Here is a 122,920-nt window from a genome sequence, read left to right as displayed (position 1 = left end):
GTGCATTTGTGGGCATAATACATGTTCATCAATGTGGCATCTGTCACACGCTAAATAGAAGTTTTGGAAAATCCTAATCTACCTCCTCATAGAGTGCTTCTCACACCAACCTCATAGCATGTGAGCATGTCCCAATTTAACATTGGAAACATCTCTTGTGCTTATATGTTATTATTCATGAAGAGATATTCTCAATACATGGTGGGATGTGGGTGTGACGATCAAATCCTAAATCAGTTTTTTGATAAGTGGACTAAATACTGATCTGGCTCCGACTGGATGGGAATTGTTTTTTAGTTAGAAATCCAAAGACATAATTAAAGGAAATTTTGAACCTAGATTTAGTCCTCACAAAATTGTCCTTACAGCCTTTTATTGGTGCACTGGGAATATATCATATGCCTTTATTCATATGAAGATATTCATAATGCACGGTTGCAAGTGAATGAAAAAAATTAAATATACGTTTGGCATCGATGTTGCAGTTGAGAAAACGATGCTTCTGATGTGTGGCTTGGAGCACCGTTTTCTCAGAAAACGATGTCTTTATTTTTGTTTGGAATTGTTGCTGACAGGTAGGACATTTCCTAGAGAAACAACAACTTTTTCTGTTTGGTATAATTGCTCCAGGAAATGTTTTCATCACTAGTACCCATTATCCAATGCCATGTCAGTACTACATCACTGCCCTATTGGTAGTAACGAGTTGCAATTCCAAGAAACGCCAAATTTGGCATTGCTCTAAGCCATGGCTTCCCGATTTTCGAGGTGTGACTTGGAGCACCGTTTTTTATGAAAAAACGATTCCAAACAAATGCCTGTTTTTTGGAATACTGTTTTTTTCGATGTGGTGCTGATGTGACACTGTTACTCTAAAAAATGGCAGCGATGCCAAACAGCCCCTAAGATGGTGTGAAGATGATTTTGTGAGGATTGAATCCTAATTTGGGAAATATAGTATTTGCCTTTTCCCTAATTAAGGACACCATACAAGGGGATGGATTATAACCCGAATAGCAGCCAAAGAAAACCTTTTATGGGTTGAAATCCTTTGCGAATTTTGGATGGTAGATAGAATTAAGAAATCATTTTAGTCTTTAAGAAGGTGATGTATATCATTTCATGATTTCATGGTTCTCATCATTTCTCTTTGTCTTGCGTATCGTGGAGGCTTGCTGCTTACATCATTTGACTGAATTTCGTGTCAGCAATAAAAAAATAATGGGTTATGTCGTAGTCGTCCGGTTACCGTAGACGATTTGGAGTGATGAAAGTAATCATAAACTACTCCCCCTACTGGCACGTTTTCTACACAAGTGTTTTATAGACCAAGATAGTGGACCCCATCGGCCATCCTTGATCGTGAACGTTGATTTATATAATTTGTGGCTTATAATGACGTCCTCTCTGCCAATAATGGGAGGATGACACAGGTTGGTGGTGGACCCCATTCCTCGGATGCATCCTTGCTGATAATTTCTCTTCCGGTTAGGGAAGTTTGATAATCTAAACTGCAACGATACCGTTGGATTGGAATTTTTATCAAAATTTATGTAGCCTATGATACACGCTACCAACGTTCAGCGCCGGAGCTTAAACCCCTTTTATCCCGCCGCCGACGAAGGAATCTTTTATTCCTCACAAGTCACGACCGCTATTCGTATTTCCATGTTCCAATGGTCCATTCATTGTTTCATGAGGACATTTTTGGTACTTTATTGACCATCTTAACCTAAATCCCAGCCGTAAATCTCACACTCTCAAAAAACATGGGCGACGTGGATTTTTCCACCTTCGCGAGGAGCCTTTTCCTTCATCCATGGAGGAGCGAGTGAGCGACGCGAAGTAATTCATTTTGAAATCAAAATTTGAAGAGATTAAATTTCCGTGTTTGGTGATTAGAAATCTGAAATCCCACACTCCGTCTTTGCATTGTCGATTGCTTGAACGGTGCGGGAAAAACTTCGACTCTGCTTTCTCCAAATTTTACAGCCGATACACGCTCTCTAAAACATTTATTATTCTACTATTGTTTTCATTCTTTCAAATTCAAATTAGGGTTTCTTCCACACTGTCGCTAAGTTTAGTGATTCCTCGACCTGTATTCGACTTTAGTTCGATTCGTCTTCGATCTTAGAAGTATCATCCATGGCTGATGAACCAGTTTCAACTCAAAGCTCGTCGGGTTCTGCTTCTCTTGGTCATTCTGTGATTCCTATTGTCAATAAGCTCCAGGATATTTTCTCCCAACTTGGGAGCTCGTCCACGATCGAACTGCCCCAAGTCGCTGTCGTCGGGAGTCAGAGTAGCGGTAAATCGAGTGTTCTTGAATCTCTGGTCGGAAGGGATTTTTTGCCTAGGGGTTCGGATATCTGTACTCGGAGGCCTTTGGTTTTGCAGCTGTTGCAGACGAAACGGAAGCCAGATGGAACAGAGGAGGAGTATGGGGAGTTCTTGCACTTGCCAAGGAAGAAATTTTACGACTTCTCCGAAATCCGCAGGGAAATTCAGGTATGCATATCAGCCGTTGTGCTGTAGCTTTTTTTTTTACTGTTTACTGGAATTCGTGTTGTTTCGTTCTCTATATGTTCTACTTTCGGTTTGGATCTCTGAAGGCCGGAGCTTTGAAGTCTTACGTGTGCATTGGATCCTTGTAATGGGCAGATGGAGTTAACTGTCTTTCTTTTCCCTTTTCTTTTATCCCGGAAATCTATTATTGTCGTATTAGATCTTGATAGTTTTGGTATGATGTCTCTCTATCGCATGAGCCATAGAAATGAGTGCTGTATAAGTGTCACCTATAGTGATGGTGTGATGGTAACGTATATTTCTCCTTTGGCTTTTGCTTGATCCAAAATCTTCCAATTTCGAGATGGTAATTAATGAGGAAAGTAGATGCCATTATCTAATGCGACTTTTTGGAGTCGTTGAGTTTCTCAATTCCTACTGGTTATTCCCTGTAATGCCATTGCTTTTAGATTGCAATCATATGCCCTTCGTTTTCTAAATTGTAGGCAGAGACAGAGAGGGAAGCAGGAGGAAACAAGGGTATTTCAGACAAGCAGATACGCCTAAAGATCCACTCACCAAATGTTCTTGATATCACCTTGGTGGATTTGCCTGGAATAACAAAGGTTCCAGTCGGTGACCAGCCATCTGATATTGAGGCACGGATTAGAACGATGATATTGTCATACATTAAACATCCTAGTTGTTTGATTTTAGCTGTTACTCCAGCAAATGCAGATTTGGCTAATTCAGATGCACTTCAAATAGCAGGAATTGCTGATCCTGATGGTAAACTCTCCCAGATGCTTTGTTAATTGTTCTTCTCTCTCTCTCTCTCTCTCTTAAACAAAGAAATCTGAATCCAATAAACTTGTATTAGAACTTAAAGTACAGAGAAAGCATGTGCTGTATATATTGTATACCAGTCGAGAAACTGTGAATCTAATCCAAGGCTGTAGAAGCATCAATAGGTATACAAGCTTGTGTATGACAGTGAGGACCTATTACACATCCCCTTTAACTGACATTCATTAAGGCCTACATGCAATAGCCCTTGCTCCGTTTGGTTTGTGGGATGGGGATAGAATATTCCCTTTTTCTCTCATTTGTTTCAAGGGAAACGGGGGAATGGGATGAGAAAAAAGTGGGATGCGAGATCCCAAAATTGTGGAAATGGGGTCGCACCAAAACCATGCAACCCCGGTGGAAAAACTCGAGAAAGCTCAAGTTTCTTCAACTTCATCCTCTGCCCTGCCGCTGCTGGTAACCACTGTTGAAGATGTTTCCGCCACGGTAGAACCCAGATCGATGCAAACGCAGATCGGATGTTTTCTGCCATGGTGGAACTTAGATCTGGGTTCGCAGACACAGATCGGAGCTTCAGTCATGGAGTTCTCTGTCTCTCCCTCCATCTTCCTCTTCTCTCTTCTCCCTCATAACAGTGTTTTCCCATATATAAAACCAAACAATGGAAAGGTAATTTTTTACACTTTCCCATCTCATCCCATCTTTTCCCATCCCACCCAAATCTTCCCACAAACCAAACGGAGCCTTAAAGTCTGAAAGAAAGGGCCATCGTCTTTGCAGTTTTGAGGTTGACTTCTCCAACAGGACTTTTATATGTCCAAATTATGCTTATTTCCCTGTCTGAAACAAATTTTGCAATCCCATGAGTCACTGGATTCCCCGAGGGCCTCCCATACTGTGACTCACAGTGGGTCGTGGTTAGACCTGTTCATGGGTCAGGCCTCGGGCATGGCTTTACACTGTTTTGGGATCATGCTTCGAGCGGGTCCTATTCAAATTTTGGCAAAATCTAATCCTGAGCCCAGCTCATGAACATGTCTACTTGTGGTGGGGGATTGTTGAAATGATGTCATAGACAGCTGATGTTGCTGATACAATAGGCAGATCTTGCATCTGGTTCTAATTCTTCTCTGTGATGTTTCATTCGTGCAGGTTATCGAACCATTGGTGTAATTACAAAGGTGCAATATCTATCAAATTGTGATCTTTATTTTTATCACACATTTCAAGTCTTTCTGGAAGCCAATGCTGTTTCCTGATGAGTAACAATATTCTCTTCTCTTTGCATTCAGTTGGATATTATGGACAGAGGTACTGATGCTCGTAATTTTTTGCTCGGAAAAGTGATCCCTCTTCGACTTGGCTATGTAGGTGTTGTGAATCGTAGTCAAGAGGTAATCTTATTGTTGAACAACAAAATTACCTGATATCGTATTGATTTGGTTGCTGTAAGCATGCTGATGTTTAATGTTGATGTTTTTTATTCTTTGTTGGCAATTAATTTTTAGTAAATAGTGTTTATATGCAATAGCTTTCTAGTTTGTTTTAACATGTATTCCATTTGAAATATCCATGTAAGGTAGCTTTCTAGTAAATTTGTTGATTTATTTCTTTTAAATGAAAATCAATTGCTGTTTTTAGTGAATGTTCTAAAATATGAATGAGATATGAGCTATGGTTGGCAGCTGATGATTCAGTTTAATTACTGGACCTGTAAGAATACAGAAAAGAACATTTTCAAGTAGATTTGGAAATGAATATGTTTGAGCAAGTCAATCATTGTCCTGTAATGACTTTTTTTAAAAAAATTCAAAAAACATTAAAATGATATTATTTAAAAATATATATTTTAAACTAAATGTTTTAAAAAGCCTATTAGCTCAAATTTAAAATTAAATATATACACGTAACATATGTCACATATTCAAAGTGAAAGCGTAAAAATAAAATTAAATATAACATATAAAGCATATTCATGCACTTTTGAGTGTTTGTAATGACATCCACCACGGACATGCCTTGTTGACATAAAAACATATTCATGAAGTAGTGTTATCATTTGTACTTGCCAATTTCATACATCTTCCAATAACTCAAGATATTAAACTTTCGCATTTGTTCACTATAGCTCTTGTAGAACCTCTGTAGCTTGTCCATTCTATCCTTGTGTAGGAACTTCCCGTCAATCTTCCATCATCTTGGGAGACTCATCTTTCTCTAAGATGGTTGGAAGCTCCGTGATTTTCACCATTCTTATTTACATCCTCATTTATTTTATCAATTCTTGATTTTCCCACATAATTTCCAATCTGTTTGCATTGCCTTTTTCTGATACTGGTGAATTCTGTACATTGGGTTGCCCAGATTTTCTAAACCATATAGTGCTTTAATCTTTTGGTTGCCACTTTAAAGATTCGGTCTGGGGATGTCTTCGCCCTTTCCAAAACCATTGTTGGACAAAACTTTTGTATCCACCAAAGTTCTTGGCTTCATCATCGGTAATGTGTTTTTTGTGTTTGAATGGTTCCAAACAGAGGAAGGGTTGTTGCTGATCTCAATGGTTTCTTGTCCAAGAGGTTTGTATTTTGCGGATGGGTTGGTTCATTTTGTATTTCTTCCCTTAATTCTGCCTTCTCTCCATAAATTAAAAACATCAACAACTCATTTCCCATGTTTAATGCTCCTCCAAAGTCTCTCTCCAATAAAAATTATCATTATTGGTATCAATTGTACGATTCTTAAGAGGAAATGCATCACTTAAACTAATACATCTTCTGATTTTAAATTAGAAGTCTGGGTATCTTTACTAATGAACTTCATGAGTGACATCATCCTTATAAAGAACTTCATGAGTGACATCATCCTTATAAAGAACTTCATGAGTGACATCATCCTTATTAAGCAAATAAGTTTTTGAACTTCCTCCCTCTTCCTTCTCAATAAGCTAATTGGCAGTTTGTCACTAAATGGACCAGTGATTTAAAAGGCACGCCTCAAGTGCGCCTAGGCATAGGCGAGGCGCATTTTAGGGTATGCGCCTTGCCTAGGTCCTAGGCGCAATCCTTTCAAAAGGTGCATGCCTGGTGCACCTAGGCGTGGCACAAACGTGGCTCGTAGAATCAGGACTAATGTAATATGTTTTACATCACATTAGCTACCTGAAGTAATGCAATTTAGGAAAAAAAAGAGATTGTGGGTTTTACATGCTTAAAAATGTTGTACGTTTGATTTTATTTTTAAATTCTCATTTGAATATGCTTTACATGTAATGTTTATGTATTTTAATTTTAGATAATTGGTTTTTTAAAACATTTATTTTAAAATTTAAGTTTATATTTTTTATTAATATTGTTTTTTTGATTTTTTGGCATTTTTGTTTTAGATAATAGGTTTTTTAAAACATTTATTTTAAAATTTACGTTTATATTTTTTATTAATATTATGTTTAATCTTTTTTTTTTATTTTTTGGCATTTTTGTGAATTATCTGACTTTTTATTTTCATTTTTTTTGTATTTTTGTACCTTGCTTCAAAAAGGCGCTCGCCTTGTGCCTCAGGCGCAAATTGGCCCGTGCCTTTTTTGCGCCTTGCGCTTTTAAAACATTGAAATGAACTGGGTTCTTTTCCTGGTTCTTTCTTTATTGAGATCAATTGCACTGTAGTTCTCTATTGGTGGTTGGAGCTTGGAGTTTGGGTCCTCATCAGAGATGGAATTGGACCCACCAACGACTCTGACACTTACGTTGCCTGGTGTAAGATATTTGTTGCAAAAGAGGCCCATAGAGAGTTTTTCAGCAACATTCTTGGATGAGAAAGACGATCTCCAAGAGATACTCCTTGTGTGGATGAGGTGAAACATTAATTTTTGAAAACAATAAATAATGAAAACTCAAATAAATCACAAAAGTTAGAGGGTTAAAGAGAGTAAAGAGAGGGATTGCTGAGTTGGACAACTGTGTACATATGAATGTGCATTCATGTCTGCTTTTCTGTTTGTACATGTATAGTCTGTGTACATATGCATGCAGTGGAGTTGGTTTGAGCTGGGCTATGGTTGGGTTAGGGTTGTTAGGCTTAGGTCAGGCTCATATTGCCCAAACGCTAGGCCTAGGCCTAGCTCAAGGACCAAAAACCCAGGCCCAAGCCTGTGTAAAATTTCAGGTTGGATTGGTTTGGGCTTTTGGTTGGGCTTGTCTAAGTTGCACCCCTAACATGAGGTCAAGGTCAATCCTAACCCCAATCTGGTTGATATTGAAACCCTGGCCCTAACTTTAACCTTAATCCATTCCAATGATACTTGTTTAGGTTTGGTTTGGCATAATTTCTTCACTTTTTTTTTTTTGTTTTCAAAAAGATTTTTTATTTTTAGTGATTGAAGTTATTAAAGAGATTGTGAGCTCCTCAATGGCTGCAATTTAAGCTGTGGATTAATACATATCTATGTGTTAAAACAAGGTTATCCATGCTGCCTTGTTTTTAGTTAAACCACAACTAATATTTTTCTTTTCAGTGATTAAAGTTATATATTAGTTGTGGTTTAATTTTCTTTTCAGTGATTAAAGTTATATATTCATATTCGATCCCCTTATATATGAATTCATGCCTATCCAATTTGATATAATTGGATTGGGTTCTGTTAAAATATATATGTTCATATATACTAAAAATTTATATTTTATATATATTAGTAAAGTTGATTTGAATGTTCTATTTAAGTTTGATACAAGTAATTTTCAATTCAATTATATTCATTAAATACAATATTAACGTTATTTTTTATTCATTTTATTAATAGTATATAATTTTTTAATCATTTTAAATTTAACTTCTTTATACTATTCAATATCTGATTGCAAACCAAGTTCCAGTCAAATATTATACATATCTGATAGATAAGATCATAGTCAATTTCAAATATCGATGAATCAAATTTAGGTTTTCCTACCATCTGTTGGCATCCCTATCTCAAATAATGGTCTTCTTCATGTTTCATCAGTACCCAATGGACACAACAAGATGCAAAATTTGGTGTGACCATATCAATTTAAATCATCTGTGGTGTGCCTAAATTATTTTTGGGCATGTCAACTGGATGTAGTTTAAGTTGCATGATTTGGGCAACATATTCATAATATTCTGTGCGGCTAGGCACACGCTTTAAATCACTGGGACAATGCAACTGAAATGCATCCTGTTGAATAATTTTGTGGTGGTGAAATTTTATATGTTATTTCGCAGTCACATGCATCAGTAGAACTCCTGATTTGTTTGTCCCATGCTCGTTCTTTTTTCCTTATTGACATGCTTTTCTTTCGTTTCTTTGTTTTTTCTTACTAATTAACCGGGTTCTTTTTTTTTCCTTTTATTAATTGATCAGGATATTATGAACAACCGGAGTATTAAGGATGCACTTGCCTATGAGGAAAACTTTTTCCGTAGTCGCCCTGTATGCCTATGTTTTTAATGCAGCTCTTTATTGGTCTTGTGGAGTATTTTATCAATTTTTATCTAGTTTTAGTTCTGTAACTGCTGTTACAGGTCTACAGTGGCCTTGCTGATCGTTGTGGTGTTCCTCAATTAGCAAAGAAGTTGAACCAGGTAAGGTAGTGTGCCTTATGTTATTTTTATCAAAACAAAATTGTCTTTCTGTGACATTTTTTCCTCCATAACATATATTGGTACCTCCTCCTGCCTCAATGCATTGCAATTACCAATCAGGCAATCCTGCATGGATATATGGACATGAGAGTTGGAATTCAATGAGTGTTACTGTGTTAGGGTGTCTGACTTGGTGGGTTGAATATAGATGATTGGTGATCTGATCTTAGATGGTAGAATGTCAGATGTCGTGCCTGTTATGTTGCCATCGGGGTGCGAAGTGTGTGACCTGACAAGGGATCCATTGTCGACGGAGCCTGCCTTGCAACCCCAGGTCAGGCGGGGTCAACTGCTGAATTTAAGCATATCAATAAGCAGAGGGAAATAAGCTAACAGGGATATCCCTAGTAATGGCAAGTGAACTGGGATCAGCCTATCTTGAGAATTAACCGGTCTCTGCCACCTGAATTTTAGTCTGTAGAAGTGTGCTCAGTGATGGACTAGGTCCAAGTGGGGGCACCAAAGGTCTCTACAGGTTAACAGTTAGATATCTTGTAAAGTTCAAAATTCATATATCAATAGAAGAAAGTTTCTCTTCTTCCTAGGAATGTCTTCCTGGAAAAGGTTGAATTTATACATATGCTAGATGTTCGTTCATGCCAAATTAATAAGCAAGAAAAAGAAAGAGCATGCAAAGTGTCCGCCCAGAATCAACAGTGCCAGAATTTGGCTTGTGTGTGGCAGTCACTTCATCCATTTAGGAGGGTACATGTAGCAATTAATATCTGGGTTCTGCAAAGTAGCATGAATTGTTTTAGCATATATATTCTGTTATGAGCTATGCTTAATGTGTTAACTTTTTTGTGCAGATTCTGGTGCAGCATATAAAGGCAGTCCTCCCAGGGTTGAAATCACGTATAAGTTCTGCATTGGTTTCTGTGGCAAAGGAGCATGCCAGCTATGGAGAAATAACAGAATCAAAGGTGAGTCAACTTCATAAGTTTTACCTGCATATAAGAAGCACTTTGCTCTTTGTTATTATTTCTTAAAAGTTACTATTTGTTTTTTGGTACATGCCTTTCCTTTTACAAAGTTTTTTCCCTAGTTAAGGTGATATTGTTTCGTCATGCTTGTACTCATTCCATTTTTATGTGTTTCCTATACTTCACAGGCTGGTCAGGGAACTCTCCTCTTGAACATTTTGTCCAAATACTCTGAAGGTTACTGTGACTTTTGCAATTGTTTTATCTCTCTAACATCTGGATTATTATGCCTTTTCATTTCATGGTGCTTGCTTGAGATCATCACTGATAGGTGAATTGTTGGTGACAGCTTTTACGTCAATGGTGGAAGGGAAAAATGAAGAAATGGCAACATCCGAACTGTCTGGTGGAGCACGGATTCATTATATCTTCCAATCAATCTTTGTGAAGAGCTTGGAAGTGTGTATATCCTTGCTTTGACATGTGTCTCTCAGTAGTGTTTCATCTTTTAATTGTTCCATTTTGAATACAACATTTTGGGTGTTTTTAATCATAACTTAAAACATATTAAAGGGAAGAAAAAATTATAAAAAAGGTAGACATGCCAGGGATGTGGATGAAATAGTGAAGTCCTGTCTCTTTTTCTTTCTTTTTTTTGGGGGGGGGGTATGCCTGATCACATTTGTTATGGAGATGGTTCATTCTCCTATGTTTTTGTGCACATTATTATATGTACAAAATAAAGTGAGCTCTCTATAATTGGTGTGGATACCTATAGTAAAAAAGCCCCTCAGTTGAAGATGAAAACCACTTTTACCAAAAAAAAATTGAAGATGAAAACCAGTACAGGAACTAGGCAGATTGTTAATAGGGAATAAATGACTGTTTGGAATGGTAATAAAAGGAGAGGTATCAATTGCTCTGGTGAAAGAAAAATTGTTGACAAACAATCCACAAAATGTGATATTACTACTGCTGGATTTATATAGGTGCATAAGAAATTAGTACAAAGAAGAATCAAAAAAGAAAGAAAAGGAAGAAGAGAGCTGAGAAGAAGGAATCATACAAACTAAACTTTCATTGTTTTTGCATTCATCACTACTCACAGATTCAAAGTGATTACAATATGGCAACCTATATTGATATGGGGTCCTTTATGGAGCAACCAACTCCTTGGACACTTGTGACCTATTTAGACATAACTCATTTATTTTATTTTATTTTTGAGAAAATTTAACAATGATTTCATTTTAATAAAAAAGTGCGCATGAGTAGATGTACAAAAGTGAAGAAAAGAAACACAAATATTACAATGGGGGATTTCTGTAACTAAACTAAGTTCATCCCAAGTCTTCCTCCATGTATCAAGAAATCAAATATTAAAAAAATGTTGGTTCTGTTGTTGACCCTCTTCCTTCTATACTGGGTAGCCTAAAACAGGGATTCAAGTTAAGTTGGTGATTAAATGAAGAAATTTCCATTGAAGTAAAAGAAAAAAAGTACATCAACTCCTAAGTCAGAAGATACAATTTCAAGTAAAGGAAGTGGAAACAAAGTGCACAAATGCATTTTACCCCCCCCCCCCCAAAAAAAAAAAAAAAAAAAGAATAATAAATAAATAAATAAAGAAATAAAAAAAACCTGTCCATTAGTTAACCCAAGAGAGTGGGGCCTAATGTAACTCTCCATTCTTAACCCATTTTTCGGGAGTTACTTAATCTTCAAATCCAAATGCCAATTGACCAAGCTGTTTTTATACACTTCATTTTTGACTTACAAGGGTTAACAAAGAATCACGGTATTTAGAAACAATAACTGAAGATTAACATAAATAATCCTTTTGAAGTTTTTTTGTCCTCTTGTTTTATGCACCGATACACATGTAAAATTGACCTTTATGAGATATGGGAATTTTCTACCTTTGATTACCCATCAAGAACTAAGGCTTACACCCCACAAACACTTTTTTCTTCACATCAGTGCCATAGGCATCCTTGTGCTGCCTTGCCATATGGGGATAGGATTACGCCTGAGACACCTTTTAGAACAGTACTTGATAGAGGCTTTTCATTACCTCTGTGCTCTTAGAACTAAAGTTGTGGAGATCAACTGCATAGTTTGATTTTTCTCCCAATCCATGGACATCTGATGCAATCTGTTTCTTATGGCAGGAGGTGGATCCGTGTGATGATTTAACTGATGATGACATTCGTACAGCTATTCAGAATGCAACTGGTCCTAAATCTGCTTTGTTTGTACCAGAGGTGAGTACAACAGTTTTTCTTAATGGTTGAATATGTGTGGTATACGGTGCACCAATATTTTGTTAGCAATTGATTCTTTTTTATATTTTTTGAACATTTAACTCTTTAGGTGCCATTTGAGAATCTTGTCCGGAGACAGATAGCCCGCTTGTTGGATCCAAGCCTCCAATGTGCAAGGTTTATCTATGATGAGTTAATAAAGGTCAGGTGATTTTAAATATCAGCTTTGTGTCTTGGAAGAGTTGTTTTTCTGTTCTTTCATAGACAGCAGTAGTTTTTTCTTTGCATCTGTGGAATACTGAATTAAATGTTAACTTTAGATGAGCCACCGGTGTATGGCTAGTGAACTGCAGCGGTTTCCTATTCTTAGAAAGCGCATGGATGAGGTTATTGGAAATTTTTTGAGGGAAGGCCTTGAACCTTCAGAGACAATGATTGGACATATCATAGAAATGGAGGTATGCTGACAACTTGATTTTTGAAATTCTAATCTCACTTCCCTTTGTTTCAGTGTGATTTCTGAAGATGAGCCAAGTATGAATTGATATTTATGCTAATTTGCATCTTCATTCATACATAGAGTTTTGCGAGTAAACCAGTTAATGCATATTCCTTATAGCTATTAGTTGTTGATGGATGCATGTAATTTGTTTATGCATTAGAGTAGCCTCTTATGTGTATCTACTCCAGTGCCAGGAGTTTTGGTGTATTGGCCATTGCAAAGTTAGAAGGTTGAAATGAACTTGTCCAAAGGTGATGGTTGACTTTATGATTATAATTATACTTGGTGACATTGTGTGGTGGCTACTATCTTTTGATTCGATTTTGATATATGCACACAATGAGGAAAATTTTCCATCCCAGACACAACTAACAACCTACTTGATTTCATTCCCTATGCTGCTGTCATTCTTGAAAAATTGAATGCCACATATTCTCTTGGAATGATAAAATCTAGGGCTGACAATGTGACTGAGTCTTAGAATGACAACTCTGTGCAATAAATGCCAAAGGTTAGGTCCTTATCCAGTCTACCCTTTTCAAGACCCCAAATAACAAGGACCATCATTGGATAATGGCCCTTGTATTCTCTTGGAAGAAATGGGTTATATGGGTTCAAAGCAACTTTATCCAGTCTACCCTTTTCAGTATCCCGGGCAAAGTAAAAAAGTAAGATTGAGAAGCTTCAGCAGGATTTCCTATGGGAAGGAGGTGGCGAAAAGAAGGGTCATCCAGTTTCATGGAATCAGGTGTGTAAGACCAAGAACCTTGGTGGTTAGGGGCTAGGACATATCAAAGAAAGGAACTTAGCTCTTTTTGGAAAGTGGTTGTGGAGGTTCCCCTAGGAGACGGAAGCTTGTGGACAAATATCATCAAGAGCAAGTACGGAAGACATGCCAATGGTTGGGATAGCAAGGTCCACTCAAACTGAGTTAAAGCCTCTAACCCTTGGAAATTTCTTCTGTTTATGACCTCTTTATTGATTTTGTAAGATACCGGGTAGGAAATGGGAATAGAACCAAATTATGGACTGACTTATGGTGGGGAGATGACACCCTTGCAAACTCCTACCATAGAATTTTTAACCTGTCTGCTCCAAAGAAGCCACGGTAGCCTATAGCCTCAGTCACTCTTCCTCAGGAACCAGTTGGAATCTGAACCTTAGAAGGCCTCTAAGAGAGATAGAGCTTGCTGAAATAGCAAACTTGCTTAACTCTCTAAGGGAGGTTTACATCTCCCCGGCCTCCCCTGACCAAAGGATCTGGAAACTTAATCCTGCTGGCAAGTTCTCAAGTAACTCCTTTTTTAAGGCTCTAGTTTCAGAAGATCAGATCACTCCCTTCATGGTTAAGAATATTTGGATACCACATGTTCCCCCTAGAATTTCTTTCTTTGTCTGGGAAGCCTGCTAAAAGAAAATAAATACTTGTAGTTTAATACAGAAAAAGCTTAGAGGAAGGTTATGTATCTCTCCTCATGTCTGTCCTCTCTGCTTTGGTGATGGTGAAACAGCTAACCACATTCTTCTCCACTGCCCTGTCACTAGGAAGGTTTGGTGTTTCTTCCTAAACTTAGGTGGTTACAGCTGAGTTTTCCCTGAGAAGGTAGTGGACCTCCTGTGGCAGTGGAAAGGCAAAGGTCTAGTAAAAAGAGGAAGGGTATATTGGAGTACAGTGACACATGCAGTCCTTTGGGGTATTTGGGAAGAAAGGAACAACAGAACCTTTGAAAACAAATTCAGAAATGTGGAAGACCTAATCTCTTACGTAACTTTCCTCTGTAACCTTTGGATTGTTAATTCTGAAGCTTTCAAAGGTCTTTCTCTAAATGACCTCCAAAGTAACCTTCCATCCATCCTGCAGTCTTCTCCTAGATTTGAATCGACCATGAGAAGCCTTATTAGGGAAGAAGGTGGGATGATCGTGCACTTTGATGGTAGGGCCCAAGGGTCTACCGGCCAAGCAGGAATTGGTGGTGTCTTCTGTGGGGAGAGGGGGATCAGCTGGGCTTATAGTGGTCCGATTGGGAGAGCTGATGCTACGAAAGCAGAGGTCTTGTCAGCACTTACAGGAATTTGGCTTGCTAAACAGCTGGGCTTTTGCTCCTTAACTATAAAAGGGGATTCTGAATATGATAGCCTGGCTAAGGGAGAAGGAAGGAGGGCCTTGGAGACTTGCTCATCTGCTAGCTGAAGCTCAAGATATCTTAGAGTCATTGAATGTAAATCTGGTCTGGATTCCTATGGAGCAAAACAATGTTGCTTACAGCTTTACAAAATCAGGGGTTTCTAAGGAAAGTTTGTATTAGTGACTTCTGCTTACCTCTATAATTCTGCCTCAGCTGCTTTAGCTTGTAGTACATTTTCTTACGTACTTGTTCCTGTTTTAATTTAATAAAAGTTGCCTTTGCTAAAAAAAAATCTTGATCACATGGAACAAAATACCCTTAAATTTTTTGTTAGCCTTCGGTATATTCTCAGGGAAGTATGTTTTTATTGCATTCATGGGTCAAGGAGCATGTCCACAAAATTTTCTTTAAGAAGTTTGTTAAGGTTGAATTTCCAGGACGTGGGATTGTTACTACTGATTTTTTCCATATACAGTAATTGCCACTTTAAAGACCATTCCAGTCAAACTAATTGAATCTGTATCTTTTGTGATATTTTGTCCCAGTGGATTGTATGGCAATTCTATATAATTTCTACTTACTGAAAGGGGTGAAAGCTGTAGCTATCTCTCTTGTTTTCCTTAACAATGCAGTTAGTTAATATTTATGGGCTTTTCACTGCATGTGTACTAATTACTAAATTCTCAGAACCGTATTTATTTTCAAGCTGACATTGGGCCTCTGAAATTTTATTTTTCTGTTTTATAGATGGACTACATAAACACTTCTCACCCAAATTTTGTCGGTGGAAGTAAAGCTGTAGAGATTGCACTGCAGCAGGTCAAATCTGCCAGGATATCTGTAACCATGTCTAGAACAAAGGTGCGCTTGTTGCTTATTTAAACAAACTCTTAAATAGATGCTGTATGCTTAACATTTGTGGTAATTATAGTGAGCTGATGGCATCATTTTGGTATATTTGTTAACCTGCTTGCAAATTTGGATTTAGGATGGGGTAGATCCTGATAAAGTACCCGCATCTGAAAAAAGTTTGAAATCTAGAGCTATTCTTGCTAGGTCATCAGCAAATGGAATTGTTCCTGATCAGGCATGTACATTATGTTAATATTTTTCATTTAGTTATGACCATGTCCTTAACCTTCTAGATAGGAAAGATAGTTTTTGCCATGTTCAAGTGCTGTGAATTTGTTCTGATTTACCCTTATTTTTTTGCTTCAATCTGGATGACAAATAGGGAGCTCGACCCGTTGCAGAAAACGAGAGACCTGGATCTTCTGGTAATGTGTACTTAGAATAAAGGATAGTTTTGTAGATACCATATCCAGTGTTACTACACTGAATTATCAGCTTTCTATTTATTTCAAAATCTACTGTGGTGTCCAAAGTCTGGACTCTGGACTTATGAACGCTATAAGTAATAAGGACCATATTTGTTTTCTTGTTTGTTGATGATTTGATTGATAATCAGGAAATTCCATGGGTTCAAGTTGGGGAATTTCATCAATTTTTGGTGGAAGTGAGAACCGTACATCTGCAAAGGAGATCTCAACAAACAAATCATATAGTGAACCTGTTCAAAGCATGGAACATTCCTTCTCTACGATCCTGTTGAGAGAGGTATTTTCATGGTTTCCATATAAGATAAATTCAGTGTCCAGTGTTGCTTTTTTTTTTTTTTTTTCACTCTAACAAGTTTTGTCGTTGGTCTTTTGTGGTTAGCCCCCAACGGTTTTGAGGCCCTCAGACAGCCATACAGAGCAGGAAGCGATTGAAATTGCAGTGACAAAGCTGCTATTGCGATCATACTATGACATCGTGAGGAAGAATATTGAGGATTCTGTGCCTAAAGCAATTATTCACTTCCTGGTATGTGCTCTTATCGTGTTATGTTTCATTGTTTAATGCATAAATCCATATCGAAGCTCCTGTGGCAATATATCCATATTGCATATGCATTTCTTCTTAGATATGATTATCAGCAACTGGAAGCTGACATTGAAACTCTAGTCTGTCTAGTGATAATAGTCTTGTCCTTATTTTCTTATATTAATAGAGGCCTAAACTCAAGGAGTGCAATATCTCATAATGTCTATTCATACCAGGTCAACCATACCAAACGGGAACTGCGCAATGTCTTTATCAAAAAGCTTTACAGGTACCATATGTTGACTATGCGCCTGCTTTTCACTTAACAATTTAACTTGCTCGATTTGATCTGGACCACTAGAGAAACTACCTTATTTTTGCATTACATTTTGATACCTTGTGCTGGTCTTTTCTTCCAAAACAGAGAAAACCTTTTTGAAGAGATGCTGCAGGAACCTGATGAAGTGGCCATGAAAAGGAAGCGCACTCGTGAGACTTTGAGAGTCCTGCAACAAGCTTTTAGGGTAAGTTCCTCGTTATTCCGTCAAGATTGTCATGCAGAGCATATTTTATTTCTCCACTACCAGTGGTTGCTTGGTATAATGGTAAAATCCTGGGCTGACAAGCATGAGAATGTGGGTTTTAGACTGAGTGCCACTTTGTATAAAAAATTACTGAACTTTAGTTCTGTATCCGGTCCACCCTTGCACTCTTCCCAAGACCCCAGATGGCAGGGACCAGCATTGGATAATGGCTTTTAACTGTTTATTAATTGCATAGCAGCAGATGTGACAAACACGATAATGGATGTTGTTCAACTGAGAGACATCCAAAGAAAGATAATAACCTGATGGCTGTCCATCAGGTCATTTTAATCATCTTTCCCCTTTTGGTTAGAGATAACACAGATGACTATCCAGAATAAAGTAGATTGGTGGATGTAAATCCAGTTTCAGTTCTATCAAAATGGATCTATTTATACAAGGGCCGTTGCTTCTGCTGTCATTTTTCTGTCAGTTTCTTTCAGAAGTTGTAAGGTTTATTCTACCATATTTTCTGCCTTTTTTTGCCATGTCCACTGATTGTTTTTTAATGCCCCTGTAGACCTTGGACGAATTACCACTGGAAGCTGAAACTGTTGAGAAGGGTTATAGTTTGGGTACTGATCCAACTGGATTGCCAAAGATCCATGGGCTGCCTTCATCATCATTATATGGTACAAGCAATGATTACAGTACATCTTACATGGCTTCTCCGAAGAACCCAAAATCCCGAAAATCGTCTCACTCGGGGGAATTACAATCTCCATTGCATGCAAGTGCAGATTCCAATGGAAGTGGACGCCATTTCACACTCGGATCCTATCCAACAGTTGAACTCTGAGGCAATGCAAACAGTCTTCAGTCTTCACGCTGAATTTTGGATAGTCAATATATTCTTTTGGTTACTTTCTCCATGATGGGGAGGTGATTGTAGTCAATATATCCATCAATCAAAGTTGGCTAAATGCGAGTCAGTTTTTTTCTTCTAACAAGCATATACAAAGCCCAAAGTTTTGCCTCTTCTGCTTCGTATGTTACATTTATTTCTTGGTAGACCGTAGATTATAATAGATATAGCTTGATTTGTTAAATGATGCCCGTAAAAGAGTAACAGGAGAGGGTGATTTTCTTTGTTCTACAAGAATGCTCCATTTTCCTCCAGAAGAGGCCCATCCTGGTGGATTTTGTTTGAGCCAGTGTGTGCACCCTGGGGTAAGAGACAATATATCTTGCATCAAATGATTTGGTTATCAACAACTCGGTGTCAATCCTCACTTCCCAGCTGACTCATGGGTGATCATATTTGCATCGACTTTGCTAACTGCCTGGAATCTAGAGACTGCCATGCCTTGAATTTCAGCTCTGGGTTTCATTTTTTCCCTGGCATTCAATTTGGTTTTGGTGATGGTAAAAGGATCATGCAACTTATACAGGAGATGCGTTGTAAGTAGTCGGTGACTCGGTGTTGGATAAGTGTTCTGGTTCTGTATCCAATTCCGCGTGGTTGTCATTTGATGGACTAGTGATCATTATGGCCGAATAGTGTTATCAATTTTTTTTTTTAGAAATTAAATTCCAGTTGCTAACCCTTTTTTCCTTTTGAATTGAATTTGAACTTTTTAAACTGGGGGGCACTTTATCAGGCAGCAAACGATTCCGGAAATCTATTCCCCAAGTTCTCATATGGCTTTGTTAGTTTTAACATGATATAGCAGAGTTTTTTTTTTAGTTGGAATATTTGATCTATTGTTTGGCCCTTGGCCCTTCTGATGTGATGAAAACTTTGTTTTCCTGTCATTTACAAAGTAAAACAGGAAAGGTGGAAAACTTGTAAGAGCAGAACAAATGGCTGAAACATTTCAATCTGAAAATATTTTATTGACATGTAAAAATACATCTGAAAAAAAAAAATCTGGCAGTTGATAACAAAGACACCGCCTATAATAGATGATAAAACCGGACCGGTGTAATTGACATGCAAACGCATTTTAATCCGAAAATACTTTGTTTCCAGAGTAGATACTGGACCAGTGTTCTTTTACACTTTGGTCCGGTTTTGTAACCATTTGGATGAAATGTAAATGACCACAGCAAATCGATGTAAAATCGAATTTTACATCAATTATGGAGAGGATAATTGCCACTTCTTTAAACCAATGAGTGCAGAACTCCCCCGGTCTGGTATTTACACCGCATTCAAACGCAGTCTTAATCACATAGGTTAGATATGTCTCAGATCTCTTTCACAGCTGATATCACTACTCAAAAGTCAAAACTCATGGATGATCTCTGGGCATGTGTCGAAAATGCTCCTTCTAACTTCTCTTAGGCTCGCTGCCTCATAGATGCCGAGCCTTAAACCTCACGGCGTTCTAAAGGGTATATTGTGAGATTAACTTCAGGGCAAATTATTGATTCTCCACTTCCAAAATTTGTCTCTATTAGACAGGTGGGGGAATCTGACACAATTCAAGGGATAGGTGGGTGATAAGTCAGGGTTTTGCAAAATAAAATAAATAAATAAATAAAAATTTGTAAGATGGGATAAAATTTTTACTTAAATTTATTATAATTTTTATGTGGTTTGGAATATAATTTATTTCTTTTTTATCTGATTTATATATTTTATTTTTATTACATTAATGTTTTATGTGAATCTGATTTTTTTTCAAATTTATTTTACTTTTATAACTTTCTAGTTAAATGAAAGAATCTTATTTATTTTATATATACTAACATATTTTTCAATAAAAACTATTTTATAAATATTGTCAATTGAATAATTTTCATCATATAAAACCTTTTTGTAAGTGCTAATGATTAAACAAAATTGCCACCTACTGGGTTGGGTTAAGTGGTAAAACTACATTGACCTTAAACGGGTCACATTGTCTCGGGTATTTAAACCCAACTGTTGACATATCTATCTCCGACCCTATAGGGTCACAAGACTCCCAACCAGTTATCACTCAATCCAATCCATACAACAGTACCCTATTTTTAGTTGGTGCATGCATCTCTTTGAAAGAGAACTTTCATGTTGTTTTCTCGTAGTGTTGCAGTGTCAAAGTTTACCTTGACTTTTAGTTGAAATTTTCTATCCTTTCAAATTTACCAGCTCAAAATTCTAAAATCTGGAAATTTCTGAATTCACAATATATTTCATTATCAATAAACAATTTTAATCAACTGGTGCTTTTTTTTTATATATATATTTTGTTGGGTCTAGGCAAGGTTCAAAGTATCGATACGTATCGGTCGATACATACTATGCTGATGGCTTCCCGATACGCCCCTCCAGGGGTTGTACTGGATCAGACCATGATTCAGAGGGTGGTCGGGCCTTAAACTGATCCCTCTGGATCAGTTTTGATAAATAAATAAAACTTAATAGAAGTACCGATATACAGGATGATACTTCCTACCGGTGTACCAGCCTGTATCAATACTTTGAACCTTGGGTCTAGGCAATCGTATGGCTATGGCCTTTTTTTATTTTAGTGAAGAAAAAGAGCTAAAGGGGCATCTTCATTGCAAGATGCATCTTAGGTGGGCTCGGGTTGGCCTTTTTCCAAAATTTGAATGGGCCCGGCCGAAAAAGCCTAAAGCAGTGTAAAATGCAAACTTTGCATCACTAACCATTGCAGCCTCGCTTTTCCAAAGAAACGGCTATATAGACCATTTTGGATCACCACAAGATCAAATTGAAGAAGTAGGTCTCACTTCAATGCATATTTCTACGACTGTGCCGTCTCTCCTAGAAACTAGAAAGGCCCAAAGAAATGCTTAAGTTCACATCAGTAGAAACAAGGTTTCTCTTCTTCTCTCCTTTAGGGTGACAAGTTTCAAAAAAAAAAAAAAAGTTAGAATCCAAATTTTAAATGCTTGAGGTCCAAACCAATTCACCCCCACATCTTTGTATTCTACTTTTCTATGTAACATCGCCATAAATAAGAAATGAAAATTTACTTGAGAAAACAAGGAAAAAAAAACTCCTTTTCTTTTGGTAATGTTTTCTTCTATCTAATCAAATAAAACTACGGCAGACTGCAGCAAAATTGTATAAAACAATAACCAAACCATGGAAATATTTGCCAACCAATTTGATTACAACTTAGACAATGGTCGATTGGATGTTGGTCAATTTTAGGCACTAAATCATCTAGAGGTTTCGGTCTTGGCCATGACTCGTAAAAGTAGGTTTATCAATCATTAAGGTGCTCCTGAGCAAAGGATTGATGGAGAATTAATTGGTTGAAATGGTCACTGTACAGATCAAGGGCTCAGAAGAGATCTTAAAATGATGGAATCTCTGAAGGTCACCAATAATCTCCACAAGAACAGAAGCCATCCTTGAAATGATGGAATCTCTTTGCATCTCTAGCAATTATCTCTCTTCCAACAATCCTAGAGACAAATTTTATCCAAGTATGACAATCCCCGCAAACCCGAAGGTTCTTGAAAATCCTGATACAAGTTTTCCCATTGCTGCTGCTGAGCAGTGCAAAAGCTATTGCAAGCTTTTCACTGTGATGAGACAGTGACTTCTCCTTCTCATTCTCAGCCAAGTCCTGCAACACAAATCTCGTATCTGGTACATAGCCCATAACCTTTATCTTCACCATCACTTCCTCTATCATTGCATAGATCTCCATAGACCGTGGGTGGGACCAGTCTCCAGCCATGAATGTATGTACCTCCTCATTAGCCACAACCCAACTCATTGCAGGGTTCTTCTTCAATCTCAATTCCCTCATTGTGCTTTTCATCTTCACCACTTCACTCCAATTGCCAGCTGAGGCATAGATATTTGACAACAGGACGTGAGTTCCCTCATCCCCTGGATCAAGCTCAAGCACACAATTTGCAGCTCTTCTTGCCATCTCAACTTCCTCATGAATTCTACAGGCACTAAGCAATGTCCTCCACAGAACCACGTCTGGATTTTTTACTTGCATAATTAATTTTTCGGCCTCTTCAAGTCTTCCAGCACGTCCCAGAAGATCAACCATGGAAGTATAGTGATCTATCGACAGTTCAATTCTAGGGTTGCTATGGATGGAAGAGAAGATCCTATGGCCTTCCTCAAGCAACCCTGAATTGCTGCAGGCAGAGAGAGCATTGACATATGTGACATCATTTGGATGAAGTCCCAAATCAGGCATCCTATCAAATAATTTGAGCGCTTCATGTCCATATCCACCTTGGGCATAACTGTAGATCATGGAGTTTACAACCACCACATCGAGTTCAACCAAACCATCAAAAACCAATCTAGCTGTTTCGACACACCCACATTTCCCATACATATCTACAAGTGCAGCTACTGTAAATCTGTCTGTGTCCAGTCCAGATTTCATGACCAGGGAATGGACTTGCTTCCCTTGTTCAAACATAGCAAGGCTTGAACATGCCCGAAGAGCAGTAGATAAGGTAAAAGCATTTGGGTTTGTTGAGCTACGTAACATCTGGCGTAACATCAACAGAGCTGACTCCTCTCTACCATTTTGAACAAGACCTGCGATCTGAGCTGTCCATGTAACCTGATTTGCATTGATAGACCGATCAAAAACCTTCAAAGAATCATCAATTAAGCCACATTTGGAATACATTGCGACTAACGAAGTTTGCGAAGAAACTTTGTCCTCAAATCCGGATTTAATAACATGACAGTGTATTGACTTCCCCCTCTGCACATCCTCTAAATTTCCGCAAGCAATCAAGATGCTTGCAAAAGTGAATTCGTTAGGCTTGATACCGTCCTTGACCATGCTCGCAAAAACATCTAGAGCTTTAGCGTCTCCACCGTTTTGGGTGTAACCGACAATCAAAGCCGTCAGCAAAACCACGTCTTTCTCCAAAACTCGTTCCGAGACTAAATGGGCATCCCTCAACTTCCCAAACTTAGCATACATATCCACGAGGGCACTACCAACATAGACGTTCGAGGCCTCTAACCCTAAGACCACCAACCGCCCATGAGCTTTACGACCTTCACGCAGAAGACCGAGATCGGAGAACGCCCTGAAAACACTAGAGTACGTAAACTCATCAGCTATAACTCCATCTACGAGCATCCTCTCGTAGAGCATTACAGCTTCTGTGCTTCTTCTCTGGCGAATGTAAGCCGAAATGATAGAATTCCAAGTGACAATGTGCCGTTGGGGCATCTCGTCGAACAGTCTGCGGGCATCATCGAGGCCCCCACATTTGAGGTAAGCATCAACGAGCTTATTGCCTAAACTGAGGAGAGGAAAACCGGATTTGATCATGTGGAGCTGAACATTTCTGATTTGGGCAATACATTTTCCCTCCACACATTGACGAAGAAGAGAAACGTAGGCGTCTCGATCGAAGTAAGGAGTTGTAGCAGCTAGACCATACGGGGAGAGCTGAGATGAAGCTTCAACATTTATATTTACTAAGAAATTCCAAAATCTGGTGAGGCCAAACGCACCCTTGTTGGGACTTCTTTGCATTATCCAATAGGCGTGGCATGTGACAGATGACACCGCCAGGGATTTGAATGTTTGCCAATATATATTCAATAATTCAAAACCGGATAGAAATCTGCCTTTTTCTCGCTTATTTTCTATCAAACCAAACATGGCCTAAAATGGTTCCACATCGGCTGCATATATTCAACAAGGGATAGGAATCTGACACAGAAAAGAACTCCAAACAAAATTCAAGTTTTTTTTTTGTGTTTTTCTTATTAAGATTTTGCCAATTTCTTATTGGGATCCGGAACCACCGGTAAAAGCCGAGCCTGAACCTCATTAAACAGATGCAATTATGCATAGTGGATATATGGACCCAACGCCCAAACCCGACCTATGAAAAGAGAATGGACACAGGTTTGGATGATTTGAATACTCCAAACCTGAATTGTATCCAATTGGGGGGGTTGATGGTCAAAGCTCCTCGGGTATCATGATTTTCCAGCAGCATAGATTTTTAAGATAAGAATCTAAGAAAAGAAAGCGTATGTAATTTAAATTGTAATGAAAAACGAGCAAAGAATGTAATTTTTTCTTCTATTTTTCTCGTCTTTTTCTTTCATGGATTTTTTATTCTGTTTATGAAGTTTGAATACCATAAGGTCCTTAACTTAACAGACGGCTTCAGACATTCACATATTCCGTAGTCTTCACATGCATTTGGGAATTGGGATACCTGTCACTCTTCAACTGGGGATCGAAAGGATATAACCAGATAACCACTTAACCAGCACACTAATCAACATTTTTACTATTTTGAATTGCGGCCGTTTTGGGGTCGTCTCTAGCTTACCAAACATAGTATGCCACGCGGCATTAGATTAAAATGCCCAATAGTTTATTTATGCTTTTTTTTTTTGAAACGGGTTGACCGAATCCGAATCCGAATCCGAAATTGCCACATGGTATTAGTAGAATTTGTTACTACCACGCGCCAGCGTTGTCAATTTTAGGGGATCCTGTTCCTGTTACACACTTGCACCTATTACTCTATTTTTAGGCTTTCCTCCCCTCGAGACCAAATTTCTTGACTGACTATTGGAAAGGAATAAGTGGGACACGAAGGTCCTGCTTAGAGTCAATTGGCTTTAACATGCAAGCCTCCTATGGGCGGGGCTATGTATAACAAAAAAAGAAACCTTCCACCAAGTGCACAAGTACACCACAGAAAAGAAACCACAAAACAAACAGAAGACCAGGGCAAACCACCTACACATTTCGAAAGCGTAGGTAAACCCAAAAGGCATCATATTTAATATTGAATTCAATGGAAGGATGAAAAAAATTAAAAGAAAAAAAAAAAAAAAAAAACTAGGAAGTTGATCACATATCATAGATTTGAACACTGGGGTTGGTTTCCAACACGACTCCCATACACAAATAACATCATCCCCTAGTATTTTATGAACATAAACCTTCTCCAGACGTCTAATGTCAGTAGCAACCAGCAACGTACTTTCTCATCACGGTCAGGTGGCAAACATGCACTTAGGGTTCAATTTCATGGCCATTTGATGTGATGATTCCCTGGCCATCGCTACCCATGTCGGGCTGTAAGAAAGCAGAAAGCTTAGTACTAGCATTTCAAGCCCAACAGCCGAAACTCGTTTTTTTTTTTTTTGTAAAACAGCCGAAACACATTTTTGGTTTATATTCGGATATTTTTCTTCCCCCTCTCTATCTGGAGGAGGGGGGGAGGTTATTACCTGTTCATCCAAGTTGGAAGGAATCTCTATTTCAGAGGCATTTGCAAGATCATCCAAGTTTTCCTGCAGTTCACAAAGAACTAAAATGAAAACTCTTAAAAGCCCCTTAGAAAGTCCTATTTGTGCTAGCAAAGAGCATTCAACAGACTTCCATGAGTGGTATACCATTAACTCAACAACTCTAGAACATCTAGTAAACAAACAATGAATAGACAATTATGACAACGTTATATAAAAGTATATCCTCAAGTGCCAGTTTAATTCTATAGTGCAAGGCTTGTAAGGACTTGCAACGCCCTATTGGACAGAGAGGTTGGAGGTGCCAGTCTTAAAATTGTTTCATAAGAATATCATCCATTGACTAATGGATATATCCATCCATATGCGGTAAGGTGGTCATGGTTCTTAAGTTCTAATTTCCAGGAAACAGTACACCTGCTCAACCTGATCAACAGAAGGACTTCCAATCTCCACAGCTAAAGGCTTTATCTCCTCTGGGCTTCCCTGTTGTTTAACAAATAAATAGAAGGAACTCAATAAATAACACCAATTTGAAACTTCACCTTTCAGTCCATATGAGGAACTTCATATACCATTCATGCAACCCCATACTCGACTTTTTTTTAATCCACCAATAGCATTTACAGAAATCTCAATAACCTAAAGCCAAAACTTAAATGAATTTTTCCATAAAAATGCTACTAAAAGCTATCTATAAAATTGAAGATGTTCTAATGACAGGAACTGAAAAATACCTGGTCATCCTGGTTGACCAAAGGATTCTCACTTCCTGTAGTAATCCTGGGAAGATCCTTCAGAGTTACCTGAAGATCCCCACATTATAGTGTGGATTAAGTTAGAAAAAAAAAAAGGATGATTTTCACTGAACTTTTGATTCGCTGCATAATTCTCATGCCAAGAATTGCCAAATTTATCAGATTACTGGAGATAAGACATCTGTAATTAATTTCAAGATACCTGCTCATCCCGGTTGGTAGAAGGATTTTCAGCTTCAGTGGGCAATACCTTTGTTTCACATGGAGTTCCCTGTAAATCCAAAATATCAGAGGTCAAATTATTTGGACCAGAAAAGTATTTTTCTCATTTGTCCAGGATTATATGATTATTTTCCCATGGAGAGCCTTTTAATGCACATGTATGAAAATCTTCAAGCCCCCTATATCATTATCATATATCGAAGTTGACAATATAGAGCTGTCAGATATTGGCAAATGAGAATCAAGCTACATTATGTGCTGAAAGAAAAACCAAGTTTAAAAATTTATTAGCTATAAAATAAAAACTAATAAGAATATAAGCTGCAAGACAAAGTCCCACATTCTAGCCATCCATGTGAAGCTAGGTAACATTCAAGACTACTTAAACTAAGGAATCAATCATGTTGATTGTTGGCCTACAACTTTGTGGGACATTTAAACAGAATGATCAGTTGTTTCAAAGAATACTCACAGGCTCATTTTGGTCAAAAGAAACATTCCTTCCTCCCTTGGACAGATCTCTCAAAGTTCCCTGCAAATCCAATAAATTGCTGAGCAGGTGTAGAAAGTGACATCATCACTCATCATCTAAGCTTTATACAAACTATATGGGGTCAATTACATGAATCCTGTTTCGCCAAACTGTTCTGTTTAATGTGATATCCATTGTTAAATTATGAGCACTAGAATTGTTTCTTACCATTTCAAACCATGTCCTTTTTGGTCTGTCCCTAGCCCTTCTAGCCCTTTCAACTTATAAATCATTGCCTTTTCTTGTGGGTGCTGTATATGCACATGACTGAACCATCTAAGTCTACTTTCTCTCATTTTATCACCTATTGGACTTACTCCTAGGTTCCTTTGAATGACTTCATTTCTGGTCCTAACCTTTCTAAGTTCTTAGTTTTTTCCACTCATCCATCTCAACATACACATTAGAAAGTTATATCAGAAGCAGTAAGGTGTTAGTGAGAAATTTGGATATCAAAACAAGACATGATTAAAAATGATCACAATCAACTCTGTTTATTGAGTAATGCTAGAAATGATGCTCCATTTATAGCAGAAGGTGCCAAATGGTAAGGTCCATAGAGAAAAAAATCTCCAAATTTCTTTCTTTTTATGATTAAAAAAATCTCCAAATTTCTGTAGTAAAAACAAAGGAAGTTTTTGAAACGATCACAAACATCCAATTCCCTGCCTCCAATTCCAACCTTCATTGGAGCTTCACCAAATTGAAGGACCTTCAGCACCATGAAAACAGAAGTTTCATTTCTAATTATACTTTTCAAGGCACCAAGGCTAGGCAATGGGTTTACTTTAAATACAAACCTTGAATCCTAGGTAATTCCCTAGGTTACATAACAGCCAGCAACCATCTTTTTTTATCAATAAACCAGCAACCATCTTTCACTAGTAATTATCTTCATGAATAAAATTTACCTTACCTCTTTTCAAAAAAAAAAAAAATCAATAATCTTTCATGAAAAAGCATAAATTTCATATTAAAATATGGAAAATCAATATACTTTTGATTGGTAACATGTAAATTTACTGATTTGAAAAAAGATTTAGATATATATACAATCACTTTGTCCCAATCACCCCAAAGTGGCAATCTGTCCCCCTCTTTCTATCCACTAAAGGCTCAGTTCAGAAAGGGTACAAATACATACAAAATAATACAAAAATATAAGATTTTTCCCTTTACATATTTGTATTTGTACTCCTTCCAAACTAAGCCAAAGTGTTTGAAATCATGTTAAATATAAGACCTGTCATAGGAAATCAACATAATCGTGAGAAAAAAAAAAGAAAGAAAAATCAGAAAATACAGGGGTTGAGCGCCCCCCCCCCCCCGGTTTTGTCCTAGCACTGTGTAGCAAATAGCTAAGAAGTAAGCGCTTAACTGAGGCAACCTCCATGGTACCCTGTTTCTTAGGCATAGGCCTTCACAATTATGTTTCTAATAGCAGCAAGCATAGCTCATGATCCAAATTCAAGGTGGACTTGTTTTAAAGGCCTTACTAGAAAATGGTTGTTTAGGTTATTTATGACCTTTAGAAACCATATTGAGTTCATTTTCCATCATAAGTAGGTTAAAGAGCTATTGTACATGAGTTACTTGACTTTAAGTCAAACTTGATTATATTATCTTAAGCCTCTTGTGTGCAAGTGGTAAACTCTAGTGCGTTAGGCAAATATATGGTAGATATGGATTACAAATAAGGAAAATCACTTTTCTGTATATATTTAGATCCTTTTTTTCGATAAGCATATATATTTGATTTTTAGTACATATGTTTTTTATTTTTTTACAAATTTGTAAGAAAACAAAAATAATCTTATGACTTACGAGTTACAATACTTTTACAATTTTTAGAACACTGGTTCCAAGAAATAGAACCTTATCAACTTAAGGGAAGAGAAAAGGATGGCTACCTTCAGATTTCTGAAAGCAAGAAAATGAATTTCCTCACTTCAAAAATAAGAACTCCTAAACAAATATTCTAGTAAAAAGAATACCTGGCAAACTCAGGGATTTTGTTTTTTTAATTTTTACTTTTCCAAAAAAGTAGATAAACCAAGCTTTCTACATTTCCACAAAAAGAAGGAAACCTGGGAATGTTGAAGGTACCCAAACATAGTCTGGAATCTAGAGTTTATGGACTAAATCTAAATTAAATAAAAGAAAATAAAATAAACACAATATCGTATCCTACTATCCTTAAACTGCGAAAGCCTCACAAATTAATCATGCACATAACTCTGAATAGAGTGGGATGTGAAACAGGAATTATGTAACCAATGAAATAGTTGGGAAAAGGTTTTCTTCTTGTTGTAATGGTATCATGCTCACACCTTCATGGGAAATTGTTGACCATGCTATTTCTGTCCATGTCACAGAAGATATCCCTTTAATAACTAAGGTGACAATGAGTATTTCCACCATTCTTTTTGTACAGAAGAAGTGTTTCCTATTTTACACGGTAGTTACAATTTTTGTTTTGAACAAAGTAAAGTGTATATATATATTTATATATTCCACACCTGAATCAGTACCCATGCTAAAACATGTCCAGTTGTGCAACATAAAAGAGTCACTTAGTGAACAGTATAAAAAACAGCGCACTGATTCATAGGTTGCCAATGTATACCAACCTTGTTTGCCCACATAAGGCCACATGCATTGCAAAGGGATCTTGGACCAGCTGGCCCACGACGCATTGCTGGAGTGGACTTCTCACTAATGCCACAGTGTTGACATCTCCGGAGACTGATCGAGTACGCAAACAAAAGATTGTAAGAATAGGTGGAAAACTATTTCTTTTCCTTTTTTCCCCTTTCCCAATTTATTTTATGAAGGCAGGCATACTTACATCCAATGTCACCAGTTTAAAAGCTCACACGTCATGATAATTATTTTTAAATAAAGAAACTGATGAAAGCAAAATCAGCTTGAAAACTCACACAATTTCTGGACGAGGTGTACCATCATCCTGACCCTGTGAAGGATCCCAACTTCCAGAGGCAGCTAGCCCTTCTTTGTAACTCTCCTTCAAGGATGCAAATTGACCATTCTTACGATGCATCCTGCCAAAGAAACAAATGAAAAGTATGTCGCAATGATAACATCATGCAAACACCAAACATCTCAGATTGTATTCAAGTAAATTTAAGATTAATTATAACAATCGAAAATCAAGAGTTTCCAGAACAACTGATATATTCTACTTTCCATCATACTTTTTGTCTTGCATAGTTCAACAAAGTATGGAAGATTACATGAACCTAGAATTGTAAATGATCAGAACCAACTTGGCTTATTCATGACTCATCTAATCCAAGCATGAACACCACATTGTTTGTTTGCCTACATGAACCCAAGACCACCAAAGTTTATCTTGGCCTGTTATTGGTAATATGACTTAATATATATGTCAGTGACTTAGCGTGTGTGTGTGTATATATATATGGGTTTATATTTGTAAAATATTAATGATAATATAATCTTTCTCATATTTTGTTTTTGTATTTAAATGCTTACTGTTAAAGGCATTGTCAAGACTAGCTGAACTGAGGCACTGAGACTGGAAGGGATTCCAGATCTCATTGGGAAAGGATTCCAGGAGAGATTTCATCATATTGTGATTACTCTTTTTTATTTATTTTTTAGCTTTTATAATTTGTTAATCAACTATTAGGGTGAACACCTTGTTTGGCTAGTCACAAGGATCAACTACTGCTATCGTTGGTTGTAGACTCACCAGAGAAGAATGAGTGATCTCACTTTCATTTTTTTAATTGATGATAACTGATCTGAAACTTTACTAATCAATTCAAAGAGATAATGATAGTACAAACATGGGAAAGAGTGCACATGCACTCCCTAGAAATGACCCAGAGGGCAAGCTTGTACTTCCCATCCTCGACAATAATGAGGTGACCCAATAATAATTAGGAGAGCCACACCAAACTCAATACTAAAACTTCAGTGGGAGACGTGCCAAAGAACAAAGCCTTCAACTGAGACATGAAAACAAAGAAAAAACTCTTGGCTTTGCAGTCAAAGAAAATAAACCCAAAGGCAAAATTTCATTCTCAATCTCAATGTCCATTACAGTAATATCATGGAGCATAATATAGATCCATCTCTTTAATCTAAAGACATCTAAGCACTCTCTGTCTCATATCTGCAGTTGAATGACTTCAAAACTGAGTAGTACTCCTAAAAACCCACTAGCAATTGATTTTTCAACTCATTAAGAATGTTTACTAAGGAAACAAGTTATAAAACTAATATTTGCAGAGACAATCCTAAAACTACTAAAACATCAATTCAAAATCTCAAAGTATCTTAATTATCAAAAAAAAAAAAAAAACTCAAAGTATCTTTAAAAAGTCACATCACAAGACTCATTGGTTAACCATAAACCATAAATTACTCAAACCGGAAATAACTCACCCAATTAATGTTAGAACCACACAATCTTGGTCTTTTGGGGAAGTAATTAAATAATCTATCAAATGAAGCAAAATCTAATATTTTGACACAACTCTTTCTAAAGGAAATGAAGTATTGTTTTGAGAAGATGTTTGGGTTGGTGAAAGTTTCCTTAGAGATAGGTTGCCTCCTATCTATTCCCTTTTCAGAGAACAAAATAAAAGCGCTCTCTTCAGTTTATGTTGACAATTCCTGGGATCTGGACTTGAGGAGGGGTCTAAGGGACTCGGAAATGGGGATGGTTGATGAATTGGTTACTCTGTTTGGGACAATCTTCCTGAATCAATCATGTATGGATAGCAGAACTTGGAAACCTACTTCGGTCCTCTAACTTTGCAGCGAACTTCCCAACAAAGAAAGTGTGGTGTAGCCTCGTACCTCCAAAAATTTGGTCTTTTTGCTGGGAGGTGATACTCCAAAAAATTAATACCTTGGAATTATTGCAAAAAAAAGAGGACAAGTATTTGCCTTTCACTCCTTGTTTGTAGTCTTTGCTTGGGTTCTGGTGAGTCAATGACACACCTATTAATCTCCTATCCTTTTGTGCTCTTTATATGGTCTCGGTTCTCTTCTCTCTTTGGCTGCAGGTGGCCCCCGCCTCCGAATGTGGTGAGTCTCTTTGGTCCAACTTTTTGCAGGCAACCAAAGATGTGTGGAAGGGTTATGTGGAGAGCTACAAGAGCAGCTGTGTTGTGGTCAGTGTGGGACGGAAGAAACAATAGGATCTTTGAAGGTGTGTTTTGTTTAGATCCAAGGAAGAATTAGTGAAAAGAGAAACCATTAAGGCCTCATTGGTTGAAGTCAAGTGATTTGTTTAAGGACTTCTTATCTGAAGACATTTGCAGTACTTGGGTTGTTGTGGCAGCTACAACTTTCTTTAAGCATGCGGTACATGAATTTCGGTCCCCACCGACAAGAAAACGAGAAAGCTTAACTTTGATGGAAGCTCTATAGGTAATCCAAGCCCATCTGGACATTCATCAAAAAGAAATCCAAGCCCATCTGGAGTAGGAGAAGAAAGATGGTGAAGGCAAAGTAATTTCTCTTTATTCCAGACCAATAGGAGTGGGAGATTCTTTAAGAGTTCATGGCTTTGCTTCAAGGAGTAAGATTAGCCAAACAATTGGTGCTACACTAGATTGAGATAGAGGGAGATTCTAAATTGGTAATTTGGTGGATGCAGACAGGATGTCTGGGAGCATGGCCGCATAAGGGAAATTTTTAGTTTAACAAGGGAGGTGAGTGCTTGTTTTAACTGGGCAAGAAGATCAGCCAATGGTTTAGCTGATACCTTAGCAAAACAAGGGAATGTGAGGGAGAGTTTGTACTGGGCAGTGCTGTAACGTATTTTGATTGTTGCTTCAACTTCCTCTACTAAGGGTTGACTTCTATACTTTAAAATTTCCTTAATGAAGTTACTGTTTCCAATACACACACATATATACATATATGGTGATGGCATACATGAGCCACCTATCAACTATTTTTCCAAGTAGCTATATGGCCTCAACTTTGAAACCCTTCTGGAATTATGACCAACTAGATTTTGTATTAGTGACCATTATTGTAATTAGACTCATAAAACTGAGATACTTATCCACATTGGCAGTGTTACCCTACTACACAAATTACTGGCTATTTACAGAATCCAATAAATCCATGCAACTGCAACAACAGTTATAAGATAAAATGTTGATCAGACTCACCTTTGTGCAACCTCTTTCCTTACATTGTATCTAATTTTCTTGTCAAAATTTCTTTCCTTCCGCTTCTCACGAAATCTAACCAAGGATGCAATTCTCCGTGAAAGATTTGAGCGTCTTGGAATATCAACCACACCCTATAGAAAATAACAGGTAAACACTAAACATATGCACAGATTACAGAATAATCCAAATCTACAATGCACGCATGGCTTATAATAAATACCCTGTTGCTCTGATAAGATAATTCGATACTAGGAACACCAGTAGGTATATCCCGCCCTCCCAAGAGCAATAATACTGCTTGAACCTGTTAATGGCACAAGCTAGATGAGTAACATCATCATTGTTTAAAACTAAATAGAAAGAACCACAAGCAGCAAACATAATTTTAACCCATTTGAGTCATAAAGATTAAGCTCCCAAATTAATATTCTTTTTGATTGATAAAACTAAAAATGATATTTTATTAATGAATAGAAGCCTAAGTGACAAATTAAAAGTAGAAAGCCCCAACAGTTGATACCAAAAAAAAAAGTTAAAGAAAAGTGGAGTGTGTGTGCGCACCTGTGCACGTGTGTGTAGTTAATTAACTTATGAGTTCAATGAAAGGAGGGGTTAAATCTAAATGTCTAAGACCTTACCTGATCTTGTACAATAGTCTCTAAGAACCACCAACTCTGCACTTGTTCCTCACCCATCCTATCACAACCTATGAGTCTCCACTGTAAAGTATCTCCAATAACCTAGGGGCTTTGTTTATTACAACATTGGGGTAACTTTGTTTACTGCATTATATGGTATTTTTCACGGAGACTCATTGATTGGTTACAACTTACAAAGAACTCCTGTCTTAAGAAAAGAAAGGAAGGAATAACAGAATACTCAGGCATTAATGTTAATATTTAGGGAAGCACTGTACACCATGCTTATAAGGTGAAACACAATACCTCAAATATTGCATATCTAAAAGGTTCTTTAATGCTCCTCCCCCCCCCCCCCCTTCGCTCAATTTGTAATAGCAACCCAAGAATATTTTCCTTTACATGAAAATAGACGGAAAAAAAGAAAGCAACTTCAAGGTCACGGTACGTATCTATGTGATGGTTTAGTAACAGAGAAGGGTTTATACCCAATTTCTGAAAGAGACAAAAGAAAGCATACATCACCCGGTAAATGCATTGAGATTATGTTTAAAAAACTGTACGTAAGTGCTCGAACTGGAAATCAACGAAAAGAAAAAAAAATGGAGAAAGAAAGTCAAAAGCAATCTGCAGGATACCCGTGGAACATATGACGCACCAAAAGGCGGAACAGCGTCATATTCGTACAAACGTAAATGAGAAACGAAAACTCATAGCTGTGAATTTTCAATTCCAGTAGAAAGTGAACTGTAATCAATCACGGAGAGATAATGAGTAAAGACTTGCCTTTTCCGGCGTCACCGCATGGAAAACATACACTTCGCCTTCGAAGGAAAGCGTCAGCTCACTGGTCCTAGACACCATAGCAAGACCATGATCAACAGGATTCCCGGAATTCACCTGAACGTCATCGACATCATCCATCGTATCATCACCCCCGGCACCAATTCCATCAGCTTCGTATCCACCATCGTCGTCATCGATCTGAATAGGGATCTGCATACGATCTTCATGGCCTCCATAAGGAGGAAGACTTTGCAGTGGTTGTGGATTCACCGATGCCATCAGTCGAGCATTACAGCCTCGACGATAGAACAGAATTAGCAACAAAAGAAAAACCAAAAACCCTCCTATGCAGAAGAACAGAAACGAAACCCTAGCCCCAAGTTCATGACCTGCTTCGTCGCAGAAACATAACCTGTTAGAATTCTTCAAAACCCTAAACCTAAATTGAATCAAAATTGCAGGCTTCAAACCTAACAACAAGATTACGATAGCTCGGAAAGTACCCCAAAATAGCTAAAACTTGCTGATTATGCCCCCCTTTCTTCCTTGGAGCCAACCCCGTTTGAGCTCTGATGAGACGCCCAAATTTTTTGGATTTTTTTTTCTTTTTTTTTTTCTGGTTACCTCACTGACTGGAGAGAGAAAGGGGAGAGAGAAGAAAGATGATTATATGTACATCCTCTTCTACAGGAGTTAATATTTATAAAATCTCGAGAGGAGATCATCTGGAGATACACAGCACACTCAATTATACGATGGATAACGTCGCACAACCGTCCGTTTCTGATCAGATCCCTTGATGGACTGTAGGACCTACAAGCTTATATCGTCACGTGACGGTGTCAGAGCTGTACCGATGTTCATCAGTAGGTGCACCCCCATCACATGTCAATCTGACGGTCATGTGGGGTCTATATAGAGTGGCAGACCATCATAATCGGACTCGACTAAGATTTCCAAAGTGGTCTATAACCGGTCCGAAATTACGAAAATGGGCACTCATGCCCCTTCGTTGGTAGTTAGAAAATCCGAGAACGCTTCGACATTGGTCCTTGGAGGCTGGACCGAATGGATGGATATATGTTTGTTTTGCTTTCCCTTTGGTTTTTAAAACTGTAAAATCGTACGACTCCCCTTCTCTCGCCTCTCTCCTCTCTCCTCTCTCCTCCATGTGGAAGTTGTGGAGTGGGGTCCATCAACAAGAGTTTGTTGGATAAGGAATCAACAAAATTTAATGTTCTATAACGATCCAATCCAACCGGTTGGGCCTTTTGTGGCAACAAAGATTTAATAAATAAATAAAGAAAAAAAAGGTTGGAGCAAAGGAGAAGGAAGACAAAAGAGAGAGGATTTATTAATTATTATTTTATCATTGGAGGGGTTGAAATTTGAATACATCCAAATCAAGAAGGGATTTGTGAGGTATCCAACATGGTACAGAGAGAGAGAAGCTCTAAATCAAAAGCAAGAAATAGTACATTTGAGAACTGTCTTTGGTCTTTGCCTTTTTGTTAACTACAGCTGTGTAATGTTTGAAGGAAGAGAGCTTCTGAGTTCTATTAATTCTTTTTAAAAGGTGTGCAATTTTCCAGATATGTTTGTACGCTTGTACATGGCACAGGAGGCTTTTGGGTTGGTTACTGGTTTCATGGCGGAAAGGAATAAGCTTGTAGGCATGTTGACAGTAATCTGAGAGGCTCCGTCGCTCTCTGGTTGCCTCTATTGGGTTAGACCTGGCATTCCTTTCTCTCTCCTCTCTCTGTTTTTTTTTTTTTTTTTTTTTTTTTTATTGCGTGTGGATGATTGGGAGAGATTGTGATTTGGGAAGTTGTCGTTTTGGTTGAACTGTCGATGTAGATATTGTAGGGGGTGGCATCAAAATGACAAAATCTGTTGGGGAAAATGGAGATATATTCTTTTCTCTTTTCTATCTGAACTACAGTTTGTCTCTGACTGATTATTTGAACCACATTAGTCCAATATATGTTCTGTCACTAGAATGAGAATGATCAGTATTTAGTTCATTATTATATATATCACCATGGACATTATGTCCACAACAGTGTATTAACATGTGTATATGACGTTGATGCCTTCTTACCTTCACAATGGACACCGTGATCATCGTCCATGTACAATAATTGTCATTTTATTAAATCCAATGCAAATAATAATTAATTTATTCTATCGCATGAAATAAACTTAGAGACATTTTGATGGTAGCAGCTGAACCGAAAAGCTTATAGCTTTCGCCTTAATAAGATTTTAAGGAGGTTGTAGTCGTCTTAATGGCCGAGGCTGTAAATAATTCAATTCAGCAATTTCAGCTATTAGCGTATGATCCCTTTTTGAGCTTTTATTCTACCATCAAATTCTTGCTTCAAGGGCAACAACACAACTACCATTCTCTCTCTCTCCAAAATTTATTGGGTGGGAATTGGTCAGGGCTACAATACAAACCATGAACAACTAAAAATTAACACATACCTGAATTTTACACCACTATGACTCCATTCATTTTCATTTACTTGGGTAAGTATGTGTGTTTCTTAGGTCTTACTTGAGCGGCAGGTAAGTGAGATTCCAACGTTTTTGTATAACATACGTTACCCATGTAAAGAGAGAGGCAGGAGGGAGAACATGTTATTAGTGTGCGGATAAATTAGTTATCCACCTTACAGGAGGGTATGAGATACGTAGGTAATTGATACTCTCCGGTATCTTAGATTATCATGATTTTGGCCCATTTCCCATTTGACCAACTTAGCCCTCTGCTAAATACCAGCAAACAAATAGGGCATATGTATTTCAAGTTACATAAATCAAATGCACCATATTCATCGAGAACGATTACGACCTTTTTATTTGGAATATGTTAATGCACTACTATATCTACTTTTCTCATTCCACAAATAATGAAAAATAACCTTCTTTAAAAGGGCATTTCTGCTATCATATGGATCCCAAAAACGCCCCACAGCACATCTGAGCAAAGTGCAGATGTGCTGTGGGGCGTTTTTGGAACTCCCTTGGATGTTGATCGTGGAGTTTTCATTTTTTCAAGAATTAAATTTTTTGGATTTCAGTGCTTCCACCCAATTATGGTTAGGATACTCTCTACTTGATTGTTCTATATAAGTTTATTTATATATAATTGGCCATTACATTAAATTTAAACAACCAATCACAGCCTTGAAATTGACATATGTACAAGATAAACCAAAACCGGAAAAAAAAAATAATGGTCATTTACTAATATATTTAATTGACCTTTTATTAGATGGAAATTGAAAATAACATTTTTGACCCTAACGTTCATTTGAACCAAGGTTTAAAGTATCGATAAATATTATATCAAAACCTTCCCAATACACCCCTACAGGGGGTGTTTTGGGTCAATAAGTGGTTTAAGGGGTAGACCAGCCTTAAATCAGCCCCTCTGAATCAGATTCGAAAAAAAAAAAAAAAAGAATACCAATACAACCTACCAGCATATTGCCTTGTATCAATATTTTGAATCTTGATTTGAACAAATTTAATAAAAATATCATTCTTGCCCCTAATAAAAGTTGATTGTTTCTTGAATGATTATGATCCCACCTTGTGAAAAGTTGATTAAAAAGACCTTCCAACAACAAATTAAACAAATAGGTAAAACCATAATTATGATGTTGACCATGAGAACTTATTTGGAAGTAGAATCCTGGTGTGAGGCTTTTTCCTATTGATTAAGTTGTTGACTTCATTCATTTCAAGTGCAGCAATTTCTTATTAGATCCAATCAAGCATAATTTCCTTTCAATTATTGCTAGCACTAATTTATAAAATTCACTAATTCTAGTGCTGAAAATGAAAACTAATGGCCGTTTTTTTTTCCAAAGAAAACTAGTGGCTTTACCAAAAGATTGGCAACTTTTTGAAAGGTCCGTGTATTTTCATAAGAGACAAAGTAAGTGCTTCTTTCAAAAGCTACATCCTTTTTTTTTTTTTTTGAAAATTTTACACTCTTTGAATATTGGAAGCAAGCATCTTTCAAGTTCCATTTGAAAGGAATACAAATACAAATGTTTAGAGCGCAAAACCTTGTATTTTATATTATTTTGTATGTATATTTGCATTTGCACTCCTTCCAAACTGAGCCTCAAAGACTAAATCTATAGTACATTCACTCCACCCTGAAACAAAAGACATGGTTGGCTGAACAATGATAAGTACATCTTGTTAAATGTGAAAGTACATTAAGTAAAACATGAACTAATAAAAAGTAAGTAAACTTTAATGTGACTGGTTGAAATATAGATTTAATGTGCAACCAGTATTAATGAATGTGCCCTTGTTGAACTCTCCTTTAAAACACACTTTCGATGGATGTATAATAAGCATTATATTAAATGCTTAATTCTTCTTCTTTTTTTTTTTTTCTCATGATGGTGTTCAAAATGGTTAGTTGTAATGCTTCAAAGGGTATTTGCTTCTTAAATTTAGGTAAACTAAAGTTATGATCCATATAGGTGATAGCAAGGTTCAAAATACATCAACATATTATCACACTATATGCATTAGTTTTTGAATCCATCAAAATGCCAAATATTAGGGGTTAAGAGGAAAGGTCATTTTTGGTTGTTAATACCCTTCCTTGGCCATCTTTGTTAGGGTGTCAATGGATTGCTTTTGGATTGGACTTTGTCCAAATCAAAATCAATTTAAACAGATTGGACAGACCAATTAGACATTTTGAATTTGACCGGTCCAGACTTAATGATCCAAAGTATCTATTGGCTTGGATTGGACCTAGTTCATCTATAATGAATTTATATTGGATTGAGTTGGATTGAACTAATATTTAGTCCATTGATAGAAGATAAGAATATAGGTATCAATGTACCAGGTTTAGATTAGAACCGATCTAAATTAAAACCAATTTAAATAGATTGAATGGTCTAGGCATTGAATTGGACCAATCCAAAATGGTTCAAAGTATTCATCAAATTAAATTGGACCTAATCTATCTGTATTGGACCAAATCCAATCCAATTGATGCCCCTAGATTCTCTTATTCAAATTTTAAAACTTGAAAGTAATTCTAACAAGAGTATCGTCCCTTTGAATCTCTCAATATACAATTTTTGGATTGTGCATGTCAATACTTTGAACCATGGGTGGTAAAAGTGATTCATTAATTTTCCTTGTCCCATTATAATCCCTTTTCCAAACTAGAGTTTTAAAAGTGCATGTGCGCAAATTCTATAGCCATACAAAAGTAAAAAAGTGACTTATCAAAAAATACAAAACAAAAAGTGCGTTAAATTCTAACTTTAATGAGATTTATAAAATGTCCATAATATCCCTCTAAACAGAATATCAAACAACCTTTTGTTTTACAAATTTAAAACAAGGACAACCGTATCTCCTTGTCTTCTTTTAAAAGATTTGATTTTACCCACCATCATGTCTCATATCTTTTAGATGCATCATTATGATCCTTATCTAATCCAACTTTGTCTGCAAGGCTTTAAGGAGATGGGATTAGCTGAACGTGATAAAATACATGGAACCCATAAATTCTATTCATGATATCAATACATTACGGAACGCCACCTTATTTTATCATTGGTATGGTTTCATAAAAGTTGTTAAATGAAAATTTTGGAATTACAAGGTGCCGATTAGGTAGTTGGTAAGGCCTCATGTTGGTTGTAGTGGATACTTGGGGATTGAATCTTGTTTGCACCAGGGTTGGGGATGGGCTATCCCCTGGTTGTGTAGTCCAGAAAAATTGGGAACCAGTCAGGTAACCAGTTTCATTTTACTCTAAAACTACTTTTTGGCCAAAAACAATTGATTTGGTTAGCGATTCATTGACCCGGGCGATTGAACTATTAACCTGAACAATAATTTTTGGTTTTTTTATTTTTTTTTTAATTTTAAGTCAAAACGGGTCACCCATTAGAACTGACCGATTGGACCTTTCAAATTAGGAACTGTCCCCAGAATGGTTCCCTTTCCAATCCAGTTTTAAAAACCTTGGAGTAGCCCCATGGAGCTATAGAAAAAAAGAGAGGAATTTAAGGGCCATTTAGTCAATGTTTCTTGCCACTCAAAGGTCTTAGGAGGGGTGGACTGCATATGTACCTAATATGTGCCATCTTTTCTTTTTAGGCACAAAGTAATCATTATCAAACTGAAATCCTCATTTCCACACTTGTTAGCCCAAGATAATACTCATACATTTGAGAGTGCATATGTGATGGAACACCAAATAGAAGACTCAATAAACTAACTTAGAACTCTTTTGATTGACTTGGTTCTACATTTTGTAACTTCACAAAGTTTATGAATTGGCCAAGGATTAAAATATCAATACGATATGTTCTATATCTATATCAATGCACCTGGATGTACATAGATATACCAATGCACATATGGCTGGGGGACTTTAAAATTTTGGGATGAAAGAAGGCATCCTTCTAATGCTTATAGGAATAAACAAATAAAAAAGTATCAATCATATTGATACACAATGCCCAGCTTTTGGTATCAGCCATATCAATATTTTGATCTTTGAAGTCGACCTCATTTCTGCTCAAGTTCAAGTATGGGATATTTGGATTATAAAGAACTAGTAGTACTACTATTTATCACATTTGTAATTTTTATACAAAATGGCATCACTTCTAATAAGAAACAAAGGAACCATTCGTATACACTTTCTACATAAGTAAAAGTGGTATAGAAAGCAAATTTTACCTTCATATTAATAATTTGTTCAAAAGAAGAAAAAGGAAAAGAAAATTAAATACCACCTAAACCCATGCTATATATTTGCACATATTTATAATTTAAAGGCCTATCCGCCTGGTATTTGATATATGCACCACTAATACCCCACCCCTTCTCTAAATTTGATGGTTGCAGGAATCTAATCCACATCTATACTAAAATCAATTTGGATGGATTGGATGGACTAATAAAATATATTGGATTGGACTAATCCAGTCCAATATATTTATTAGATTGGATTGGACCTAGTCCGTTTATAATAAATTTATATTGAATTGGGTGATGTGGTCCATTGATATAAGATAAGAATATAGATATCAATGAATTGAATTTGGATTGAAACCAATCTAAACTAAAATAAATTTAAACTTAAATGGTTCAGACCAGACATTAAATTAAACCGATTCAAAATATTCATTGAATTGAATTGCATATGATCCATTTATAATGGACTTACATTGGACTGGATTAGACCAAATCTAATCTAATTAACATCCCTAGGGCAACCTGCCATGTCCGTAGAGCTTCACACTCTTCTGTCAATTCCCCCGACCAGAAGAAAACAATGAGATTTCTGTCAAGTCCATAGCTTGTCACGGCATGATCCATATCAGTATTCCATCAGTTTGGTCAAAATCTTGTGTTTTATATATATTTATATTATACATATTTACATTTTATATTCTTTGCAAGCTGAGTGATAATGATAAAATGCCCACTGACACAAGTTATAGAGGCCTAAGAAACAAAAACAAAAATAGGCACTTGAGAAAATTTTGGAAGAAAAAAAAAATAATAATCCACGGAAAAAAAGCAAGTTTGTTTAGTTAGATAAAAGCTGCCGATACATCTAACCATGAAAAATAAACTTTATAAACTTTTAGGTAGAGACAAAGGAAGAGTCAAAAAGACAAGGCAAGACCAAATACAGTTACGGCAATCAGAATGGCAGAAACAGCAGAAGTAACAGAAGCTGTTATACTACTATACTAGCACGTGACATGTAGATATGGGTGGGTATAAGGGAGAGTGTAATTTTGAACATTTGGAATCTGGCAACAACTTATCAAATCAAGATGTCGGCAACTCATATCTATATTAATTATAAAAGAGCGAATGGCTTTTTATTTTGGAATTTTTATTGGACATTTTTATTAGACATTTTTATAAATAATTTTATCTTAAAGATACTATCACATGCAAATGCACGTATATATTTACTAGTATTAAAAAAACGAGAATCCTATGCATGGACTACTAACTGAACCTTCTCCATGATGTGCAAAAACATTCAAAATGACAATATTTAAAGAATTCTGACTTCTTGGTTATACTTGTCCAGGGCAATATTCAAAAGTTTCAAAAATAATAATAAAAAAAAAAAAAGCAGAGATACTGGGGTGCAAATTGGCTATCGGATTTCAAGAATTTCCACCGTATTGGGCCTGGCCAAGCGGCAGTGCAGGAGCACCGGAGCAGGGACCCCTGACAAGAATTCTCTTCAGTGAAAATTATCAAATACTTGAGACGGTTAAGTATTCAATTGCAAGTTGCCAAACCTTTCGTAATATCACTAAACTTATTTATCTATCTGACCGGTTTATTGTCCTCAGAATGAATCATAATCTCTTCCAACTTCCAATTAGATAAAGACAGTAGCAACGATATTTGCGTCGTCTTATCGTAGGGATGATCATTCTTGGCCCGGCCCAGCCCGCAAATTTCTGGATCTGGGCCCAAGTTTTTTTGTGTCAGCACGCCTAGCCCCGAGCCCACATCAAGCCTGGAAAGTTTTGGGCTGGGCTTGAGCCTAACACTTCAAGCCCAGCCCGTAATATAATATATATATATATATATGAATATTTTATATAAAATATATAAATTTTAAATTTTAATATATAAATAAATATTAATTAATTGACACGTGTCAATATATGTGAACTCTTGAACTAATTCAAGTATGTAATTGTAAATTGTCCTAGACAAGGCCTTTAATAATAACACTCAATATTTAGTGTTGTTCCAAGTCCCACATTGCTCAAGAATGAGAATAGATGCCTAACCTTTATCTATAAAAAGATAGAAGATAGGTAAACCAAGCCAAACCAACTCTATGAATTAAATTAGGCCAGTGCCTTTTTTTTATTTACCTTGTGCTTGCTTGTGTCAAGTAGTTTTTTTAAATATATTACATGTAATTTAATTTAATTTAAAATTTAAATAAAAAAATTTGTATTATTGGATGTCATGGGCCTGGAAAGCCTATAAGCCCGGCCAGGTGCCGTATAGGGCCAGGCTTAGGCTTGCAAACTAGGCCCGGGCCTAGGTTAAGGCAATTATCATTAGTGCTAACTAAGCCCTGCCTGGCCCATGATCACCCGTCTAATCGTTTTTGTTTTGCTGGCATAGGTCAAACGCTCAAACGGTTAGAGAAAGTTAACGCCTACCAAACGATTACCTGACCAAAACATTTCTTATAAATAGTCACAGAGGGCATATAGATTTCCCTGAAAAATGGTTTACCTGAGATTCCCCTAGGAAATTCTCAAGAAAATAAGCCCTTTCTATGTTAGTCTTTTTTTTTTTTTTTGCAAGTGTTTCACTGTTTCTCCGTTAAAGTCTGTGATAGCTTTCATAGCCATGTTTTTCCCAAAATGACATTATGGCTACAAATATTTTATGGTTGTAGGAGTGGTCTGTAGTGTTTGGAAGAGTCCCTAACCCCTGTTCTCTGATTAGTTTATTTATTTATTTTTTTTAGGGCGTAAGAGGCAATAATCTGTGGGTTTTGAACAGAAGAAAGAAAGGACGCCAAATTGAGCCTTACTAGTTATTAATATGAAAATATTGGTGAACAATATAAGCTAGGAAAATGATCTCATGTATTTATCAAAACACTCTGTACAATCTATAACAGCGAGCCGGAAGAAATTAATGGAAAACCTTCTATTCCTTTGAGATCTGATGTTAGTGGCAACCTTTAATATGCCGCTGTCACAGTTGAGTTATCTCCATTAGAGGAAGTAACAACTTCTGCGGTTATCTCTCTGGTGGTACCGACAGCAGATTCAATAGCTAAAACCTGTGAAGAAAACCAAAAAATAAGAGACTATTACTACTAAAAGGAATAATCTAATAGGCCAAGATTTCACATTTCAGTGATACATGCCTGTCCAGTTGGGTTCACAACAGGATGATCCTGGGTTCCAACAGTCGAAGCCTTCGAAAGATCTCTTAAAGTCCCCTGCAGGTCCCAGCATCAACAGGTAAGGCAACTCAATAAATCACCACCAAAAATAGTTAATCCTTTAACAAAAAATTGTTTGAGCCTAAATGGGCTGGACTCTTTTTTTTTTTTTTTTTAACTTCGGAATATGTAATATTAACTATACTAAACTGAAGCACAAAATTCATGTATTTTTAACACAAAGATTAACAGATTTAATACACATTGCCAAAAGCCGTGCCTTCAATATTGTTAACATCCCAGGCTGTTACTCTTGTTGCTCCATCATGGAAATTTCGCTTTCTGATGTGCTTTGACACCGGGTAGATCAATGAGAAAATAATGCCGTTTAAACAACAAAACAGTAATTGGATGTATTTATGCTTCAGTTGGTCCCTGGGGTTGAGGTCATTATAAAATTAGAACGTAGGAACCCTATCCATATTACTCAACCCGACTCAATTGGTCTTGAATTCTGCTAGCAAGTTGGCTGGAAGGGAGGGGGGTATGGAAACTTGAAACACAAGATTTCTGTCCATATCATTGAACTCTTGGGCTGTTCGCTAGTCAATTTTGATTTTTCCCCCATCTTGTAGAAAGTCTCATTTGGGTCCTCTAGTAACAGTTCTGCTGTGTCCCTCTTTTAGATACATCAAGACATTGTTTTCCTAGTCGAACTTGATTTTTTTAACATTACAAGATAGTCCACAGGAGTGCTTTCAATTTCTTATGATACATTTGCGATTTATAGCAATAAAAGGGAAAACAAATGAACTAACCTTAACACCTGTTCTTGCTACACAATTAGATTTAAGCTGTCAAAAGGTACAAAAAGGCCCTGTATGAAGCTAGATACAAATCTTGTCTGCCGAGTTTCTCTTTATCTTTCTATTTAGAACATGACATCAAATCTTTTTGGAGGACAAATAAGAAAGAAAAATGTCACTTCTACTACTAATGTTCAGAAGCCTTACATGCCAATCAGGCTTTCTTCCAAAATTCTAGGAAACGAAAATATATGTTTCACAGTTGACAACATCTAGCCATCAAGTTTTTCATTGTCAAAAAACAAAAGCTTTCAAATTGTCATGGAATCTAAAAATTCCCTTCTTTCATATAGATAGAAAAGTTGGCAAATAAGCTCCAGGGTCGAAAATTTTCATTGTCTAAGTCAGTGGCTCAGATATGCATCCCCCTCAAAGCTAAACCTTTCCCGAACAAATGTTTCTGCCGGGTTCCCCCAGGCCCCATACCCTTTACAAATATGCAACAGTGCACACTAAGAATAAAAAGAGAAAAAGGATCCCATTAATTTTTTTCTCCACCATTCAACAATATCCTAACTTGCCCATCTAAATGGCACTCATTCCCACCAAGAGAGATCTCAAAGAGAGTGAAGAAAAAGCCAAACTTCTGTCAACTTTTGGTGAAGAGAACCATGTAGTCACTGTCAATATGTTCTTGCCTTTATATATTAAAAATGTCCCCTTCCCTTTTTGCATGCGGAAATAAGAAGAAAATAAAAGATAGAAAGAATGAATGAAAGAGAGGGAAGAGTGAAAAAGAAAGAGTGATAGCTGAAGGTGGAAGACCTTAGCAGAGTAACATTGATATGTGATAGACATGAGTATTCAAAATTTGTTATATCTAGGTAATCCATTAATGGAGGTGGGGTCTAGATATGTAAGTCCTATTTCCATTCCTCTATTGCCTCTCAGTATGTGGCAATACTTTTTTATTTTTTGGATAAGTTTGTTATATCTAGGTAATCCCAGAGGAAATTTCCTGACTTCATTATTGTGGCCACTTGTGAGAAAATGTAGAATCCAGTCCCACCTTTTCACAGTTCATGGACAAAAAAGAAGCAAAATGAAGAAAGTCATCTGTTTTGGTAGCAAACGATTAATCAAAATGAATTCATCAAAAATTAAAAGATTGATCAAAATGAAATATGAGAGAGAAAAAAGACAAATTACAAGGACAAGCAAGGCACAATTTGTAATTGAACAAGGACCAAAGCCTCAATGGGTAATCGAGCAAGGTACAATTATCTTGTAAATATATCATCCCAATACAACTCAGAACTTGATGTTGTCACCCTTCGTTATTAACCAATAAATTGGACCTTAGGACCCATTTAAATGAGACATTTACTCTGACAGCAAGGCCCTTGGCTCCCTAACTAAATACCTCAAGGAATTATCAAAAAAAAAAAAAAAAAAAACTAAATACCTCAAGGTCCCTGGGAAATCCAAGCCACTATTCATTAACTTGGTAAGAACCAGTTAGACTCCCTCTACCTCCATCTCTACTCACTAAAAGCCAAGAGAAGAGAATAAGTCAAACTCTCTAATAAAAGAGCTAAAATCAGCTCTAGTGGAGTCACTTGCACCTACAACTTTAGTTTAAGCAAAAAGATTTATAAAAATGAAATATGAAACAAAAAAGACAAATTACAAGGACTAGCATCCGACAGCTAGGTGCAAGGACCAAAGCCTCAATTGGTAGTCGAGCAAGGTACAATTATCTTGGAAATATATCATCCCAATACAACTCAGAACTTGATGTTGCCACCCTTGGTTATTGACCAATAAATTGATGAAACTTAGGACCCATTTAAATGAGATGTTTATTCTGATGGCAAGGCCCTTGGCTCCCTAACTAAATACGTCAAGATGACAAGAGGTTATATGGATATTCAACAATTAGAGTGATTGCATGCCTCACATCAAACCAATGACACTAGGGTGGCACAAGGTTGGATAATATGAAAATGACATTAAAGAATTTCCAATGCTAGAAACCATGTCACCAGGTTAGCCAACATAAAAAAGATATGCTTGGTAAGGGGGAACTCTAAGTCTAGCCATATTATGTGGCACAGAAATTCCGTTGTCCCCCGATTTTAGTCCTGACTCTTGTTCTATACTAATCACTTCTTTTATTTGTGCTCCTTTCTTTGGCACCTATATGCCCCCTCCCCTTCCCTTTTTACTCTTTCTTCTCATGATAGTTTTTTCATCAGAAAAAAAAAAAAACAAAATAAAATGAAATGTGATCAAGTGAAATGAAAGCAAGGAAAAGCAAGAGCTAAGTTATTCTTTTCCAATATGATTGAATTGAATGTAGCAATGAAAAAAAAATCATAGAAATCAACACCTATGGGTACACCAACCTTGTTTGCCCACATAAGTCCACATGCATTGCACAGGGTCCTGGGGCCAGCTGGCCCACGACGCATCATAGGAGTGGACTTTGAGCTAGTGCCACAGTGTAGACATCTATATACAACATATGAAGATTAAAAAAATAAACTACAGCAAAAGTAAATCATGTCACACCACACAGTAAAATAAAAGGATAAAGGATAAAAATAAAGATAAAAACAAAATGAAGATAAGAAGAAAAGGCAAATATGTGAACGTTATTATTACATATTTTCCTCAGAAGATGGTTTGGGGACTCACAAAGTTTCTTGTTGCAAATCCTCTTGTCCAGAACCTGGTGTACCACTTGACGAACCCATTTCATCAGAACTTACCTTAGATGATGTGAACTGACCCTTTTTACGCTGCATCCTGATAAAGTGATGGGTTCCAAAATCAAAATTTTCTTGAAATGATAGCTTAGTTTAAGCATAACATCTCCAATAAATTTACGCTAATCCAAAGCTGATTTGCATGCTTTGTAAAAAGTACATCAAGAATTTGCTAGTTGAAAAGGGATAACATGTCAGCACAAAATAAATTTAGTTTACCATAATCTTGCATGTCTACTGGAATGTAGGCATGTATCCATTCTACCTGGAGCAAAGTTTGAAAAAGTTAAAAGGAAACTATGCATATGCATATATAGATAGAAAGATTGACAGATACATTCTTCTTTACATAATTTCAATGATCAGAAAACAACAATATGCCCACCTAAGAAAAACAAAGGTTACCTAAATACGCATGTCTATGTATTGCAGACTATTTTTTTTTTATCAATAACAGAATTTCATTAAATTAATATATGAACAACAGTACAGCAATTAGAGAGAGTTAAAAAGGTTTAACGCTCTCAAGAAAGCAACAACAAGCTCACAATACAGCCCAGTACATATGAACCCTTCCCACACTCTGCTTTGTCAAAGCATCTGCAAAGGCATTTGCTGTTCTTTTCACCCACTGAAACTTTATTTCCTTCCCCCCTAGTTAGCCATTTGATTTCCTTTCTTTTCATTAGCGAACTTCCAAAGACCACTTCCCCTCTGCAGCCAGCTCAACACCAACTTTGAGTCCCCTTCAATAATTAATTTTTGTATATTCAGTTCCTTACTCCTAATACCTTCAATACAGCATAGATTTCAGCTCCCAAAGAATCCCTTATCCCAATGGAGCCTGAATACAATGCCAACACTTTCCCCTCCTCATCTCTGAAGACACCTCCTACACCTGAAGGGCCTAGGTTACCTTCACTACTCCCATCAAAATTTAGCTTTATAAAGCCATTGCCAGGTGGTGACCACACAAGAGAAGCCGTAGACCGAGCCCAAGCCAAATTGGCCACTTCCACCCAGCTATTCAATAATATATCAGTAGACACATCATCAAAAAGTTGCACAGATTTAGCCAATGCACTACCCTAACTGTTATGGCTTCAATAATTCCTTCTTTGCTTCTTTCCTTTTCGGAGAAAATTCTAGAATTCCTTTCCTCCCATAAAGTCCAGCATGTAGCAGCCCTCACACATCTCCACATAATCCTTCCCTTTCTTTTAGGCCATCTAAAGAACGAGGAGCTAAAAAGACTTTGGATGTTTGATAGGAGGGGGGAGGAGGGGGGGGGGGGTGTTCCACCTGCAACCAAAAAGAGAAAGAAACCATTCCCAAATAGCAGAAGCAAAACGACAAGAAATTAACAAGTGGTATGAGCTTTCACCATCGACCTTACAGAGAATGCACCAACTCGGAGACAAGCACCAATAAGGCCTTTTCCTTTGGAGTAAGTCACGTGTTACATCTTCCCAAGAAAGCTTCCCAACAAAAAAGCTCCAAACCTTGGAGGAATCGGCTCACTCCAAACCTCCTTAACTAGGAAAGGGTCATTGTTAGAGGGCAAAAGGGATTTGAAAAAGGAAGCACAAGAGAATGAGTTAAAGTCCATAGTCACTTATCCCTCTCAGAGGGATCCAACACCACCTTATTTAAGGTTTGAATCAAATTCAGCACACTTTCAGTTTCTGAATCCCTTAGGCCTCTCCTAAGCCCCAAATCCCAATCAAACCCAAAATTGGACTAAAAAGGAACCAGAAACCTAGATACAACCATGCCTTTATACCGGGAAAGTGAAAAAAGGGAAGGGAATTGTTCTTTCAATGGTAACTCACCCACCCAAATGTGTTCCCAAATTTTGACCATATTCTCAGAGCAAAGGTCATACCTGATGTGTTGCAGAAAAGAGGGTAGAACTGCATGTATGGATTTCCAAGGAGAGGTACCAGTTAATTTTGCCGAAGTCCCTGTATCCCAACCATCCTCTGCCTGACCATGAATATTCAAGATTACTTTAGTCCACAGCTTTCCCCTTTCACCTTCCAACCTCCACAGCCATTTTCCCAACAAAGCTTCATTTTTTTTTTTTGAATATTACCTGAACCCAACCCTCCATCAGCCCTACTTTTAGAGACCAATTCCCAATTTACCCTATGATCCTTTTTTCCTCCCCTAGTTCCCACAAAAAATCTCTCATCAACTTTTCCAAAATTCTACTTATCTTCACTGGGATTCTAAAGATTAATAAATAATACACAGGCAAACTTGCCAATGTAGATTTAATCAAAGTGATTCTGCCACCCAGAGATAAGTAATTCTTCTTCCAAGAGGCTAACTTCTTCCGAAACCTATCAATTACAAGGCTCCAAAAACTCTATTCCTTCGGATTATCCCCAAGGGGCAGCCCCAAATATTTCATAGGCCATTGAGCCATGACACACACCAAAGCTTCTGCCCTTTCCCTTATAGCTCCCTCTTCCATATTCAGCCCCGCCACACATCTCTTATCAAAATTCACCCTCATATTTGACATCAGTTCAAAGACTTGAATCACCAACTTCAAATTTCTGGCCCATCTCACATCCTCCCCCTTACAGGGGGAAATAGTATCATCATCAAACTGTAAGTGAGTAATTATTGCATACTAAATATGGATAAATATAATCTTTTTTGCACAGGATTCAAATGTCTAAAATTAACAATAGATGTTTAAGAAAGGACATCCCATTGTTTCAAAAGCCAAAATGCTAATGGTGTTACATATCTTCAGTCTAACCTAATATTATCCAAATAATTAGCCATGAGTTGTCATAAGGATTAATAGACATCCACTGCCACTCCATCAACAAAATTCTGTTCTATAACTAAAATTCCATCCTTCATCAGTTTTAGCCCGAATCCCATTTTATGTATTTCCCCATAATTTGATCCTTCTCAAATATCAAAAACAAACATTAAAATATAAAAGCACTCACTTTAGCTATGCTGATACACTTTTCATGCATTTAAATCCCAATAACCATATTCAAATAAATATTGATCTAGTCATTAAATTCACCTATGAGGTGTTTTTTAAGAAGTCTATGTCCCAGGTGACTTTTATCCAACATAACTGTGTGACATCCAGCACCACTTGTTGAAGCACAACCTCGGGAGAAAACTCCTACTGAGCCTTAGTGTCAATTCCTTTACTGAGCAAGGATCATCATTTAGAAAACCACATTCAATGATCTTCCAGGAGTTGAATAGAATGTCATTTTCCTTGTTGAAAAGGTGTCCAAGCCTCCAAGGCCTGAACCTTGAGGCAAGGCTTTAAGAAAAAAGGCCTTCCAATGCAACCTTCCCAGACCCATAAGGTCCTGCTTCAATGTGTGAGGTGAATGAAGCATCAACTGTTCTGTCCGTTCATGCTTCTCTGTGGTCCACTTTTTAATTTCTTCATTTTCTCTACAACCTCTTTATGAGCATCTGTTCTTTTATTCCTTTTCCTGGGAAATTTTTATTACCTGTTGGTGTGTATTAATGACCAAAAATGTTGGCTAATTAACCCCCGTTGTCCTATTCATTTAGGAGATTCAGTTTCTAGCTTTCTGCATAGCCTGTTTTTTCCATGCATAAAGATATCTAATGACCGAAGAAGTCCATTTCCCAAGAAGATACCTGAAAAAATGTCCTAGTTCCTTGCTACAGTTGAGTGTATTTCTGAAGAACTAATGTTTTCATATTTGGATGCCAATCAAAGTCATCAACTGCAGGAGACGTCAGCACAATTTAGACCAGTCTTCTCAAACAAGTAACAGCCCTGATTTTTTCATTGATCTTGTCACCATTAGAGTGGCAATCATGGGGTTGGCTACATGAACTGTGTTCCATCATTCCATTCTGTTTATATACAAGAAAGAAATTAAGACACTTTTCTATAAATTACATGAGTCAGTAGGCCTCATGTACATGGTGTTTAGCATGGCTACGTTTTATGTATGCCGTTTTGCTTCAAAAAGCAACACAACACCATGAACATGTTCTAGTTTTCACTTTTCAATATGCCGATGAGGGGAGGGGGTTGCTGCAATGCCCCCAGCCCCCCCTGAAAGATGAAAACATCAGAAAAGATGTTTCCTTCAACACTACTAACACGAAATTCTAGGTATTGCACTGTTTTTTGAGACAAAACAGGTGTTTAGCAAACATGCCCATTTACTTTTTCTGTTTCCTCTAACATGCTGATGTGGCAAAACTTGTGCAAAACAACAGTTGTTAAGCACAACCATGCCAAACATCACCAAAATAGGCTAGCTACTATTCAGTTTGGTAGATTATTTCCCACAGCTGGCCTCCCTCATTCTAGGAGCACTGAAGCATAACTTTGATGGCTTCCATTTTGGGAACAGATGCAGCCTTCTAGAATGGAGGGGCAAGATACAGGAGGAAAGAACTTATGGCTTGTCCTACTGGGTCAGACGATTTGTTTCATGTAGAGATGAAAGCCATAGTACAACTGTACAAGGGTTCACAATAATAGGGTCCATTATATCAAGAACATGTAAAGGTGGAAGACTTATTCACAACTTGCCAGCAACTGGATCAGAGAAGGTAGTGATAGTCATCATCATGTTAGAGAGGCAAGAGCATGCACCTTTTATCCCTACATCAATGATCTGTAATTCTGTAAGGATTATTTCTTCCACATTTTAAATCCCAATTAAACTGGAAGAGCAATTTAAAATTCAATCAAGATTCAAGAACTTCAAGATATTCTATTTAGTAACCAATTGCAAATTTCCCTAGTTAACTACAATTAGAAATTGCATTTAATTCTTTGGTAATGCCCATTCTGTTTTGTATATAAAAGACATAAGCATAGATATTTGCTGATCCAAATGGTTATGAGGAGAGCTAACCTCCTCCGCCCTGTATATATGACAAAAGCGTTAATTTTTTAGGGGAAGAAATGAAACTCAATTAATACATGCCATTATTACTTATCAAATATTTAAATGATGAAAGGGTGGATCGCTACCTTAAATCTAGATATCTAGAAAAGTAAGGGACACCCAAACCACATGGATGTCTCCCTGGAACATCAACTGCTTAGGGTAGAACCGTAGAACAATAACCAGAATACCCTCATAATTGCGTAATAACATCATAAAAATGTCACTTGAAGAGATAGTTTCTCAATATATATATATATATTCTTTAATGATAAAACCCTTATAAACTCTCTTTTTTACCTTAAAGCAACCTCTTTTCGGACAGTATAACGGATTTTCTTGTCAAAGCATCGCTCTTTTCTCTTTTCACGAAACCTACTTAAAGAAGCAGCTCTCTGAGTTAGACTTGAACGTCGTGGATACGCAACCAAACCCTAAAAGAAAAGTGTTGGTAAGGGAAACATCAATAATGGTGAGAACAAGAATGTCAGCAAAGCTTGAATGACTGAGAAGACACCTTCTGAGGCTGAGAGGTTGGAACACCATGCATTGCAGAAGGTACTTCATACCCTCCCAACAATAACAACACTGCTTGTACCTGTAGAGGTAGATGAAAACCTCAAATATTCAGACATTAGATCCTAAAGAAAACTATTGTGAATTGCATTACAGTAGAACCAATGAAAACAACAATTCAAGTAAATTCGGCCAAGAAAAACAAATAATGAAACCTTTTCTGGGGAAACAGCGTCGAACACGTAAACTTCACCCTGAAACGAGAGGGTCAACTGATCCATGCCCTCACCTCGAGAGGGCAAGACGAAATTAGCGCCACTGAGGAAGGCGGAATCCGCAGAAACTTCATCAACAGTGTCCATTACCTCAACGGTACCCCCGATACCACCATCATCGAGCGTGTGAGCTTCGTAGCGGATATGAGGATTGTCGATAGAATCCCCAACCGCACTGCCATCTTCAGCTTCGATCTGGTTCGGTATATTCATGGATTGCATCCGATTAGCACGTCCGTAGATTGGTGACCGGCTATTCGTTTCAGGCATCCTTGCCGCATCACAGCCGCGAGGGAGGAAGCCTAATGAAGAATAAACCCTGGTTCTAGCTTCTATTTATCGTCGGACTTCTGAATTAAGATCACCCCTGCTGCACCGTTATGTCGAAATTAAAGAAAGAAACCCTAGAACCGGCGGGGAATGGTTTTCCGAATTCTTTCCAGAGAAGGTGAAGGCAAACTCCTGGAGAGGACGACCGAGGGACAACCGAAATAGCCCTGGATAAAGAGGAAATTTACGGAATATGCCCCCGGTTGATTGATATTTATAGTAGAGAGAGACTGTTAACGTGTACTTTGCAAAGAAGAAAGCCGGCAACGGCAATGGATTAATGAGGTGAGGGGACAGTGCGGTATTTTATGGCGTGGACAGTGGACTGGTATGGATTATGGCGTCGCGGGTTGTTGGGAATGCGCAACAGGAATACCCACAATGTTTTCTGAAATTACAGGAGTACCCGCCGTGAGTTGATATGGCTTCTGGGTGATTTGGTCCTCTCTTCGCTTTCCGGGTTTGACCCTAATTAAAAATAAGGATACTCGAGATAATTTGGATATTGATGATATGGATAAAAAATATGAAAAACGTTTAAATATATAGAAATTATATATTTTAGTGGTATGTATGAAAAAATGCGTTATAATTAATATAGCTAAATGTATAAATATCACACAACTTTATTTATAATACATCAATCAAGAGTTTAAAACATTAATTATATAGATTTTTTATAAATCAATACATGCATAAAACCATTATTGTTTTATTTTTCTATTAAGGTCCAAGGCACAAAATATATGCAACTATTATATTTGAATTATTATATCAATTATTTTATATTTTACTATTTTTAACTTTTAATATTAACAAGAAAAATCAAGTTTGTAAATAATATGCTATTACAAAATATCAAATAGTAATTTGTAAAAATATATAATCTTAACTTAAAATATATTAAATCTATTAAAATTTCGAAGATACATTGTTGTTTAATGCAAATTAAAATATAATTAGTAAGTTATAAAAATTTTAAGATACATATCATGTCCAATTTATACATTTTAAGTACTAAAATAATTATTTTATTATTAATATTTTATTTATATAAATTTCTTGTGGTTAAAAATCATTTTTTGAAATAAATATGAATTTGGTAGATTACTTATTCTATTAGTTTATAAAATACTATTTTTGAATATTATTATTTTTAATTTGTAGCGAATATAAATGTATTTTATTTGTTTGGGTTGCATGTGGACACTAAAATTAATAAAATTTCATTTATTATCATAAAATGAAAAGTGGCTTAATGGTTAAGGATGCATTTAAATCTTCATGCTAGGTGATTTGGATTATTTAAAATGAGCCAAATAGGTGTGTTGTCTCATACGACTAGAAGGATCCACCTCTATTCAGATGTACCCTATCTGATCTCATAAAATCCGATTCCGATATAATTATATATTATATAGTTTAATATATTAAAGCCTTTGTTTGTTTTCATTGAACTTTTAAGCATTGTTTTGAAAAAAAAAAATTAAAACTTTTTGTATATTTAGTACATAATTAGGGTGTATGTATTGTATCGATTAGTATTGACCAACCGAGCTAACAATTGCGCCCCCAATAGGGCACACCCCAAAAATGCCCCACATGCACATCTCAACATGTATCTCTTGTACTTGTTATTGGGATTTGGAAGATATTCCCAATACACAGTTAGGATATACTGTGGGGTGTTTTTAGGCACACTCAGTGGGGCACATATGTGAATTCGTATTGAATGATACATGTGTATTTTGAAATTTTGATTAAATCTTTTCTTTTTGGCTTCATGGGGCTAAGCCCCAGGTAGTAGGAATTTGATCCCAGATCTTTGAGACAATGAGGTAGATATGTTATCAAGTGAGCCACCATTTAGCCTATCATTAATTGTGCCTTAACCACACTCCATATTAATTGGTGTCTTTTTAACTACAATCAAATGCATAAATTACAATATGGGAAATTGTTTAAAACTCATCGCAAGTTTTCAGAATTTCTCTTAAATTCACCATAACTTTTCAAAATGTCTAAAACTCACCATGTCACTAGCTTGATGTTAAACAGACTAAATGGCGTTAATATATTACCATTTTAACCTTTATAAAAAAATATAAAATATATACAAAATAAATCAATGGATGCTAATATATTACCATTTTAATATTTAGACATGAAAAAAAGGAAAAAGTTCAAAAAAATATTTTCAAATATAAAATACATAAAACATAGAAATTACAAAAATATATATAAAAATTATAGAAATTGCAAATAAAATAAAAAATTATTTTCAAATTATATAAACTATAGAAATTGAAAAACAAAATCAGAAAATAAAAATTGTAGAAAAAACACCAAAAATTTATAGATTGTAGAAAATAGAAAAATGTAAAAAACAGAAATTATAAAAAAATAGAAATTATAGCAAAACACTTATCTGTTAAGAAGCATTAACAGTGCGCTAAAGAAATGTGAGTTTTGGAAAATAAAAACTTACTGACATGGTAAGTTTTAGACATTTTGAAAAGTTGTGGTTAGTTTAAGAGAAATGTTAAAAAACTCATGGTGAGTTTTAAACAATTTAGTCATGCCATTACTCTCTCATTAAATACTAATTTGAACCCACATCTTTAGAATAAAGATAAGACCACAGACCGCTAGGCTATTCCCCAATACTATGCAAGTTTAATTTCCCTGGGGGCTACATGCAATTCCAATAAATAGTATTATGCACACATGTTCAACAAAAAAAACAATAACAAATGATAACTACAATTAGTATTTTCTAAAATGAACAATAATCTATCAAATCCATTATTAATATTTATGTGGAAGTTCTACTTAAGATTTTTTTTTTATAATTTACATAATAAAATGCCAAAACACAATAATCATCTTAGTAATTAAAATTATGAATTTCTATATGATATGCATTTAAGAAGCTATGATGTATTTTTTAAACTAAGACTATAAATTTCAATAAATTATTAATTAATGATTTTATTTTATTATAAACAATAATATATTTGTTATTTACAAAAGTAAATAATTATTTACAAATTTAACTTATCATATTAGTAATTCTAAGAAGTTATAAAGTCATTACTTAGGATATTAAGAATTTAAGATTAAGTTGACTTTTTTGTTAATATATGAGAGTAGAAATAATAAACAAAAAATAATTATTTTATTAATAACAGTTGTGTATTGGGATCTTCCACATTCTCATTAACCTAATATGTTTTCTAGTAATTATTAACAACCTCCCTTTATGTGTAGGAGTAAGATTGTTTACATTTTTGTCCCTCCCCAGACCCCACATTGGTGAAAGCCTTATGCACTGGGTGCCTTTTTTATGTAATTATTAACCAGTAATTTATGGATGGGGGAATTGGGATGTACAAAGAATTCCTTCACTAAGGCAATGTTTGGTTTGAAGGAAAATGCAGGGAAAGGAAGGGATAAGTAGGGGAACTTTTGCAAACCTTGTATAGGAAAATGCAGGGAAAGGAAAAGAAAAGTAGGGAAAACCTTGTATAGGTTACCATGTCTTTCCTTACCTTTTCCTTCAAACCAAACATAGCCTAAGTGACAAACATAAGTTTTTTTATTAAGTGCCCAAATTTTTGGTATAAACAAAAGGAGGAAACCCATCCGCCTAGGGGCTTAATGGGCTCTTATGGTTCCATTTCTTCCTCAGTGGAAGGAATAAGTAATTCCTTTGTCTATGTTATAGATATTTTCATGGGGCACAAATCTTGAATTTCTATTTCTTCCTCATGTTTAGGCCCACCGATGTGAATGGCTTGATTTTTGAACCTCTATGTTATCTGTTCTAAAGACATATTCGACCCATCTTCATTTCTTAAGAAATCCAAAGCATTTTTTTTTTTCTTAAAATTGGTGAGCTAGTGAAAATATTTGGTATTTTGGTTTCCCTCTTTTAACCACAACTCACGGGATTTCAATCTCCACATTTACTCTTCTCTCAACATCCACTTTTCGTATTCCTTTCTCAATTTTATTCTATCCTGGTTGCTATTTGTACTTCCTTCTTCCTCCAATTTGAATAGCTCCACTTCTACTCTCTTTAAATTCTCTTCAATTCTCCCAAACCTTTCCTTGTTCCATGTTTTTAACTATTTTTACTTTTTTTTTTTGTTTGGAGGTAGGATTTGGGTAATGGTTTTGATTTCTCCAAATACTTTCTATGACTTCCTTACACTCATTCCCCTCTGCCCACATAGGTAAGAAATGGAATTACTTTGGACCCAATTGAATTTGGTGGTGGGTATCAAAGAATTAGGAGGGCATGGTCTGAGAATATACTTTTTATGACCCTAATAGCAGCTGCCTCAAGGAATAGCTCATGCCACCATGTGTTAGCTAGGCCACGATCTATTGTCTGTTTGGCATCGATGTCGTTGCTCCAAAAAATGGTGATACATCAATACCACGTTGGAAAAAACAGTGCTCCAGAAAACGTCAATATGTTTGAAACAATTTTTTCATAAAAAACGGTGCTCCAAGCCACACCTTGAAAATCGAGAATGCATGGTTTGGAGCAATGTCGAATTTGATATTTTCTCAGATTGGAGCTCATTGCTGCCAACAAGGACATGATGTGGCAGTGATATGGACTTCCTATAATGGGTACCGGTGCTGAAAACAGATATGGAGCATTGGTACAAATAGAAGGTGTTGCTGTTGCTCTAGGAAATGTCCTACCTAGCAACAACTTTTCCAAACAAAAAAGACACCGTGTTCTCAAAAACGATGCTTCCAACCCACACATCTGCAGAGAAAATGGTGATGTATTTGCAGTATCAATGCCAAACATATACATAGAAACTCATGGATACGGTGAATACTTCTTTGTCCATTTGACAAAGTGAAAGAGGCCCCCTTCGATTCTATTTCCCTTCGAGCATGGGATTGAATTAGTTGGGATAGAGGTTTAGATATTTTATAGGGATTGAAAATTTTATCCTTATAGTCATCACCTTCAATCAAACCATTTAAATCCTCCATCAACATCCAATTTTGTTGCTTGTTGAGCTCTTTGTGGGTGTCCATGAAAACTAGACATAACCACAAAGGGGGATCAGATGGACCATCTTTAATATTCAAGATGATGGTTCCTTCAGAGGTAAAGACTTGTTCGATAAAAATTCCATTCTTCCATAAACAAAATAGACCCCCAGATAGACCTTTTGCAGGAAAACCCTCCCAGTTTGAGAGACCCAATTTAGTTGCCATTTTCCCCCATTTTGGAAAGGTTTGCTTTTGTTTTTAAGGCTTCGTTTGGAAATGATGCAAATGGAGTATAAATCTTGGTTCAGGGTAAATTTGCACTCTATTTTACTTTTGCCTATGTTTGGCAACATTACATTTATGCATTGGCAAATGACTGACCAATGCATATTTACATTGATAGTAATATGTAAAAGTACATTAATAAAAAAGAAGTAAATTTGCATTCAAGTAGGCATTTGATAAAAAAAAAAACATATGCTTTTTTAAAATTAATGTTTGCATCCATTACAGCTAAATGTCTATTTGATAAGAACGTAAATTTCTAAGTACAAAACTAACCCAACTTTGCAATTTATATGAACCACTTTACACTCTACACATTCGCATTCATATACATATTTGCATTGTTTCCAAACACAGCCTAATAAAAAAAAGTGGACTGCTCTTGTAGAAAGAGGATCTTTTGAGGGTCATTACTCCCTCGAATATTCCAGGCCGCGAGCTTCATGAATAGAACTAGGTCTATAAATTGATAAAATAAGAACTGGCCAAAATAACAGGGAAGACTAGAAGAGCATACTTGAGGTATTGGAGGAAAGAACCGGCCAAAATAGAACTAGGCCTATTTTTCATAATCATGTATTTTTAGCATCATAGATTTTTTTTATTAGAAGGAATTAAAGTATAAATATATAGAATGAAAAACCTTGTATTTTATATAAATATTTAAATTGTCCATATTTTTATTTGCTCTTTCCAACGAAGGCCTTGGAAAGAAACTTTTCTAACCTGTTCGGACATGATTCGTGTCAGCACTGGTTGGAAGGGAGTTGGAACGGATTTGTTGTCAGCAACTCGACGGGAAGAGGGATTCGATAGAGAGCCGCAGATACGATCATACGATGTACGATGATGAATTTTGGCTCTCTTGCTTTAACAAAACTTTGCTTATAAGTTATAAGATTGGATGCCATCTCGTACGTAGATTCCTATTTAACGGCTACAGAGTTTGTCAGAAAGAAGTTTCAATTCTTACGTTTCATGATGGCTACCTGTTATCTTCTCTCGTCATATATATATAGAGAGAGAGAGAGAACCGAAGATAGATTGATACTTGTAGACCTTCTCAGCATTCTCAGCAAGGAGAAGTGAGGTTGATAAGATGAACGTAGAAGAAGAGATAGAGCGACTCAAAGAAGAAATTAAGCGACTCGGTCAGCTTCAATCCGATGGATCTTACAAGGTAATTTCTTTAATGGTTCCTCTCTTCAGCGTTGTTCTCTTTTCTGGTTTCGCCTTTAATTTCGTGGTAATTACTAATTGCATTGATTTGTTTAGTGATAGCGCAAGATTTAGTAATTTTTTAGCTATTTTACGGTTGAGTATCACGGTGCTTCTCTGGATTGGAAAATTCAGATCTTTTGATATCTCTGATCAACATAAACAATTAAGCCCTCTGTACCTGGATCGGGATCTACATACATTGGATAAGAATTACATCCTTATTAATTAGTTACTTGATTTGCGATAGCTGTTAGCAAGATCTAGCTTTTTGCATTTTATTTCCTCTTTTAGCGTTCTTTTCTTCTTCCCGGTTTGTCAATATCTGGTTATGGTTCATCCGATGCCAATATGCACTGTAGTATTTTGATCATCTTCAGAACTCCATTTTTTCTCTTCTCCTCACCCTCCCCCTCCCCCCTGTTGGTCTTCTGTACTGTATTTGCATCTCTGTTGCAAGTTGAAACATAATATTGTTACGCTTTACAATGCATTTACTGATGGATGGATGGGATAGTCGAGAAAGATGTAGCAAGGTAGAAAGAAAACAAGGTGATCCTTTTGTTGTGACTATGTGAACTCATGAAGACCAGATCACCCAGGTATGCATTAACTGGGTGATTTGGTGAGCTCATTGCTCCACATGTTAGGCTACTTTTATATTTTTTGATATTCCTAGTAAGGTAGTGGATCCTAGAGGTAGTCTCCATTTTATCATATAATAGCGGGTAATTCATGTATTACTTGGGGTAGCAACAACAAACATGCACCCATTGGGTATTTCATCTTCATTTGATTGATAGAATGCCTATGTTTTATTGAAGGGTTACAAAAAAGTGTGTGACCATGTGGACTAATCGAAACCAGATTACCTAGGCATGCATTCACAATGTCATTTGGTTTTCAATTCGATTATTATTATGTTCATGACTTATTGGAGAGTCACAAGAAAGTGCTGTGGCTACGTAAACTCGTTGAAATCAAATCACCTAGACATGCACTCATTGGGTGATTTTTTTTTTGATTGATAACATGTTAGTGTTTTATTAGAAGGTCACAAGAAAGCATTGTGATCATGTGAATACATCACAACACATGTTAAGTCACCTTAGCATTTCTTGATCGTCATAGAAAGGTAGTAGATCTTAGAGGTAGTATCTATTTTTTACATATTTTAGTGGGCTATTTTTGTATCATTTGGGGTAGGAAAAAGATATGCACTAATCGTGTGATTTTGTTTTTCATTTGACTGTTATCATGTTCATGTTTTATTGTAGGGTTGCAAGAAAGTGTTGTGACCATGTAAACTCATCGAAACCAAATCATTGAGTGATTTTTTTTTTATTTGATTGATTAACATGTCTGTGTTTTATTGGAGGGTTGCATGAAAGTGTCATGGTCGTTTGAACTAGCCACCCAACATGTTAGGCTACTTTGATATTTCTAAATTGCAAGTTTGCGACACAATCTCTATTTTTTTTTCATATGTTAACAAGTTATTAGTGTGTCATTTGGGGTAGCAACACTATGATGCACTCACTAGATAATTTGGTTTTCTGTTTGATTAGTAGCGTGTCTATGTTTTATTAGAGGGTTGCGAGTAAGTGTTATGACCATGTGAACACATCAAAACCAAATCACCCAGGCAAGCACTCTCTTGGTGATTTGGTTTTTCATTTGGTTTGATAGCATGTTGTGTTTTTCATTGCTCCACATGTTAACCTATCATTGTATTTCTTGATGGTCAAAGTAAGGGAGTGGACCCTAGAGGCATACTTTTCAAGGCATTGAAGTGAGGCTAGGTGATAGGTGTCACAAGGGGGTGCCTCACTGTTACTGATGTAGGAGCCAAGCACCCCCTGTCAACAAGGTGATATTTCACTGATAAAAAAAAGGTGGTATTTCATGAGTGCCTTATTACCTAGGTGTCGCCTTGACTACTATGGATCTGATGCAAGTTGAAGGGTGTCAAAGAGCAAGGGACATGATTACAACTTAACAGGATTTGTGTGGCTGTTCCACATGGACAAAGAGAATAATTGAAGAACATTCTAGAACTTACAAGGAGTTTCTTTGGACTTCATAAAGATGGAACATCCGACACAACTTTCTTGAAATTTAAGACAAAATTGTGCTCGGAATCTTATAGCGGAGTTCATTTATTGTACTGCTTTAACCTGTTGCTTTAACCTGTTTGTATATTTGTTGTCGAGGTCTGGTGATAAGTGAAGTACATGGCAAAATGAAGTGCATTTTTTCCTCTTATGGAAGGGGGGGGGGCGGAATTCAAGGGGTTGGATAACTCTTACTGGATATACCTTTCCCAATATGGTATTGGAATGAACAAATCCGGAGTGTCTTCCTTTGGAATTATTGGGGGTATCAAGAAGCTCACCATATTAGTCAGAATAGCATTTGAGAACCTAAAGCTGGTACTGGATTTACTATGGATACTGGGATATTTGAGGAGAAAACCCTCCATTGACACAAAACGGACAAAAGAAAGAACTTCAGCTTCTTTCTGGACTTGGTTTTTTTCTTCTTTCAGGATAGCAGTAAGTTGGTAACATCTATGAGAGAAGGAATGAAAAAGGAACTTTAGATTCTAAACTAGTGTGGAGGAAAGTGATTCAAAACTAATAAAAATTATGCCCTTTCCCTTAAGTATGTAATTGACAATTTGACAGGATTTTTGCTTTTCTTCTTAAGGACAGATAGATTGACTGAATTACCGCTATGGTTGCTAAATTTGACTCTATATGACAATACCAATATATTATAAACGGTAGATGACTCATTGTTGCCTAATCAATCCTTGGTCTACGGAGACTTTTATTTATTCTTATTTACCCCTTGAGCCATATTTTATGAAGCTTGACCTTTGTTGCTTTATTAAGAGTTTGGACCTTCAGTGCACTGGAGCAATGCAATAGCTCTGGTGTGATCGCTTCTACCTAGCAGGTTCCTGTGGATAATGGAGAATCAATGGAGCTGAGATGCTCTCTCCCTCTCTCTCTGTTGATCATTCTAAGGTCTCAAACTACCATTTTTTATTTGTTTGAACATATGATTGTGAAAGGCAATTCTTCCACTGATATTAGTCTGGTGGCCTATGGAGATTCTTACATTACATGGAGCCTCACGTGTTGTAGGCCATGTTTTTTTTATTCCTTTTTTCGATAAGCCGTGTTGTAGGCCATGTTGAATATCTGGTTCCTATGGGCGCCAATATTAGAGGGCAAGGTCGCCTTCATGAGTCATGACAAGGTCACAACATGTGATACCAATTCTGACACTATCTCCAACTTGTATTCTCTAATTTCCTCTAAATTAAGCCTTCATTTTCATTTCCAGTCCAACCAACTTACATTGAATACCCCTTTTCTCCCATTTCTTAACCATCTACGTGCTGCTTTATATCTTGTCTTGAAGGTCACTTTTGGTGTGTTGTTCAACGATGATAAATGTGCAAACATATTTGAAGCACTTGTTGGAACACTTAGAGCTGCAAAGAAACGTAAAGTTGTAGCATATGATGGTGAACTACTGCTGCAAGGAGTTCATGACAACGTCGAGATAACCCTCAAATCCTCACAACCGACAGTGAGTACTGCTCCAGTTACATAAAACTGAAATTTTGTGCCATTACATCTTGGTAGCCTTGTGGGGGGTGAAAACCAGTTACTGTATTATTTTGTGTGAATTGAAGACTATTTCACTTGTTTAATTTGATGATTGTTAAAACCATTGTAACACCTTGATGTTATAATTGTAGTATTCATTTCCCCTCTGCAATCTTTGGTGATGTAAGTGTGCTTAATTCTATAATGATATTTTAAGGTTTATTTACATCGTACCGTATCCTCTCTGGAATACCATTAAGCGAGTAATTGCAAAACCATTGCTTCTTCCCCCTCATTTGATTTAGAATTTGAAAAGTTTTCAGGGGAGGTCTATGGATCTGATTGGCAAATCAACAATAAATTGTAGATGGGTCCAGCCGTGATATTCTCCGTAGAGAGCGCGCCTCAGTTCTCACACCAACATTAAAGCGCTTTCAGCCGTGCATTGAGAACATCTCCGGTACTTGATTGTTATTCATATTCATGGGAAGATGTTCCCAATGCAGGGCTGCGATGTGCTGAGGTTGGTCTGAGGCATGTTTGTGAGGAGCAAATCCGATTTCTGCAAATCACCATCAGTTCATTTTCACAGGCTCAGGAATGACCATTTTGATTAGTTCCATCTCATCTTAGAGATGACTTGCAGGACAATTGGACAGATGCCAATCAAGGTTTTAAAAATCGAACCATTCTGCCACCGATTTCCGGGGACCGCCTGATTTGAACAGATGGTCCGTTTTAATGAAAAAATAAAAGAAATGGCTAAAAACTGTTGAACAGGTGTTCAACTTCCTGGGTTAGCGTTGACCAATCTAACGATTTTTTGTCAGGAACTGGATTTAGGATAAAAGGGAACCAATTGCCAAAAAGTCAAAAATAATAATAACAACTTGCAATTACAATAACCAATATTAGGCCCTCTCAAATCCCAATATTAGACCATGATTCAAATAGTAGGGTATGAGGAATCAGCGGAACGATCCACAAGGACCATCTCACCATACTGGATCTCTCTCTCTCTCTCTCTGGTTTGCAAATTGCAATTGTTCAAAGAGTCAAAGATTGCAATTAGAATCAGAAAATCTCAGGATATGTTGAATGAAACCCTTGACGCACATCACTCTGTTCTTGTAGAACTACACTGATAAAATGGTGTTCTGTAAATTGCTTGGTTCAGAAACAAGTCACTCCTATTAAACATTCATTTAGGGGTGTGACATGTATTGAAACTATTTGGATGATTTGGAAATACAAAAATAGTGCAATTTCTTTTTGACACAAAAATCTCATTGATCAATCCACAACGTAGTAAATTGGACGACCACATATAAATAACTTAAAAGTTCCATTTACAATTTTGATAAAATAAATCCAAAAACAACTTACGGAGTGTAGTGCCATGTGATTTCAACACACCACAAATGGGGTCTAATAGATTCAAACACAACACACCTCATAGAGACCACACCACTCCCTAAATAGTTTGGGTCAACAAATAATATTACTTGTATTACAACAGATAATTATAAGATGGCACAATTACGTTCTTAAACCCAACTTTTTATGTTCGGTAAATGCTGGACTAATTCATTATCTGCTCACTTGGTAGGCGCAAAAGAAATTAGAAACATTCGCTATGACGGGATCTCCTGCAACCAAAAACTATACACACACATTGAAAGTACAGACATCCACCTGCACATTGAAAAAGTCTCACAAATTTAAAACACATGTTATGCAGTTTGATGATGAATTGATGCGTGCGCAGAAGTTTTGAATGCAGTAGATCAGGGCTACTCAGGATGACACATGGTTTTAAAAGGCTGCTGAGGCGAGAGGAGGCCAAATTTTGCCTGGCCTCAGCAGCCTCAGTCTCAGAGTAAGGGGTGTAAGCCTCAGTTTTAGCGAGGCCTAATGGCCTTTCGCCTTAATATACATGAAGCAGTAGCCTTAAAGTTAAGGGTTTTGGGTGGAGAAATTTTGATTTCAGTATGTGTAATTTTGGAAAAAATTAAAAGAAAAAGTAAAAATCCAAAAAATGTAAGGCTCTCATTGACCAAAATCTCATTTCTCTGTTCAACCGAGCTCAAGAAGATTCTCAGTTTTACATTCTACTTCTTAGACCAAACTCAAGAATGTTGGAGGGACAGATAAAATCAAATCGTGTGTACTACATACAGGTCCTCCTTGAATCCTGCATACAGGTTCTCCTTTTCACTTTTTCTTTCTTATTTTTTATCTCAAACTCTTAGCTAGGTGGGGTGACAGATTTGTGAGAAGTCAGAGACTCAAAGGTGCTGACATACTACTTTCTTTCAAGCCCCGTTCACTTCTCGGTAAGTTACTTAGGAAACACTTACCCAGGTAAGTGCATTTATCCAAGTTCTTTTATTTCTAATGTAAATAAGACAATGACCATTTTAACCATAAAAATCCATTATTAAAATAGACATTTTTGTCCCATTCAAGTGTTGACAACTTTCCCTCTAGGTGGGAAAGTTATTTATCCACCTAAGAAATGGGTATAGGAACCAAAATCCTAATTCCCTAATTCCCACATAAATCTTAAAAAAGAATGGGATTCTTGGTCAATAGGAACCAAAATCCTATTGACCAACTTTCCCCCTCCCAAAATCCGAAAAAAGAATGCCCCCTTAATTTCACTTTCGGATAATAAGTGCTGTGATGAACTGCTTAGATACATGTTGCCATATTGTCGTAAGATAATATATAAAACAGGGTCAATAAATGGCAAAACCGTAACTCTAATTCTACTAGTTAGATCATTGGCACGTGAACCTTTTATAAGTGTGGTTGTTCGGGAATCAAATCCGTAGGGTTAATTGGTATCTACCATCTAGAGCTGTATGTTTGATTAAAAATGACTTTGGCTTAATAATTATGCTTGCTTTTAGCTCCAAGGTTGGCCCTATCCCAGCTGATTAGCCCTATCTTACACATACCTCCCTCGGACTTGTTTTTGTATTAACTTCAAGTAATTATATAAAATTATTTTTAAGTGATAAATAATTATACAAAGTTTAAATTATTTATTTTTTCATAATTTTTAAATTTTTAATTTGAGGTTTACACCTCGCCTCTTTAACACCCAACAGCCCTCCTTGCCTCCGCCTTTAGCCTTTTAAAACCTTGGGATGACAAAGAAAAATGCAATAAAAAGTAATATCCCTCAAACCAGAATGCACATGTGAAAATGACCAACTTTGATATAAAATGTAGTGCTCAAAGAAGGGGACAAAAAATATCGCACCTAATCTACATTAAATTTGGTCCAAAAGCCACCATAATATTCCCATCAACCATAATAAGTCACAAAGAAACAAGTGGCAAGTAATTCGTGTCTTCCCCTTGGATCATAACAGCCTGGAATGATCAGGTGATGGCCGTCCACTTAGAACAAAAGCATGTAGGAGGCTCTGCGCTGCTTGTGTCTGATCAGGTGTTCCAGATATAATGACCAACGCATCACTTGTGCTAGAATGAGGATCACGTACCATGACTTTTGCACCCGAGATCTAGTAACACAGCAATAGCCAGAATGATGTTGAAATGAAAACGAGTTCATGATTTGACTACTCCGGAACAAAACAATCAGGGAGGCAACAATTTAATCTTCAAAGCAAGGGATTAACTACGAGACTTAGATGCATCTACACACCCTATTTATTTTTTTCGTTTTCATTTTATTCTCCCATTTGCCTAAAACAGCACTCCCCCCTAGTGAAAGGACAAAAATCCCCAACAGATATAAGTAATGAAAATGGTATCAATAGATCTTGACTTTGTGTTTTCATTAAAGAGACTTCTGTCCTTTACACAACAGGGTGCTTTTGTCCAGTAGAAATAGCGTGTGCTTAAATCCGGACCAAATCAGCTCCCCACAACATCCCACAGCACATCCCGGCCATGTATTGAGAACATCTCCCAATGATAATCCCAAAAATGATGATGTCATCATCGGGAGATGATCTCAATACACGGCCAAGATGTGCTGTGGGACGTTGCGGGGGACAATCGTGTGGGGCTGCTTTGAACTCGCTTAAATTACCATCAGTGAGCAGTAGCCCTCTCTCTCGTATCAACGGTTTTGCTTTGTCAAACTTAGAGCTTGTTTGGAACCATCGTGTTTCACAAGTGTTTCGCTTCACCAAGAATGAGGAATGCTGCACCTCTGATTATTGCAGTGTGCCACATCACATTGGTCATTCAAGATCCCCCTCACAAAACCCAAAGCATAATTATTGCAGCAATGTTTTTCCAAAAACTAGTCTGCCAAATATGATTTAATGTGGTAAGTTGGTGAAATGGAACAAACGCTTGGATGCCAATCAGAACGTTAATCCTGATTTTCCAGGCAATGATATAAACACCAATCGGAAAAATTTGTATTTGCATTCAGCTATTTGGAATCTTGTAACCTAAGACAACTACTTGAGCTTCTAATCATAACCACTGACGCTAAAATTCAGGGTTGGTTTTTGTCAGCCATTCTTCAGGTGTCAGCTCAGCTAGACTTTATCGTCCAAATATAATACCATTGAGATCACGGAATCCAATGCCCATTAGCATTAGAGATTGATTGCATAAAAGATTTTCACAAATGGTGTTAAATCACCATAACATTAACTGTCTATGATTAAAGCTTCTCTTTTTTGACAAGCATCAAGATGAATACAAGGAATAGAACTCAGTGTAGATGGGCAAGGACTTACTTGTCTTAGACGATTCAGATTACTACCCTGCTCCCCATAGACAGATGCAAGATCATTTTCAGGAACCACAATCTCCACAGTTGTATTAGTGACAATCGCAGATTTGCTTCCTCTGCAAAAAGTACTCAGAAAAGTATTTTCACTTATTCATGATATATGCAAAAAGTTTGTGATCTTTGATTTTTATGAAGCTGCTTGAGGTACAAAGTGATCTTCCAATATCAAATACTGGCATGTAGTTTTTTTTTGATGAATAAATACTGGCATGTAGTTTAACCATACAGATCTTATTGTTTATGTTAGTCATGACTTGTATCTATGACATACACAGACAAACAAGAGTTGGCAATAATATACCAATGTTCTGAAACCTGGAAGGCATGGTTGGCTTGGTTTTCTCTGGGTCAAACCAGATGATGCCAACGTAGAGTAAAAATTCCTTCACTCTAAGCATAGTTTTCAAGGCAACACCTAGGCGGGTTCCCAGGCGACTAAGCACTTCTTATTGCTCACCTCACCTAAACACCAAGCAATTCTATATCAAACTTCACACCATCTTACAATATTTTTATATCTTGAATTCTTGATCTCATAATATTAACATAAGCAATGATACACCTTAACATTCTTTTTATTACTTCATAAATCAACATGCATTTGTTAGTTTATTTTTATATTAGGGTCCAAATGATACAGGCCACTTTACCAAAGAAGCTATAAAGAACTCAAGTTCACTGAAATTCAAAGACTTGGAAGATTTTGAAGACTTCGAAGACTTAAAAGAGTGAAGACTTAACGCAATAAGTGACACCAGTCAAACACAGGTATGTTAGACACTTCATCTTCTTCTTCTTCCAAAATAGAAATAGAGGCTCAGATCAGCGCCTTCTTTTTCTGGGATAAGAAATAACCCTCTCCTTAAATTTCTGATTCTTTTACTTTTTTTTGGAACAAAAACAGGGGCTCTACTCCTGTTCTCCATTTGATTTTTTTTTTCTTTCTGTTTTTTGTAATGGTCATCATTTTAAAGTTTTTTTCTTGCATTTTTTTTTAAACAACAGGGGCTTCACCCCAACAGGGGTTCTGCCCTTCCTTCTCCTTATTTGTTGATTTTCTTCTTCTTTTTTTTTTTTGATGAATGATTTTCTTCTTCTTTTTCTATGACAAAAACAGGGCAGCCACTTCTTTTACTAGGCAATGGTTATTTCTAAGACACCATCCTTGAAACAGTAGGAAGAAAATGGTTATTTCTGAGACACTAGCCTTGAAAGTTCAAACATTACGAAGAAAATGGTTATTTCTGAGACACAAGTCCTGAAACACTAGGAAAGCAAGTTTACTTTTGAGACACTAGGCGACTAGGCGACTAAGCGCTCCCTTGTTGCCTAGGTTCGCCTTGGTGCCTTGAAAATTATACTTTTAAGTTCTTAACTTTGTAAATCTTGGCCAATTTTCTTTGATAGTCAAGCCACTCTGGAGCAGCCAACTGGAGATCAAGATTACAGGATCCTGAGGCATTTCTCAAAGACCGAGTATCAGATACCCAGCCTGAACCATGCAAGGGATGGTTTCAAGGTTAGCCTGACTAGCCTGTTGGTTTTAAGTTTTGGTAAAACCACAATAGATGTAAAATGAACTTCCCATACAAGAAGGGCTTAGTCATTTTATAGCTTGATACAAGGGAGAAAAAAAATATTGTACCAAACTGTGGAATGCAGACCTGCCAAGTTCTAAGCCACCTTTAAATGTTGTCAATCCTCTTCCCATGTCTGTGATGCCCCTTGGATTCCCACCGCTTGTGGCCTGCATCCAAGCACACCACCAAAAGATGATGCCATGAATTATTAATGCATTCTGACTTCTGAGAAGGAAAATACAAAAAGAAAATAAAAAAAGGCTGATGATTGTAATCAGAGATGGAACACAACTTGTACCTGTGATGTCCATAACCTTGGCGAGGGAGGACGATCTAAACTATGAGAAAGTCCTAGATGATCCATGCTCTGTGTTAGAGTAGTTTGCCGATCAAGATTATGGGAAAGCCCTACTGATGGGTACAACCCAGAAGTAGGTTCCCTCACTCTTCCATAGGGACTAACCTCTGAGACAACAGATGATGAGTTGCTCCCAACTCCAGCTCCTTTTGGAAGTTTATTTAGGAAAATATTATCCCGCAGTCTACCAGTAATATGATACAAAGCATCCTTAACATTATTAAGATCGCCAGTAATCTGTAAAATCAAAACCTTTTTATTTAATAAATACTTGGGTACACTGCTGCCTCAAGTATTTTGCTCTTAAATTAACTTAAAAAAATGCTCATTTCCCCTTTACAAAAAAAAGTTGTTCTTTTATCAAGTATGGTTAGAAGAATTTCCAGAAAAGGAAACAAAAGAGAAACCGATTAACAAATGAAATATAACTATGATTGTGAAAAAAAAGGGTCAGTTTGGCTTAAACAAAACCCATCTTTCTTAAAATTTGAAATATACAGAAAAAAGGAATAAAGAAAACAAGGACTTCTACCAAAGAATCGCACTACAGTGTTCTCTAATAACAGCAAGAAGCATACATAAAAGTTGCATGTATATGATACTGCCAGAATTTATAAGAAATCCCAAATTACATCATTACTTTTTAGTTTCTTCTTTCTCTCTCTTTTACTGTCATGTAATAAGTGCAAAAAGAATTCTCAGAGAAAATGCCAGGACAACAAAGAAGTGTTGAGCCTATAACATTTTTATTGAGAATAATAGGGAGGTAGAGCTGAAAAGAAATAATGGCTAGTAAGTGAGAAAATTGCCCATCTAAGGACCAATCTTGCCAAAAAAAGTCAGACATTTATTCCTCTTGCTTCTATATTAAACTAGGTAAAGAATTGGCATACCTGTACCACTTCATCATTTTCCAAGGCACATTTTGGGACTTGGTCACCTCCCAATATCCGTATACCAGCACCGGTTACCCTCCTCATTTCTGAGATTATTGTGCCTCCTTTACCCATCAAGCAACCAACTTGGTTTGATGATATTAGAAGCCGTGCAGGGGTAGAGGCTCCCTTGCTTGATCCTGACTCTAGACCATTTTCAATGCCAACCTCAATAGACCTAGTGAAAACACGGAGAACAGCCTTTTGCACTGGAGAGTACTGTGAATCTGCATTCTACATGACAATAAAGCAATGCCAGATCCAGTAAGAAACTAATGTAACTAACTGCATTGCATTAATTAACATGGAGGATGAATAATAAAACTATGGAAAAATAATGGTAGCAAAACAAACCTCCATTGCAGAAATGGTGATTACACGCTCATCTGACTCAGGTACTGATGCTGCCACGCTAATAGAAGCACCCGTTTCATTCTGTAGTGCCTTGACGATGACTCCTCCCTTGCCAATTACACCACCAACCTTATCATTGGAACACAGCAGTCTGAATAAAACTTCTTGCTGTGCCTTCTTTGGGTCTAGGTTGGAGATCTTGTCAATCTCTTGAGGCAGAGGACGGCTTCTTGAAGCATAATCAACAGAACTACTTGACAAAGGTGGTATGAATGAATTCTGTTGTGGGAAAAGATCCCCATGTGGATCTGGAAAGGTCCCATGGGTAGCTGTCTCCATGGGCCTGCTTGCAACTGTCTGTGTTCTGTCTATTAGTGGGCAGCTTTGAAGGCATCGGGAAACAGCAATAAGTGCTTTTTTTACCGCCAAAATATCTCCTGTAACCTGCGATGACATAGATTCAACTCTCAAGTGGGTATAGCCATATAGAGAAAAAAATGGTTTCTTTATAACACATTCTTAATGGTGTTAGCCACAATTTATGATCTTAGGAAGACTAAATTATGCCTAGGGGGATATTTTTCAGGGACAAAAAAGATTAGATGTTGTTCATGGACCATTGAGATGCAAAGTGTTATACTCATGAGTTCCCATAAGCCTCTTGATTTGATTTAAGATGTCGTGGGGTTGAAGTTGGATATTAATATGCAGCTTGTCAAGTCTGAACTGATGGGAAGCCGAAGTGGAGAAGTTTTTCATTTGGTGAGTAGATGGAAGTCTGAACTGATTATTGAAGCGAAGAAATTTTTATATGAGAGCGGAAGGGCCAGAGGAAAGAACCTGTTAAAAATTAGGGAGGATAGGAAGGCCACGATACTATTGTTTGAGGAAGCAGTGGCATGGTTAAAGGGCTTTATTGACGGTGTTATACAATCGGTTAGGACAATAGGATGGAAAAATGTCTTCGAACTGGGAAAGAAGAGGTACGAAGTGGAACTGAGATGCAATGGTAAAGGCTGGTTATTCATAAAAAAGAAATGGTAAAGGCTGGTTCATCATGATCACAGAATATTTCGACGCAAGAAGACAATTGCTTTGCTTACCGGAAGGGAAGAAGAAGCAAGGTTGGATGGCCTTTGCGGAGGGGTTGTTGCAGCAGTTTCTTGTCTCTGTCAATGTGGTGTTGGAGCAAGAACGAAGTTCAGCACCCATTAAAAGCCTGGAGAAGCCGTTGAAGAAGAGCCCATGCAGTGATGGTGAACTTATTTCGAGCTCTAATACAGGGGTGAACCTGTGGTTTGAGGGTGAGAAAGAAGACTGGGAGCCGAGAATGGTGATCTCAGCGAGCAAAGCAATACAAGATTGGAGGAAGGTCCTAAACTCAGTGATGCACAACTTGAAGCTGGAGTCCAAGGTTGCTCTGAAACCATTCTCAGACAGGAAGGCAGTGTTGAGAATTGATGATGAAAAAATCCGGGGATTTACATCTTTTGAATGTGAAGAAGGTTTGATTCAGATTCAAAACTGGAAACCGTTGTGTAATGAGATGGAACATGTCTGCGGAAATTTCCTGCTCAAATTGGTAGGTCTTCCCTTCCATCTCTGGAGTGAAGTAAATCTGGGAAATATTGTGAAGCTGCTGGGCGGAGAAATGGAGGAAGTCCATCTGCAAGATTTTCGTGCCGCTGTGGTTAGGATGGTTGGGGTGAGACTGGAATCGCTCCCAAGAACAATAGAGGTTCTTGCTGAAGGTACATGGTTTAAAGTATGGCTAGTTTCAGAGGTGGAGGCAGAGCTGTGGGGGCGAAGACCCAAGGTAGAAGACGATGCTGACGTGGAGGGTTGGATTACTAGGGGCCTACAGCTGGAGGGTAAGACTAAACATAGGAGGCAGCTTAGAAAGGAAGCTGAAAAGTCGGTGGGAGAGAACCAAAAGCCACGAAATCTATTAAAAGAAATAAATTCAAAATTTTTTGAATTAGCTGGTAATTCAAAAGGACAAGACACCTTCGCTAACGTGGTCAAGAAAGGGAGATTTCTGCAGGCCGGGTCATCTGAACCGGTGGGTGGACCGATCGGCTCAACCATAAGGGGGAATCCCTACCCACGTGATTGTTTAAGTGAGCATGTGGGTCGGGGGAGATGGTTGGGGACTATAGACGATAGACATTGTCTATCTTCTTCTTCGAGAATTTTGGACGGGGGCACTGTAGGTGATCTCAGGCAGTCAGAGCGAAGCTCAAGTACTCTCCGGTGGGTGCCTCGCGCAGTTCCTGAAACACCCAGGGAGGGACGAACATCACAAGACAGACCAAACCCCAGGTACGATCGAGCTCATCTCAAGGAAAAAGGATGGTTTTGATGAGGGCTGGGTGGACTGCGAAATGGAGGAAGAAGACGTGGAAGAAGTTTTGGATAGCTAGTCCAGTTTAGGCAGTGTTTTGGGTGAGAAGTTTTCAGAGGAAGAAGTTGCTGTAACTTTTGATCTGGATACATTGTTCTCACAAAGACCAGGTGCGGTAACGTCTCACTGTGCTGAGTAAGAGACATACATTGTTGTCGCTGAACACATTTCGAACTTTGGGGTGGAAACTCTAATTCACACTCAGAAGCTCCATATCAAAATCTCCTTGCCGAACAGGTTTTTTGTAAGGGATCCCACGAGACTTCTCAAAAGCAATACGAGGACACAGTGGGGAGGCATAAACAGGTGGGTAAGAGATGTGATCTCTGTTCAACAGAGGTGACGGAAAGGCTAACTAATCAGAACCGAGCCTTGGAAACAGATGGAACCCACATTCCTTGTCAGGGCCAGACTGTTTCTGTATCCAACTCCAGCACTCCCAATCTTCCCCACAACCCAGGTAACCATGTCCTTTTGTTTTGTGATACTAACTGTTGCTTTTTTGACTTCCGTGCCAAATCCAACCCAGAGGCTGCAGCCCTTGAAGGAGGGGATGGAGTGAAAGAAAATAGAAGCGACAGGGAGGGTCAGGAGAGAGAAGTAGGGAATGAAGGAGAAACAGATAAAAAGAAAAGAATCCTGAAAATCCTAGAGTGTCTGTTAAATGATGCAGTGGTGGAAAACAGTCAAGAGGAAGGGTCAGAGGGAGTTAGAGTAGAAGGTTCTGAGGAGGAAGGAGATAGAAGGGGGAAGACAAAAACAGGGGAGGGAAGTAGAAAGTCAAGTGTAAGAGATGTAATTAGTGATGATTCTGTGACGGGTTTTGTACAAAAACGGGGGTACAAATTGAAAGGTCCAAATGGTCTCAAACTATTTTTGAAAACAAAGAAAGAAGCAAAATCTAAAAGGAGAAGAGGGAGTGAGGCTGAAAGGCTGCTAAAGGAGGTGGGGGGAGATAGGGGTTTGAAGGTTAAAGGAGAAAGAAGGAAGAGGAATAACTGAGGGCAGGAGGGTGAGAGCAGTAATAACAGAGGCCATCAAGAAAACAGACCCAGATGTGATACTTTTGCAGGAGACCAAGAGAGCAGATTTTGACGTTAGGTGGGCAAGGAGTGTCTGGAGAGGTAGGGGGATTAGCTGGGCAGCTCTGCCTTCTTGGGGGTCTGTGGGGGGCGTTGTCACAATGTGGAAGAATGAAGTACTCATAGGTCAGGAAGAGTTAATAGGCCAATTTTCAATTTCCTTGAAGTTTAAACAAGTGAAGGATGGGTTTGAATGGGTGCTTACCAATGTATACGGTCCAAATGATTACAGAGAGAGAAGGAAGTTGCGGGAAGAACTGGCCGATATAAGGGGACTATGGAAAGGGCCTTGGTGTCTTGGAGGTGACTTTAATGCTATAAGATTCCTGGAAGAGACAAATAGTCCGAGGCGGAGATTGACCTTGAGTATGAGAAAATTCAATTAATTTGTGGATGTTTACGAGCTTAAAAAGAATCCACTGTCACATAGCTGTTTTACTTGGTCCAATCTCCAAGTAAACCCGATTTTCTCTAAGCTGGATAAATTTCTATTCTCAAATGATTGAGAAGAACATTGGGGGAATCTAAACTCTAGAGCATATCCGAGGGTGGATTCTGACCATTGGCCTATTGTAATCTGTAGGGAGGAAATGAGAAGTGCTGGTCCTGCTCCCTTTAGGTTTGAAAACATGTGGCTAGGACACCCGAGGTTCATAAAGAAAGTCAACGAGTGGTGGCTAGAAAGCAATCCAACAGTGAAATGGAGTGGAATGAGGTTTCATAAGAAGCTCCAATATCTGAAAGGCAAAATCAAGGAGTGGAATCTATTAGAGTTTGGGAGATTAGAGGAAAGAAAGCAAATAGTGACTGCACAAATTGAGGACTTGGATGGCAAGGAGGAAAGGGATTGTCTTATAGAAGAAGATAAGGAGCTAAGATGGAAATTGCGTAAGTGGTTAGAGGATTATCTTCTTTAGGAGGAAATAAGTTGGAGACAAAAATCATGGTCTAAATGGCTGAAGGAAGAGGATAGGAATACCAAATTTTTTCATGCGATGGCAAGTGGAAGAAGAATAAGGAATTTTGTATCAAGTCTAGAGATTGAAGGGGTTACAATATCCACCCGAAGAGAAATAGCAAAGCCTTTTGCAAATCACTTCAGGTCTATCTTTAGAAAACCCCTAAATAGTAGGGTGTGGATTGAGGGTATGAAATGGCCAACTTTGCAGATAGAGGATAGGGATTGGTTGGAAAGGAAATTTGAAGTGGAAGAGATAGGGGAGGCAGTGTTCTCTATGGATAGATCAAAGGCACCAAGCCTAAATGGTTTTACGATGGCTTTTTATCAAGATTGTTGGGAGATATTAAAGGAAGATCTATGGGCTGTGTTTGATGAATTCTACTCTAGATGGGTGATCAACCCAGAGCTGAACTCCACTTTTATTGCACTGGTTCCTAAGAAGAGGAATGCATGTCACCCAAAGAATTTCAGGCCGATCAACCTAATCAACAACCTTTATAAGATTATCACCAAGGTGTTGTCCATCAAAATAAGGAAAGTGCTCCCAACAATTATAGCAGATAATCAAGGAGCCTTTGTGAAGGGGAGACAGATAACAAATCAGATTCTAATAGCAAATAAGAGCTTGGAGGAGTTTAAGAGATCCAAGAAAAAAGGGGTGATTTGTAAACTAGATTTGGAAAAGGCTTATGATTTTGTGGATTAGTCTTTCTTGATGGAGGTGATAACCAATTTTGGTTTTGGGGATAATTGGTGCAAATGGATCTTGGGTTGTATCATGAACTGCCATTACTCCCTACTGGTAAATGGGACAGTGGTCGATTTCTGCCCAGCCTTGAGAGGGATTAGGCAAGGAGACCCCCTCTCTCCCTTTTTATTTACTTTGGTAGCTGAAGTTTTGGGGAGACTAATTTATAGAGCAGATTCCAGGGGCTTAATCAGAGGTTGGAGAGTTGGGAGGGAGCTTGTGCCACTCACACATTTGCAATTTGCAGACGACACCATACTCTTTTGTAAAGTAGGGAACCCTAACAGGATTAGAAATTTGAAGCTCACTATACGACTTTTTGAGCAAATGTCAAACCTTAAGGTGAATTTTGAGAATAGTTGTATAGTTGGGGTAAATATGGGCGAGGGGGAGAACTCTAAGGCTGCAGACATCTTAGAATGTGCAATAGCAAACTGGCCCCTTAATTACCTTGGTTTGCCATTGGGTGATAACCCTCATAAAGGTGAGTTTTGGGTTCCGGTTGTGGAGAGGTTTGAAAATAAATTAGCAACTTGGAAGAAAAATTATTTGTCTCTTGGAGGGAGAACCACCCTAATCAGGTCTACTTTAGCTAACCTTCCTATTTACTTTTTGTCAATCTTCAAGATTCCGACAAAGGTGGCTAGTAGATTAGAAAAACTAATGAGAGACTTTCTCTCGGAGCCAGGGGAGGAGAAGGACCATAGGGTGGGGTGGGAGATGGTTTTTAGGAGTAAGAGGGAGGGAGATTTGGGTATCGGGAATTTAAGGATTAGGAACTTGGCTCTTCTGGGGAAATGGCTTTGGAGGTTCTCATTGGAGAAGGACAAACTTTGGGTGAAGATAGTGGAAAGTATTCATGGGGTTGCAACAAATGGATGGGACTCTGGGATTCTGGCAAGGAGTACAAGAGCATCTCCTTGGAAAGCTATTCAAGCTATTCTACCTTTGTTCTCTCCATGGATCAGGTATGACTTGCACTCAGGCAATCTCATTAATTTTTGGGAACATGTTTGGATTGGGGACTCCTCCATAAAAGACCAATTCCCAAGCCTTTTTGCCCTTTCCACTTTTAAAAATGAACTAGTGTCTTCATTCATTGTTCCTTCTAATTCTATTTCTGGGGTCGGCTGAAACTTGGGCCTACGAAGAGATATCAGGGACATAAAGCTTGATGGTATCTCATCATTGTTATCCATTTTTGAAGGGGTGTTCCTAGAGCCAACAGAGGCAGACAGTAGAATTTGGACTCTCACCCCCTCTAGTTCTTTCACTTGTGCCTCTTTCTTTAGTGCTCTCACACATTCTTCTTCTCCGGGCTTGTCTTTCCTTGTTAAAGAGGTGTGGTGTCATACTATACCTCCTAAGCTTAGGGGTTTCTATTGGGAAGCTTTTATGGAAAGAGTTAACATAGCAGATTTACTTCAAAGAAAAGACCCAATAATTGTTTTTATCCTCACTGATGTGTTCTTTGTAAAGCTGATGGTGAGTCTGGATATCACTTACTAATCTCTTGTTAGTTCACTAACATCATTTGGGAGTGGTGTACTTCTTTGTTTGGGTGCAGGTAGACCCCCCTTCGAATGTGCAAAGCCAATTCACATGTATGCCGTTTCGGCCAACAAAAAGGGCCAAGTTTATGTGAAGGTGTATGAGGGCTGCAGTATGTTGGACAATTTGGGAGGAGAGAAATTCACGAATATTTACAGATAAGGAGAGAAGTTTGGAAGCAATGCTGGAGGTCATCCACATTAGGGTTATACACTGGCTGAAAACCTTGGCTCTGCTCGCAGAATTCTTAGTTGATGAGTTGCAAAGAAAGTGGAAGGAGATAGCAGAACTTGTTCCAATGAGGAAGGCCTCAAATGTTTGTTGGATCCCCCCACCCCATGACTTTGTTAAACTGAACTTTGATGGCAGCAGCTTGGGCAATCCAAGGCCATCCGGAATAAAAGGAGTAATAAGAGATGAACAAGGGAAGCTGTTAGCTATGTATTTTGGACCAGTTGGAGTGGGAGATTCTTTGAGAGCTGAGATTCTTGCAACTCTTGAATGGATACAAAGAATCAAAGATATGCATATTAACAAGTTGATCATAGAAGGAGATTCTAAAGTGGTGGTAAACTGGCTGAAAGAGGATAGTCTTAGACTTTGGAATTACAGTAATGAAAAGAGGAATATCAAGTGGTTGACTAAGGACATGGAAATCCAATACAAATGGGTAAAAGGAAGTGCGAACTCTTTGGCAGATGGTCTAGCTAGACAAGGGGTGAACAGACATTCTATTTTTCGGGCTGTCTTGTAATTTTTGTTCTTTTGATGCTTAATGGTTGTTCTTGCGAGCTAAGATTGCTTAGCCCCCTTGCCCTATAATTTTCTCATATTTTTAATATTAATTCAATCCACAGTTATTGATAAAAAAAAATTATGCCTAGGGGGTGTCAATAGACCGGTTTTGAGTTGGATCCCGTCCAAATCAAAATCAATTTGGATAGATTGGACGGACTGATAAGACATATTGAATTGGACAAATCCAGACTTAATGGTCCAAAGTATTTATTGGATTGGATTGGACCGGGTCCATCCATAATGGATTTACATTGGATTGGGTAAGACTGAACCAATATCCAGTCCATTTGATAGAAAATAAGAATATGGGTGCCAATGGAATGGGTTTGGATTGGAATAAATCTAAATTAAAAGCAATTTGAATAGAGTAGACGGTCCAGATATTGAATTGTAGGGCATATTGGACCAAATCTGGTGCAATTGACACCCCTAATTATGCCAAAATAATGGTGGATTTGGGTTTTTAGAATTCATATAATAATGAAAATGTGTTATTTTGCAAATATCACGTATCATTTACCACCATCAATTTTATTTGCCATTCAGAAAGAGCGCAATATCATTTAGGGGTGCTCATCAAAAACCAAAAAACTGAAGCAAACCGACAAAACTTTGAGACTATTCTCCATCAATCATGCATATACAAAAAATGTGCTATTATCTAATGAAACTGATGATGTAATATTTCTTGATATGCAAAAGTTCATTATTATATTTGTTAGTAACATGAAATTCATTAATTTCAGGAAAAACAAAGCCATACAATCTGGAAAAACTTGCAGGGCTGTTAGCTAGGTTATTTGCAGCCCGAGGTACCCACATGAATGAATGGTTCACGACTTCATGGTGGATGCAAGTGATTTGATTTCTTTCAAAGTATTGATGTGTTATGTAGAAAAAAAGTTATGGACTGGATTCTCATTTTTCCAAAATTTGAAGCAGTCTCAAAGGAATACCTTGGAAATGGGTGTTGGTCTTTATTTGAATTGGAACCAAGGAGTTAAATTTTTGTATTTGTTTCTTTGGGGTGTTTTTTTGTTTATTTTTCTTTGGAGCTGTATCACTGTATGCTTGGTGATCTCTCATATTTGATGTACTCCTTTTTTTCTTATTAATAAAATTCTTTTCTTTTTCTTTTTGCCAGGAAAAAATGTTTCTGAGTCCAAAGACCTGAAGTAAACCAACCAATTGCAGTCCTACAGTCACCTTCAATGATGATATAAGACCAACTGTTAGTGTTGCACAGCCTCAGCCCATGAAAATGCTATGGTTTCTCTTTTCAAGGAGTTCCTTTCCCCAATTGGGCCACTAAAACTTAGCAAGAGTCCCCCCCCCCCTCCATGGTTTCTTACTGCTCCCCCAATTTCTTGATGGGCCGGGATTACAGAGGCAGCAATCATCAAAGTTGAGTTTTAGCTTGCCATTTACTGGTCTCTCCCAAGTTGCCAGTATTTGTCACCAACTAGTTCTAGGTTTCATAGTTTGTTATTGAATCCCAGTCTATAAGATATAGTCCATTGGGATTCCTTTGAATTCTTCTCTAGCCATTAATCAATATGCAACCTTTATTGTTATGTTTTCTATGAGTGTGCACCACTAGCTTTTTTTTGTTGAATATTCTTGTGTATACAGAAATTCATTATTACTATCTTTTGGTATTTTCCAATACAAAATAATAAATAAATAAATTCTTTATCAATAATAAAAAGTTAAAAATACAGCACATGTCAACAAAAATCATAACTAATAAATTAAAGATTGTGTGAAAAAACCACCATCTTACTAGTTGCTCCTAACCAACCTAAGTGCCTAGGTGACAGGGTGATGCCCTATTGCCTACTCATGTTGCAACCATGGTTATCAAGGAACCAAGGCCAGATTAGGTGATAGTATCTCCCCTTGGTGCGAACCTAGGTGACAAGGGCGTTCTTAGTTGCCTATTTGACCACCTAGGCATTGCTTTGTGTCTCAGAAAAGTACAGAAAAGGAAGAGGTTGAGCCCCCACTTTGTCGTGGAAAAAGAAGTGGAAAAAAAACCCAAAAAAATAAGGAAAGAAGGGGTGGTACCCTTGTTTCAAACTCTGTATCACTGGAAGTCTAACAAAATAAGAAATTAAGAAAAACGCAATTGGGTTATGAGAAAAATAAAGAAAATGATATGGTGCATCACTGCCTATCTTAATATTATAAAATCAAGAAAAAAAAAAACAGAAACTATAGAACTTTCTATAGAATATAGATTCTATATAAATAATTTGGATTTTTCCTTTTGGGTGAGGCAAGCACCAATACGCACCTAATCTCCTTGACAACTATGCATACTAATACGTACAACATATGATTTTATGTATCATAGAAAACAAATAAAATATAGGATATGGGTTGGATAAGTGAGGAATTATTTAAGGACCTAGAACTTAACAATGGATATGGCACTAAATAGAATGGAATGGCAAAATAGGATTCATGTAGCTTATCCCTTGTAGTTAGGACAAGGTTTAGATAATGATGACGGTGATAAAACAAATAAAATATAGCACAATATACAACATATGATGAGATGCTTGCTTTTTTCTTAATAAATATGATAAGATGCTTGCCTTATTTATCATATCAAGGATGCACTTAGGATTGGAGACCAAGAAATAACACAATGTGACCTTTTCTAGTACCTTGGTTCAATAGTTAACAAGGTAAAGATTGGGGAGGATGTTGCCCATAAAATTAGAGCAGGATGGGCAAGATGAAGGGGTGCATATGGAATCTTATGTAATAAGTGAATACCACTTAGATTTAAAAGAAAATTCTGAAAAGCAGTTGCAAGACTAGCTTTTCTGTATGGAGTAAGTGTCGGACAGTCAAGAAACGTGTCCAAAAAATGAGTGGCAGAAATGTGTATGCTGAGATGGATGAGTGGAAAAACAAGAAAGGATAGAGTCAAAAGTGAAGTTGTAGCAGCAGGCCCCACTCAGAATTATTTCCATAGTTGTATCAGATTGCTGAGAACCAGGATGCGGCTGTGGCAGATTGCTATAAATTAATTGGCAACATTGTTTTCTGGTGCCCTTCTTTTCGAAGACACTTCCAGGATTGGGAGATTGCCAAGGTTGCTGAGCTACCGATCTCTCTTCAGTCCTTGGATTTGAATAATGATGACAGTTGGAGCTGGAATTGGAGTACTGATGGCCTTTTTTCAGTCAAACCCTTTGCCCTCAAGCTTTCAGATGGGAACCCAGCTGATGTGCCCGCTTCCAGAATTTGGAATCCGATTTCCCTCTCAAAAATCAATACTCTGGTATTGGCAGTGGTGTTGGAAAGGTGTCTAACTAAAGTTAATCTGGCCAAAAGAGGGGTGCAGGTCCAGGATCAGTTATGTGTTCTATGCTGGTGGTTATGAAGTGGGTTGGGAACTTCATGGCCTCTCAAAGCTTGCCAGTAGTGTATGAATTTCTATCCTGGCTGCAGTGATAATCACCATTTGGGCAGAAAGGAATAGGCAGTTGTTCCAGAAAGTCTCCAAATATTTGGGTGTTTTAATTTCCTTTCTTTTGGAAAGCTGGTCATTGCAAAGATCTTCCTAGGTAGTCAGCACCAGTGAACATTGCCACAAACTATGAAGTACACACAAAAAATGTCATAGATTCTCCTCCAAAGCATATAGTAAAGACTTCGAAATGAATCCTCCTAGGCTAGTTGTTTCAATAAGAAATCTGCCTCTTCTTGTGCGGCTGCTGAAGTAGATTGATTCACCTGAAAGCCTTTCATAGCTTCCTAGATGCAGAGACATTTCTGTTCAAAAGCAAGAGTTTTTTGTCATTTCCTCCCTATACCATTTCTGTTGTTTTGGTTCTGGAGCTCTGTATTTCCTAGAGTTGCCATTTTTATCTCTCAGAGATCTAGAGGGAAGTATGAGCATTCTCAAGCTAGAGAGTAATGGGGTCTTTCCCTACTGTTGAAACAAGACTGAGCACAGTCAAACCCCCTATTTAAGGTTTTTGGTGCTGGGAGTAAAAATCTTGAAGAAAGCAGAGCATTAGTCACAAAAGGGTAATATTAGGTTTACAAAAATTCTACTCATCACATGATGTCACATGTGAACCGATTGTGACAGAACACTACCGGATGTTAACGGCTGGGGAGGATTCAGTCAATTGTCAGAAAACTTAGGGATACCTTAAGACAATATGCAAACAATAGGGGTAGAGTATGTCAATTTCCTAAACCCTAGGGGTACTTTAAGAAATTTTCCCTTAATGAAATTACATTACCTTTTCTCAAAAAAAATTAAAAAAAAAGTCAAAGTGAAGTCATTCGGACAAACCTTGGGGTAGCTCCAAAAGGTGATAAAAAAGAGTCAAAAGTGAAGTCATTCAGACGAAGCTTGGAGTAGCTCCAATGGGTGATGAAATGAGAGAAAGTAGACTAAGATGGTTCATTCACGTGCACCAAAGACCCTCGACAGCACCCATAAGAAGTTAATGTTGCAAGTCGAGCGGGCTAAAGCCTAGAGGGGGTAAGGGTAGACCAAAACGGACATGGCTTGAAATAGCAAGAAATGATTTAAGTGCTAATAATTTAATAAGATACTGCATTAAACAGCACAGAATGGCATAACAGAATTCATGTAGCCAATCTCATTTAGCTGGGATAAGGCTTGAATGGTGATGGCGATGATAAGATGCTTGGCTTGCTCTTTTCCTCTCCTAAAAAAGTGCCCAATATGTGTGCAAGAAAGGCATATAGTTGTTGCCAAATACAGCATGTGGATATCAATACAGATTGGGTCCAACAAATCAATTGTTTAATGGTAACAAATAAATACCTGCCATAATCAGTAGTATATCTCTTTCTTATCTCCCTTAAGAATGCCCTGGGGCATTGAAATTCCAAAAACTAACATGCAATTTGGTGCTAAAGTCATGGTCCTTGATAAAACCTTTTGTTTTCAAAGAAGACCTTTTGTTTCCGATCATTTTACAAGCAAAAGAATGCAACCTTGGGCGTGGTGAATGTTAATTAATTGGGTGCACATAGTAGTCAATCTAATTTTCAGTTAGTTGAAGAGCTCAAGAGAAAGAAAGAGCCAGCTATTTCATTACATGCTTAAAGCGCTTATGCTTTAAGCATTTTGTAGAGTCGTCTGTAGCCTGTGAGCCTGTGAGCTTTTCTATGGGATGATTTTCATTGTAATCTGTAATCTGTAATCTGTAGTCAATCTTTCCTATGGGATGATTTTTGTTGTAATCTGTAGCCTGTGAGCCTTTTGTGCTCGGATGTTGAGGAAATATCTCCCTTAGAACCCTTATCTCTCTTTCTTTGACTAATAATATTCACCATTTCTCAAAAAAAAAACCATAAAGCGGTCAACCACACTCCATCAAAGGCACACAGTTAATGGTTGTCATATTTGCACCCAACAGATGACCCTTTAGAGGGGCCTCTGATTCTTGAGATATGTCTAGGGCATAAGCAATCAGTGCCATATCAGCTTCATCTTGAGACATGTTCCATACCTAGAATTTCCAGCCATTTGATTCATTGATATTTTCTTAGATTCTTAAAGAGTGCTACTTTAAAAGTCAACACTCAACACAAACACAGGTTTATAGACATTCTCGTGTACACTTTTTTTATCAGCAACACTGAATGATTCATTAATTTTAAAATGAAGGAGTACAACAAGGAGTTGTGGGCAAAGATAACAAGCCCCAAAAGCTATCCCAATATTTATAAAACAGCCCAAAACATGGATTGTCTCTGGATTCCTTCTTTAGCTAACCCATCAGCCATATCGTTTGCAGAACTCCTAATCCACTTTATTTGGATTATCATGTCTTTAGAAATCTGTTTGAAGCGCTTGAATTCATTCTTTAGCTGCCATATTACTCCTTCCCCATTTTCAGCCAACAACTATTTTTGAATCACCTTCAACAATCAACCTGTCGATCCCCACCAGTTCTGATCTCACCACGTCTCCATGCTGAATAGGACCTGAATACATGGCTAGAATGTTTCCATTTTCTTCCCTGAGTACCCCACCAATACCCAATGGTCCAGGATTGCCCCTGCAACTGCCATCAAAATTTAATTTCCTCCCTCCAGCACATGGAGGAGACCAGACCTCATGTATTTTTTGTCTTCTAGAGGAGGAGTGAGCTCCTTTCTTTGTCTTCAAAGATTCTTAAGCTCCTTTCTACCCAATTTGTCCAGACTACTGCTGCTTTGGTGCATCTCCCCAAAATCCTGCCTCTTCTTTTAGAGCAACTAAAATTATGAGAGCTAAATAATCCTTCCAGATTATTAAGAGGAAGCCATCTGCAACCAAAAAGAGACGAAAAAATACTCCCAAATAGAGGTAGCAAAAGGACAAGAAATTAGAAGATGAAAAGCAGCCTCACCATACAACTACTAGCTTGGGGACAAGTACCAATTTGGACTTTTTCTCTAGAGCAAATCACTGGTGTTAATGGAGCCATGATACACTTCCCGACAGAAAGCATTGACTTTTGGAGGAATAGACCAAGACGAAATCTCCTTAACAAGGAAAGAAGGAGAAGGGGATGTGGCTACAAGAGAATTCAGAAAGGATTTGCAAGAAAAAACCCCTGAATGATTAAGTTCCCACTCTCTAGAATCTGAACCACCATGCCCTAAGACCACTAAATTCAACAGGCTAAGTAGAGCAGTAACACTGGGAATTTCTGACTCTCAAGTTTCTAGTAAGGCCCAGATTCCAATTAAAGCCTGAATGGGAAGAGGATGAGCTGATAAAATGACACACTAGTTTTCCTTTAAATCTAAAGAGATCAAAAAGAGAAGGAAAGACCTCAAACAAGAGGGAGTCCCCGATTAGAGGTGTAAATCGGGCCATGTTGCCTGCGGCACGGCACGACAGCACGTGGGTCGTGCCAGGCCCGACACGATGGTTCAAGCCGTGCTGGGTCTAGGATTCTAGGTCCACGGGCCAGCATGGCACAACACAACTATGCATGTTGTGCTGCCCACGGCCCATGTGTCGGCACAGTCCAGCCCGCAGGCCTATAGCGGGCCTGTGCTCGGCCTGCCCGATGAACTAACCATTGGGGGGCCCCGAATGGTTAGTTTCAATTTTTTTGGGGGTTTTTTATAGAAATACCCCCAACAACTATATGGGGGAGTATTTATGTATTTTGGTTTTGGGGGGAGAAAGAATGACACAAGTGCCCCCCAACAACTATATAGCAACTAGTTTGGGGGCGTTTTGGGTAAAGTGATAAATAACTTTACAATGACCAAAATACCCCTCCCAACAATTAAAAAATAGCTAGTTTTTAGGGTCTTTTGGGTAATTGAATTATTTTCAATGCCTAAAATAACCCTATCCTCTACCATTCTTATCACACCAATTCAACAATTCTCTTAATCTCTTCTCTAATTCTCATGCTCCCTCAAGTCTCAATCTCTCATACATTCTTTGATTCTCCAATTCTCAACTTTATTTAAGTTTCAACAAGAAGAATGCTTGCTCAACAACTCAAGTTAGCAATTTGGGAGGCTTAAATTTTGGAGTTGAAAGGCTTCAATCGTTGAAATCAAATTGGGATTCTGAACTGGCAATCTGAGTAAGTGCAATTAAATTAATTTTTATTTTTTTGGAATTTAAAAAAAATGGTCGGCTCCTCCCGAAACCGATTCCCCAACGTGTTCAATGTCGACAATATTCGGTTGCAGCATGGTAGTACACCGATATGGATTCTATTGATATTGAGGGAACTTCCACCCCTAGTACTGATACTAGGGGAAAGAAAAAGAAGGCCACTAAGTTAATTAGCCCGGTTTGGAAAATATTTAAAATATAAGAGGTTCAGGGGAAGGGAAAAAGAGTTGCTTGCCAAAAATTTAAGGAAGACTTTAGCTATTGTAGCAAGGGTGGAACTGGCCATTTGGGCAGACATTTGTTCACCCATGAGAAAAGAAGAAGAAGAAGGAGGAGGGAGAGAAACAACACAAACACAAATTGGGCGAGGGTTTTGGTACTTTTAAATATTCTCAAGAAAAAAAATGAGGGAAGAATTAGCAAAATACATTGTACATGTTGAACAACTATTTTTGTTAGCTGAAGATACTAAACTTGAAAAATAGTTACGTAATTCTATAAATCCATAGTTTAAAAAGTTTCTAGGAAAGATTAGATGCTTTAAAAAAATTTTATCATATAAACAAAATTTAATTCATATGTTATCAAATCTTAATTTTAAAATTGCAATTATTTTTTATATTTGGACTTCTAAATTTAACATAAATTATATTTATGTTACCCGGTCATTTTATTGATGAAATTGACTTTTAAATAAAAGAATTTTAAGTTTTACTAGGCTTGAATGGCCACATACCGGCCCAGCTATTGCCACAAGTGCATGTCACATCTTAAATTTATGTATTTAGGATGCTTTAAATATTATTTCTATTCATATTTCTAAAATTAAAAATTGCATTATATATATATATATATAAGACTTCTAGAGCAAGAAAACAAGAATTTAAATATTTATGTCAAAATTATGATATAAAATATAAACATTTTATATTAGATGCTAAACATAGATGGAATTCTACCAATGCTATGTTAGAAAGTTGTATTTCTCACAAACAAATTCTTTATGACTTAATGCAAAAATGCCTACTGATATTATATTTGAGGAAGATTGGGAAATGGCAATTTGTATAAAGAGATTTTTAAAATGTTTTTACGATGCAACTAATGAATTATTGGGTACTTATTATCCAACTAGATGTAATTTAGCTTGTCAATTAATGATGATTAGTGATTGCTTTGCAAAATATAGAAAGAATCCACAATTTAAAAGTATTGTTAAGATAATGAAAAATAAAAATAAAAATAAAAAATTGAGAGAACATTTCTCCTCTTTATTGCTTAGCTACAATATTAAATCCTAGGATTAAGAAAGATGGTTTAGATATTTCACTTGAAACATATTGTGAAAATATAAATATTGAAATTGGAAATAAAAAAAGAAGAAATTAATAGTTTATTATTTAAAATGTAGAGTTTATATGAATCTAAAGTACAAGGAATAATAAAAATTCTATAACTTGTACAACTACATCTTCCACTTCTGAACTTGAGTCTAGTAGTGGAAGAGGAAACTTTTTTATTTAATAAGAGGCAGAAATCCATTGCCTCGACAACAAGTTCATTTAATGAACTTAATTTTTATTTACAAGTAAATTTTCCTACTTTAGGTAATTCTTCCCTCACCCTGGAGAGAACAAATAATTTTGATATTTTAGCCTGATGGAGTGAACATGCAAAAAATTATCCAGTTCTCACCGCCATGGCACATGATCTACTAACTCTTCCGGTGTCTATAGATCCATCGAAGTCTTGTTTTAGTGCATGTACTATGGTGTTGGACAACAAGAGAAGTTGTATGGATGATGAAAGTCTAGAGATATGCATCTGCTTTAAAGATAGGTTGGATGATGAAGATAGATTACAAGACAAAGGAGGGCATGACACTACACCTAATGTTTCACTTGAAGCAAATTATCAAAGTCAAGAACAATAGGAGAAAATGATGATGATGAAGTCAATATTTTTTGTATACTCAATAGTTGTATAGCTTTTTTGTTCAAATTATTGTAAATTTTGTTTTAATTTTATTTGATATTTTTAATAACGTAATTTTTCATCTTCAATTTGTAACTATATTGTATTTTTATATTTTATTAATTTATTCCAATTTTCATATTTCATTCATCCAACCATTGTATGCTTTGTATCATTCAAATTTAAATGAAATAAAATTCCTATTTTTCTTCTAATTTGTTATTCACTTTGATTCTTTGCCTCTTTGACTTCTTATTTGGTTAAATATTTTTTTCATTTCTTTGTTAGCTTTCTTATTTTTTCAAATAGTTCCCAAAGGAAAGTTAAATATTTTAGTTTTACTTAAATAATAAATAAAAAAATCAAGAATGTAAAAAAAAAAAACTGCCTAGCACGATTGACCCACCCCCAAGGCCTAGCCTGTGGACCAGCCCGACATGGCCCACACCCATGCCACAGCCTGCAACTCGCTCGACCCAGGCCCATGGCATGGCACAGGCCCTTATGGGCTTGGGCCATGGGCCATGCCATGCCAACCCCCCAAATTATCCCTGGGGAGGGCGACACGACCCGTTTTACACATCTATCCATAATCCAAATATCCTCCCAAAACCTTATTCTCTGACCTAAGTCATGCCTTATGTGCATAGTTGTCAAGGCAACGCCTAAGCGGGCGCCTAGGCAACAAGGCGCCCTTTGAGGCTCGCTTCGCCTAATCACCTAGCAGTTTTCTACTTCCTACTATAAATACTTTTTTATTCATTATTTTTTGAGATTATAATTATAAAATAGACATTATTAAACTAAAATATCATTTTGTGTGTCCATATACTAATTTTTTTATTATTTTCTTATATATTACGGTTTAATCAACACAAACATTGCTAAATGCTACATTAAACCCTCAAAGACTTAAAAACCTGAACCAACAAGTAAGGAAGAACTAAAAATTTTATCTAATCAGCATATTTTCCTCTTCCATATATTCTTCTTCTACTTTTTCTTCTTCTTCTACTACTACCACCACCAATACTTTTTATTTTCTTCTTTTCCTATAACAAAAATAAGGGTTCAGCCCCTATATTTTTTGAATTTTATATTCCTTCTTCCTTTTCTTCTCATGAATATGTTGATTTTCTATACTGTAATATAAAATTTATACTTTTCTTATGAAAATCATGAATAATTATTAAAGAAATATGGTTATGGTACCCAGGGAACTACCCTAGGATCTATGTTTTTAACACAAAAAATCCATTGCCTAGGTGACACCTAGGCGCCCGCCTAGGCGACAAGGCACCCCCCCAGTCGCCTAGCCTCGCCTTGGAACCTTGAAAACTATGCTTATGTAAGTGAGGAACACAAGATGAATCTCATGGATAGCCTTCCAAGGAGAAGCCAAAGTAGCTCTATGCAAGCAGCTTGCATCCCACCCATTGTTTGACAGCCCATGGATAATTGATATGACTATTCCACAATAGTGTTTAAAGTGCAAGGCGAGGTGTGTGACTTTTTGAAGTAAGGCGCAAAAATACAAAAAAAAATGCTAAAAAATAAAAATGCCAAAAAATCCAAAAAGATGCAAAAAATAAAAAATATTAAATATAATATTAATAAGAAACATAAACTTGAATTTTAAAATTAATGGTTTAAAAAACCATTATCTAAAATTAAAATACATAAAATAACATGTAAAGCATATTCAAGTGAAAATTTAAATATAAAGTCAAACATATAAAATATTTCCAAGCATGCAAAGCCCATCAACTATACCATTTTATCCCATCTAACCAAGTGATCTTTTTTCCCTCCCTGAGCTCCCAAAGGAAATCTCTCATAATCTTTTCAATTCTTTTTACCATTGCTTGGGGCATCCTAAAACTGACATGAAGTACACTGGGAGATTTGCTAGAGTGAACTTGATCAAAGTTATTCTCCCTCCCATCGAAATATAATTCCTTTTCCAGGCTAGCCTTCTCTCAAACATCACTACTAGGGTCCAAAAACTACCTGATCTAGGGTTGCCACCAAGGGGTAATCCTAAGTAACACAGAGGCCAATTCCCTTTCTCACAACTCAACAAGTCTACCATTGCTCTTAGATCACCATCCTCCAAGTTGATACCAGCCAATAAACTTTTAAACCAGTTGATTTTCAAATTGGAAATCCTCTCAAAGAGCTTCACTACCAGCTTCTGATTTTCTACCCCTTCTCTGCCTTCCCCATCACAAAACACCAAGATCTGCAAACTGCAAGTGTGAGACCAAAACTCTATCCCTTCCTATTACCCAACCCTTAAACAGTTGCATAAAGTTAGCCTTAGAGATTAGCTTACTTAAAGCCTCAACTATCAATTTATCCATAAAAAAAAACAAACAAAACAACTATTTGTGTGAAGAGAAAGGGAGAGAGTGGATCACCATGTCTAAGACCTCGAAGCCCCTCAATGAAATCAACTACCGACCCATTAAACTACAACAGCGAAGTGGCTTGTTTGCAAACAACCTTTGATCCATTTACCCATAAATCCCCAAAGCCATACCCCCTCATGTTAATCAAGAAATCCCAGTCCACTAAATCATAAGCTTTCTCCAAATCCAACTTGATTCCCTTCTTCTTCAACTTTTTTTGAGCCCCACACACTCATTTGCAATAAATTCTGATCTACTATTTGTCTGTCCCAGATAAAAGCCCCTTGGAACTAGGTTATAAGAGGGGGGGACCTTTTCAAGTCCTAGAGAAAGTACCTTGGCAATTATCTTATAGATACTAGTCACTAGGCTTACAGGGCCGAAATCCCCTGGATGAGTGGCATCTTTCTTCTTCCGGATCAAGGCTAAGAAATTTGAACTCATTCCCTAGCTGATTACTCCCCTACTGTGGAATTCCCTAAAAACTTTAATCAAGTCATCTTTAATTATCTCCCAACAATCTTGATAGAAAGCCATTGTGAATCCATTAGGCTCGGGAGCCTTAGATCTATCCATAGAGAAAACTGCTTCCTTAATTTCAATCTCCTCAAACCTTCTCTCCAAAAACCCCACTTGGTTTTCTTCCAAAAAATCCCACTCAAGCCCATCCAAAGACCACCACTCATTGATTGGCTTGCGATATAATGATCTGAAATGGTTTGCAAAGGCCTTAACAATTTCACCTTGATCTGTTATTTTAATCCCCCCACCAATAAAGATGAGATTGAGCTCTTCCTTTTTCTACCATTTGCTAATAGCATGGAAAAATTGTGTTTCCATCCCCTTCCTTAATCCACCTCTCCCTTGACTCCTGCTTCTAGCTGATCTCCTCTCTCAATAAAGTCATTTCTAGCTCCCTTTTAGAGACCAACTCTTCTCCCTATCAATCTAGTACACCTTGCAACTCCTTCCTATCAATCTCCTCAATTTGTGAAATTAGGCTGGCTTTTTTCTCTTCGAATCTCCAATCTCCTCCATTTTTCTACTAGCTTTCCTCCCCCCTTACTACATTCTCCACTTCTCATGCTTTCCCCTAAAGACTCTTAGCTCCTTTCCACAATCTATCTTTGATCCTCCCTCTGATTCTTTCCCAACCTCACTCACATCAACAACAGATAAATCCATGGACCTTTGCACAACGGGAGCAAGATTTGGGTTGTCTGCTATAGCATTAGAGGAGAGGTTAGTAGCAAAACCAAAATCACTAATTATAGAGATTGCCAAAGTTCAAAAGAGGATCGTACTCAATGGGAGGGACCTTTTTAGATTCCTTATTGCCATGAATCGGATCTTGATTGCTAATCAGACCAAAGCTAGTTTTCTCTATGCCCCTTGCTGGAGTTTCCTTCGAAGCTTTATAGTTCCCCTGCCTGTTCACCATCGAACTTTCCATATTTTGCTGCTCAAATGAGAAGGATCTCCTATTTGTTCACCATCTGACTTTATAGTTCCCCTGCCCGTTCACCATCTGACTTTCCATATTTTGCAATTTCCCTACCAAAGACATGTCAACCTAATTGTTGAAGTTCTCTTGAAGAGCTCTTTCCCCCAACCCAATCTGCTTATATACTTTAATGTCAGAGCACTCCTAAATCTATGTTTCACTAACCTTCTCTCCCTCAAACAAAGCACCAATAAGCATATCCTCCGTCATCCAAGCAAGCTTGAATAGTCCCATCAACACTTCTAAAGCTAGAGCCTAGAATCGCCTTCAGAAAAGCTCTCTTCCTTAGAATTGTCACAGCTGAGCCACCGGCTGTTGTCATTATCGTCCCCCTGAACTTCCTTCGATCGAGCATACCTAGGGTTAGGCTTGTCTTGTATTGACTAGAGTGCTTGACCCACTGTAACTGGGTTGAATTTCCCAAATTTTTACCGTTAGAGCTTGGCAGGGATGATGATACACCCACCTTAGCATCTCCCGTCATCCCCCCCTCTTCACGACCCCATGTGTGAGATTTAAGTTATCAAGTGAGGTCGATTTGGAGCAATATCCAACCACTTGGTCCACCCTGGTTCAATAACTTTCAATCCCGCTTTCTCTCCTTTTAGAGCCTCCACGTAGGACAACGGTCCACTTCTTCTATATTCAAAAGGACTTGAAAACCCATTAAGGGTCTTTCAAGCCTAATAAAATTTTGCCCGACAATCTAATTTCCTTTAAGGGAAAAATGATATTGATGCTCGAGCCTTCCTTGCTTTCTTCTCCATGTGGCCTTCTATGTGCCATGTGAGCATCATCTTCAACCTTTCTCCCTTTCTTCCCCAGTGTCGGTTCTACTTCCAATGCTATCCATACCTGCCTCCATCTCCCATAACAAAAAAAAAAAAAAACTTCAATTAGTCTTGGAATATTCTCTGGCCTGGATGCACCCACCTGCAAGGTAGCCACATGAAGATCAGATACATGCATTTCTTGAAGGGAACCTCCACACAACGCTGCAATCTGGAAAAGAATCTCCTCTATCCAAAGATTGAACAAGAGTCGAGTCCCACGATTTTCAGGCTAATAGAATCACACTCTACCTCCATATTCTGTCAACTGAATGAAATCTCCCATATCACTGTTCTTCTTCTCCACAATAATTTTTTTTAATACACAGTTCCCCTTTCCATCCAGTCTCTATGATGGCAAATGAAGTGCCATCAATGAACCCTTTGAACCAACTTGTAGCTTCCCTACTTAACACCACCACAAATATTTTGTCTTCTCTGATTTTGATCGCCAAACTACCACATGTTTCTTCTAATAGGAATCTCCTCTTTTCCACGGCTAGAAACTTCTTCCACCTATTCGCCGAAACAAACTTCTCCTCCATGATCCTTTTCTCCTCTTAAGTTCCTTCTTGCCTTCTTTAGATTTCTCAACCAACTATTCTTTTATCTTCCCAAGCAAATTCAAGCTATTCTTCTCCTGTACATTCTCGTGTACACTTGCCTAGTTTTTTTTGGTTTATTGGATGGTCAAGATTCCTTTTGTCAAATCAATCCTCGATTAGTTTCCAACCAAGAAGATCTCATGGATTGAATCCCCCCTCAGCAATCACTGTATCTATCGTGCTTACAGTCTGTGTCTCTAGACAAGTTTAAGTATCAGCTGTCTGGATTCTATTTCAAGACATTTCGATCTTGCAAGTAGAAACTGTGACTAGGTGATGGAGCACTAAGAAATGAATTACACTTACTGGTTTCCTGGTCCAACCCAACTTCAACTGTTTCACACTACGCCAATCACCAGGGGAGCAATTCCGTTGTTTACATTTCCTGAATCGGAAACCGAAGGCCAAATAGAAGATGGCATAAGGAAGTAGATAAGTTATTATTATTTAGGGCATTTTCTCAAAGATACTTCGATTTTTTTTTTTTTAATTCATGGAAGAATGGGGGGATGCAGGAAAGGTGAGAAGAGAGAGCTGAGGAAGGCGAATAGTGATTTGAAGAGAGAGGGAGTGAGAGATTGAACAACAAATGTCTTTTAAATCAAGGGCAATTTGGTCCCAAGAAAACTTTTTCCATCCTACTTAGTTTTTGTAATTAGTTTCTAAACATAACTGAATTTGTCCTTTTTTGGTTGAACATAACTGAAATGTTCAATTGACTAAACTTGGTCATTTTTTTATGCAAAAAGCCCTTAATAAAATGTTAGTCTATCTCTCATCTTGTTCATTAATAGAATCCTTGATCCCTGATAAAAGAATCACTTTTTTTTTGTTCTTCTAAAAGAAAATCTAGGGCATCCGTAGCAGTTCTTTGAAATTCTAAAACACTTCTTACTAGCATCTGGAAATGAGAACAAGATAGATTGATGAGGAAACCGTATAGCTTTGGAAACAAAGCAAAAGCTTCAAATCAGGAATAGAATCCTCACCTCTATCACTTCATCATTCGGAGCTGCGCAAGCCGGAAGCTTCCCAGCCGTTAAAACACTAATCTTGACGCCATTTTCCTTCCTAATCCTGTCAATAACCTTTCCTCCTTTCCCCATAACCGCCCCAACCTGATTGGTTGCCGCCAGCAATCTCCAGGATACGGCCCCGCCTGGTGGCGGGAAAACCGCTTGGGTCTCCGCCTCGACTTCCAAGACTCTCTCGAATATCCTAACAAGCGCCTCTTGTGCAGACGAAACTTCGAACTCCACTTCACCCTCTTTATCCCCCTCAGCTAAGCCCTTTAATCTTATCTTCTTCTTGGGACTCTCAGGAGCGACGATATAAATGATACGCTCGTCGCAAACAGGGATAGGCTCTTCGACGCGGATCTTGGCTCCGGTCTCTTTCTGGTACTGCTTGACGATGCTGCCCGATTTCCCGATGACGCCGCCAATGTTGGAGACGTGGCAGAGTAGGCGGAAGGCGACTTGGCCATGAGAGAGAACAATGGGAGGCAGAGGGGCTCGGCCCCGTTTGGATGCACCGTTGGCGCTGTTGGGATTGTTTTCTGGCATTCCGGTGATGTTGTATAATGGACGCTTCGCAGGTGGAGAGAGAAATGGTCCCTCCATTCGCTTTAAATATATTTACGATTTTTCTCCCTTTCCTTCCCTCTGCTTCTGCGAACTAGTCGCAGAGGGGGAGGAGGAGCGAGAAAGGAATGGAGAATTCTTCAGTTTGTCCTCGCCTTTGATTCTTTCTCTCCACCACTGCTCACTCTTACTCACAGTCGTGAGCGGTGGTGATCTTGTTCGCGACTTGGCGATCCTCCGTCGCCACGGGCCACGGGCCACGGCCATAGTCTAGGTTTTTCACGTCTAATCGATAAAATACGCCTCAGTGCGTAATGCGCTTAACAACGTAGCATACAATACGGTACATTCTAGACGTATTCAACACGCTACGATCAGAACCGCATGATCAATAATTCCTTTATCGTCCTGCTGAGCTTATCATCATAAAGCATAAGTGAGTTTTGTTTGCATGTTGTATTGATATTTTATACCTTACCGGGAGATGATACACCAATTGGACGGTCTTGATTAATGGACCGGTGATTAATTGTTGACTAATGATGGGGAGGTTACCTCTTCCTCGGCTCGCTCAAGGTTTCGTCAACCTTGGAGGTGGTTTGGTTGTAGATAGAGATGGAGAAACCTTTCTTACCGATGTTGAGGGCAAGGTTTTGGTCGGATAAAAAATTAAGATACATATCCCAATAAATATATTACTAATAATAATAATAAATTTTAAGTAATTATATATAAGTTATTTAAATATAAAAATCCATATTTATAATCATTTAATTATAAATTTAAAAAATGATGAAATAAATAAAATGTAAGAAAAAAAAACTAAAATATGAATGTGTATACATCAATTTTCAAATAACCAATATAAATGTTATATGTGTACATCAATTTATATTAATATTTATTAGTATATGAATTTTAATAAATAATTTTAGCATTTATTAATAAGGGTTCGAGTATGATATGGAAAAGATATGATATCTGAACCAATCAATTGAACATTGGAATCATAAACATGGTAGCCAATTAGGTGTTATTTACCAAAATTCATGGATGAGTTTTGATTGGTCAAAACTCTTCCCATACCATATCTTTTCAGCATCATAAATTTTCCCCATTAATAAATATCCATTAAGTAAAGAGAAAATTTACTTAAAAATAACAATGCATAATAAACAAATGGGTGTGACCTATTGGTAACTTACAGTTGTTAAAACCTAGTAACTAAGGTTTGAATTTTGCCATTGTTTAAATTTTGTAGTTTTATACTAACAAAACAAAATTAATAGACATGATCATTAATTAACGGAATTAATGAGAGAGTATCATTAATTAGTGGAATTAATAAGAGAATTGAAATTAAGCGCTAAAATTTAAATTAAATTTAAAGTATGAATAATTGACTAATTAATGAAAGAAAAGTTAGAATTAAATATAGAAGTAATTAAAGGAATTAATGAATGAGGGCACCTAAAAAAATCAAATGTATCAGGCCGATACAAAGCTGAAACAACCCCATACATGCAAAAAGAGAATGGTGGCAAATGGAATATTCTAAGCAATGGTACCTTTGCAAGTGTTTAGTGGTATTAGGGTTTACATTGTATTTTTGCTTTTAAAAAGAGAATGGTAAAAATCATGAATGAGATTATCGAATGAGGGCAAATTTGATATTTTATGATACTTTAATGATGTCTTAACGATTATTTAGGGGTAATTCATAAAATTATACATCATCTGTTTGGGCCAATGAAGTTTTTGTCGAGTTTTTTAAAAGTTGAAGGGAGATATTTATTAGGGAAATTTTCACTTTAGCACCTTGAACTTTAGGGATCATGTGAAGTTAGTACCCAAACTTTCAAACATGTCATCGGTCAAAATTTATTAATTGGCATTAAATACCATGCAAAAAGACAAAAATGCCCTTCACCTCTCGAATAAAAATCAGATATCTCCTCTCTAGTTTTAGAAAATGGAGAGAAGGATGTGTCATAGGCACCCAAAGAGGGGGGACGTTAAGCTCCGGTAATGGTCTCTATTGTTGGATATATGACCGAGAAAAGCTCAGGTCGTCGAGATAATTGCCCGGTGAGTCCAAAACCGCGACCCAGGTGCACATGTTCACCGTCCAAAGGAAGGCTTTCTCCCTCTTCTCAGGAGGCCAAAATGGAAATAAGGGTATCTCAGCTCCACCGGGCATTCTTCTCGGCACTGCTGCTCTTATGGCGTCATGTCTTACATCAGAAGTAGTCGGGTTGTTCTCGTTCCAAGATAACTTCAATATAATGTGGTCTGAGGACTACTTCAGTACCTCCCAAGATGGGTAGATCTGGTATCTCTCCCTCGGAAAAAAAAATACAGGTACAGAGAAACCACAGAGTTCGAGAAAATAGAAACATGTCTTTCTTCATTCTTTATCTAGTTACTCACAATCTCCTTTGAAATATTCAGTAATTGAGCGATTTTTTTTTTCGAATTGGGTTTCATGATTTAAAACCCAAAGCCGTTGCTCTTTCATGATATAAATCATTCTTTACATTCTTTGAAGTCTCCGATTGTGTTCCGCCATGAAGAGAATATGTTGCGGGTTACGAAGTAGAGATGCAAATTTGGGTGGTTCAGAATGAAACTCAAGTTGGTAAGAGGCGACTCTGTTGGTGTGGTGACGGCATATTACGTAAGTCTATACAGCATAGAGATTATTAGTACAAAGTTGATCTGATAACTTCCTCTAAAGTTTCACTTTTTCATTCGCAACGAATTCAACTATTAAAAGGCGAGACTTGATATGATGGATAAATGTATGTTCTTGCTCTTGTCTTACCTTTAACAGATGTGTTGGGATCCAAGAGCTGGGCCTAAGAGAAGTGAACTAGATTTCAAGTTCCTGGGGACAAAATTGGGCTGCCCTGTACCAACTTTTACAAGAACGGTGTCTTCCTTAGTCCAGAATCTCAAACACCTCAAGGTCTTCAATTGGTTTAGTCTCAAGGTAGAAGGTAATGAAAAGTGTTTTCTTTTGAAGGGTAGTTTTGATATTTTCAAAAATTTTAAATTGCACATGCCATCATGTGATCTGATAACTTATCGGCCCAGGTTTTGGCAATCCTTATTTAAGTTACCTTTAATTACAGCATTTAATATGTCATTAAATGTTATTTAAGTAAAATAACTTGTTTAAAAAGCACAAACCAAAGATAACAAGTTTTGAAGGCAAGTTATTTGGTTACAACAATAATCAATTAACCATTATGCCAACCTTAATTACTTATTAGAACAACATGTTTTTTATACTTAAAGTAATCTTTCTTGCTTTGGTGGATGTTTCTCAACAAATGTTATAAATTTGATTATTAATATTTATATAATAATAAAATAAAATAAGTTTTATTTATTTATTAAAAATTAAGGTATATATTAACTTGTATACATAATAGATGTTATCTAAATCTATATATAATACATGTTAAGTAATAAATGACTTCAAAAAATATTAAGTAATAAATATTAGTATATATACACACACATTTTAGTTCTTCTATTATTTTTCAATGGTTACCGATACTTTATATAAATCATTAAAGAATGATTTTTATGTTTAAATAAATTAATAATACTCACATAAAACTCATTTTTATTATTGCTTGTATTTTTAAGGATTTTTTCTAGTGTATCAATGTGTATCTTGATTTTTTGTTCATATCTATATGTTTCTAAAGTGTATCTCGATACGTCTCTTAAAATTACCTTTCCGATACACCTTGCGTTTTGGATACTTTAAACCTTGAGTTAAACATTTATTCACTATTCCATTGATGTGGTGCATAATGGACCTAGTTGTCAATAAACGATTTATCAAATACTTTTCTCGGTTTTGAAGACAAATAAAATACAAACATTTATGTAATAAATAAAAGATGTACCAAACACATACAAAGATACAATATCGATGCGAATATTGCCCTACATTTATTTGACTGGATTGGGTAAAGGCCTGGATACAAACATAATGTCAAGTGTTATTTATCTACCTCAAAAATCCTCATTCGGACCCGATTGAACAACACTAATATTCTACTTGTCAATGATAAGCAAATAACTTATAAGCATTAGCTTGTCTATGAGAACTCCTGTGAATTGGTCAAGGATGTTCTATTAGTGTTGGACGTGGTTAGCCTGAGGAGAATGAATAGGAAAGGCGAGCACAAACTTAAAGCTCACTATTAAATGCTATAATAATCTGCTTGTGCCATTGGCCAAATTTCTTGTGATCAATGTTTTCGAATTATTGTTGACCCGGACTATCGAACTGGAAACCATCAAAGCAACTAGTTCCATTTTACCCCAAACCTATTCCTTGGTAAAAAAACCGTTGAATAAGTCAACAAACTGTTGACCTGGATGGTTTTATTGCTGAACCGTTCAACCTGAAGGATGGTTCACAGTTTATTACTTTTGACAAGTTAGAACAAGAATGAAAAGAGAAAATCTCTTAAATTTGAGATCTAGTGGAGAGAGAGATCAGTTGAGAGATGTGTGAAATAGTGGGAGAGATCTGAGAGATCTTACATTTAGATATTTGGCAGAGTAGTCTAGACGATAGATCTACGAGAGAGTGAGTGAGATATGAGACTGAGAGAAATCTCATATCTATTTTCATCGCTAGTTTGCCACCATCTCTGTCGCTGTTGTTGCTATAGTTCGCCATCGTCGTTGCCACTGTAGCCTACAAATGACTTCCTCCTCCTCCTCCCCCTCCTCTCCTTCTTCTTCTTCTTCTTTTATATTTGTAAACTAACAAACTTGACTGACTCAAACTCCTAACTCCAAATAACAGGGGATGCACTAACTCGTAACACTCCCCCTTAGTGCATTCCCTCGATCAATAAGACCAAGTCTTGTTCGAAATTCTTCAAACTTAGCTCTAGAGAGAGCCTTGGTAAAACCATCTGCAACCTGTTGAGTTGTACGTATGGCACGCAACTCAATTTCTTGATTCAACACCTTTTCTCTAGCTCTCTTCTTTCTCTTCTAAACTCTCTCAACTGCTGACAGCTTCTCAAATCTCTCTCATTCTCAAATGGTCAAACCTTATTTCTCTTATATTTATATGCATCTTACCCTAATATTCCAATCTAATGGGTAAGATGACATATCACCTATTAAAATATTTAAACGTTTGACTTAAACAGTTGAACCAATGACCCAAAAACCCTTGGTCCGAATGATTCTGTTTCTAGGTTAGTTTTTTAAATATTACTTATGATTAATAAAATGAAGGCTGTTTAAAAGTGATTTTAGGGCTCTCTAGCTTATGCGACAAAAGGGTTGTCGTAGGAACAAGGCCACATATGATACAATTACACATGGGCTTTGTGAAGGTACGAGGGTTTTCTACTATGAGAGAAGACATTTGTAGGCCAAATATTCGTACTTGCACAGTTCTATATCAATACCTTGTGAATCAGGTAGGAGATCAGAAACATTCGATTTGTTTCAAGAAATGCCAGAGAGATATATAACAAAAGAAGTGAACAGAAAATATATATTTATTACTCAATGAGAACAGAAAACAGATTCTGGAAGTAAAGACTCAAGTCACTCTACCGTACTTGAGTTTACAGGACTCTAATTTATAAGAAAAAAAAATCTAACTGCTTCCTAATATTTCTCAATCAACTAAGACTTAGTGGACTCCTATTTTCACTCAACTGATTCTGACCAAAACAAACAAGGACGGAACATGGCTAAAGAAAAGTTCAAATAAATATATGTAAACTAACAAACTTGACTGACTCAAACTCCTAACTCCAAATAACAAGGGATGCACTAACTCATAACACTCCCCCTTAGTGCATTCCCTCGATCAATAAGACCAAGTCTTGCTCGAAATTATTCAAACTTAGCTCTAGAGAGAGCCTTGGTAAAACCATCTGCAACCTGCTGAGTTGTATGTATGGCACACAACTCAATTTCTTGATTCAACACCTTTTCTCGAACAAAATGATAGTGAGTAGCAATATGTTTTGTACAGGCGTGAAACACAGGATTTTCAGCAACTCTGATGGCACTTTCATTATCATAGAAAATAGAAATAGGAAAGTTTTGTGGCTGCACATACATCACAAAGAAGTCTTACAAGCCAAATACACTCCTAAGTAGCCAATGTGGCTGTGACATATTCAGCTTCTGCACTTGACAATGCCACTGTGCTTTGATTCTTTCTGCACCAAGATATAACTGCTGAGCCAGTATTAAAACAATAACTTGAAGTGGAACGTCTATCATTGACATCTCCAGCCCAATCGGCATCGACAAAGCCTTGCAGAGAATATACCTTTTGACGTTGATACAACAACCCATAATCCAAAGTTCCCTTTACATACCTTAATATCCGTTTTGCAGCAGCCATATGACCAGTGCATGGTCGCTCCATAAACTAAGACACCACGCCCACTGGGTATGTAATATATGGCCGAGTTATCGTCATATATAATAAACTTCCCGCCATCCTGCGGTACTCAGTTACTTCGTTCAAAGGTTCTTCTTCATCCTTCTATAATTTGCAACCTGGATCCATAGGAGTAGTTGTAGAATTTTCATTTTCCATACTGAACCACTTCAAAATCCTTGCAACATATCCCTTTTGTGAAATAAAGTAACCGTTTGATCTTTCCAATTCCAAACCCAGAAAACAATGAGTTTCAGCCAGGCTTTTTATTTCAAAACGAATAGACAACTTTTCTTGAAGGCGCATAATTTATGCTATATCATCTCCTGTAACTATCATATCATCCACACACAAAAGAATCATGGTGGACAATGATGCTTTTATTTTCACAAAGAGACTAAGGTCAGAATTTGAAGGATGAAAACCACAGAACAAGAGATACTCAGCTATCTTCCTGTACCAAGCTCTAGGTGCTTGTTTGAGACCATAGAGGGCTTTCTTGAGTTTGCATACATAATTAGGAAACTTCTCCGACACAAACCCCTGTGGTTGCTCCATATAAAGAATGCAGCAGGATTGAATGTATCTTCGTAATCCAGACCATACTGCTGAGAAAAACCACGAGCAACCAAGCGTGCTTTGTGTCTTGCAGTTGTGCCATCTGCCGCATTCTTTAACTTGTAAACCCATTTACAAGTAAGAACATGTGTAAAAGGTGCGGCAAACCTGGACATATTAAGCCAAACTATCGCGTTAAGCTTACAGCATCAGATGTTAATGTAGCATATGAAGCAAAAGATGTCGAGGAGCCGAAATGGGACAATTGTCTGTCTATTGAGGTAATAAATTAGCCTGATAACATTGCTTCTATTATGCATCAAAATGACATAAATATAGATGCTACTAGTTGCATTGATTATGAGAAGGACTGGATTGTTGATTCGGGCTGCTCACACCATGCCACTGGAGATGCTACATTAATCTCTGATGTTCGTCCTCACTTGAGAAAGCGAGTTATTGTGACTGTTGGCAATTCATTACATCCTGTGATGAAAGAAGGGCAGTTCAGAACTGAAAATTCGAATGGTGAAGTTCTTACTTTTGAAGATGTGTACCAAGTACCGAGTTTAAAGAAAAATCTTACTTCAGTTTCTCAAATCACTGACTCTGGAAGGTATGTGCTGTTTGGTCCAGACAATATTCAGATTCTTTGTAATCATGCAAATGAGTGGGAAGTTTTCTTTGCCTTGACCTCCTTCTTAGTGTAGCTTCACCTGGTGACGGACTATTATGAGATATGAGCTCCAAACTCCCCCTTTCACTGCAATCGGATTCGGTAGAAATTGACTCAAGACTAGAATCAGTAAGTGGAACAAGTTCAGAATTTCCTCCATGATCAGAAGCTAGATATACAATAGAGACTTCATCAAAGACAACATCACGAGAAACAACAATCTTCTTAGAGTCAGGATCTATACATCTCCATCCCTTACTGTAAGCATCATAGCCAACAAACAAACACTTTCTTGCTTTTGGGTCAAGCTTAATTTGACTATGTTTAGGTACATGGACATAGCAGAGAGAACCAAAAACTCTAAAATAACTTACATCAGGCTTCTTATTGTATATCATCTCAAAAGGTGATTTTGATGTACCTGGCCATGGAGGCAATCGACTAATTACATGACAAGCACATTGCATAGATGCTGCCCATAGCTCTCGAGGAAGATTCTTATCATGCAACCAAGATAATGTGACTGCTGTAAGATGGGCTAATTTTCGCTCAGCAACCCCATTCTGCTGTGGGGTATTTGGACACGTGACTTGTCGTTGGATGCCATGCTCTTCACAGAAATTTGAAAATTCATGAGACAAAAATTCTCCTCCATTATCTGTACATAAACACTTTATGGCTGACTCGAACTCCCTTTCCACCATCATCTTGAACTGCAAAAAAATTGGTAAGAGCTTCACTCTTGTTCTCCAGAAAGTACACCCAACTGTACCGAGAGTAATCATTCACAATAATCATCATATAACGGAGCCACTGTAACTTGGTGTTTTGGTTGGTCCCATAAGATCAGAGTGCACAAGCTGAAACATAGCGGATGAACGATTCATGGACTTCTGGAATGGAAGACGATGCGACTTTCCATATTGGAAACCAACACATACAACATCTGAATGTACTGTTTTAAATAAAGGGACACCTCCAACCAACTTGTTTGTTGATATTGGTTGCAATTGCTGGTAGCCAATGTGCCCAAGACGAGCATGCCAAAGTGAGACACTAGTGTTTTGACTTGTTTTTTCCACATAAGCCTCACTTGCAGACAAAACATACAAAGAATTTTTCTTTGTTCCAGTAAATAAAACGTTAGCATCAACACCTTTTAGGTTACTAAGAATCTGAACATTGTCTGGACCAAACAATACACACCTTTCTGAGTCAGTGATTTGAGAGACTGAAGCAAGATTTTTCTTTAAACCCGGTACTTGGTACACATCTTCAAGAGTAAGACCTTCACTGTTCAAATTTTCAGTTCTGAACTGTCCTTTCATCACAGGATGTAATGAATTGTCAGCAGTCACAATCACTCGCTTTCTTAAGTGAGGACGAACATCAGAGAGTAATGTAGCATCTCCAGTGGCATGGTGTGAGCAACCCGAATCAACAATCCAGTCCTTCTCATAATCAATGCAACTAGTAGCATCTATATTTCTGTCATTTTGATGCATAATAGAAGCAATGTTATCAGGTTGATTTATTACCTCAATAGACAGACAATTGTCCCATTTCGGCTCCTTGGCATCTTTTGCTTCATGTGCTACATTAACATCTAATGCTGTAAGCTTAACCCGACAATTTGGCTTAATATGTCCAGGTTTGCCGCACCTTTTACACATTATCTTTGCATGACAATTTGACTTTATGTGCCCCACCTTTCCGCATCGAAAACATGTTAGCTTGGAATTTCTTGATTGCTCCCCTTCTGCCTTTTGCTGCTTACCACCGCTTGATGAGGGCCTATAAGCATGCTTTGACTTCGACTTGTCCTTGACAAAAAGTGCATTTTCAACATCAGAGGGAGACTTGCCACACACTTGTGTCACCAAGGTTTCTTGATTTGATAATAAATTTTCCAACTCAACAATTGATGGTTGATTCATCCACCCTTGAATAGATGAGATAAAAGGCATAAATTCTTTTCTCAGACCATGAATCAGGTAGCATCGTAACCTTGCATCACTTATAGGTTCTTCACTGTCCAATTCTGAAATTTCTGCACACACCTTGATTTAAAGAAGCAAGCTCATTTTCAAGGTATTGCAGTCGCATTGCATTTTTCTGCGTGAATAATCTCAAGAGTGTTCCAAATTTCCTTCGGAGAATCAAGCTCATGAACATGATCAATGTACTCCTTACTGATCGATGTTCTGAGCGCAAACAGAGCCTTCCCACACTTTATCTTCCATTTTCATCTTGCATCAGCAAGCTGTGGAGTATCTTCTGGATGGTAGGCCTCCATACACAAAAGCCAATATTTGTAATTTGTGCCAACAAGCTTCTCAATAGTCATCTGAGAAGCACTATTTCCTCCATTCATGGTGACAGGAAAAGTAAAGAAAACTCTCAACAATATTTCTCACTGAGCAATGAAAATAAAATTGAACACTTGGCAGCAAACCTAGCTCTGATACCATATAACAAAAGAAGTGAAGAGAAAATATATATTTATTACTCAATGAGAACAGAAAACAGATTCTGGAAGTAAAGACTCAAGTCACTCTATCGTACTTGAGTTTATAGGACTATAATTTATAAGAAAAATAAATCTAATTGCTTCCTAATATTTCTCAATCAACTAAGACTTAGTGGACTCCTATTTTCACTCAATTGACTCTGACCAAAACAAACAACGACAGAACATGGCTAAAGAAAAATTCAAATAAAAATCTGTAAACTAACAAACTTGACTGACTCAAACTCCTTACTCCAAATAACAGGGGATGCAGTAACTCTTAACAAGATAAGGGTATTGAGTCCAAAGGATGGGATACCACTGCCCTTGGATCTGCTGCTTTCCCTATTCGACTATCAAGAAACACAAAAAGGCAAAATGAAGTTATTTATACTGCTTTGATCGATGAGTATTGCAAAGTGGAGAAGATTGAATTTGTTCATTCTTTTTGTCATTTCGTGACAAAATGCTTACTTACAATTGTTTGCCAAACACATATCAAGAAACACATCAGTTACTCACTGATGTCTTCCTAGAGGGTGGATAAATTGCTTACCCGCCGATAATACTCTTTCTCTATTGCCTTTCTCTTTACCCAAATAAATTACATTACATCACGATTCAAAATATTAATACGTATTGGCCCGTATTAACCGATATGTATCATTCCGAGACCCCTCTGATACGCCCCTATAATGAGTGTATCGGGGGTCTGACCGGTTTAGGGGATGGAGGAGCCCTAAACCGGCTTTCAGAAAAAAGAATAAATAAAAAGTAAAAAAAAAACAGTATTGATTTGCTCAATACGCCCCTACTGACGTATCGAGCGTGTTGATATTTTGAACCTTACGTCAAACAAAAACACTGGAATCGAATTTATTTGCCCAAATAAATTCACAAAGGTGAGTTAAAACAAATGGAGCCTTAGACATGACAACAATAACCCATTTGAAGTGCCAAGAATTAGTTATCTTATGTATTCTTCTCGATTCACTCTTGTAATGTGCCAACTCTTTGATTATGCAGAAAATTTTGGCTGTTTCCATGAGACTACTTGATAGTTGATAACTCTTTTAGTTCTTCCTGCAAATGAGAAGTTGCTACAGATTGGGTGAAATATCCTGAACTTATAGGTGCCAAATTTTAGAGATGCAAAATGTTCAGTTTGTCCGTTACATTACCTCATGCAAATTAAAAAACATCAAGTGCATTTTTGTTGTAAGTTTTACATCGTTTTGCGTGTTTGAATGTAGATGAAGGTAAGAAAAAAATATTAATGTAACCAGAATTTGCACTTTTTTTAAACTGCAAACAAAGAAAAGCACAAAATTGAAATATGTGAGAGATTGGAAATATCAAGTCCATAAAGTAAGCCCATTATTGTAAGTTATCCTGCTGAGTAAACAGAGAACCTTACCGACTCCGGGTGACGAGCCCCTGTTGCATATATATATGAACTGGTTTGCATAAATGTGAACTCATTCAAGATGCAACTAGAACCTCGCTGTTGTAGAAGTGTCATTTGTTTGCAGTGCAATTACGCGCCCATCTCTGCTCATGAGATCCTACTACTATTCCCTCCCGAGTTTCTTTTCTTCACGCGTTTTCTCCAAATTTCCCGTTATAGGAATCAAGCCGGCACCAGGTCGCCCCATCCACGTAGTTCAAGGAGAGATAAGTTTCAATCAAACGACTGCTTCAGTTTCACCGAAGAAAATCGGTCGTGTTTCTTACCTTAAAGAGTTTTGTGCATTAATCAGAAACCTCTCCAACAACAATAGAAACCATGAAGCTTTGAGTGCTTTAGATTTGATGCTAACCAAAACCCATTACTTCGATTCTGCCACTTCGGTTCTTGTAATCGACGGTTTGTCTCGATTGCGGAAGCTCGGGAGAGCGAAAGCTCTTTTGAAAAATCTGAGGAGTAACGGAAAGGTGTCTGATTATTTTCTGTATAGTTTGGTAATTCATTGCCTTGTTAACGTGGGTAGAATCGAGGATGCCGATTCCTTTTGGAACGAGGTCTGTGGGTCTGAGTTGTCGTCAGATAGAAGAATTGATTCATCTGAGTTCGTGATATATCTGTGTAAATTCGGCAGGGATTTGGAGATCGAGAGGATATGTGATCGGGTTTTGATGGGTGGTGGGGCTCTAAAGTTTCAGAGCTATATTGCTCTGATCGGGGCTCTTTGTAGGGAAAGCAAGGGTCATTTAGCTAAAGCGGTGCTTCAGGAGATGAAGAGAAAGGGTCTTAAACCTGATAACCTTACCTATCTAATAATGTTCCAGTGCTTCTGTAGGAATGGAGAATTAGGTGAAGCCGACTCCATTTTGAGGAAATTGGTTGGAAGGAAGTATGATATGGATATTTGTATATATGGCAGCTTCATTTACGGGCTTTGTAAGTCGAGTAAGTACAGAGAGGCGGATAAATTGTTTAAGAGATTGATAAAAGTGGATGATTCTGGAGTTTCTGGTAATGGGTCCTTGAAACAGGGAAGGAGGGTCATCTTCCAATTGAACTGCAAGGGTGCAGTTCCTGAGGTAATGGCTTATGAATATTATTGTAGGTCACTGTGCGACATGGGAAAGCTTGATGAAGCAGAAACTTTGTTGAAAGAGATGATGAGGAAACGAACTGTGCCCGAGGGTTGTGTCTATAGGTCTTTCATTAAGGCTCTCTTTCAGGCTGGCCGAGATGAAGATGCTATTAGATTCTTTAATGCAATGAAGAAGAAAGGATTTGTTCGGCAGGAGGAGATTGCAGGTTCCATAGTCATGGGGCTTTGTGAAATGGATAGAGTTGACGATGCATGGATGATTTTTTATGATATTTTTGTTAAAGGTAGTGTTTTGGTGGAAAGGAGCATTTCCAATTGCCTTATTGGTAGTTACTTGAAAGTGAGAAAACTGGGTGAAGCAGAAAGATTGTTCGAGAGGATGAAGGAGGGAAGTTTTGGAGGGCTTGATGCCTCCACCTACGTGGTCTTTGTCAATGGCCTCTGTGAGCAGGGTGAACTTACAAATGCACTCCTTGTATTTGATGAAATGCTGGAGAAAAAAATCCCAGTCAATGGGACCATTTATGAGGTTATTTTCAGGGGATTATGCACATGTGGAAGGATTGAGGAAGCACATATGTACCTGAATAAAATGATTGAAAATGGGCATTTGGTTTCATATTCTAGGTGGAAAGTACTTCTTGATTCAGTGTTTGTTGGTAATGAAAACGATCTCTCACTTGAATTCTGAACTCCATCATCAGTCCAAGGAAGAGAACAGTTGCAGTTTGTCTTCTTTGTGGTTGTTCATAGAATGAAGATTTCCATGAATTATGCAGCAAACTTTTGAGATTGGGAAGCTTTTTCTGGCTTCATGAATAAGATGATCATATAATGACTTCATAGAAAAACTGCCTGATTTTTCCAAAATCCACCTCCTTTTATCTCTTTGATCCCTGTTTACGTTGCTATTGCAGATCGAAGCCAGCAGGTCAGTAAGGGATGTAATCTCTCAGTCATTTAGCCTTCTCCTAATGTGTGGGGTCCAAACAGTAGAGCCATTCAGAACCTCGTAGTTCTCTGAAACAGTGGATTCTTTATTTGAGGCAATTGCATAAAGGAGAGGGAAAACCTCCTTAAATGGGCTTGTTGCTGCCCAAATCTCATCCTAAAAGCCAACCTAACACCATCCCCCACCTCAAAATTTACCCCTTTTATAAAGCGATTATACGAATTTTCAATTCTATTCCACAAAGCAGACCATAGGAACTGGCGACCGAACCTGCACGGCCATAGGAGCATTTGTGTGTATATGTTGGCGGGTATGGCTTGATAACTAGGTGAAGTCTGTAATGTAACCAGAAACTAACTTGCCCCAAATCCCCTTCCTTTCTTTCCCAACTGATACACACACAGTAAAAACACCCAAAAAGGGGGGAAATCTTAGAGCAAGGGTAAGGGAAAAACTATATATCATGCTATATAAACTGTATACTTACAAAAGATATCTAAAGGGGAATTGATAATTATTTTATGTAGGATCATCAATTAAGGCTATGTTTAGTTGAAATTCTACTCCAAAGAATTTTATGCTTGCTAAAATGATACTTAACATTTTATGCCCCTTTATTTCAGTTTTGGATCGCATGTTTAATGTTTTACACTTTCAGCTTGCTAACATGTGTTTTCTTCTGATTTTCTCCTATTTGCCTTCTCAAAGAACCATTCAACCTAAAAGCTTAAGCTGTTAGGTGAGGTCCTTGAATAGGTTGATATTCTCTAACATGCCCCCTCACATGAAAGTCCATTGGGCTTGAAGTGTGAACAAGCCCAGGCCCACCCGTACTTTGTGCTGAAACTTAATTAATTAAAATGGGGGTAATGAAGGTTGAACACTAAGACCCACTTGGTGAAAGTGGCTCTGATACCATCTCAAAGAACCATTGCTTAAGCTGTTAGGTGAGGTCCTTGAATAGGTTGATATTCTCTAACATTCCTTACTCTTTGTAACTTGACAGGGTGAGAAAATATCTCATTACAACTTGTGAGCACCAAGCTCATTTCCAAATTATCTATATATGTGAAGCCAAGTAGATTGGAATATTTATTGAGCTGCCAAGACAAACCTAGAATAAACTGAATGAGGTACTGAACTTTCTTTTGCAAGAATAGTGTGTGCTTTGATCAAGTCAAGCTCCAGTGGTAGTCAACCTTAACTTTAGGGAGAACCATAATTTCTTGATAATATGCATAATGTGGAACCGTAACTTTGGTTTCATACCTGGACCTACCCTAGATCGAATAGGTACTGATCTGTTCACCATCTGCTTTACTTATTAAGTTTGGTATTAAAACAGTCAGTTCTACATCATGGGGCCTTTCCCAATGCAATTTGGGGCTTCAATTAAAATTCAAGCAATCAAATTCAAACTCTTGAATTAAAATAACATGCATTTTAGTTGAGTTCATCTTTTTCTTTATTTAACTTTTTTACTTGTGGCAATTTCTGAAATAAGGCTCTTTTGGTAAATTGAGCATTGGAATCTTAAATAATATGACCCTGTTTTTATGTTTTAAGTTACGACATGGACTGAATAAGCAGGAAATTACCCTCTTAATACTCATTTTTCTGAATATTTTATTCTTAAAACTTATTTTATGTTCACATGTACAACACCAACGGCTGCCATCTCCAAGAGATATTTCAGGCTAGCCGACATACCAACATAATACTTCTCATGTGTAATAATAGAAGATTCCTAAAAAGATGAAGAGGCCAAATGGGCTTGGAAACAAAATTCAAATGAGAGATCCGAAGAGAAAATAATTCAAATTGTAACAATGGTCACCATGAAGTCCTACATTTGCCAAGTGAAATTGAAATGAAATTCCAATACCAAACATACTTATTTTGCTTTTACTTAATTTCTTAATTTTACAAGAGTAGAAGAGGTCTCTCCAAGTGAGACTTAAGAGAGGGAGGGTGGGAGAGAGGAGGGGGAGGGGGCAAACAAGAGAGGAGGGGGAGAGATATCCTTGGTTCATAGTTAGTTCTCTTGGATTGCATACATTCTCAAGGTTTTTCGTTTAGCTAAGGCTGCAACTTGGGCCGGGTTGGCCCGAATCCAATCCTAACCCAACCCAAAAAGGTTGGGTCGGGTCGGGTTGATGCTTGAGTTTGGGTTAGGGTTAGGGTTGAAATTCATGAACCCGACTTTGTCAACCCGACCCAACCCGAACTCGATTCTATAGTACATGTCATATATAAATATATGTTATATGTTATATATAACATACATTGATTTGTTTAGATGCATGATATTTGTATAGCTCCCACCACATAGTATCATGTATTTCTTTTAAGATAATCACTTCACTTAATCCTATTCAGAAAGACTAAAACCTTAATAACATTATTTTATGTTTTTTGAAAATTTTATTCTTCATCTCCTCTATGTTATTTGCCGCCCAAGCAAGACCTATCGCAAGTCATAACTCATAATAAAGTATAGTCATTTCTAACACTTGTTTTTCTGAATTTTGTACTAAAAGAACAAAAAAATAACGTCAACAAACAAATACTAATGAAACATAGTATTAATATATGTAGTGAAAGTTGAGTTAAGATCTAAAATCGAAAAATTCTATGTGGTTTTGAAGGATGAGAAGAAAGTTGGGTTGGGCCCAACGCAACCCGAAATTGACTTCGGGTTGGGTTGGGTCGAGTTAGGGTTGAAGGAATTTAGTTAGGGTTGGGTTGGTCGGGTTAAAGGTTGGGTAGGGTTAGGGTTGAAGTTTATAACTTAGGGTTGGGCTAGGGTTGGCCTCAACCCGACCTAACCCGGCCCGACTTGCAGCCCTACGTTTAGCACCATCCATTATCTCTTATCCTTTCTCCCCTAACATTTATGCTTTTAAATGATTAATGGATGTCTGAACCTTTATTGGCATGTTATATAGATTAATATAATGTTGATATCTTATGTTTATCTTAGCTACTGGATGCTTATATTATCAATCCGCTTCTTTTGGGCATATTGTAATTTTATGCAGAATATTTGGATTAGCTCATGCAGAGAATGGGCCCATGAAGTGAGCTCTCTCCAAGTGAGACTTAGGAGAGGGAGAGGGCGGGAGGGGGAGGGAAATTTGATATGCATATTGATTTGGTGAAGGTTTTAGCACTGTTTAGATGCCATCATCAGTTCGGGCCTTCTTTTTCAACCTTTCTCTGAATTTTGGATTTTGGTTGGATCAAAATTAAAATCTTTATTATTTATTTCACTAGAAGATTTGGATTAAGTATTAGACTTGATGAAGCAGGCCATTTCCCAAAGCTGGTTCCCAGCTATCCATGGTCTTGGGAGGGTTGGACTTCATATGGACTATGTTGCCAAGACAGTGTACAGAGGACCATACTTGTTATTTTCAATACAATTTTCTATACTTTTACCTTTCTAAAAAGTAGAGTTGATTTTGAGTGGACTTAAAACATCAATAGATTATTATTTTTTTCACTAGACTATAATTTTCTTTTCTTAAATACTCTCTCTAGCTAATATTGCTTTGCTGCCAGGTTAAAATTCTATATAGAAACAACAGGTGAAGCCATTAACAACAGCTATTGCCTTTGTTGAAGATTTTTTTTATATATAACAATATTTAAAGGTGGTCAAAACCAGCCATATAACTTGCTGCCGGTTAAAATAACAAGGTCCCTGAACTTGTTCTAGGCTAATGAACCTCATTGCTTTCTATGTCATGCTAAGTATCTACGTTATGAATGTAATTTGGTATACTCAAGACAGAATGAAACAATTTGACTAAACTTTTGAAACTCAACAACTAATTGAGCCTTACACTTGACTTATAGTTCAAGCCAATCTGTTACTTTATTTAACAAGCCAAGTACTTCGAATTGCATTTTATTAATGAGACGATTGGACTCAACTTTTGAAACTCAGCAACTAATTGACCCTTACACTTTGAACTTCATTTTATATAACCAACCAAATACTTTGAATTGTATGTTATTCTATTTTGCCTCTATGAAGCAGGGCGTCCTCAGCCGAGGAGATCGGATTCTATCAGGTCAAAGCTGTGCCCACACCGTTCTAACAGCCATTTTCACCCTTGCGGGAATATCTCCTTATAAAATAAAGCATACAGGCATGGAGATATTCTCAATGCAAAGCAATAAAGGGTGCTCGAACCGGCTTTTCCCTGTCAGAGGGCAACTTGGTGCTCGCATTGTTAGAGCAGTCCTTGCAACCTTGCATTGGAAATATCTCCCATGAAATAAATCACATAAGTATGGAGATATTTCCAATGTACGACTGTAAAGGTTGTTGGAACAGGCTTTGCCTTGACCGAAGTCGGACTCTCCTCAGCCAGTTATGCTATAAGATGCTTCGCATTTTCTTTTCTGAGCTTTCAAGCTTCTCACATTGTCTAATTATTTGATTTTTCTGACGCAGTTGAAGATTATAAATATTTCTGATACAAAGTCCCATGTTTGGAGTGTACAACCAAAGGTTGCTTGCAAAGTAGATAGATGACTTGACTAGTCAATTGGATTCCCTACCTGGGGGTGGTATTGAATCTGTATTGCATACATCATACATCATCTCCCAAATTCCCTGTGGTAAGATAGATTTTGATGAAGGAAGATTTGGCCCGACCTCGTAATCACTCAACACGTGGCAAAAGCAACAGCTCGGCACAACAACACCCCCAAGACGCGAGCTCCAAAAGGAGGAACCAGCGGTCCGAACTCCCTACAAGGAGCCCGAACTCTTCGCAAGGAGCCCGAGCTCTCCCTTAAGCCCCGAGCCTTACAAGCCCAAAGGGCAACGCCTCGAACTGGCCTGCCCCATGGCAGCTCAGGACACACCTCTATCCGAACTCAAGACTTCACATCGCTCACCACTCCAGCACTTTGCCTCCAGGATGTTAAACTGAACAATCGTACCACGCCTGACACCGAGGAAGTCCATACCCAGGGGCGGCGCACCTGACTGACTTGGGATCTGACGCTTGACAGCCGCACTCCAGCGGCCACCTGCCACCGCCACCTGCTACCGCCATCTCTAGTTGTAGAGACGGCTCTGACAAAGAGAGCAGTGACAGTTCTGTCCCAGCAGAGTTGATGACACTCGAATTGGTAGGAGCGTAGAGATAATCATACCCGACCTGACAGAAGCTTAGGAGTGCGCAAGGTGGTTATAGAAGGCTCCCTACCCCCCAAGAACGAGGTATGTGAACTTTGCGCCATTTGGTTTTATCTTGCCTTCGAGAGAATAGTAACTTGAGCTTTAGAGCAATCTCACCGGGTTCCTCCTCGGAGGTTCCTCATCGTCTCCGTTTCAGGCTCCCTGTTGCTCCAGTCAGAGGCAAGGTTGTTGACAGCTAGGACAAAGAGAGCAGTGACAGTTCTGTCCCAGCAGAGGTGATGACACTCGAATTGGTAGGAGCGTAGAGATAATCATACCCGACCTGACAGAAGCTTAGGAGTGCGCAAGGTGGTTATAGAAGGCTCCCTACCCCCCAAGAACGAGGTATGTGAACTTTGCGCCATTTGGTTTTATCTTGCCTTTGAGAGAATAGTAACTTGAGCTTCGGAGCAATCTCACCGGGTTCCTCCTCGGAGGTTCCTCATCGTCTCCGTTTCAGGCTCCCTGTTGCTCCAGTCAGAGGCAAGGTTGTTGACAGCTAGGACCGACCGGATTGCGCACCATCAATTGGTGTCGTCTGTGGGAACGTTTCCAAAAGCCTCCCTCTAAAACTCTCATAACCACTTTTTTCTCTAAAAAACCCCAACACTCATGGCTTCTTCCAGCAACGCCGGACGTGGCACAGAGATGAACACCGCCGGGGAACAACTTCAAGTCCCCGTGGTGTGCATCGGGCAGTTTACCATCCCCCTTCCAGTGGATGGGATCCCCAGCCTAAATGTGCCACGAACAGTGGCGCCCATAAACCTTCCCATCATGAATGTCCTCTTTCCACTCCCTATCGAAACAACCTTTGAACCAATTGTTATCCCCCTGGTGACTAGCCAGAGCCAGTTTGACGACCTGATGCAGTGCATGCGGGCAATGCAAGCCCAAATGCAGCAGTTCCAACAACATCAGCTCCAGCAACACCAAGTATTGCACCACCTCTCTCAACATCACTATCAGCAGTAGTTCCCCCAACTGCCTATCAACCAACTGCAGCTTCCACCGCGGCATCCTGCTCCAAAGCCAGTCAAGGCTTCCCCCCAGGGTGAACGCCATCACCGAGGAGAAGCCTCCCAACTTCAGAACCCCCCTAACAGCTAGGCCTCATCCCCGGGCCGAAGGGAAAGAAAAATCACCCCCGCCTCGTAGCTCGCAGGCGGGTCGGGAACCTCGCTCGCAAAGTCAGCACCTCGGCGCTCCAAGCCTGAGTTCCAGCTCTCAGAGAACCGATTTAGCGCCCTAGCAGCAGACTACCAACATTCCAGGCCCATCGGGCTTGGCAACACAGAGGCCAGCAGCGCCAGTACCAGGCCCACTCAACAACGAAGACGCTGGCGAAGTCATCGAACTGCCACCCGTGTCCTGCTCGAGCTCAAAGGTAAAGAAGAGACAAGCTCGGACGAGGTAAAAGCTGCCCCTATTCTCTCAGTTCCTTCCCCCTCTCATCAGAACTCCTTGTAGTCCCCATGCCCAGAGACTTCAAACTCCCCCCTCTAGACAAGTATGATGGGTCCTTCGACCCCAGCGACCACGTCGATGCCTTCCAATCCCAAATGCACATGGCAAGGGCTAGTGAGCCATGCATATGTGTGGCCTTCACCACCACTTTCATGGGGGTGGTCCACACCTGGTACAAGAACTGGCCCCTACGTCAATAAGAAGCTGGACCCAGTTCGTGTAGGTCTTCACCGCACACTTCATTACTAGCAAGTGGTGCCCCAGAATCGAGGAAAACATCTTCGGAGTGGTTCAGAGGGAAGAAGAGTCCATTCGGGGCTACATCAAGCGGTTCAATGACGCGTTCTTGCAGATACCGCGACTGGACCCCGCAGTACAGCTCGCGGCGGCCAAGAGAGGAGTAACACACAAGGAGTTCAAATGGCACATGGTGGCCAGCCAGCCCACAAGCCGAATTCCTCAAGCTCGCGGACAAGTTCATGAGAACAGAGGAAGAGATCAACCAAAGGACCGAAGGCGGGGTTGAGAAAAGGAAAAGAGAAGGCGAGCCCTCCAACCTAGGTGATAGAAAAAACCCGGCTCAGGAGGCGAAGCCAAGCTAGCTGTCCCGAGCTCCCTTAGCAGCTCGGATGGACTACACACCCTTAAACACAAGGCGGACTGAGATCTTGATGACGATCAAAGATGCCCCATACGTAAAGTGGCCACCTCGCCTAAAGGGGAACCCAAACGAGAGAAACAAAAATTTGTACTGTAGTTTCCATAGAGATCACGGTCATAGTACCGAATAGTGTAATAATCTCCGGGATGAGATAGAGGGACTCATCCATCGCGGGTACTTGAGAAATTTTGTACAACAATAACAACAACAACAACAACAACAACAACAACAACAACAACAACAACAACAACAACAACAACAATAATAATAATAATAATAATAATAATAATAATAATAATAATAATAATAATAATAATAATAATAATAATAATAATAATAAGACAGGCGGCAAGGGGAGCACAGTAAGGATGCTCCCGAATCCAGCAGCAGGCTAGCCGAACCATCACAAAGACAGCCTCTGGAAGATAGGCCAGTTCGGGGAACCATCCACGTAATAGTGGGAGGTTCGGTGGTAGCAGGTTGTACTTCGGCGGCAGCCCGGACGTCAGTTTGCGAAGCAACCCGAGAAGAGCAGAACCCTCCAAAGAGGCTGAAGACGGAAGAACCAATATTCTTCACGGAAGACGATGCGCGAGGTGTCCACTACCCCCACGACAACACACTTGTCATAAAACTAACGATCAGCAACTTCGAAGTCAGGCGCGTACTTGTGGATTCAGGTAGCTCAGCAGACATCTTTTTCAAGTTGGCATTTGACCAGCTTCAGTTGTAGAGAAGCGAGTTGAAGCCTACGAACACTCCTCTGGTGGGCTTTAGCGGAGAAGTCAGGCCCCTTGGAAAAATAATAGTACCTGTGGAAGTCGGCACATGGCCTTGTGCGGTGAGACTCAACCATGATTTCCTGGTGGTCGCGACCCCCTCTCCATACAATGCCATAATAGGGCGGCCAATTACGCATGTCCTACGGGCAGTCTCCACCTACTATCTGGCAATGAAGTTCCCTACTGACTTCGATGTGGGGGTAGCGCGGGGCGACCAGCTTGAGTCCTACAAGTGTTATGTTACTACCCTGAAGGGAAAAACCAAGGCAGCCGACGACCTCGAGCTGGAGCGGCCTACGGAGCAGGGTGAGGAACGAGCTTCGCCCATTGAGGAAACGGTTGCAATCTCGACTTTGGCTATGGATTTGGCTCGAACGCTACAGATCGGTGCTTTCGTCAAGGAGCCTCTACGAACCGAACTTGTGAGTTTCTTACTTCAAATTTTAGATATTTTTGCATGGTCCACGACTGATATGCCCGGTATTGACCATAGCCTTATAACTCACAAACTTAATACTGACCCTGTAGTCAGACCCATTAGACAGAAGAAACACAACTTAGCCCCAGAGCGCTAGAGGGCGGTCGACGAGGAGGTCGAAAACCTCATTGCAACATACTTCATAAGGGAAGTTCATTACCCGAGCTGGGTAGCCAACCAAGTGTTGGTGAAAAAGGCAAACGACAAATGGCGCATGTGCGTCGACTACACCAACTTGAACCTAGCTTGCCCAAAAGACTGCTTCCCCCGCCCCAGAATTGACCACCTAGTGGATGCGACCTCGGGACATGAGTTGCTAAGCTTCTTGGACGCCTACTCGAGCTACAACCAAATCAGGATGGACCAGTCCAATGAGAAAAAAACTAGCTTCATAATCGAGTTCGGCCTGTACTGCTACAAGGTCATGCCCTTCGGACTGAAGAATGCTGGGGCGACCTTCCAGAGACTTGTAAATAAACTGTTTCGGCCATTAATTAGCACGGAAGTAGAATGTTATGTAGACGACATGGTCGTCAAGACGCAGTTTTTACAAGAATTAATACAAGACTTAGATTTTGTCTTTCAAAATTTGCGTCAATTTAGCATGAAACTGAACCCCAACAAATGTGTCTTCGGTGTCACCTCGGGTAAGTTCCTAGGGTACATTGTCAACCAGCGCGGTATTGAGGCCAACCCGGACAAGATAAAGGTCATCCTAGATATGAGACCACCCCGAAAGGTAAAAGAAGTTCAGAGGCTAAACGACCGCATAGCCACTCTGAGCCGCTTCATGTCCAAATCGGTAGACCACTGTCTGCCTTTCTTTAAAGCAATCAAAGGCAAAGGGTTCGAATGGACCCGAGACTGCCAGCTCGCATTCGACAAGCTAAAAAGCTACCTCGCTACTGTGCCAACCTTAGCCAGGCCCGAGGAGGGCAAGGTCTTAGAACTATACCTCTTGGCAAGCGACTAGGTAGTTAGTTCGGTACTAATAAAAGAAGTAGATCAGGTCCAGCGGCTCGTCTATTATGTTAGTAAAATTCTGTAGGTAGCAGAGACGAGATACCTGCAGATAGAAAAGCTAGCATATGCACTAGTAATTGTAGCTCGGAAACTCTGCCCATATTTTCAGGCTCACTCTGTCATGGTCTTGACCGACAAACCTCTGAGGCAAGTCTTACTCAAGCCCGAGGTTTCCGGTTGGCTAACGAGGTGGGCCATCAAGCTCAGCGAGTATGACCCCCAGTATAAGCCACGAACTACTATTAAGGCCCAAGCCTTAGCAGATTTTATCACCGAGTGCACGTTTAGCCTCGAAGCCTCGGTCTGGTTGAGCCTGAGATCCCCAGTTTGGGTGAGCCCGAAGCTCCCAAGCCAATAGAGTCTGAACCCCGTGAAGTAGTAGCTAGTGTGGCATCTCTCCTGGTTAGGCCAAACGCGAACTGGGATGAGGAGCCCTGGATCCTTCACATAGATGGCTCCTCAAACCAGCAAGGCAGCGGGGCTGGAATAGTGCTACGCGGCCCGGGTGGAACGAAATTGGAATATGCACTACGCTTTGAGTTTGCGGCATCCAACAACGAGGCAAAGTACGAGGCATTGATAGTCGGGCTGAACCTGGCACAAAAGATAAGAGCAAAGCGCATAGTTATTTGCAGTGATTCCCAACTCGTGGTCAACCAGGTTACAGGCGAATACGAAGCATGCGAGTTCACTATGATCTCATACTTGGCAAAAGTAAAGGAGGCTCTACCCAACTTCCAGTCACACTTCATCAGGCAAATCCCGAGGTTAGAGAACACTGAGGCCGATGCCCTGTCCCGGTTAGCCAGCACGAATCACAACACCATGAGAATCGTGTACATAGAGGACTTACATCGGCCTAGCATTCTCGGTGGGGCAGAGGAGGTCGCTCTCGTCCTTGAAGCAGAGCCAAGCTGGATCAACCAACTCGCGAGCTTCTTTCTAGATAGAACCTTCCCTGTGGACCGCAATGCAGCCAGGAGGGTGCAGCGCCAGGCAGCCAAATACGTCATAATAGATGAATGGTTGTACCGACGGTCCTACACGCTCCCTTACCTGCATTGCTTGCGACCTGCCGAAGCCGAGCTCGTACTCTGCGACACTCATGAAGGTCTGTGCGGCGGACACCTGGGGGGTAGATCCATCGCCCAAAAGGCACTTCGACAAGGATACTTCTGGCCAACGATGAAGGCAGAGGCTGTCGAGCTCGTCAGAAAATGCGACAAGTGTTAGAAGCATGCCAACATCCATTTCGCTTAGTGATCTATAGGTAGTATCGTCTCAAGTTAACGATGTTCCAAGCTCGGGGTATTTGTTTGCCTTCTAAAGTTTCGAGCTTGTATGCCCCCCTGAGCGCTCTCTTAACTCGGTAGGGCCCTTCCCAATTCGGTCCAAGTTTGCCCACACCGGGCTCGGGTGCCATGATCTTACGGAGAACCAGGTCGCCAACGCGGAAGTTTCGCTTTTTTACTCTGGCATTGTAGTACCGAGCTACCTTTTGCTGCTAAGCTTTGGTCCGGATGTATGCGAGGTCTCTTACCTCGTCCAGTAGGTCGAGGTTGGTACGCAACTCATCTCCGTTTGTTTGATCGTCGTATGCTTCTAGTCGTAGTATAGGTATTTCGATCTCCACCGAGATTACCGCTTCAGTGTCGTAGGTGAGGTTAAAGGGGGTTTCTCCTATGACGGTTTTTTCTGTGGTTCGGTGAGCCCATAGAACACTTGGTAGCTCGTCCACCCACAACCCCTTAGCTTTGTCTAGTCGTGCTTTCAGTCCGCGGAGGATGGATCTGTTCATTACTTCTATCTGACCGTTCGCTTGCGGGTGTGCGACCGATGTGAAGTTTCTACCAAATTCCCATACCTTGGCACCACTCCTGAAACTTGATGTTCTCGAATTGCTTGCCATTGTCGGAGACCAGTACCCGAGGTAACCCAAAGCAGCATACTATGTTCTTCCAAAAAAAGTTCTGCACGTTTCGGGCTGTGACTGTTGCTAGGGGTTTAGCTTCTATCCACTTTGTGAAATAATCTACCGCTACCACTAGGAACTTCCTCCCACCTGTTGTTGGTGGGAATGGCCCCAGGAGGTCGATCCCCCATTGCGCAAAGGGCAATGGACTGGTGAGGTACTCGAGATCTGCGACAGGCTAATGGTGGATGTTGGCATGCTTCTAACACTTGTCGCATTTTTTGACGAGCTCAACAGCCTCTGCCTTCATCGTTGGATAGTAGTATCCTTGTCGAAGTGCCTTTTGGGCGAGGGCTCTACCCCCTAGGTGTCCGCCACACAGACCTTCATGAGTGTCACAGAGTACGAGCTCGGCTTTGGCAGGTCGCAAGCAACGCAGGTAGGGGAGCGTGTAGGACCGTCGGTACAACCGTTCGTTTATTATGACGTATTTGGCTGCCTGGCGCTGCACCCTCCTGGCTGCATTGCGGTTCGCAGGGAGGGTTCTATCTAGCAAGAAGCTCGCGAGTGGGTTAATCCAGCTCGGCTCTGCTTCAAGGATGGGAGCGACCTCCTGTGCCCCACCGAGAATGCTAGGCCGACGTAAGTCCTCTATGTACACGGTTCTCATGGTGTTGTGACTTGTGTTGGCTAACCGGGATAGGGCGTCAGCCTCAGTGTTATCTGACATCAGGATTTGCCTGATGAAGTGTGATTGGAAGTTGAGCAGAGCCTTTTTTACTTTTTCCAAGTATGCGACCATAGTGAGCTCGCATGCTTCGTATTCGCCCGTAACCTGGTTGACCACGAGCTGGGAGTCACTGCAGATAACTATGTGCTTAGCTCTTACCTTTTGTGCTAGGTTCATCCCGGTTATCAGTGCCTCGTACTTCACTTCATTGTTGGATGCCGCAAACTCAAAGTGTAGTGCGTATTCCAATTTCATGTCACCCAGGCCGCATAGCACTATTCCAGCCCCGCTGCCCTGCTGTTTTGAGGAGCCATCTACGTGAAGGATCCAGGGCTCCTCATCCCAGTTCGCATTTGGCCTAACCAGGAGAGATGCCACATTGGCTGCTACTTCACGGGGTTTAGACTCTATTGGCTTGGGAGCTCCGGGCTCACCCGAACTAGGGATCTCAGGCTCAATTGGCCCAGGGACTTCGAGGTTAAACGTGCACTCGACGATGAAGTCTGCTAAGGCTTGGGCCTTAATAGCAATTCGTGGCTTATACTGGAGGTCGTATTCGCTGAGCTCGATGG

The 122,920-nt window shown here is 38.3% G+C and overlaps 6 protein-coding genes and 1 long non-coding RNA gene across 13 annotated transcripts; 3 read left to right on the top strand and 4 right to left on the bottom strand.

Moving 5' to 3' along the window:
* The first annotated feature begins 1,641 nt into the window (after window positions 1-1,641).
* Window positions 1,642-18,287, top strand: DRP3A (dynamin-related protein 3A). Its single transcript, XM_088944769.1, has 20 exons — window positions 1,642-2,511; window positions 3,015-3,297; window positions 4,468-4,496; window positions 4,608-4,709; window positions 8,693-8,761; window positions 8,854-8,913; window positions 9,783-9,896; window positions 10,085-10,133; window positions 10,246-10,355; window positions 12,068-12,160; window positions 12,270-12,362; window positions 12,481-12,618; window positions 15,536-15,649; window positions 15,777-15,875; window positions 16,023-16,065; window positions 16,257-16,405; window positions 16,508-16,654; window positions 16,891-16,943; window positions 17,079-17,178; window positions 17,759-18,287. Exons 1-20 carry the CDS (start codon window positions 2,149-2,151, stop codon window positions 18,035-18,037), a joined length of 2,487 nt encoding a protein of 828 aa, XP_088800895.1. The 5' UTR covers window positions 1,642-2,148; the 3' UTR covers window positions 18,038-18,287.
* Window positions 18,288-21,243: 2,956 nt separating this feature from the next.
* On the bottom strand, window positions 21,244-24,264 carry LOC148850696 (Tetratricopeptide repeat (TPR)-like superfamily protein). The gene has a single exon (XM_088943397.1). The coding sequence runs from the start codon at window positions 23,802-23,804 to the stop codon at window positions 21,516-21,518; it is 2,289 nt and encodes a 762-aa protein (XP_088799523.1). The 5' UTR covers window positions 23,805-24,264; the 3' UTR covers window positions 21,244-21,515.
* Window positions 24,265-24,899: 635 nt separating this feature from the next.
* On the bottom strand, window positions 24,900-35,261 carry LOC148850695 (GATA transcription factor 28-like). 5 transcript variants are annotated; one of them, XM_088946897.1, is made up of 12 exons: window positions 35,042-35,261; window positions 34,539-34,927; window positions 33,335-33,418; window positions 33,112-33,245; window positions 29,872-29,994; window positions 29,563-29,677; window positions 26,873-26,932; window positions 26,381-26,449; window positions 26,158-26,226; window positions 25,847-25,906; window positions 25,403-25,465; window positions 24,900-25,247 (listed from the first exon to the last, which is right to left on the bottom strand). In XM_088946897.1, the coding sequence occupies exons 2-12, from the start codon at window positions 34,815-34,817 to the stop codon at window positions 25,185-25,187; spliced, it is 1,119 nt and encodes a 372-aa protein (XP_088803023.1). In that variant the 5' UTR covers window positions 34,818-34,927; window positions 35,042-35,261; the 3' UTR covers window positions 24,900-25,184. The 5 variants fall into 5 exon arrangements, with proteins under 5 accessions (XP_088803023.1, XP_088803025.1, XP_088803022.1 ...); XM_088946899.1 differs by lacking the exon at window positions 25,847-25,906; XM_088946896.1 differs by having other exon boundaries at window positions 34,539-35,254.
* Window positions 35,262-44,125: 8,864 nt separating this feature from the next.
* Window positions 44,126-54,453, bottom strand: LOC148850694 (GATA transcription factor 24-like). The gene is made up of 7 exons (XM_088946895.1): window positions 53,745-54,453; window positions 53,531-53,611; window positions 53,314-53,447; window positions 48,012-48,122; window positions 47,720-47,825; window positions 44,488-44,562; window positions 44,126-44,400 (listed from the first exon to the last, which is right to left on the bottom strand). The coding sequence occupies exons 1-7, from the start codon at window positions 54,072-54,074 to the stop codon at window positions 44,299-44,301; spliced, it is 939 nt and encodes a 312-aa protein (XP_088803021.1). The 5' UTR covers window positions 54,075-54,453; the 3' UTR covers window positions 44,126-44,298.
* Window positions 54,454-60,467: 6,014 nt separating this feature from the next.
* On the top strand, window positions 60,468-64,511 carry LOC148850693 (costars family protein). Its single transcript, XM_088946894.1, has 2 exons — window positions 60,468-60,624; window positions 64,095-64,511. Exons 1-2 carry the CDS (start codon window positions 60,544-60,546, stop codon window positions 64,287-64,289), a joined length of 276 nt encoding a protein of 91 aa, XP_088803020.1. The 5' UTR covers window positions 60,468-60,543; the 3' UTR covers window positions 64,290-64,511.
* Window positions 64,512-65,527: 1,016 nt separating this feature from the next.
* Window positions 65,528-96,699, bottom strand: LOC148850692 (KH domain-containing protein HEN4-like). 3 transcript variants are annotated; one of them, XR_016099649.1, is made up of 8 exons: window positions 95,795-96,655; window positions 72,302-72,745; window positions 71,906-72,181; window positions 70,953-71,249; window positions 70,739-70,821; window positions 69,019-69,130; window positions 67,557-67,821; window positions 65,528-65,980 (listed from the first exon to the last, which is right to left on the bottom strand). XR_016099649.1 is itself a non-coding variant. In XM_088946893.1 (7 exons), exons 1-7 carry the CDS (start codon window positions 96,425-96,427, stop codon window positions 67,660-67,662), a joined length of 2,007 nt encoding a protein of 668 aa, XP_088803019.1. In that variant the 5' UTR covers window positions 96,428-96,699; the 3' UTR covers window positions 67,493-67,659. The 3 variants fall into 3 exon arrangements, 1 of the variants encoding a protein (XP_088803019.1); XR_016099650.1 differs by lacking the exon at window positions 65,528-65,980 and having other exon boundaries at window positions 67,493-67,821; window positions 70,720-70,821; XM_088946893.1 differs by lacking the exon at window positions 65,528-65,980 and having other exon boundaries at window positions 67,493-67,821; window positions 95,795-96,699.
* Window positions 96,700-98,355: 1,656 nt separating this feature from the next.
* On the top strand, window positions 98,356-100,144 carry LOC148850691 (uncharacterized). Its single transcript, XR_016099954.1, has 3 exons — window positions 98,356-98,749; window positions 98,937-99,065; window positions 99,222-100,144. It is a non-coding gene; the product is annotated as an uncharacterized LOC148850691 (long non-coding RNA).
* The last annotated feature ends 22,776 nt before the right edge of the window (window positions 100,145-122,920 follow it).

The sequence above is a fragment of the Nelumbo lutea genome, chromosome 5, assembly GCF_056320005.1.
Source record: "Nelumbo lutea isolate HS-2025 chromosome 5, American lotus-T2T, whole genome shotgun sequence".
Taxonomy (NCBI): Eukaryota; Viridiplantae; Streptophyta; class Magnoliopsida; order Proteales; family Nelumbonaceae; genus Nelumbo; species Nelumbo lutea.
This window is presented reverse-complemented; position numbering and strand designations above follow the sequence as displayed.

Coding starts and splice junctions, on each gene's coding strand:
- DRP3A (XM_088944769.1), top strand. CDS start 2,149: ATGGCTGATGAACCAGTTTCAACTCAAAGCTCGTCGGGTTCTGCTTCT. Junction 16,655..16,890: donor AAGCAATTATTCACTTCCTG/GTATGTGCTCTT, acceptor TATTCATACCAG/GTCAACCATACCAAACGGGA. Junction 17,179..17,758: donor TCCTGCAACAAGCTTTTAGG/GTAAGTTCCTCG, acceptor ATGCCCCTGTAG/ACCTTGGACGAATTACCACT.
- LOC148850696 (XM_088943397.1), bottom strand. CDS start 23,804: ATGTTTGGTTTGATAGAAAATAAGCGAGAAAAAGGCAGATTTCTATCC.
- LOC148850695 (XM_088946897.1), bottom strand. CDS start 34,817: ATGGCATCGGTGAATCCACAACCACTGCAAAGTCTTCCTCCTTATGGA. Junction 25,907..26,157: donor TGGTCAACCAGGATGACCAG/GTATTTTTCAGT, acceptor GTTAAACAACAG/GGAAGCCCAGAGGAGATAAA. Junction 25,466..25,846: donor GAAGTCCTTCTGTTGATCAG/GTTGAGCAGGTG, acceptor TGTGAACTGCAG/GAAAACTTGGATGATCTTGC.
- LOC148850694 (XM_088946895.1), bottom strand. CDS start 54,074: ATGCCTGAAACGAATAGCCGGTCACCAATCTACGGACGTGCTAATCGG. Junction 53,612..53,744: donor ACGCTGTTTCCCCAGAAAAG/GTTTCATTATTT, acceptor CTACCTCTACAG/GTACAAGCAGTGTTGTTATT. Junction 47,826..48,011: donor GATTTGCAACAAGAAACTTT/GTGAGTCCCCAA, acceptor TGTTGTATATAG/ATGTCTACACTGTGGCACTA.
- LOC148850693 (XM_088946894.1), top strand. CDS start 60,544: ATGAACGTAGAAGAAGAGATAGAGCGACTCAAAGAAGAAATTAAGCGA. Junction 60,625..64,094: donor AATCCGATGGATCTTACAAG/GTAATTTCTTTA, acceptor CTTGTCTTGAAG/GTCACTTTTGGTGTGTTGTT.
- LOC148850692 (XM_088946893.1), bottom strand. CDS start 96,427: ATGGAGGGACCATTTCTCTCTCCACCTGCGAAGCGTCCATTATACAAC. Junction 72,746..95,794: donor CGAATGATGAAGTGATAGAG/GTGAGGATTCTA, acceptor ATGTCATCGCAG/GTTACAGGAGATATTTTGGC. Junction 67,822..69,018: donor ATCTGAATCGTCTAAGACAA/GTAAGTCCTTGC, acceptor CTGTGTTACTAG/ATCTCGGGTGCAAAAGTCAT.